The sequence below is a fragment of the Pieris rapae genome, chromosome Z (genome assembly GCF_905147795.1).
Source record: "Pieris rapae chromosome Z, ilPieRapa1.1, whole genome shotgun sequence".
Lineage (NCBI taxonomy): Eukaryota > Metazoa > Arthropoda > Insecta > Lepidoptera > Pieridae > Pieris > Pieris rapae.
This window is the reverse complement of record NC_059534.1, coordinates 955304-1089717: the sequence shown is the minus strand read 5'-3', so window position 1 is coordinate 1089717 and position 134414 is coordinate 955304. Positions and strand designations below refer to the sequence as shown.

The 134414-nt window shown below is 34.3% G+C and overlaps 7 protein-coding genes across 7 annotated transcripts; 4 read left to right on the top strand and 3 right to left on the bottom strand.

Annotated features, from left to right (window-relative positions):
- Nucleotides 1-18186: 18186 nt before the first annotated feature.
- On the bottom strand, nucleotides 18187-64774 carry LOC110993436 (homeobox protein invected). The gene is made up of 6 exons (XM_022259702.2): nucleotides 64690-64774; nucleotides 52635-53391; nucleotides 52095-52172; nucleotides 23260-23265; nucleotides 20710-20810; nucleotides 18187-20108 (listed from the first exon to the last, which is right to left on the bottom strand). The coding sequence occupies exons 2-6, from the start codon at nucleotides 53368-53370 to the stop codon at nucleotides 19851-19853; spliced, it is 1179 nt and encodes a 392-aa protein (XP_022115394.1). The 5' UTR covers nucleotides 53371-53391; nucleotides 64690-64774; the 3' UTR covers nucleotides 18187-19850.
- Nucleotides 64775-72499: 7725 nt separating this feature from the next.
- LOC110993413 (aldo-keto reductase AKR2E4-like) lies at nucleotides 72500-78879 on the bottom strand. Its single transcript, XM_022259671.2, has 9 exons — nucleotides 78746-78879; nucleotides 77330-77425; nucleotides 76991-77052; nucleotides 75926-76025; nucleotides 75077-75187; nucleotides 74183-74353; nucleotides 73533-73730; nucleotides 72854-72962; nucleotides 72500-72734 (listed from the first exon to the last, which is right to left on the bottom strand). Exons 1-9 carry the CDS (start codon nucleotides 78752-78754, stop codon nucleotides 72640-72642), a joined length of 951 nt encoding a protein of 316 aa, XP_022115363.2. The 5' UTR covers nucleotides 78755-78879; the 3' UTR covers nucleotides 72500-72639.
- Nucleotides 78880-82779: 3900 nt separating this feature from the next.
- LOC110993396 (aldo-keto reductase AKR2E4) lies at nucleotides 82780-87771 on the top strand. The gene is made up of 7 exons (XM_022259653.2): nucleotides 82780-82923; nucleotides 83819-83902; nucleotides 84281-84463; nucleotides 84714-84830; nucleotides 85297-85464; nucleotides 86513-86713; nucleotides 87429-87771. Exons 1-7 carry the CDS (start codon nucleotides 82915-82917, stop codon nucleotides 87687-87689), a joined length of 1023 nt encoding a protein of 340 aa, XP_022115345.2. The 5' UTR covers nucleotides 82780-82914; the 3' UTR covers nucleotides 87690-87771.
- A 9396-nt stretch (nucleotides 87772-97167) lies between these two features.
- On the top strand, nucleotides 97168-104350 carry LOC110993404 (aldo-keto reductase AKR2E4-like). The gene is made up of 9 exons (XM_022259660.2): nucleotides 97168-97284; nucleotides 97746-97841; nucleotides 98358-98422; nucleotides 99552-99651; nucleotides 100660-100770; nucleotides 101465-101635; nucleotides 102072-102269; nucleotides 102954-103062; nucleotides 104054-104350. The coding sequence occupies exons 1-9, from the start codon at nucleotides 97237-97239 to the stop codon at nucleotides 104146-104148; spliced, it is 993 nt and encodes a 330-aa protein (XP_022115352.1). The 5' UTR covers nucleotides 97168-97236; the 3' UTR covers nucleotides 104149-104350.
- A 1892-nt stretch (nucleotides 104351-106242) lies between these two features.
- LOC110993403 (aldo-keto reductase AKR2E4-like) lies at nucleotides 106243-113833 on the top strand. The gene is made up of 9 exons (XM_022259659.2): nucleotides 106243-106337; nucleotides 106916-107014; nucleotides 107520-107590; nucleotides 109076-109175; nucleotides 109950-110060; nucleotides 110506-110676; nucleotides 111536-111733; nucleotides 112210-112318; nucleotides 113513-113833. Exons 1-9 carry the CDS (start codon nucleotides 106296-106298, stop codon nucleotides 113629-113631), a joined length of 1020 nt encoding a protein of 339 aa, XP_022115351.1. The 5' UTR covers nucleotides 106243-106295; the 3' UTR covers nucleotides 113632-113833.
- Nucleotides 113827-131108, bottom strand: LOC110993405 (peritrophin-1). Its single transcript, XM_022259661.2, has 6 exons — nucleotides 131073-131108; nucleotides 118531-118625; nucleotides 118263-118376; nucleotides 116579-116678; nucleotides 115841-115937; nucleotides 113827-114554 (listed from the first exon to the last, which is right to left on the bottom strand). The coding sequence occupies exons 1-6, from the start codon at nucleotides 131077-131079 to the stop codon at nucleotides 114383-114385; spliced, it is 585 nt and encodes a 194-aa protein (XP_022115353.2). The 5' UTR covers nucleotides 131080-131108; the 3' UTR covers nucleotides 113827-114382.
- On the top strand, nucleotides 122308-127503 carry LOC110993401. The gene is made up of 2 exons (XM_022259658.2): nucleotides 122308-124158; nucleotides 126275-127503. Exons 1-2 carry the CDS (start codon nucleotides 122580-122582, stop codon nucleotides 126340-126342), a joined length of 1647 nt encoding a protein of 548 aa, XP_022115350.2. The 5' UTR covers nucleotides 122308-122579; the 3' UTR covers nucleotides 126343-127503.
- Nucleotides 131109-134414: the final 3306 nt, after the last annotated feature.

Here is a 134414-nt window from a genome sequence, read left to right as displayed (position 1 = left end):
GCTATACTGGATGCTGGGATGTATTTTATGGAGACTCATTTGCAGGTTTAATGTATTCATTTTTATTCCAACGCGTTTGACCTTCTACTCTTATATATTGCACTAAATACAATTCCAATTCCTATCAATCATCCACCTCAACTAACATCTCGTTGTATTGTCATCCCAATATATGTGATATCTTATATGCATTTATTTAGAAAAGTAGGGAAACTATTAATGAGAAACCATATTTTTATTTATTATATTTCATTCCGTTTATTATTCTCAATTTAATCATAAGTACATAAAAGTCATTTCTTAACTACTATAATCCACACATACATTTCTGTTCTTATCTATTTCTATAATGTTTGAAAACTCTGCATAAACTACACAGTTAATTGTTTCAGTCAATGCGTTCTCGAATCTTACTTCCATTCTCACACTACCATGACGAATGAGATTCCAGTGAATATTAGAGTTAGCTGATAAGTCGGGGGTTAAATCAAAGGCTAGTAAACAGTATCCATCTGAGTATTGCTCCCTCGATATCCCATTACCTTCGTTAAGAAAATGTATACCGGTACCTGAGTACAGTGTGTGGTATGCGCTGGCAAATACATCGTTTGGGAATGATGGTTGTAATGATTTTGATGGTATTTGTTGACCGTCTATATATAAACTAAAGGAGCAAATACCGAAGTTTTCAAAGTTGAATGGGTTTTTATTATAACTACCATTGAAGGCGGTATTATTAACAAAACCAATGATACATCTCTTAGGAACCTGTCCTAAAAATATATTGTCCAGTGTCTTACCCTGCACACCAGATGGTATGGTCAGGACTTTCACTTCGCCTCTTGTTATAGGATATTTAGCTGTAGTAGTGGCAAGAACCTTTTGATGGGCTATTAGTATTGATGGATTAATTTTTGCTCTGCGTATTATTAAAGTTGCATCTGTGATACAGACTTTGTACTTATTATCTGCATTCTGTGACATGAGGTTAAATGTTTCTCTCGATCTCACTAATTTTATAGATAATTCGACCCCGTTAATGAGGAATTTATCTTGATTGAATATATCCCCATGTAAATGCCCAATCATTTCGACATCCTTACCATCCTTTGAAAGTTGTTGTCTTTTGTAAAAGCCCTTATTTGCCTCATTAGTTTCATTCATTTTACCAGCTGTATCCTCGTACCATAAACCACATGTCAAATGTGATTTTTTGGCAGATGATGAATAATTTAATAGAGTTTCTATGAAAGCACGATATGCATAAGTATTATTTGGGGGTGACACAAGTTTTTGGTTTAGGTAAACATCCAATTGGTTAAATAAAGAATGTAACCAATTATTGACTGGTGCCACTACATTAGCTGCATTAACTACAGAACCGTCTTGATTTTTAATTTGAGCCTTGAGATGGAGTAGTGTATGCGAAAGGTCTATGTAGTCGTCTCCTGTACCAGGTACTTGGAATTCGATGGGTCCATCATCGCTTAATGAAGAAATTGGTTTGTAGTGTATCCAGTGCCCATATTCGATACTTGTTTGTGTGGAAGGAAGAGCAAATAGGTCCAATTCAGATTTAACACACTCACATGAATGATTATGAATAAATGACATTATGATTAGTTTGAAAATATATCTTTGGAAATATTAATATTTTTGTTCCTTGTTTTCCTTAAAGCGTCTTTCTTCTTAAGAGGTGAAACTCGAATGAGCTCATTTCTATATTTTCGTCTTTTATTAACACCCGATCCAGTCATAAGTTCATCAATTTTGGTATCAACTTTGTGTTTAAGGTTAGAACTAGCACTTTTCAAACGATTTTTAATTGATTCTTTAATGGGGCGACTAGCTACAACATCTGACAAAAGCCCAATACCACTGTTAAGTGCTTCTTTTCCAATCACCTTAGCACCACTAGTGAGTAAAGGTAGCACACTTCGAAATAACCCCCCAAGAAAACTGCCGATACCATGACCACGTTGATGTAAGGCTCCTTTGTAGATTACATTAATACCAGATCCAGCTTGTTGCGAATAATAATGTTCATAAGGACATATAATAGTATCTTGATGTGTATACATTTCAAAAAAGATATAAAGATTATATTTTTTTAAAATGAAGTTTCACACACGATGTACCGTATTGAAATGGTACCGCATTTCCCGTGGTTGTTCTTATATCTACCTCAATAACATCAAATTCTCTTCTCATAACAGGTAAATAATGTGGTGGTGAAAATATATGCATTTTATTTGAACCATATATGTATTTAGCAGGATCTAAGGGTATAATTCTCAACAGGGGTGTCATGACATCACCAACAATTTGTGGTTCTATAATATCACAATACACAAATAATTGTGATGGTAACCCTAAATGTAGATTAGCAGGGCGTTTACTGATATTTTGATTTACTAGATTGGTATCTGGCTCAAACCCAAGTTGAAAACTCAAATTAGGTGATAGAGATAATGAAATTATTGATGGATCCTTTACTGCAACAGAGACAAACTTTGACACGGTGTCCTGGCGAAAACTAACTTTCTCTTTCGAATTTAAAGCTATAAGAATATTTTGTATATTATCATAGTTGGTGGCCGGTATATGGTTCTTATACATTAGTGTGGTCTCTTCGTTATTGATGGTAGTTTTTTTACTTATGTACATAATATTTTCATGCTCTTGCACGGAGAACATAGTAGAGGGATATTGGAACTCAACTATACCTACCATCCATTCTCCTTCTAATGTAATGGGCTTAGGTAGTTTTGTAGAAAAATTTGAAGTCATATTTCCCGGAAAATATTGTGTGGAACTATTGCTGAGTAAAGTTAAATAAAAACTTTCCTTCATTGTAAAGTTTTGATAGAAGATAATAATACCCAAGAATTAAATTTGTTTGGGTACCCTTTCCACTTGACTAATGCTTCTTTTCTGAGTCCAGAGTTACGATACCTTAAGATTTTATCAATTTTATAATCAGAAGTGGGGGAAAATGTAACTTTTTGTAATTCTTTCTCATAAAATGTGCCTGTTATAGATTCATTTTCCAAATCCATCAAAGTGTATACAACACATGGTGAGCGATCTATAACTGAAGTTATAATAAATATTTCATCACTCCAATTACTTTCATAACCTTTTTGAAATGTATGTTTTTGTTTAGTAATTCTTACATGGTCACCGACTTTAAACTTGGGTAACTTTTTCAAATTTGAGTTACATGAAATTCCATCAAAATATAGATTCCTCCAAACTTTCATAATGTTTTGGTTATTAACATCACATGGTCTCATTTTTATACTAGAATGCACACTGTGATTATATGAACTAACTAAATCTTGTAAGATATCTATATAGCGATGTGTATTTTTATATGTAAAATAACGCCACATTTTCATTTTTAAAGTTCTCTGAAATCTTTCTACTATACTTGCTTTAATATCCGGATTATTTGTAGTATAATAATTTATATTTTTATTTTTTAAATAACTTTGGACATCTTTAGATACAAATTCTGTACCTTTATCTGATTGTATATGTCTAGGAACAGTTTTAGCTTCATCAAAAATGCTAGTAAAACACTGTTTTATTGTAACAGAATCTTTCTTTTTTATTGCTCTAACATACGCATATTTGCTAAAAACATCAATGACACATAAAATATACTTATATCCATCATTATCCTGTTCGTAAGTTCTTAAATCACTCAAGTCAGCTTGCCACAACTCATTAAAATTTGATAAAATGTACTTATTTCGCAGAAATCTTTTTCGAACTGGCTTATGTAACGTATATGTTTCTTGAGACTGCAACCACGTCTCTACATCTGTTTTAGAAAGTTTTCCATTCATCGCTTTTGTTAATGTATTCACATTACTGTAACCGGCAGGATGTGAAATATCATAATATATTTGATGAAGCTTTAATATGGGGTCCATTTATCCCAATCAATTTTGTTTTTTATTTTACTGTTATGATTTGATTGAGTCGGAGAAGTGTAATCGATGCTTGATTCTTGGATCGGTAGTGTGTGATGTTTTTTAAGATTGCCAATATATTTAAGTCTTTTGAGATTACCAATGTATGTCAGTGGTATATTTATATCATTTAAAAATTTTGAGAATGTTTCCCAACCGATGGGATCTGCTTTCTTTGAGGGTCTTAATGCATCATTTACTAAATCAATAATATTACTTCCAGGAATTTCTTTTCCACTAATTACCACTGTACCATATTTATTCCATTGTAATTTATCACTATGGTTTTGAATGGATTCCATCAATAATTCTCCTTTCTTTATATAAGTTTTCGGAATCAAATTTAATATGTCCTGTGTTGACAACTGAAACGAGACGTCTTTACCCAACGACGGTTGTTCACCACCTACCACTTTTTCATTTTCATTTTCATTTTCGTTATCAGTGAAATTAATTTTACCATCTTCATAAGTTTTATTATTTACTGTTTTTTCAGTAAATATTATTTCTTGAGGTTGACGTTCTACCATAGAAAAATGAAGGTATCTTTGTAAAATTTGTTGGTAAAGGGCCCATTTCTCACGATCTCCTAATTTGCTTGACATTATTTTTTCCATTTCACTGTCTAATCGACTTCGTGGTGTAACTTTATTTTCATTTTGTTGATGTGTTATTTTATCAACAAAATCGTGTTCAATAATCAGCATTTTTTTAGTATTCATAGTGGTTTATTAGTAAAACAACTTATAAGACTACTTAGAACAGTACCTAATATTATTGGAAGAAAGGAACCTCCTTTTTGAATTAATATATTTTTTCTATATTCAAAACTTTTTCCTCTGCTTACTAGCTTACGTAAGGTATTTTTTAGGTTTTTAAGTTTATACTTCTCTGCTCCTTTCAATGGTACTTTTCCTTTCAAAACGTTATAAATACACTCACAAAGACAGTTTATTTCTTGATTATTGCAGGTTTTCAGTAATACCTTCCGATGTCTTGGTTTTAATGTGTGTAGAGCTGACAATAAATCTTTATGTGTTGTTACTCGATGATACATAGTTTAAAACTGACTCAAAATCGTTGATTACAAAGATATTTATATGCTTTCATGGTGATATATAATGTACAATAGTGAGTGTTTTCAAAAATGTTTGATTTTATCCGGTGTGTATCATCAGTATTTTGTTTTAAATCAATCATCAAATATCCGTGAGCAACTTTTGTAGCATCTGCATATGATTCTTCGATAAATTTAGTGTTCTCAGGCGAAACCTGTCTGGCTAGAAATTTAATTTGTGTTTTATCACGGGGATTTTTGAAATAAATGATGTAACTTGAATTAAGGGAAATGTCACGTTGTCCTCTTCCTTGATGAAATAAGTTTTGTGTTATATAAAAAACACTTAAATTTCTATGGTGACTTCCTTTTGTAAATATATCAACAACTCTACCGTCAGATTCTCTCATTAAATCATCTATTATTATCAAATGAGGATTTTTACCATCGAACATATGCAAATCAGGCAACCCTTGATGATAATTCACTCCAGGTATATTATATAGTGGCTGCATTTCATCATAACACCATGTTATTTCAGAAAAAGACTCATTACATGCACTACCCCTATGTTTAATGAATTGTGCTACAAAGTTTGATTTTCCACATCCTGTTGGACCTGCTATGATTGCAGCAAAAGGATGAATAAAATGAATCATTTTTTATACTTCTTTCTTCTTTGGGTATCCAAATAAAACTGAATATTTTTCTTTAAAAGATTTTATTTATACATTAAAGTTACTCTAAAATATAAATAAGGTAATATCTAAATAAAACAATAATATGAAAACATTATCTTACAAAATATTATAAAACACATAAAGATGCAACTTTAATAATACGCAGAGCAAAAATTAATCCATCAATACTAATAGCCCATCAAAAGGTTCTTGCCACTACTACAGCTAAATATCCTATAACAAGAGGCGAAGTGAAAGTCCTGACCATACCATCTGGTGTGCAGGGTAAGACACTGGACAATATATTTTTAGGACAGGTTCCTAAGAGATGTATCATTGGTTTTGTTAATAATACCGCCTTCAATGGTAGTTATAATAAAAACCCATTCAACTTTGAAAACTTCGGTATTTGCTCCTTTAGTTTATATATAGACGGTCAACAAATACCATCAAAATCATTACAACCATCATTCCCAAACGATGTATTTGCCAGCGCATACCACACACTGTACTCAGGTACCGGTATACATTTTCTTAACGAAGGTAATGGGATATCGAGGGAGCAATACTCAGATGGATACTGTTTACTAGCCTTTGATTTAACCCCCGACTTATCAGCTAACTCTAATATTCACTGGAATCTCATTCGTCATGGTAGTGTGAGAATGGAAGTAAGATTCGAGAACGCATTGACTGAAACAATTAACTGTGTAGTTTATGCAGAGTTTTCAAACATTATAGAAATAGATAAGAACAGAAATGTATGTGTGGATTATAGTAGTTAAGAAATGACTTTTATGTACTTATGATTAAATTGAGAATAATAAACGGAATGAAATATAATAAATAAAAATATGGTTTCTCATTAATAGTTTCCCTACTTTTCTAAATAAATGCATATAAGATATCACATATATTGGGATGACAATACAACGAGATGTTAGTTGAGGTGGATGATTGATAGGAATTGGAATTGTATTTAGTGCAATATATAAGAGTAGAAGGTCAAACGCGTTGGAATAAAAATGAATACATTAAACCTGCAAATGAGTCTCCATAAAATACATCCCAGCATCCAGTATAGCGTGTACCCCTCGAATCGCCTACCAATGCACGTACACTTACCCACATTTATTATATGCAATCTCGATCCTGACTCACAACCAGGATCTCATTGGGTAGCTATTCATATCAACCACGAAAAAGTTGGAGAATATTTTGATTCATTTGGACGTAAGCCTATTAGAGTAATAGCGGATTTTTTAAGAAGAAATTGTCGGGTATGGAGCTATAATACAGCTAGCGTTCAGGACATCTATTCTGCCTTTTGTGGGGAGTATTGTGTAGTATATTTGTACTACAAGTTCTGGGGTTTCAGCTTGGAAGATTACCTCAGAAATTTTTCGTATGACTCGCCAAGAAATGACATGACACTAGTAAAGTTGTATTGTAACATAATGCAAATAAACACATAAAACACGGAAATCATATTTTTAATGTTCAGTAAATCCTTTTCCCATCTGTCCTGGTGCATTTGCAGGTAAATGCGCATGGTAATTTGCTAATTATAGATACGAAACTGACTCGGTGATTAGTAAATGAGGATTTGGACGAGACGTTACATTCTTATTATGAGGTGATTAGTAAATCGATTAATTTGCAACGTATAGCAAAACCTAACTTCGAAACAGAGAGAAATATCGCTTCGGGAGTGAGTGCTATCGACTCAGCACGGTCTGTTTAGTGGGGAAAGAGACCAAACTTTTTTTTTTTTTTTTTTTTTTTAGGTGGGGACTGCCGCTGAGCCAGAAACACACGGGGGGTTAGGTTGACTGAGGCAGCGAGTGAGGCAGTCCCCGGCACGGGGGGTTAGGTTGACTGAGGCAGCGAGTGAGGCAGAACCCGTGAATCCCTACTACTGCTGCCGTCGTTAGAAATTTCTGGTCTGAGATATACATACATGTTGCTAGAACCAGTTCCATGTACCACCAGCTCCACTTGACCGTATTCACCGAAGAGTGATCGCCGACCAGTCACTTTCCGTGCGGCTTGATCTCTTGGCGTTGCGTAGATCTCTCTGGCATCTTTTTTTGCTTCTTCTACCAAGCTTTACCATGGAGAGTTCAGAGTTACTTAGTGAGCTGAGTACCTTCCGTATCACCTTAACGTCCGTCGTTCAACAACAGACTGAATAAGAGCGTACCAATTCTTAAAAGTCCGGCAACGCACTTGCGAGTCTGGCAATTTGAGTGTCCTTGGTATCACTTAAAATCGCGCTCTTTTACGTTATAAAAGTGACAAGATTTCTGGCTCAATCTACTTACATCAGGCTGCTGCGGGGTTTGGCTTTCGACCCATAAAAGGCTCATGAAGAGATAAGCAAGAGAGAGGGTCGTAACTCTTACCCTGCATCCGAGAATTATAGCTCATTTAATAAATTCTTAACTAGCTTTTTTCTTACGATGAAAGTGCCCCACTCTTGCCTTTTCGGGGCATGGGACATGGTATTTTTATATATTAATTTCACACTAAATTGAATTGTTTCGATAAAATTCGCTAATTAATTTAGTCTCAATAAAAAGGGAATTTCTAAGGTCCCAAAATCCGAAATTTGTCCGATTCTTGGAGATATGCTTAGGGTATGGGGTATGTACATGTGCTAAAGTATTCTATAAAAGGTAGAAATTAATTTTTTTTGCCAGTTTTGGTCTAGTGGTTTCATGACTCTTCCTGAGGTCGTAGGAACCACGCCTGTGTACCAATGGACGTTGAATGAGCATTTAATATTAAATGCTCATTCAACGTCCATATGGATGTTATCATGAGGAAGCCTTAGACCCTTGGAAGGCTGATCACCTGCTTGCCTATTAAGAAGCATAAAGAAAGATACATAAAATCCAGACCTAGAAAGCCTCCTATTATAAGTACTTGTACTGGTGAGTATCTTCCTTAAGGATTACAAGAAAACAACTAAATATATATTTCAATAAAACAGTGATAGACATTAGTACTTTTTTTTTACATCACTTTGCTTTTCTACGCAAACTATAGACTAAGGCTTCACTCGGTAACAGTATCGTAATTTATAACCTATGTAAGTCCTGGATTTAGGGTAGTGGTGAAATAATGTTTTGGACTCTGGAGGCAAAAAAAAACTTGTCTCTTCATACGCGAATTTCTTTTAAATAATATAGCTTCCCTCTTACGTAATAAAATAATACTCCTTCTCTTACATTACTGTTTTGTCTCTTGTCAAGAGTGCTTAAAATAAATTAGAATTTCTCAAACATATATTTCTTATTTTTTATCAACGAATGAAATTCCCTTAAAAAACAACCAACAATACTTAATCAAATCATTCGAATACCACAACTTGGGTGGTCTATCGCCGTCCCGCTTGCACACACCATAGATTAAAGAGTAGATATAACACGCGAAGTTGCAAGACTTGAAAATTAACCGTTCAAAACTTCACTGTGTAAACAGTTTCGTATAAATGTAGATTTTAACAGAATTGTTTTAATAAAACAGCCTTTGCATTTTTTTTAAATTGTTTAGCAACGCAAGGATGAAACATGAAGACGCTGATGTAAAAGAGATGATGGAAGGAGGTGGGCCGAACAACATATAACATGAGAGAGGACGGTGAATGTAGAGTTAGAGATAGAAGACTGGGTAGCGTTGGCTGGGGCACCTGGCCAATGACAATGTGGCTTAAAGCCTGGCCTCGTGGTTGGAGACCAGTAGGTCAACCTACGTACAATTGGATCGATCAGAGTACCAGCAGGTGGTCAGCAACTGGCAGGACGATGTATATAAATTCCTTTCTATATAATAAATACTCTAGAATACACAAAAATATTGATTTTTTATTAGGTTACAGTTTTTAAGTATTCAAGGTTTTTAGATGATTGGAAACTATGATGGACCATTACAAATTATTTCACCAAGCTTGAGAGTCCATGAGCGGTGTATCACCCTGCAATGCCGATGAAAAAGAGTGTTAGGATGTTAACTGTGCTTCCACAGAAAAGGCTTAAAGGTTTACTCGAGATGTTTTCCTTCGTACGTCTTTCGACAGTCCATTGGTGCTCAGCCATGGTTCCTACACTGCTCTAACACATCTACATACCTAATCTTTTAAATCGTTAAAGCCTCTCTTTCGCACATCCCGACACATTTGCACCTATGACCATATCTCTATCTCTTTCAAGCGTATGGTCAATCTTAGTTACCTAAACCAGAGTTCAATTCTCGGAGATACAGGAATTGTAAGACTCCTCCGTCCAGTACAAGTTACCAGATTCTTAGCCCTGACTACAAATTTAAATAGCAAGATGCTAAAAGCTTGGCGTAGGCCTGGGATAAGTTCATCACCCCAATATATCAGGCAACAACCCACTTGCGAAAGCAAAGGTCAAAAAGAAAATCTACTGTGCAGTACTGCTTTTCCTGCTGATTTTTTTACAACAAGTCGTAGGTTTTAACATGAATGAATTTGTTTTTCACTTTTCTTTACCTTCTTCACAGTATTATACATTTACTTGCCAATCATGAAGATGGATCTAAAAGGTTTTTCCTGTCTCGTGGTATTCCTACGAAATGCTGTCACAGACCCAAGCAGCTTCTCCTTTTAAATGTCTCCCAGACTCAGGGATAACTTAGAATTCCAATGGTGAAAGAATTTTTGACAGCGATCCAGTGGTTTTTGAGTTATCGTGTCAAACATAAAAAAAATATTTTTCCTAGTTGTCTATAACTAAGCAATACAGTTTGATACAATTCACTCTTTAAAATTAGATTCATAATCAAGTACACGACAACTCGTGTTCTCCTAACGACCCGCCATTACATTTTGACACCTGTCAGTTGTCAAAATGGCGGCATCTGTCAAAATAGCCGCGTAATTGATCAGATATCGCGGCGGACCAATGATCCGAGATAATTCGATTTGTAATGTAATATTTAGACTTGTGAATAACATTCTTTATGATTGACATTGAATTAATTATTTATAATGTATTTTGGAAAATAATATAGAGATATTGTAGAATTTTTGTTTTTGAATTGTTGTGAAAATACATATACCTATTAAGAAAACTCCAAAAAATTTAGAAATCAATTGAAAACGAACTTTATCGCTAAAGGAGTCAAGATGTAAACTCAAAATAGCATTTGCCATGCTTAGAGTAGAACCTATTTTGTTATTCTATTGTCAATTACAACACGACCAAAACTGTGAATTGTATTTCAGTTTAAATTTGAGACCATAATATAGAGAAGAGAGAGAGATTCATAGTAACTTATTTGTCAATCTAATATACAAATTCTCCTCAGCTTCCTGTCCCTGAGTCACGCCATTTTCCTCACGATGTTTTCCTGAAACATGGAAAGAAACTCCATTGGTACACAGCCGGGGATCGAACCTACGACCTCATAGCGTGTTAAAGTACTTAGTAGTTAAAGTAAAATTATGTAGATTTTATTAGTTCTGCGACGTTTATTGTAGTTGTTGCATTCATCTAAATGGATGAGCATAGAGAGAAGAACAGAGAATTAATCTGTAATTTAAGCAAATTTGCGAGATTTACAAAGTTAAGCGACAGTTGTCGTGTCAATGTGAGGATGGGTAACCATGATAATTGCAAGATCGATATAGCTGTTTCTTAGCTTAAGATTCACTTGGTAATAGAAAATTAGGTCAAACACGAACACAAAAACTAAAATTTTTGCTATATTGTAAATTGATACGACCACCCACGCAGACATTTTTTTGCATCCAACCCAGGGCTGCGCCACCAGCATTAAAAGAAATAACATTTGACACATTCTCCACGTTTCATTTTTCGTTTTATTTCCCGCACACAGTTGCCTCATGGTGGAGGGTTATGATGGTCTCCGTGCTGTGCATACCCACTAAATCCCCACAAGCATTACCCGAGGATACAGTTGAAATCACGGCCTTCTATAGCCATGAATGCTTGCGGGAATATGTCATCCCCTCTGCAGTTCCACATCATAACTGCAGTATATGTTACAAACTATCTTTTCTAAGATACTCCTGTGATGTGGTGTTGAGGAGGATAGTTAATTCTCTAAACAGCTGGTTTGGTTTTCTGTATTGTCTTACGCTCAAACCAAATAATCTATCTCAATCCATTTTTGACCACAGATAGACATCTAAATCCAAATACATATTGATAAAAGTGTGCGAATATCCAATCGACGGATTGTAATAGCCTACGTCGATACAAGCTATCCATTGTAGGATCGGATCGGTGTTTGTGGATTGACTTTTGAAAAATTACAGTTCAACTGTGCCAATATCCCTATCTTAAGATTATAACTCACACCAGTTTTTAAAATAATTAAAAGCTATTTGATATGTTTTAAACATAGACATGTATATTTTAATATTATTTGTACGATTTTATTAACTTTATTTAGTAGAGATTGCATTCTATCGGCCGCCAAAAATGGATTGTCTTCGTAGGGTCACGATAACTGTGACGGTCTGATCTCAGATAGTTTTCAATCTGTTTTCATTCTTCATATCGACCGACTTTATTTGTTATGTTACCGAATTAATATAGACACATTTTGCTTTTTGCTTTTCAATTGTCATTATGTTTTAGTCAATTTACAAAATAATATTAAATATATGAATTAAACTCCTTCCTCAGGAGTAACACTATCGATTAATGAAAACTGTATAAAAATCCGTTCGGTAGAGTTTGAGTTTTTCGCCTTCTTATCGGCAGTGGGGATTTAAAGGGATTTAATTTTTGAGTTTTGTAAAAAAATCTAATTTGTTCCAGAAGTTTCTTCCCATACTTTTTTATAAATCGTATAGCAAGGGTGTCAACGCACGAAATTACTTATTTATAAAATTTTAATTTTTAATATATATTTTTTTTGGCAACCCTGATCTTGAAGAATAATTAGCGGTAATAATCTTTATACGCTATAATTAAGACTGATTGACAACCAAATGAACGATTGGTGAGGGTAAGCGTCACTTGGTGTGGCAGTGTTTTGGATGGGAGAACCATTTGTGTAAAAGTAATAAAATTTACTTTTTAACTTAAAGTTATGTGACAGATGTCGCGGTTACCGATGACCATTTTTTAAATTTTGTTACAGCGTTAGGAGAAAGATTTTTTTTGCGAAGTCAAGCGACACTTGTTGTGTTTTAAACTTGGATGGCTGTCCATAATTAATGTTGGTGTATAGATAAATCTTAGATCAACAGTAAACTATATAATATGTAAGTACAAAAAATTTTTAGATAACAAATATGACCGGCAGCAATGAACTCCGATATCTAATTAATTATATGCTTTTAAAGTTCTTGTTAATATGGTCAATTAGCGTGGTAGGTACTTAGACGATAAGACCAATTCAGATGACCTCTCCTTTTATACAAAACATTTATAATTCTGGTTCAAATAACACTAGACTATATACAAGTTCGACCAACTTACCCTTGGAATCTATGTACTATCCAGTTTTATATGACCCCTACTTATCAATGAGATACTCCAGCGTGCAGACCACCTAAAACTGGTCAATATAAAATCTAAGCTCAAAGAAATTATCCAGTATTGTTTGATCTCTAATTTCAAACTAAATATAGCAGTAATAAGGTCATATTAAAATGGTCGCGTACTAGCGTATTAAGAACGCTACTGGTCGATACAACTAATGCAATAGACCGCGCTATTCATATATACTTCTACAAAACATGGTTCTTCTTAAACTGGCGATAGAGCATTCGTTAAAATGTTTCACGTCCCAAAATACGTCCAGTGTTTCTTGACACTTACCTCTTAACAAAACATACGAAAAGTGAGGTCTTAACAAAATGGTTTGAAACTAGCGTTGTACGAACATCGCCGTTCGATAAAACCAATTTAAAAGATCTCTCTTTCCATATACAATTCAAAAAAACATGGTTCAACTTAAACTGGCTCTTGGGTCTCACAAATGGACCAGTGTCGCTTGATCCCCGTGTACCAATTAAATGTACTGTTGGGACGGTCATACTAAAACGGTCGTTTAACTCCTGGGTGGTCTTTCAAAAGTTCATTCACCTCTACACCTGCATTTTTTATTTCCACAGTTGTTTTCTATTAATTTGACGGATTAAAATTATTTAAACGTTTCAACTCTTAAAAAAGCAATCTGCATTTTATACCAATTTGACAAATATTAGTTTTAGACTGAAAGCTTTTAAACAAACGTTTCTGTATAATAAATGTCATTAAAATTAGTTCAGTGTCAACTATACCAAAAGGTATGTACTAAGAAATTCGTTATAATATTTGTGACATTGCTCCGAAACGGCTCGACCGATTTGTGTGAAATTTTGAGTCTGTTTTTCTGAGTACGCTTTTTTTACCTACCAGCATTTAATAAAAAAATCCCAATTGATAAAACAAAGTCCATGGGGTGTTTGTAAGTAGCGTGACGGGGGTACAAATAATATAGCACCCTTTATAGCCCTTACGGAGACTGGGATTACATGGCGCTGACGTAAGGGAAAAATCATTAAAAGAAACTTTAAAAATTAAAAGTTATTGGTTAAAAAACGGCCTTTGACCTTGAATTATAATCCCCTAACAGTTCTACCCTCATAACTACATTTTCTACCTTCACAAAGGCAAGTAGCTAATCTTTATATCAGTCACAAAAAGTAGGAAGAGCATCTGATGTTAAGTGATACCATATACACTCAATGCCGGAGGGTTCGCCAGTGTATTGCTGGCCTTTTCTGTACGCTCCTATTTTGAAAGAAGGGACGAGGAAGAGAAGAAAGAGTTTTATTTTCACCTTTATCTAGGTGAACCTCTTGCCCGATAGGCCCATGATAAATAAAACCAGTTTTATTATTATTTTCGAAAGTAATGCTGACATGTAACCCCACCCTTAGCGGTGGAATGCGGGGAATGCGTTACATTTTAAATTAACTGTTTTTTTTACGAAAAGAATTTTATTGTAACACTCGATTTGAGGGTAGTATTTAATTAAAAATAAAATGCGTAAGTAGCTAACGATGTAATTTCAGGCTTGTCTACTCTTTGTGTGTATGTTTGTCCGCTAATATCTCCGAAAATAATAGTCATATCCATATAATCCTTTTTGATTATAATTTCACATATTTCAACCTAGATACGGTACAAGTTTTATTAAAATAAGTTCAGCAGTTTTTAAGATATCCCATTTGTAAAACAAGTCTAGTATCTAGAAAATAATATTGGTGTATAACGCGGCCACATTCCCAGCCTTGACCAAAATACTTAAAGAGGTAATGTTTGTGAGGTCGTACAGGGTAATCTACTGAAGCGATTTCAAAAATTCTTTTACCAATAGAAAGCCAAATTATTTGTGAGTATAATAATACATTATACATTTATATTTACTCGAAAATTTAAATAATCTTGATATAAAAACGAAAACGTTTCTTACGAACGCTGTCTTAATATATGTATAAGCTCTAGAGAAAGAAGAGATCTCGATAAAGCCTGCAAGACATGCCTGCTTTAAAAAACAAGTGAAACTTCCTAGTCGGATTTTAATAGTTTTCATTAATATCTAGAATGGTTCATGATGAAGGATTATGTATATAATACAGAAGTCACAGTTGCGTAACCTGTACTGAAATAGAAATCCAGTTTTAAAGTTTTTCCATTTAAAAAATATTTAATTTGTGCCTTTGTAATATAAATTAAAATTTCTTAATTGATTTAGTTTATTAACAACTTAATCTATTTTTTTAATATATATGTATGCTAGGTATATCAAACAATTCAATTTAGATCGGAAATCGCGAGCCCTCTGGCATTGAGAGTGTCCATGGGCGGCGGTATCACCTGATGGTGAGCCTCCTGCCCGTTTGCCCCCTGTTTAAAAAAAAAATTATATATATATATATATATATTGTGTCAACAACAGTATTTCAGTCAATTTATGGAACACTAGCAGACTCGGCCAAGCGTTGCTGTGGCTAAGGTTTTTGTTATATTACATAGTAGTAAATTAATCAAGGGAAACCGTAGGAGAACTTATGTGAAACGTTGGTACCACGACACGGACCTAAACTAAACTACCTTTAACTCAGCGCCATCTGTTAGAATTGTATCAAATAATAAACAAATGTTAATGTTATCGTAATTTTAGTAAGGATGCCTATTTTTTTTGAAAATGAAATATAGCCTATGTCACTCAGGAATGATGTAGCTTTCCAACAGTGAAAGAATTTTTCAAATCTGCCAAGTAGTTTCGGAGCCTATTCAATTCATACAAACAAACAAAAAATCAAACCTTTCCTCTTTATAATATTAGTATAGATAATATGATACATGTATCACTTTATTATACTATATCAAAACCTTCCTTTAGAATTACTACTGACTTATGAAGATCTTCAGACGATCAAATCTTTTCGTTGCGTCATAGATCTTTTTTGCCTTCGATACTCTTGTGACGATTTTCTTTAACACTCCCTGCAGGATCGCAGCGGTATTAGATTCAATTATGCACCTGCTCACTTTCTTATTAAGATTCTCAGAAGAACCTGAGATACCTAAAAGATAGCCTGGTTTAGCCATTAGATGACGGAAGATTGGGAATTATTTTGAGAGAGAGTGATAAAAGCAGTGTTAGCCTGTGCACTAATATACACTCGCTCGTACGAAGGTTAATATCGAGAAAACCTTAGACGAAGAAACAGGTGGCTGATCACCCACTTGCCTTTAAAGAAGATTAATTGGATCCAGACCAAAACGGTTGTGGCGAGAACATCGTAATACCTTAATGCGTATGACGGCATCATGGGGAAGAAGGCTAATCACTGACACCTTAGTAGATACTGGATTTGCTCATACAGATATGATTAGATGACTTAGGGTCCTTCAAGAAAAGAGGGTACAAATTCTTAAAGGGCCGGCAACGCACTCGCGAGCCCTCTGGCACCGAGAATGTTCATATCTGGCGGTATCACTTAACATCAGGTGAGCCTCCTGCCCGTTTGCCCCCTGTCCTATAAAAAAAACATCGTGAGGAAACCGACATGTCTTAGAATCAAAAAGTCGACGACGTGTGTCAGTCACTGGAGGCTGATCACCTACTTGCCTATTCGATTTAAAAATTTATCATTTAACAGATTCAGAAATCTGAGGCCAAGACCTAAAGAGCTTGTAGCGCCACTGATTTATTATTATTTTTATGGTTTTATGTTGATTGACTAAAATATCTCAGTTATAGTTAACATTAATATTAAAAAAAACATTGTGTTTGTCCAGTTTTTAGGACAAAAGTCTATTTCAGAGTTCAAGGTATAAATACTCGAATTATTCAGGATGTTTGCGCTAACATGTTCTGAGTGTTGATTTACAAAGAAATCTTATGCAAATACTAAGGGGTATTTTCACAATATCGGGTTCATAGGGAAGGGGTGTCATATTGAAATTTCTGCGGTGGCATCTCGAATCGGGAATGCGAGTTCGATTCCCGACTTTAATTTACTTTTTTCTTTGGGGTGATGTTATTTGAACTGTGAAAGGGGATACAGTTTAAGGCGGCTTTAAAGTTGAAAAATATCTGACGTAATCATTGGGGGGTGGATGGTGTGTATTGTTTCTTTATTCAGTTTGAGTTTGAAGTGTCATATGATACAATAGTGTCTTAGTAAAAAAAATAGAAATTTCTTCAGTTTAAATTTTTTTGAGCAGTGTTGGCCTCGTGGCTCCAGCGTGCGACTCTCATAACTGAGGTCATAGGTTCCATCCCCGGCTGTGCACCAATGGAATTTCTTTCTATGTGCGCATTTAACATTTGCTCGAACGGTGAAGGAAAACATCGTGAGGAAACCGACATGTCTTAGACCCAAAAAGTCGACGACGTGTGTCAGGCACAGGAGGTTGATCACCTACTTGCCTATTAGATTTAAAAATTGATCATGAAACAGATCCAAAAATCTGAGGCCAAGACCTAAAGAGGCTGTAGTGCCACTGATTTATTTTTTATTTAATTTTTTAACAAAAAATACTTAGTATAAAATAACCAGTAAAAAGTGGCGAAGAAAAATGTACCGATTTTTTTGTGAGAAAGTTTTTAATGTTTTTAAAAAAGTTTGAAAATAACTCTGAATAGGTACTTTTCATTTAGCAATTAAAAATACGAAATCAATAATGTTTTTTTCGTTTTCATAAATCTGTAAAATACCCTTTAAATACTTTAACGTAATTTAGCAAAAAGTCAGATTTTTATTTTAATAAAAAAATAAAGGATATTTTGTTAGTGTGTTAATAAACGTTTATCGTTTCGTTAGCAATAAAAAAGCATAAAAAGCATCGTTTTTTTCGTATTTCTAAAAAAACTGTAAAAATATCATTAAATATCATGTAGCCAAACATAGCTATTGTATATTTTTAATTCAACACAAAATACATGGAAAATAAAACAAAGGTTCCAGTCTGCAATTTCGTTTATTTAGGATCAAGAAATCGCTACACTTCTTCGGCTATATTATTCAACCTATCCTATATTTGTACAACAAATCATAATACATCCGAAACATATCTAATACTAAATTGCACAATAAATAACTTAACATATTTACATATTAATACAATTCCAGTGGGTTTGAAAATCGCGCTCGTAATACCAAATTCACAACATTACTGTATTAACTAGGCTCTCTTATATTCTCTTACTTGCATAGATATATAGATGTATCATACTATAAAAGTAGTATTGCTAACATTCAAAATTTAATGGAATTTACTAAGGCCTTTGACGCAGTAAGACATCGCAAGAAATCTAAAATCTACTACTGTTTTATAAATCTCTTCGTAAAGATTTTCTTATAATTGGGTATAAATATATAGATAATCAAATTTAACACTTTTTGAATATGGTGTATGGAGTCGGATTGGATTGATTCTATACGAGCGCTTTGTAGAAGAGAGCGATATCGTCGTCTGTAAACGAAAGAAATTACGTTTGCGTAGGAAAGTCTTTCGACCTAAAGGGAGGATCCTCCACCAGACAAACCAGTGACTGAACTTTATTCTGTTGGTCTGAGGTCAGATTAACACAGGCTTCCCGTCCAATCATGTCAAATTTGGGCAAGGTTAGTTTTTGGATATGAAACTTACTCGAAATCATACTGATTGTGGTAATGTGTGGACGGAAGCTGTTTCCTCCGATTTTGACACATATAACACTCACACTCTCGACAGAAAAGTGGCGAGTGGAGCAAGTATTTTCAGAAGAGTCAGCAGCTCCAAATACTTCCATACTAAGACGATGACATAAATATTTTAGCTTCAAACTAAACGTATCTAATTTACAAGTAGAGCGTAAGACGTTGCGATTTTGTTTGCTTGTGATTGGTCGATCTCTAGTTTAATACACATTCCGTTGGCTCTGCGAACCAAAAGCCTCCGAAACTAGAAACTCCCAAAGCCCCCTGTCCGATGCAACCTTATGCCAATCGGCTTTCAGCTGAAGTATTTTCACCAATCGTTATTCTCTCACAGATAGCGATTGCTAATTTCTAGATACTTAAAAGGCGGTCCTGAATAGTACTGATTTTAGGAGCAAGTGTTTTATACCGAAAAGTGCAGACTTTCAAAATTTAAGGGCATATTTTTTACAGCGTGTCTCCTGTAAGATGCAGTATCTCTTCCTAGTCTAATACGAAGTCATGTTTCTTCTACCGACACGCCATTACACGCCGTCAATTGAAGGAGGTGGTAGCGGTCATGGCTCAACACGTCACCAATCACAATCAAAGAAATCTCTCTATTATCTATCTCTTACATTATATTAAGAGATAGATCAATGCATATTCACATTTAAAAGCCAATAAGTGTATTACATTGAATTTATTCTAGAATACTTGACTTAATACTTAATCAGAGTCGATCATTAATTCATAGCCTAACACATGCTTTTACATCAACAGGCATTTCGAAGCTACATTTAGTAGACTTTAAACTGAAATCAGCTAGATTCCAAGATTTTGTACCGATATTACAAAGTTGAGGAACATATTACATAACATCTGACTACAGGAGTACAACTAATTAATGTCCTTTCATGAAATAATTCACAAAACACTTCTCTTCACTGTCGAGCCTGCTCTCTTTCTCTTGCCTTCATTTCCAGTTCCTCTTCCTCTTTCGTCAACGGTATCGTGCTGTGGTTGTACAGCCCTTGCGCCATGAGCTGCAGAGCCAGTGGGTTCCGATGTCCCGAAGCCTTCTTGATTTTGGCTCGTTTATTCTGGAACCAGATCTTGATTTGAGCCTCTGCTAGCCCCAGTTCTGCTGCCAGTGCCTGGCGTCGACGCTCAGTCAGGTACCGGTTTTCAGCAAACTCATGCTGTAACAATGGTATTTAATTAGATAATCATGTCATATAATTGGTGTTCCTTCATAATTCTTTAATTGACAAAAAGTTCATGATAAGCTGGATTTCTTACGATATTTTATGAGAGGAAGAGTTTCTGAGAAGAATTTTAGAGAAGAATATTATGTAAGATATCAATAACAATCCACTAGCCACTTATCAAATTAAGAGAGAAGAACTAACTCTTCTTTTCACTCTTTTTATATCACCAAGTTTTTAGTTTTACAAAACATTTGTGAGTAGCTGCAATCGTGGCCCTCATCACAACTTAAACTATGATATGGATGGAGACTAAATATAGTGTAATTGGTAATATCTACTGGTTATAAAACTAATGATGGTAAGCATTTTCGAGAGAACCAACATGATTTGGTGCAGATAGTTGGTAGGCAGCGTACGGTGAACACAGCATAAAGCATTTGACCAAAAATGTCAACAGCATGTGCCGACAGTGAAGGCTGATCACCTACTCGCCTATTAGAAAAATGACCACGTACAGGAACCTGATACTACAGGTGCTGATGTGTATCTATGATGCTAAGCAAGGGTTATCACGTGATCAATCTTTACTAACCTTTAATCTAGCTAACTGAGGACCAGAGAAGGCTGTCCTGGGTCTCTTTTCATCATTATTGGTATCTCCAGGCGGCTTCTTCGGCTTTCTCGTCCGAGGGCCTGTGAAAGAATAATGTCTTAATAATAATAAAACCTTATTCATGACAGAAATATGGCTGTGACAAAATTAATAACCCCGCACTGGTATGCTTGTGTTGTCGGTTGATTACAATTACGTAGTACATGTTCAAAAGTAGTTTTAATGCTACATCTAAAATAAATAAATCAGTGGCGCTACAACCTTTAGTTCTGGGCCTCAGATTTCTGTATCTGTTTCAATATTTGTCAAGGCAAGCAAGTTATCAGCCTCCACACACACACGCCATCGACTGTGGTCTAAGTTTAACGGTCACATCTAATCAAATAGAAGTCGGGCAAGACTTTAAGTTTGCGTGAGTATGAGTGTGTGTGATGTGAGTGCGTACACTCACTACACTACATAGTATTTGCGAGTGTGCCTGAACTTGTGCGCGCACCATGTCTGTGTTAGTTTAAGGAACCTCAAAGTCTTTTTTTACGGTTTTATCATGTATTGAATGTGTCCAACATGTTTTTCAATACGTTCTGTGAATGTCTATAAAATGATTGTAAGCAACTTCAATTGGACCGCTATCAGCGACTTCAAAACTGAAGGATTATCAAGCACGCTGTCTTCCTTTTTATGCTAACGTGGACTATATATCGTTATTATGATTAATTAGTTTTATATCAACATAAAATACAGAAAAATTGAAAATACAGTTTCTTTACGTCAAACTTATGAACTGACAGGTTCCTTAATTAAGCCCTTACTGGCCATGGCCCAATGCTAAACCAGGAGGTTTGAACAACGTTCAAACTGTAATTCATACAACAGAAATACCTCCACTGGCAGCTGTTTCCCGGATAGTTTGTTCACCGTACTCACTCATCTCAACTCTAACTTTGAAAATAATCTTTCAAAAAAAAATTCTATAACGCCATCCAACAGCTAGTGCCACAAATTTTGATTTCCATAGATAATCTGAATATAATCTCTCATAGTTTTATTCTCGTCCTTGTTCAATCATCGTGAAACCATTGGACGCTTCGTTTGATTTAGATTGGTTATTGGTCCAAGTTAATACGTGACTTACGACGTAAACCATCCATTTTTCTGCTTCATCTTGAACCTCAAAACGCGGAAGGTATTCAAACAAAACGACGCGCATGCGCTTTCAATGTGATTACGTATTGACTTATTGGGAATTGTTCTGTGTATTTTCTAAACCTCAACTCCTAGAGCACCATGCCTTTTTGGTGATGGTGGAGAAGTAGCTGAATCTTCCTCTACTAGAGGCAGCTAAACTCTAGTGTATTTACTTTTAGTAGTGTTTTCATGCTTCTGTCTCTTGGAGGTGGTATGGTATGTTAAAGGCTTTGCTAAATACAGAAATTTAGAAATAACTCAGCCCCTCCACGATAGGTCTCTATTTTGTTTTTATTTTATTTCTGATAGAAAATCATGAAAACCCTTTACTTACATTCAAACTGCACACGATGATAACCCCACCAATCGGACGATGCAATATCTTAACCAATTCATTAAATTTAGGTTAAAATTGGTCAAAATATTGCACCGACCGCCTGGCCGGTCGAAGTCACCTGTAAGGATTATCCAGAAATGTCATTCATAAGTGTACAGCTGATCTGATGTCTTGTTCTCTTGTCCTGTCTCTGGTCTTACAGAAAAGAGGAATGGCAGGCTCACCATGGACAATCTCTATGCAGGGCTCGTATCAATTCGTTTTAGGGTATTCTCTTTTAATAGACTCTGAGGATGGTTTGGTGAGACAAATTTGATGAAATAAATTGCGCGGTAAAACCTATAATTCGGAAAAGCGAACTCTATGGGGTATAGTAGCAAATTTAAAGTTCTAAGGAAGTAATAAATCATACTAAGCCGAAGTTATACATATTGTGTGTTTGGGATAAATTATTTTTAAACACCGATTTGACAATGGTAGATTCTGACTTTGATATACCGGAAATGGGAGGTGGTGTTCCGGCGTAATGGCGCAAGGATAAATACTCGGATTTTTGAACCGCTGCCGCATGCATGCGCATCGATAACCAACCGCACACCGTAATTCGGCGTTTTCTTTTACTTCATAGTTATTAGTCCAGGGCCTGGAGTAGGACAAACCAAAATTGATAGTAAGTGCTAGCCTCAGTAATTTGGATTCCTTTTTTTACTCCTGTACTTATTATTTTACCCAGGGAAGGTTGTTCCGCTTCTGGATACTCACACACATTCTATTGTATTAATGACATTTCTGGATAACAACACATGCATGATAAAGATAAAAAAAAAACTTTAATTTATATTACTAAAACAAAAACAGATAAAAAATTGTTATTTGCTCAAAACAGGTCATTTTAAATGGATGAACAAAATCATCAAGTTTTGCCCTATTTTGAAGAATTCAGGCACTTTTTTAACATTTGTGTTAAAAGTTAGTCATAATCTCACCATATAGTCCATACTTACTTCGACCTGAAACAAAAAGAAAACACGTATTAAAAACACACAATTTTCAATCCTTATCAATGTTGTCAACAAACAACGTATAATTAAAATTAAAAAAAAAAACAACGTACAAAGTATAATAATTTATAGAAAATAAAGCTAATCATGTTATTAATTAAATTTTGATTACTTGTAAAATCGCCAATTAAATAAAGTCGCGCCTCGTAGACCGATGACCACAGTGTTGGTGCTTTCCTCATCGACAGCGACTACATTTTTAAATTTGTTTTAATTCTCTATAACATTAATTATAATTCTTTATTATTATTCATTCGCTAAGCAATGTTATGTACCTATATAATAACCCTCCTCATGAAACATCCTAGATGTTGCTGAAAGTCGCAATAAATTTCGTCCTTAATAATAATTTGCGCTTCTAAGTTTCATTTGTTTTTAAAATATCCCGAAATCGCTTCAGTAGAATGTCCTCTACAATCTTGTTTATATAAACTATATAGTTATCATTTTTAATACAAAAAAAAATTTAACCACAAAATCATGACAAAATGCCGTTTCTTCGTTCGATTATTATCGTTGAACTTCTATAAACACTTGTCGACATCAAATCCTACCTTTAAAAAGTCTCTTTCTCTGCCTTTACTATGGCAGTTGACAATTTAATATATCTCTTATTACTCACAAATAACATGGTTTTCTATTAGTGAAACAGAATTTTTCGAAATCAGTTCAATAGATCCAGAGATAAACTATAAACATATTACAGTACTAATATCGCTAGACGTATTAATAAAATCATGGTGGTGGTGGTCTGAATATAGGTCAACAAGTACCTATATTCAGACCTAATTTTATAAAAAAATCGGTCCAGCTGTTTCGAAGGTAATTTAGGTGAATGGTAAAAAATTAAGGGATTTTAATAAAATGGTGCATTACAAGAATATTCTAAAAAAATCGGTCCAACTGTTTCAAAGGTAACACAACACAATTGTTATTAGGATATATCTATAAACATATAATAAAAATTAATTCGACTCAAAGGCGGCAAATGAAAGCGAATTCCATTTGATTTTATCTAAACGTCTTAATTATAAACTGGGTGGTCTGACTTAAAAACCTAGTGCTCACGATACGCAAAGCAGTGAAAAAATTGTTCTGAAATGTTTTTAATAATTAATTTTCTGACACAGATAAACAATGGACTTGTGATAGTTTAGGATTTTTATGCCTAGTGGCTGCAGCGTGCGACTTTAATCCCTGACTACACACATGGACTTTTTATGTGTGCGCATTTAAAATTCGCTCGTACAAAGGAAAGCATCCCAAGGAAACCGGCTTGCTTTAGACGAAATACGACAGCGTGTGTCAGGCAGATCTGCCTATTGGGAAAAGAAGAAAGGAGCCCAACCCTATGAAGCATGTAGCGCCGCCGATGTTTTTGTTGCTGACACCCATTTTAGTGGGTCTTGACTCTTGACCTTAGTGGTGACGAAGTAAGAGTATTTTTAAATAACTGTAGGTTGTATCACCTAGGGAAGAATACCAGGGCCAATTTTATTACATGTTTTCGTAATTGGCAGATGATGATGTTTTCCTTCACCGTACTAAACGAACACTGCCGCCTATACTTCGCAATGACAGCGGTATTAACAGTGGCAGTGCGAGTGATCTATTTCTGCTGCCCAATTCCCTATTGTTAAATACCAGTCGAAAACATACAGTTAAATATTCAATTAACTAATTAGGTTCACCTGGTGTTTAACAGGAAACGGTCTGCTTTGATATTAATTAAAATTAATTTATGTATGAATTTGTTCATGGGCGAGCCAGCTTAGTTTAGCTAGGAGTTGTTCTCATGCCTCAAGCGATAATTTCGGTACTGTCCTCTAGATGTTCTTCTCTTTCATACATTGTCTCTTCAATGAGACAAGGATCTAACATAACTGGTAATTTTTTTTTTATTAAAAAGGACATCTCTATCGTGCGGAAAGCATAGCCTCCATATGGAGGACCCTGGATCATTCTGAAGTCCTCTACATTAAGATGCCGCTGGAGCTGGTACCAGGAAGTACTTTGCTTTGGAATCGCGGCCTCTAGATACCAGGTAGCATGGCACACAGAACCATAGTTGAAAATATGTTGCTAAGCAATCTCGAAGACGGCTGGACCAATTCCTTATTCTTTGAACTCTGATAAAGGTTTTCTGGTAGAGAAAAATTGGACGGAAGACGAAGGACCTTAATTTGAATTAGTTCGAGAAACCTGTCGCCTATGGACACAAACACTGCAAGAGGAGTTGCGCATGCGTTGCCCGCCTTTTAAGATGGCACGAATTTTTTGAAGCCAAATTAGAAATACCTGTTTCCTATGAACACACATTGCCAGAGGAATTGCGAGTGCGTTGCCGGACCCTAAGTCAAACTAGTTCGTCGTTAGGAACCATTTTAGAAAGCGCTTTAAAGCCCTAAATCGCTTAATAGGAAAGCGCTTAGTTGGTAAACCGGTCGAGCTATTAATCAACTCATTAGACCATAGATAATAAAGCGATAAATGTCAAAATTATACTAATGACGCCATTTGCATTTTTAAACGCTGTCTTGGGAATGTATAAATTTGTATTATTGTATATTTTGTGTTACGTTACGTTAACTATAATAAATTAATACTATGTGAAAAAAAGATTCGTTAGTATTACGAAGCGTCTTTAGGTACAATATATTAATTGTCATTTGAGTTAAACCAGTAATAGGGCAAAGACTGTATGTATCCGGAGGTATTTCAGTAGAAACATCAGAATGGCGCCAACTGTATTCCATACACTATAGAAATATAGGTATATATAGTTATAACTTTATGCCAGTTTCATGTAGAAGGTTGTGAAACTAAACGCGAGAAAAATAAAGAAACATCTAAAAAACAAAATGATAAGATAGTTAAAAACATAATATTTTTATAAATATTAAATCTTAATATTATTATTGATTATGAAAGATAAAACTCTATTTTTTTTGTTCATATTTAGTTTCTTCTTAACTATATGCAATATGTTTTTTCCACTTTTTGCAACCTTATGTAATTTAATACATTTTTTTCCTTAATCACAGTGGTTGCCTGGAAGAGATCGCTCGAAAGCGATAAGGCCGCCAGTTAATTTCATTTTCATACATTATAATACAATTATATATAAGTGTGATTGGTTTCCCAATAAATAAATAAATAAATAAATATAGTATAAAGCTAAAGGCAGGAGATGTTAGACGGAAACGGTACATGTAGTAATTGTAAGGATTTCAGAAAGGATGTGCGGTCATATTGGGAACAAGCAAAAATTGCGTGATCAAATAAAAGTAAATCGTGCCAACATTGACATAATATGTCACACAGGTTATATATACATATATATACAGCATAATATGCTATAGACATGGTGTAAAAAAGTAAGACCAAAAAATGAAAACTCTTTAGTCACGTACACAATAGTTCGATCAAATGGATTTTAAGTGTAGATTAAATAAAAGTAAATTATAAATGGCGCCATTGACATATGCCCACACTAGGTATAGACTAAAAAAATCAACGTCTAAAATATTAAATGTAAAGAGACAAAATTAGGTACAGACTATATATACATACCGCTCAAATCAATGAAACCTTTTTGATGAGCAACAGTGAGATAGAGACGATTTTAAATGTATGTAGGCATTGAATATATTAAATAATTCAATGCCGCCAAAATTCAGCATAGAACACATACAGCTCAATCAAATAATTAATACTTTTTGGTGTTATTACGAATTATATATATATAGTTTAAGCCATTGAATATAATAAATAATGTACGAAAAGCGAATTCGGCATATAACATATAGACTAAAAAACTGCGTACAAAAAAATAAAACGTATGATTGGCGCCAAAATGAGGCATAGCGTATATTATGAAGTATAAACAAATATACCTCTCAAGCAAATAATAATAAAAAGAAAGAGGGAATGACGTCAAAATTGGCAAACGTCACAGACTATATACACTAATAATTGCAACAAGTAATAAAACCTTCATGGTGTTACAATAGCTTTGCTTAAAGGATTTAAGTAAATATAATGAAACGCGTGAATGGAGCCAACAATGATATAAGTGTAACGGACTGCTGTAGAGTATAATGTCAAAAACCGCGCGAAAAAAATTAAACCAATGCCGCCAAAATTGACAAACGTCACAGGCTATATAGACTAATCGCAAACAAATATAGAAAACTCCTTGCTAATATTATAACCGTTATTTAAAATATTTTCCAAAATTTTCGTAGACTATGTATAGAGTATAAGATAGTGGCGATGCAAAGAGTAGCTTAAAAATGGTTGTGGATCAAATAACTACCTGTGTATTTGTTAAAATTACCCACAGATTAAAGTGTATCCACAAATACACCGCTCAAATAAATAATAATAACGGTAAACTTTTTAGTAAGAGTACAAAGGGAAAAAATAAAATAAAGAGTGATTGGCGCACAGACTAATAAATCATCGCAAACAAATAATAAAACCTTCTTAGTGATATTATATTCGTTATTTAAATCTACCTGTTTTATTTCGCATTTAATCGAATAAAACGTTTACTGCCAAAACGTCCACAGATTATGCTATTGAGTAGAATAATGAAAACTTTTTGGTGTTAAAATAGTTTTTCCTGAAGGTTTCAGATGTTTGCGAGTTTTATATCACTATATCTAAATGTATGTATGGCGCCTAATTCAACGTACACTTGCTCGCACGGTGGTCTGGCCACCCAGTGCGGAACAGAAAACTGTGGAGTCGCATTCCAATAAGAAATATTTGTTTTGTATTTATTTAATAGTTTCCGCTAGAGGTAAGAAGGTATCTTGACTAGTATTATAAAAAACCGTCTGTTTAAACTCGAATATCTTAAGAACTCTATATGTATAATAGTATATTTCGTGAGAAAGGCTTTAATATATAATTAATTATGGTATTACGTTAATTGTCTGAATTATAATGACTATTATTTATAAGCAAAATGTGTCAATATTAAAATCATTACATATAAAATGAAGCTCCCAGTTTGCTATGAAGGCGATTAACTCAAAAACTATTGAACGGATTTTTATATAGTTCTCACCGATAATAGTGTGATTCCTAAGGAAGGTTTTGATATTAATTTATAATAATTTTATGTAACTTGGCTGAAATTGATGAACGATTTTTGTAGGAGAGGTGCTGATGTATAAATACAGTTATAATACGTGGTAGGTCATATTTTTTTTATAATTTAATATTTAATATTTTAATATTTTACGTATCAGCGATAAAGTCAACTTGAACGCCTAACTAAAAAAATATTCCACTCATGTTGATAGTTCACGATAGTAGCTGGTAGAGTATCTCATATGAAAGGTTTAGTTAAATAATTACGATGTTATGTATATTGACTGAAATATAACGATTATTGAAAAAATGTGTGTACATTAAGTTCTTTATATAAAATTAATGTTTGAACGTGTAATAAAAATTTGGAAGGATTGTCATACAGTTAACACCAATAGATAGAGAGATTGCTAAGGAAGGTTTTAATACATAAGATTTCTTGTAAATTTACTGAAACTTTCTCGTGATATACTCGCGGTAGGCTAACTCCACTGTATACTGTCCACGCATGCTTCGTTCATGTCACCAAAACATTTCGTCTAACCGCATACGTCAATACAAACGAAAATCAATCTTATTTAATCGGAATACAATCGAAATTTCTTTGACTATTTATTTTTATCTCCAATTGCATGCTGTTTTGGTCCTTAATACTAGGAATTAAGGTTTCAAATATGGAGATAAAATTCAGAAATGCATATCAAACGTTATCTACCAATAAGACATTTATGCTTTTAATATTTCATGGAAATTTGATCTGTATTGTTTTATTATTAAGGTCGTATATTCCTTATACCATTTGTAATTGAGACGTCGGTATTTTTTGTATGCTGTCTATATTTCCTGTTCAATTTGGATTAAACTCCTATAAATGTTTAGTAATTAAATATGTAATTAAAAATAGACCGCGCGAACTTCGTTCGCCTTTATATTAATGACCTATAATGATTTGATATATGTTCGCTTCTGAAATAAAGAAAGCTTAGGGATAACTCGCCATTTTTCTCCACAAAACAGACTTTAAGAAACAAATACTTGAATTTGTTGACAAAGTCAAAATCGAAAAACATTTATTTATATAGGCGTACACTTGTGAACGTCAAAAAATAAATATACATTAAATGCTTCTAATTTTACATTACAGTAGAACGGAAGAGAAGAACTGGCAATAAATTCTCCGCCACTCTTTTTAATCGCCAAGTTATTTTTGTTTAACAAACGAAGACATCGCGAAGAATTGTTAGACCATTTGAAGGTTGACCTTCTTGTCTATGAATAGAAATAGATAAGAGAATAAGACCTAAATAGTTGAAGCGAGAACATCGTAATACGTACGAAGGAAATACTGAAATTTGAGATCCTGGCCTATGGATATATCCTTGCTATTGGTAATGAGGATAAAACTTCTGTCTCAGAGAAGAGTCTTCCTCGAGGTCGAAGGTTTGGCCTGTACAATGGATTTTTCTTTGTCTATAACTCGTCCCAAAACATTGTCCAAGTGATCAGCCTTCTGGTAGGACACCACAGGGTCTTCCGGGAAAAAAGAAGGAAGGAAATACGGGAAAGATCAGATTTTGGGTGACCTTACTGAGTTTTTTATAGAACAGAGGAAACTGGCAGGACATCTGATGTTAATTACTCTGGACAGTCAATTCCGAAGGGCTCGCGAGTGCGTTGCCGGCCTTTTAATAATTTTCTTCGCTCTTAATAAGTACATTTGTACAAATAACGGAAAGACCCTTCAAATACACTCGGTTTATTTATAGTGATTAGGCATACGTGTCCCCCTAATGACAGTCTTATCAGGGCATCAAACCCCCTGCCACTGAGTATATCATACATTTCACACTTTCGTAGCTATAATCCATGGGCCACCCAGAGAGTGTTGCCGTCTCGCTTACGCCTTCCCACTAACTGTATTTCTATCTCAGTCGCGCGGCTGTTTTTTACCACCATTGAAGTTTGCTGTCAAAATAAGGATTATAAAAGTTTGGATGGCTTTATGCAATTTTTTTTGTATCAATTCATTATTAAAGGGATTATATTTTAGCGCCACCGGGGAAAGAAGAAGTCACTCTTGCAAGGGCTGACGAGACCTTGAAGATAAATGCGTTGCGTGCCTTTTAAGAATTGGTACACGCTTATATAGAGAACATAGCGAGGTCATGCTCAAGATATAGATGGAGCCAATTGCAGGAGACTTCATGGAATAAATGAAGCTTATTTAAACTATTTTAAACAACAAAAGACCTGGATCTGGTGCTGCGCCATGGCGAATTGCATGCAATTCCTTCAATTAATAATGGGTAAAATCCAGTGCAGACACCGTGTTAAATAATTTATTTATTTAGTTATTTATTTATTTACACTTCGTTGCTAAAGAAATACAAATAACACAATATATATAAATTACAAGGGATGCAACGGGTGGCCTTATCGCTAACAAGCGATCTCTTCCAGGCAACCCTAGTAAGAAAAGAAATAAATAAAAAAAAAAATGATGGGTGCAAGAAATGCAGAAGTTATATAAAAAACAAAATAAATTTATATTAATATATAGAACCTTAATCTATTAATAACTATATATATTATAAAAACTAGCTAATTTATCTATAGATGTTTTATTAAAGCATTGTGGGGCATCTTTTGGAGACCTGGTATCACCCACATAGGCTTTAAATCCTTCTGAATTTGCGAACCCTTTGAATGTTTTGCAATTTGACATAATAAAACCTTCTTTTGGTTCAGTTTTGTCTTAAATCAAACATAAAAGGTCTTTTGTGCCTAAGAGAGTTCCTCACGATATTTTACTCTAGCGCCAGCGAGTCTTGGACGTGCAAATAGAAAGGCCATTGCACATCCAAAACTCAGGGATGAGAGTGACTGAAACCCCATGCCATTTTATCCTCATTACCCGTCTCAAATAATCTTTAAAAACTTATTCTTTTGTCATCTAAGTTTATTCGTTAAAAAGTTTGCAAATGAACTTGGATTTCTTTAGCCATAGTATAGGATGAAGATTCTAAGATTTTCTCACGATGTTTTCCTTTTTATGTATTAAGGTATTATTGCCAGTTCTTCTCTTCCGTTCTAGGCTCTTGATTTGAGAACTGGCAGTAAATGTAAAATTAGAAGCATTCAATGTATAATTCTTTTTTGACGTTCATAAGTGTACATTATGTTGTCTACACGAATAAATGATTTTTGAATTTGAAATTTATTACGATGTTCTAGTTACAATCGTTCAGGTCTGAACAGATTCTATAATCCAAAAAATTGCATAACGCCATCCAGAACGGAATTTAGAAAAAAACGATTGAGTGATGACTTAATTTTAAGACCACCGACATGTTTGTATGACTCACGGACATTTTGTGATACATTGATCTTATGGTTGACCCTCAACCTTGGGAGTTTGAATCCAATGCACCATCACTCAAAGGGAAGGAAAGAAGTAGGTTTGGCTGGCCAATTTTATAGCAATAAATTATTAAAAACATTAAGAAGAGAAAAGAACAGGAAATTGTGTTTCATTTCAAGTAATGAAAACAAATTAAGTGCTGCTCCTCTGCGAACCTAAAAGGTCGTCTTTCATCAGTCAACAACTGGCAAATCCTTTGATAGCGGGGATAGGGTATGACGTCGTTACGATTGTAGTGACATGTGGTGGAAGCTGCTTTTCCTCCAACCTACATAGAAGATCCTTGCCCAGTCATTACTGACTAGCCTGAAGAGTGAAGACCCCAGTTTTTGATTGTCCGGGGTGGTAATGAATTTATAAATCCCGTCCCCCAAAAATTTCTGGGGTACGTGGAACTCGACACACCAAAATCTCTGCTATTCAGAAACTGGGTAAGCACTACCCACTAAAAGCACCTCTAGTAGTTCCTACAAAGCCGCGTTACTGAGGGTCTACAGTCGCCATCGCAGATGACTCCCAACCACAGATGGCCCCAAAAGGTCGGGAGTTATAGGCTTGGTTGAAAATACTTCCATAGCGTGTTTCAGGATTTGACGACAGATCTCTATCTTTATCTTCCAACCTAAACGTTGGACAAGACTACCTTGGTTCTATGCTGGAATATCTCGGCTTTTGGAAATTGTTAGTTTCTTAGTAATATTTAACTAGCTACTTCAATTAATCAGTTAAATTCAGTTAGAAAGTAAAGCGAGAATTGAACCCGATTCGATGTTAACCAAACTCTATTTAGAGTCAAAAGTCACGTTTATCACAATTAATCTAAATTGAAAGCCATTTTTCCAATCTAAGTGCCCGTTTTGACAATAGGTTGACATTAATTTGACAGCTGTCATTTCCCGTGATAGATTGTCAAGCTACCGATAAATATTACTTCTACAATAAAATAATTAAAAACTTTAACTTTCAATTGGATTCTTTGGATTTTGTACCACAAGTTTTTCGACAATCGTTATATTACAGTCAATTTATATAGACATTATAACATGATTAAATTATATATTTAAAACTTCAACATAAATTAAACTATTGTTAAACAAAAACTGTATACAAGTTTTAAGTTTAAGTTTATCGCGTTCAAACAGAGGACTTCGTTTCATATTATAAGGATCTTAATATAGACAAATTTGGCTGTTCTACAATAAACGTTATATTTCAGTAAATGTACATAAAACCATAATGAATTATATATCAAAACGTCCCACAGGTATCACACGATAAGTTCAAACAGAGGCCTTCGATTTAAATGAAACATTATGGACACAAAATTTCAAAATCAACAAAATCTTTCCCAGTCACAGTATTCGCCAATATTGCTAGAGAATAAATTGTTGTTAAATATATCTGCTATAAATAACATGTGATTTTTCACATTCTAATTGATTCGATTTAAATGTTTAATTGCGTCATTTATAAAGACAGTTACAAACGACATAGCTTATCAATTTTTATCTGTGGATTTGATAGATTATAGAGTCGGAAGCAAGTGATTTTGTGTAGTTCCGTGACAGAATAAAAAATAAACTTTTATTGTGAGTAATCTGTATAAAACTTTTTTTTAGAAATCGTTATGGAGAAAATAAGTGGTGCTTTCATTTATCAGTCACATGACCCAGTACAATCATAGATTAGTCAAAATGAAGTTTTTGTTTAGTACACAGATATTGGCAACAATCCATCCTGATGTTAAGTTATATTTGCGACCTATTGAAGGCCACGAGATTCAGTCAGGAGATGCCTCGTTAAGCGCGGCTTAAATTATCTATAGGTATGCTTGCAAATGTCTTATCCCAATAATGTCTTAGTGTTTGATTTCATCGGAGATTGATCGATTATGAGTCAGAGGGTTCGTAAGTGCGTTGCCGGCCTTCTAATAATTGGTACGCTCTTGTATAGTTATGGGAAATAAAAGCAGGAGGCTCATGTAATGTTAAGTGATACCATGGACACTCAATACTATAAGGCTCGCTAGTGGGTTGCTGGCTCTTAAGGAATTGGGTATGCTCTTGGACTTTTATCAGGGAAAGAAAACCAGTAGGCGCAGCTGATGTTAAATGATATCATGGATACTCAATGCCTAAGGGCTTGCGAATACATTGTCGTCGTATTACGTAAGAAGACCAACCAATTTATCAAACATAAATACTTAGATCAATTGCTAACGGTCAACTGTCAAAATCATCGCAATAATCTGTATTCATCGCAGACAATTAATTTGAAAGAATAATAATATTTACGTGATTTCTAATGAGAGAGCATTTTAAAAACGCATTAACAAAAATATCACTTCATAAATACGTTGGCGCGAACATCAACAGCGCCACGAGATTTATTTTGGCACGCGGCAGAAATCGGTACTAATACTTAATAAACTAGACTTTAATGTTAAGAACATAAGGTTCATTATCTTACTTAACGTTCCCCCTTCAACTGTTTATTATCCTTGTAAGTGGTCTGACAATTGACAGCTGACGTTGGCGCCAAATTCGCTGTCATTAAGATAAATAGGTAATTAATTTAACCTGTGAACCACAAGTTTTACGATAATGGTTCAGAGTTCTATGATGCCTTTCAAGTATTTTCGACTTTGGACGAGCGTACCAATTCTTAAAAGACCGGCTACGCAACTGTGTTATTAGGGATGTCTATGGAATCACTTCAGGTTAGCCTCCTGTCTGTTTGCCCCTATACAATCTTTGATTCACTTAATAGGTTATTATAGCTCACATTTAATATATATATATATAGATTATGTGTGATAATATAATCGTTTATAACAATTAACAGGCCAGTCAAAAACATTGCTAATGAAAACTTTTTTGAATTTCAATTTCAGAACTCCTTGGTAACCTTATGTAGTATATTGCATTCATTTGTCATTTGTTTTTGTGAATTGGCGGCAAATCTAAAACTCTTATTACACGTCAAATTGAAACTAACGCGAAAAATTTTCGGTCAATGATATATTATGACTTTCGTTGTGGGCTTATAATAATAATAATTCATTTTAATTCGTATAATAGTAAAAAAATGATTTATTATTATTATTATAAGTATATATTTTTAGAATTTATTTTTAGACTAGACTCTAGTAAATGTCGGACTAAGTACTATATTCCATACAAAACCACTGGCATAGAAATACTTTATTATATAAATTATATAATAACTGAGGGCGCCTTTAAATACTTGGTACGCTCACGCTTGTACAATTGAATCCGGGAAAAAAGAGAAGGAGGCTTATATGATGTTGTGTTACCATGGACACTCATTGCCAGAGGCTCAGGCCTTGCAGGCCTATTAGGATATTCGGTGGCAGTTCAGTAGCAGCTGGTTCCACATTAAACTTAATAACGCTTTAAAACAACGGACTTATTATGATGAGCTGCAGAACGAGAAGTCTGAACTCTCCATAGTGACGCCTCCGAAAATTCATTTAATATGATTAATATAAAAATATGAATTTATTTAACCGACCACACACAGCTTCCGTATAAGTGTGGCTATTTTTAATTTAATAATAGGGCGATGTTAGACTCTGAATATGTCAAAAGCGAGCACAAGTTTTAAGTCCTGAGCCTCAGATAGAAGCGTTCTTAGGGTGAGGAAACCATAGACCCTTGGAAGGCTTATCACCTACTTGACAAATGTAAAACAAACCATTGGCTCCGTACAGTCATTGTTCAATCCTCCAAAAAAATATCCGTAATCCATCTTTTAATGCACACATTCGCTTTAAATTGTTTGTCTTCCACACACACACAATTACACAGTCATCATAATGTATTCATATATTTCTTATTTTTCCTAACCTCGTCTTTAAATTTTCTTGGTTATTAAAACTGTAGTGTGTGTGTTAGAAAACCAAGGTCACAGGTCTCTGACTTACTATGGAGGCCTCAATCTGAATTATATTGTACATGTAGCTAAACAAAGAAAAAATTTTTTTTTTAATTTTTAGCCTTATAGGAAATAGGAAAACTGGAAAGGTCGTAGCGAGATCGTCGTAATACCTCAAACTCAAAATATCTTTATACATATGGGAAAACACACTTATGGACGTTAAAAAAAAATTGTAAATTTACATCTACTACCAGTTCGCAAGTCAATGGCGTAGAGCGGGCAAGAAGAAATGCCAAGAATCTCTCCGCCACTCTTTTTAATCGCTAAGTTTTTAATACAAATTGTTTGAACTGGAGTAAATCAATCCCAAGGACTAGGATCATTGAAGATTCGTCACATTTATAAAAAGCTTTATTGATTAATTTACTTCTAACGATTTGAATTTATTTAGTGATAATTATCTAATATCACTTGGGAGTTTGTTGTAAAAACGAATATAATTTCCATATAAGGAGTGGTTTATCTTTTGTCTAGGTGGTCGATAATCACTATTTGTTTTAAAATCGTTTACTTAATACGTATGAAGACATCGTGAGGAAGCCTTGGACCCTTAGAAAGCTGATCATCTGCTGGCCTATTAAAACAGAGCAGAGAGGCCAAAAGCAAGAGTTATAACCCCACTATATCACTACATAGTATAAAACAAAGTTGCTTTCTCTGTCCTTATCTCCCTTTGTATGCTTAAATCTTTGAAACTACGCAACGGATTTTGATGCGGTTTTATTAGATAGAGTGATTCAAGAGGAAGGTTTATATGTATAATAACACCCATTAAATAGTGGAGAGGTACTGTTATTTTTGAGGTTTCTAATGTGATGTCGTAAATAATTACATTTTTCCGCTTAAATTGCAAACGCAGGCTGAACCCTACGAGTTTTATCAAAATAATGTACTAAGTATTGTACACATTGAAAAGGTCTACAGAAAAGTCCGTGATGGTATATGTCTATCTCTTATGGATAACCCACATTTTTATATACAACGTTCACAGATTTTCTGTAGTGTCAGTTTAGTATCAGCATTGCACCCGTGCGAAGCCGGGGCAGGTCGCTAGTAATGTATAAATCGAACCCAGGACCTCAAAGATAAAGCAATTACAATATTTCTCAGCATATCAAATGTTGCAGCATAATGAATGTTTTGACAAATTAATTTTGTTGCGGACCATACTGATATTCATACAGGGCTGTGAAAAAGTATGTTAGTGACAAAGTTTTTTTTTTTTTTGGCAAACGGGCAAGCTAATGCCTCACTGCCGAAAGGCTTGCATTTCCGGCATTTTAATGGGTAATGGAGCAACATACAAAGGTTTTTAGGTTTTTGTCAAATTTTAAATGTATGACGTGAAGTCACGCGCGTATATGAAAAACGATTGAACGGATTTTTATAGAGTTCCTACGTGTAATAGTGTGATACCTAACCAAGGTTTTGTTATACGCTTTATGTAAATTGAGTCAAATATTACGAGTATTATCGAAAAACTGTAATATACCTATAGATATGAAATGAAAATCTCTGTTTGAAAGCGCTACCCAAAAACTATTCAACGGATTTTGATCTTGTACTCACATATAATAGTGCAATACCTAAGCAAGGTTTTGGTATATAATTTATTACGATTTTCAGTTTACATAGAATTATGTACATTGAAATTACACGTTTGACATACCGGAGTCAAATTAGCTTTTAGTTAGTTATATTCAAGTCACACACCACAATTAATTCAATACTTCATGTATTGTAATTTGTATTGATATTAATATCAAGTAATCACGACGGATTGTTAATACGAGCAAGTCTGTTAAAAATCCATGGTGAACTGTTTATTTTAAAGAGCAGTGTTGGCCTAGTGGCTTCAGTGTTCGACTCTCATACCTGAGGTCGTAGGTTCGATCCTCGGCTGTGCACCAATGGACTTTCTTTCTATGTGCGCATTTAACATTTGCTCGAACGGTGAAGGAAAACATCGTGAGGAAACCGACATGTCTTAGACCCAAAAAGTCGATGATGGGTGTCAGGCACTGGAGACTGATCACCTACTTGCCTATTACATTAAAAAATGATCATGAAACAGATTCAGAAATCTGAGGCCAAGACCTAAAGAGGTTGTAGCGTCACTGATTTTTTTTAACTGCTTATTAAAGTAATGAGAGTCGCTGTAGCATCTTCAAACAATGCATTCATCGTTTTTCCTTCCGAATCATTCCTTAAAACGAAGGAGTATTCTCATTCTTCCAGTTCAATTCCCGATCTTCCGTCATCTAATAAAGTCGTTAATTCATTCGCTAAAATCCAGCAATCTATTAGTTCTGGGCCTCAGACTTCAGCAACTTATAGGCAAGTAGGTGATCAGCCTAAGGGTCTAAGGTCTCACAATATCTTCATTCGTTCGTATAAATTGCATTTAACCTGAGTATATTATAAGCCAGTTGCATAAGTTATGTAAATTTTTTTGTAATACTTTTAATTAGTAAAACATTCCCGTGCCAGCCCTATCAGCTAACTGGGTGGCCCGCGTCTCAAACCGTGGCAGTAAAACAAAACGAGTGATAGCACGATCGTGCATCTCGGTCGCACTCTCGCGAATCGGTTAAATTATCGATTGAATCTACACTTATAAAGAAGTATGATTTGATTGTTTTAATAACCTCGAAAACTATAGGAATTGATAATCCTGCATCTCTGATGAACATAGACTATAAATTGCGGTATTTATCATAATTACGGTTAACCCATAAAGACTTATACTCTGCGGAAACTATTGACAATAGAGCAATGAACTACAGTTTTATAGAAAACTATTTGTTTAAGTAATAGTTTTAAATTCTAAGCATTATTTGTTATTTTTAAATGTTAAATTGTAGTTTGCTTAAGTTTTTTTTAATGTATCTTTATCTATTACTGCACTTTCTTGTTTTCTGTTTTTACATAAATTGTTTATCTGAAATCTGTTTTGGCTTTCTGTATTATCTTAGTGTTTTTTATTATAATAAGTATAAGCTGTTATATTAAATAAATAAGATAAATAATACTACAATATCTAAAATAAACGTCTTGCATTTAAAAGTTTATTTACATTTAAAAATAATATCCTTTACCCAATTAGTTCACTAGGAACATCACAGATTGTGATATCCACTCTAACTAGACTACTACTAATAAATTCTTTCATAATTAGAATTATTTAGGATTTATAGGCTATAAATTATGTGTTAAACCTTGAACCAAGATTTCTATATGAAAAGGAAACTATTGCCGATAGAGCAGTGACTAGTTTTATAGAAGACATTAATATAACAATTTCTGGATTTAAGTCTATTACAGAAAGCTTTAATGCAACGAGCTCCAAGAAGTCTCCCGAACTCCAAGTTTAATTTTGTTATCTTTGAAACTGTTATAGTTCTCAGCTAATTGAGGATTTAAATGGTGGGTGGACACAGAGCTAATGCTTTCCTCAACGAGCCGCAGCACAGCGAGGAAATGCCAGTATTAACGGGAGTGCCACAAGGCGCAATTTTCAATTTGTTTTAGTTTTGATATTATTCCGTTTTGTAAGCAGTGTTGGTCTAGTGGCTTCAGCGTGCGACTCTCATACCTGAAGTCGTAGGTTCGATCCCCGGCTGTGCACCAATGGACTTTCTATGTGCGTATTTAACTTTCGCTCGAACGGCGAAGGAAACATCGTGAGAAAACCGACATGTAAATCCAAAAAGTCGACGACGTGTATCAGGCACTGGAGGCTGATCACCTACTTGCCTATTAGATTTAAAAAGTAATCATGAAACAAATCCAGAAATCTGAGGCCCTAAAGAGGTTATAGCGCCATCGATTGTTTATATTGTTCCATTTAGAGACTTGTGGGGTTCAAGTGCACAACTATTTAAAGATTTACATGCCTGGTAGGTGGCCACAGGGCTGGTGCTTTCTTTACGAATAATCATAATAAAGCGAGGAAATGCCGGCATTAAAGGGTCTGCCACAGGGAGCAATTTTAAGTCCTATTACCATTACATAGGTTAAGAATACACAATACTATATTTGTGCCGGAAATAAATATCAATGTAACTTTGTTAATAAGAGCATTGCCTGGGCTCGCGAATGCATTACTGGCCTTCAACGAATTGGTCGACTATATTTACTATTTCTATGTAGGTATAGAATCTTAATTTCCAACCAAGTGTAGAATTGGGGTGTTAAAACCCCTCGAGATTAAATTGAACTCCATCCGTGTGGGGTGTTGATAAATTCCGGATCATTACTTACGGGTGATTTTTTATCTGTTCAATTGTATATTCGATTTTCACCCCAAGAACCCAAAGATTCTTTTTAGGTCTTACGTGATACTAGCTACCTGTCAGACCTGGCCGCAGACGCACCTCTTGGTTGAAAAGCAATGGTTTGGTCAAAATTAGGTATATGCGCGGCATCCAAAATTAAAGTAGCTATGATGATCGCCAACCTTCGAAAGGAGTCGCACTATAAGAAGACGGTCTCTTTGAACTGTTTTTTTAATATGTCCCTGCTGGTGCCTCAACTAAACAGCAGAGCCTTATCTGCTACCCATTGCACTCTTGGACCAAGTTGTTACCAAGAGCTGGTGTACAGACTTACATTTATTTTATTGTTCTATACGCCTCGTTAATAAGCGATCCAATTCTTAAAAGGCCGGCAACGTAGTGTACGTTACGTACTCTGGCATTGAGTGTCCATTGTATCACATAAAATCACGGAGGACTCCTGATTGTATTTCCCTGATTTAATTGTACAAGAGCGTACCAATTCTCAAAAAGGCCGGTGATGCACTCGCGAGCCTTCTGGCATTGAGTGTCACACTATTACTAATACATACAAAGGGAGCATTTTTATGTACACTAAACAATAGTACTTAAAAATGCTCCCTTTGGCAGACACTTTAACCCTGGCATTCCTCGACGTATAGCGATACTTATTTGTTGTACTTGAACCCCACCATCGGTTGAAGTACAGGTTTTACTGTGCTAATTGTCATTCTTATATAACACGCTCAAAATCAGTCTGCTACGAAATGAAACTCCAAGCTGTATGAATTTGACAGGCGAAGACATTTACAAGAATTTCACTCATCTGTGACCGTTCTGTGACTTATCATTCAATCATTCGTTTGTTTTACACAGACTCATAGCATACGACATTAAAACTGCAACTCCAGGCATTGCCAATATACATAGATTTTAAAGGAGCTTATTTTCTAATCGTCATTAAGTCGCATTGTACAAATACCATAGACAAGAGAGGGTCAGCGAGAGCAATAAGTAACGAAGCTATAATTAAGTGAACGCCATTACGACTTAAGACGTCCGCCATTTACACCGACACGATTTTTATTTATACTTTGTGCGAGCCTTTTCGCTATTCATTAAGGTTACCAACTTTACCCACTGAATTTTGTACTCTTTTTTCGCAAACTGTACTCTTTTCAAATCTTGTACTCTGAGAGTACTCATTTGTATAATTTGAAAATGAAGAAAAATTAAGAAATTGGACCGATGTGAAAATAGAACTTGACAAAAGATGGGTAGAAATAATTCGGTATTTTAGTTGAAACATATCACACATGAAAATTTAAAAGTCTTAATAGAATCTTCTATGTGGTCCAGGCACTAATGCTGCTGTTCAAAGGATATTTTCACTAGGGTATGATTATTGGAGCAGTGAGAACTCTCTCGCAATCACGCTTTCAGCCTTTAAAAATGAAGAAGACGCTCTTTTTTTGGAGGACCTTTGACCTCTGAGCTGGTGCCACATTGTGGTGGCGCAGAAACTTCCGTCATAAACGCTCGATAAGTCCGAACAACATAAACACTGCGAAAGAAGACATCGTGAGAATGACCCTTAGACACTAATTAGAAGCTGATCACCTTGCCTATTAAGATATAGAAATCTGATGCCCAGATTAAATCTGGTTTTAGCGATCTATTAATTCGTTTATGCAACTGAGTTTCATCAGTCAAGGCCTTAAATTACACCCGTATCATCACTACATCAGTTGTTCCACAAGCGTGTTTAAGACATCACTAATGAGGAAACAGCTTCCCACTGAAATATTTCCGAACCAATTCAACTTACGTACCAATTGTGTGTGCCAAGTGTTCATGGTATCACTTAAAATGAGATGAGCCCTCAGCCCCTTGGGCTTTTGTTCTATGAAAGAACGAACAACAAAGACGTCCATTACACGACTGTCTAAAGAAAACCTTTGTCTTAAACTTGACTAATCGTTCGAGTAATTAACGCGCCAGCTATTGAGACTACAACTTCCAAGATGGCGGCCTGTCAAATTTGACATTTACAAGTTCGCGCGCAATGGCTACAGAGTAATGATTTTAAATGGTTATGGTCTCGAATTAAGCTATTGAACTTTACAGGAATTATAATTAACCTTTATCTAAAATCATATTATTATCCAGCTTCCACTCGGCTTCATTCAGAAGCACGATGTTATATACCTGAAGCTTTCGGTAAATAGACTTTTAAATCCAGAATTTGTCAGGCATATGTATATTGATGTCTACTATGAAAGGGTAGTACTTACATTGCTCTATTGTCAATACTTTCCTTTCCATATAGGATTCATTGGTTTAGACCTTACATTCGTAGTAGGTATATACCCTATGTTCATCAGGGATTTAGGATTTTAAATGGTGATATAATTTTTCTTATCCTATAGTTTTGAAACAATTTAAAAAGAAATCCTCTTTATAATATTAGTGTAGATAAAACCGATGGTAGGTATATACTAATATTTTAAGTTAAGTTTCTGAGGTGGTAGAGGGTGATCTAATGAAGCGATTTCTAAAATCTTTTACCAGTATAAAGCCATATTATTTGTGAGTAATCTGCCAAAGAAATAAACTTTTTAACGGAAGTAGGATTTGATTTTGACAAGTGTTTATATAGAAGCCCAAAGATAAATCAAACCGTTGACTAACCGCATGAATAAAAACCGCATTTTATGTGATAGTTTTGCGGTTATCATTTTGTTTATATTAATACAAACAAGTTGTGTAGAGGATAATGTATTGAAACGGTTTTGAAAATTCATTCGCCGACAGAAAGCCATAAGTATAATAAAATTCAGCCACATAAGTATTATAAAATATTAACCCAAAAAAAATGTGGTAGAAAATCCAGTTGTAAGAAAACGTTTCTTTATTGTCTAACAAAAAAAACAAACAAACGCTACCTTAAAAAACAAAACTGCACGGATTTTTACACAGTTCTATTAGATTCATGAGGAGTTTTTTTTTGTGCTCATCCTCCTAATGAAGAGTCTTTGGAATCCAGTGGTTTGAAAGAGTATTAGGTATACATTAGAGCTTTCCTATACATATCGTAGTGTATAGTTTAAAAATTTATGAGTTTAATTCGACTTTGAGTTTGTTCCATTTGGAGTAGAGATTCTTGGGTATTGGTGTGTGCACAGCTAATTAAAGATGAAGCGCCTAATTAAAGGTGGCCCCAGATTTGGTGCTTGTCTCAAAGAATAATCACAATACAGCAAGGAAATGCTAGTACTTATTATAAGTTCTGTCACAGGGAGCATTTATAAGTTTAATTATTATTAATAAGGCTATATTGTAAATAATGTATACTTTTATATTTAGCAATCTTTATTACTATTAATAATTAATAAAAAACATTTAAAGTTTGCGGGGGCAGCTTCCCACGCAAAAATTGATTAATAATTATTTAATTAATTAAATATTAATTGATATGAGAGACGTTTATAAAAAGTCACAAACAAATGAATGTCAGTTGTCATTATAAATCAAGACAATTTACACAATACAGTGAACAGTAAAACCGCGTAGACAATTAAAATTCCTCATTAGCTGTCAAATTACAGGATTGACATTTGACTGGCGAAATGGGGCGACGTGAATTATGAAGATGTAAAGACAATTAGTATTGGCAAGAGATATATTATCTGCTACCGGAATTATTTTGACGTTATTTATACTGGAAGTTAAATTTTTAATTAGCGGACCCGACAGACGTCATGTACACAGAATATAAATAAAAATATTTCTCAAGGCATATACATGACAACTGTAGTGAGGACATCGTAATATCTCAATACGTATGAAGACATCGTGAACCCTTTGACCCTGACAAGGCTCATCACCTACTTGCCTATAAGTTGCAAAAATCTCAGTTCATAAAAATGAAATATGTTTTTTATGGAATTTAAGATAGACAGGTATCACTTATTCCACTCCACTCATCAGCAAAGAAGAAAGAGAGTGTAGGCCGGGAGAAAAAGAAAAAATGTCTCGGTACTCTTTTAAAAAAGTAAATCCTCAAACAACACTTATTTTAAAACACATATCGCAAATTAATTAGAAGTAGCCTGTCTATCACTAGTCCCTTATCAACTAGATAATCGTTAACATAATTTGAGAATGTCTTCCTCATGGTTGCCTACGAGGAAGACCTTTCTCCTATCACATGCCACAGGCGTTCGAACACAGGAACCCACTATTTAAAATCCTATGATTGTAATAAATAGTTTAAACTAAATGTCTGAACACAACTTTTCTATGCTTCTTTTAACCGAGATGTTAATAATGCATTTTCACGACCGAAAGACACTCGGGTAGAAATTCTGGTGAGTCGTCCCACCAGAATTTCTGTTATTCAGAGATTAGCATTAGGTAATCTCTAATTAATTTGATATATTTGTTTTAAATATTGTTTGATGATTTGCTTTTTTAAAAGAGTACCTACCGAGAGTTTTTTACGCCGGCTTTTTCTCTCATCCTACACCCTCTGTCTTCTTTGCCGATGAGTAGGGATGCCTACAAGTTCGAATTGATTGACGTGGAATAAGTGATACCTAGATGATCTTATGTTCCAAAATAAACGTATTTTTTTATTATTTTTTTTTAATACCACCTCGGGTAGGACGCGTTTGAGGGACTCTACTGCAGCAAGTAGCTACTCCAGGGAACTCTTGGAGCAGGTGCTTCTCCTGCCAAGTAGATATTGTTACACGATTTCCTTACAATTGGACAACCACTAAGCTGAGTGGGAATTATCCAAAGTCTAATTTAAATTATATTGGGTTAACTGGGGTCGCGGAATTAGCTCCGGATAGCGGAAAATCTTATTAGGGCGTTATAAGGCATGAGCTGAAGCGATTCATGCATGAATATTATAGTAATTTATTACGATTCCAGTTGCTCAGGAGATAGAAACTTATCTCTCTTTGCGAGCAGAGCCATAAGAATATTTAAAAATAATGTTTGTTTTGTTTCTGTGATGGATATAAATATTAAATTAAAAAATTGGAGATTAAGGGATTAATTGGAAGTATCGTATCCGGCCCAATTGGCAGCCCAAAATGCACGCGCGATTCTGATGGCCTGTGCTGCTGTAAAGAGGCTCTGGCAATCAGTGGTGGTGAACGACACACCTGGGGCAGAAGGCAACGAGAAACCACTCCAGGCTGCTGCTCAGAATTCAGAGTTATGTCATACCGCCCTTTTAATATGTCGAATTGGACGCGAGGACAGAGGGGGTTCGGCACTCAAAGCTGCATTACAGAGGTGTAGAGAGGCCCTACTCACAAAAATACCTTGCGTCACTCTCTAAAGATGGGCTGGGCTCCTATAACTTGGACCAACCATGTCTGGCTTCACAACTGTTAAAATTGAAATAGTTGACGTCGAAACAAATCGCTAACTTCACGTGAAATTGATTAATAATATTTCTAATTTATTAGATTCTTTGATTTAACGCGATTTACATTTATTTTGATTTGATTTTAATTTAAATCCGAACCCGGCCAAATACTTTTGATTTTCCACCTTTCAGGTCTAAGCCTGTAAATTGTTATCAGGTGTGAAGAGCAATAGATATATATATTGCTCTTCATTATTAAAAAAATCAGTTCATTCTTGTATATATTGTAAGACTAATTCTAGCAAATATTTTTATATAATATAATAGATTAGAATTAGAATTTGAATATATATATACAAGAATTGCTCGTTTAAAGACATATAAGATATACATTACTATGTGTGAGATTTGGCAATCCTTTTGTAAAAAATAATAATGAATAAAGTGTGTACACATTAGAAGCATCTCTAATACTGCATAGGGTGTGTTTATAAGTATAAAGACTGCTATATCCACATATGTCTGACAATTTCTTGATTTAAAAGTCTATTGGCCGAAAGCTTTAGAACATTCCGAATAATCTTCTTCTTCTTCTTTTAGTGCCTCTCCATTAGGTTGGCCATCAGTTTCTTGAAGCGTGTCTTGTCCTGTGCCAGATACAGCAACTTTTCAGCATTTGCAATACCCGTCCACTCCCAAATGTTGCGAAGGCATGATTTCTTCCTTCTACCAACACGCTGTTTAACCTGGACTTTACGCATTATAATTAATTGAAGGAGATAGTAGCAGTCATGGCGCAACACTTGGCCCCAGGTACGCAACTTTACGTTGTTTAATTTTTTTTTAAATTTATTTAATGTTTTATTTGAATTAATGATTCCACTATTACAATCCTAAATCCCTGATGAATGTAGGGTCCAAAATAACGATACTAATAAGAACCAATAAAGATTCCTATATAGAAGCCGTTGACAATACATGTTACAGTTTTATAGAAGACATCAATATCTTGAATTGAAAAATCTATCTACAAAAGGATTTCGAAAAAGGTATAAAATTTTGAAACAAAGTCGTTCACACAATTCCAACAGCTCACATAGAACATCCAAACGAAGGGTGGTTTTGGGAGTTAAGGGGGTTGACGTGGAAATTTCAATTGCCAAGTTAACCAATTAAAAGTCACTCAAATGGAGCCGAGCGCTTTATTACACAGAACTTTGTGAACATTCAGGAGATTTGACTTAAATTATTTACTTTATTAATCTATTTGCCGAAGGCCCTCTGCCTTCCTCAATGGTTTGGAGAGTCCCAGGTTTGATCCTGGTATGACGACAGGTAAAAGTTATTAGATAACTCACTTATTGCATATATTGACAAAAATTATCTACACTACTAGCTGCACCCGCATATATAATTTCTCCTATAAAGGAGAAATGATATATGCGGGGGCTAAAAAGGTAAATATGGGGGGTACATATCAACATGGGACATTTGAAATTTGAAAATTTTCACAAATAGAAAACTTTAAAAGTTTTTCTGTGATTTTTCTCTACATAGGTAACTCTGAGAGTACAAGTTATAAGTTTTTAACTAACAAATAAAAAACAGGATTTGGTCGTTGAGGGTAGATACAAATTAAGGGTTGTATGCATATTTGTATATAATATCATAAAACAAAAAAAAAATTACAAAAAAATAAAAAATAATAATTTGCGATGGACAGCCCTTACCTCTTAGGGATTTGAAAGATAGTAGCCGATTCTCACTTACTGAATATGCATAAAAATTTCTAAATTCCTAAGAATCGGTCTAATCGGGTATGAGATCGAACATTGCGACATGGGATTTTTTTATATATTACATTTATCTATTTACCGAACACCTTCATGCTAACTTCATCCATGACATTTACCATGTTAGCTATGGGTACTTTCACCTGTCCCTTCTCTAGGAAGCCAGGGTTTGGTCCTACGACAACATTGTATTGGTAACAGTCAATACATACTAATTGCACTAACTTGACCAAAAATACTAGACAGGATTTAGTATCACTTAGCAGATGCATAGCCCTAAAACGTAGCGCAACTGATCTATATATTTTAAGCACCCGAGGTACCTACTCTTCTTCAGAAATTGTTTTTTCACTACAAAAAGATGCTTTGAAGTAAAAACTATGCTCGCATTCTGTTCGTAAATGAACCGTAACACTTTTTTTCCAATTCCCAGTGTTCTTGGAAAAACTAATGAGTTTATTATCTATTCTCATTGTTTATGGTATTTGCTTTATATGGCAGTTCAGTTTACGCGCATTAACACGATTTTTTATCATAAATATAATCGTTGAATGAAGAAATATGAACGTTGAACGTTGCATATAAATGGCCATATTAGTTTCATTATACAATATCAGATTTTCTTTCCATCTCGCTGCGTACGAAATGAAAACGAAAAGACTGGTGAGCAACAAGAACCAAGAATCATGGAATGACATCAAGGAGGTTGGCTACCAGTAGATGCAGAGGGGCCAGTGTATGGCGTACTGGTTGGAGAAGGCCTACATCCAAAGAACCAAATATTTTACGAAATATAGAGATATGGTTTCTACATTTCAACCACCAAAATGCTACAAGATGGCTTACGAAATAAAAATGTAAAGAACAGTGGCAGCAGACCCGCATGGACAAGCAGCAATGGATGGATGGATACGTCAGTCAATATACAATAATCTTTTTTTTTATAGAACAGGGGCATGGGCCATGGACACTCAATGCCAGAGGGCTCGCCAGTGCGTTGCCGGCCTTTTCAGAATTGGTACGCTCTTTTCTTGAAGGACCCTAAGTCGAATTGGTTCGGAAATACTTTAGTGGGCAGCTGGTTCCACAAAGTGGTGGTGCGCGGCAAAAACTGCCTTGAAAAACGCGCAGTTGTGGAACGGCGGACGTCGAGGTGATACGGGTGGAATTTCGTATTCTGCCTCGATGTAAATCTTAATTTATTTATATTTAATATAAACATTTCGCTTTATTTATTATTAATTATCATGAATTATGCTATCTATTGGTGTTAACTGTATAAAAATCCGTCCGCATCTAAAGCCAGGGGATTTCGTTATATACTAAGGCTAAGCCAATTATTATTAAAAATACTTGACACGCTATAATTTCCTTTGATTTCACTATGTTATTACGCGCTAATTATATATCACACCAAAAATCACAGTAGCAATTAGCAGTTAATTATCTGTTATTAACTGTTATTTAATCAGGGTGAGGTGTGAACTAGTAATGAGTACAGATTCGAGACTGTACTAAAATATTATAACAAGGAAATAAATAAATAGGTGTACATAGTATTGTCTTTTATTAACATAGCTTTTACACATTTAAATGAGCAGTGTTGGCCTAGTGGCGTACGACTCTCATACCTGAGGTCGTAGGTTCGATCCCCGGCTGTGCACCAATGGACTGTCTTTCTATGTGCGCATTAAACACTTGCTCAAACGGTGAAGGAAAACATCGTGAGGAAACCGACATGTCTTAGACCCAAAAAGTCGACGACGTGTGTCAGGCACTACCTACTTGCCTAATACATTTAAAAATGATCATGAAACAGATTCAGAAATCTGTGGCCAAGACCTAAAGAGGTTGTAGTGCCACTGTTTTTTTTACAAATTTTAAGAAAACAATACTTAATTAATATAAATACTAGATAGGCCTAATCATTACATTATGAATATTGTTAATAAAAATATTACCGATGTAGTCGGGGCGTAATTCCCGACGCGTTAAATAATATCAGTGAAATATAAAGTCCCTGGACACTATGGCAGGGGAGTAGAGTGAAAATTATTAAAAAAAAAAAAAAAAACATTACATACGTTGTGATCAAGGTCATTACATAGGTTTTTGGTACGTTATGTTAAATAATTATAAGTTTATAATAACACATAGCTTCAATCCGGTAAAAAAGTGTTTTCTTTAAATTAGTGTACACTTCTGTTTTCTGAAGATTGTACGTGAATTCAACCTGGATGTTATCGGAAACAATAAACAATTTTTGAACTATAGAGTATTTGGTCAAAGAAACGTAAGTAGAATTAATACAATTGACAGATGTAACAATTTTCCGCTCACCCATCCACAGATTATCATTGAGTAGATGTGGCTCTGTAGAAAAACATATGTCATCAGTGTTGGGATGTGTTATCGATTTTTAAATATTGACGCGATACAATATAAATACGATAGGAAATAATCAAATAAGAATCCGTCTCCTCCGTGAAAGTTTCACTTCGTTGATCGTTCATTCCAAAAAGCTTCCATCTTGCCCTTTATGCGATTTTGGATTTTTATACCCCACGATCGCCCACCGTCCAAGCCGGGGTCCTAAGTCTCGCAGGATAGGCTGGTCGTTGGAAAAAGCTCACGGGCAGAGCTAAACCGTCAAGGCCTTACAGGCCACCAGGTAAGCCATAGCCACATTATTGCCGATTAGTGAAGTATACGCATAATGCAGAGATTGTATATAAATTTTACTACTACTAATAATTCTATACATTGTCATCAATTACAACATTTTTTAAAAATATTGTTTACGTCCATGAGAGTCGTTACTCAACATAAACACTCTTCAACAGCTGGACCGATTGTAAAATGTGTGTATTTGAGCATTTTTTATTTCGACATGTGTAATATATATTGTCAAAAAATAATTTGTAATGAATTTGAATTAAAAATATTGCATTCACTAAAACAATTTAATAAATTATTTATCGACAGCACCACAGCACTACCCCTCATACATATTAATGAGACATCCCTACTCAATGCAATTGCTCTAAACAATTTACACGGATTGCTTTAAACTTAGATATAATAAAGAGAAAAGTTTTGATTGTTTCCATTGAATATAGGTACTCCAAGACTTATGTAAGATTGTACTAAAGTATGTGAGGTTGTGGAGCTCAATCTACTGAAGCAAATTAATCTTTACTATATGTTATAGATATATGTCCTAATAAAAATAATGTCGTGTAACATTTGAAACCGTTGGACCGAGTTAAAAAAAATATGGTCTAAATGTAGGCCCTTGTCAAACACCATTGATTTTATTAATACCAACAAAATATAAACATCTAGCAATATTAGTACTATAATGTGTTTATAGTTTATCTCTGGATCTATTGAACTGATTTCGAAAATTCTTTTTCATTAATAGAAAGCCACGGTATTTGTTTGTAATAACAGATATATTAAATTGTCAAATGCCTGAGTAAAGCCAGAGAAAGACTTTTTAACGGAGGTGGATTTGATGTCGACAAGTGTTTATAGAAGTCCAAAGATAAATCAGTCCGCTGACTAAACGCATGAATAAAACAGCATATTATGTAAATACTAGGGTCTACGCAGAAGTGATTTAAAAAATTCTTCCGCCATTAAAACACACGTTATCTGTGATGAAGAAGAGATATATTTATCCGAAAATAAAAAAAAGATTTGTCGAGGGAAAAGCAGTCGAACGAAAACGTATCTAACGAACACTAACTTAAATGAAGAGCTCTATAATAATAACAAAACATAATATGCCTATTATAAAATCAAGTTTAACTCAAGAACGACTATAGATTTTCAAGCAGTCTTCACCAATATCTAGAACGATTCATGATGGAGTAGATATCGAAATCGCTACAGCAGATCCCCCTACGACGTCACAAACTAATATTAGTTTTGATAATTTAATTCATCCGTCCGTGAACGCCGCAAGAGGGTGATAAAGACCAAATCATTTTTACAACAGCTTATCACATAGGGGAGTGTTTAATGTACTCTCTTAATACGCTTAAGAGGAATAAAAGGGCTGTATTTTGGTTTATAGAACAGGGGGCAAATGAGCAGCAGACTCATATGATGTTAAGTGATAGTGGAGAGTCAAAGGCAGATAGCAATCGAGTACGCCTTTTAACAATTGGTTCGCTCTTTTCTCACTTTGACGGTTTGTTGACAAAGTGTTATAACTTTTAGGAATTTTGGCCTATTTGGAAGTAAATGTGTCATAATTTATACTGATTAAATGAAACCAACTGATATTAAGAGATTGACACTCACATTGCTAGCGGGCTCGCAAGTGCGTTGCCCGCCTGTTAAGAATTGATGCGTTTGAATATGTGTATTTGGAAAAAATAACTTAATTTGATCATTTGGTATTTGGCTTGGCCTTTTGGCCCGTTGAATTTTTTGGAAGTAGATTCGTCTTCATTGAAACTACGACTGCTTTAGTGTATATATCTTATAAGAAAAATATCTTGAACTATTAGGACGCGAAAATAAATATTATAGTAAAAACTAAATGACAATAAATAACAAAATTTTTGAATTTAATAATGGAAAAGGCGTCTTATACTCGAATAAATGGTACGAAAACAGCAGATTCCATTAAAAGTAGCGTTTTGATTCGCCTTTTTTCTTAAATGCAAGGTAGGCTTCTAAACACGTCGATAGTTAATGTTCGGATTGTTTCACAGGTCAAAACTGTTTTCCCATAAATTTACGGCTTTTTAGTATCAACCAATTTGACCGTTTGGCCTTAAACCTAAATTTTACTACGAAAGGTGTTATGTTCTCAAAAAACTTACCAGAACTGGGTCTGTCACTATATCGGGTACAGTACACCCAGGCGGGCCACACCATAGGGCCTTCACTGTTCGATGTCCCTGCAAGAATTCATTAAATTTATTCATTAACACAAGTGATCCGTGGCGGGAGAACATTTAGATCCGACCTTCAGATTTCTGTATTTTAATCAGGCTGTGGCTAAGAGAAGACTACGTGAGGAATCCTTAGACGCTTGGAAGGCTGACCATTAAGAAACAGATACATAGGTATCAGACCTGATAGGTTGTAGCGATGACATCGTAACCCACCCAATCAGGCAGAGACTGATCACTTACTTCCTACATCCCGCAGTGTATAAAAATAAGGTATTTTTATATCTCTGTGTATTAAGGCATTGAAATTCCATTTTACCCTCGATTGCCACCTTCAGTGAACCCATTTAATAATCTATTATGCTTGCTGGATCAGCTAATACATTTGGAAGGTTGGTAAAGGGAAAAATTCATGGTCAAAACTTAAGGTTATGAATCCTATAAGACAAATAGAGTCTGAAAACTAACCTCCACTGGACGCCGGACTGTCATCTGCTTTAGACAAATCTATCGCCCCTTTTTCTTTTACATCAGTTCTGACCTCCTGTCTCACCTCCTGCCTGACCTCCTGTCTAACCTGACTGATCTCCTTAAACTCCTTTTTCCCATCGAACCTCTTTTTCCTAATCTTCAGCGGATCAGTTATACGTCTACCAAAATCAGCTTTCAATATATTATCAATACTAAACTTCAGATTTGGATTAAAATCCCTCTCCTCCTTCTGTTCCCTTCTGTACGTATCCTCTCTTCTCTCTTCGTTCTGTTGGTATTTGACTTGGGGATAGAATGACTGGTTCAAGAACATCGGTATGGGATTAGGTCGTAGGAGCAATGGCGTGTTAAAGTGACTCAATTGCGATATGGCGTTTAGGTGGGTTTGAATATGTTTGAAGGACAGTTCATCATTTACAGGATTCTCGTTACCAACAGATAGCACTGTGTCATTGCTGCTACACGAATTGTCATCAACACTTATCTCTGTGTCGTCCAATCGTGGGCTTTCAGGGTTTGAGGCGTCTTCGAAATTGGGAGTGCTTTGTAGAAGTTTATCCGTGGCGAAGACATTTTCTGGACTGGTTTCTCTTTCCTTTTTGAGCACGTCGTGAATGCTGAACGGCGTCACTTGTCTCTCGTCGTCGGGCGCGGGTTCATCATCGCTGTTCTCCGGGTTTATTTGACCGGGAATTGGAGCGACGGCGGCCATTTTTGTTGGGATTTACGCCATCTGAAATTTATCATTACATTAGTATTTTCTCAGAGCAACGGAGTCGTTGACATGGTTATGGAATCATTGTTATCGTAATTAACTCATAAATAATGTTTAATAACTGTAAAATTACATTAATTAACCCATTCTAACAGTCAAAGTTTCATGAAAATCGGTTCATCAGTTCTCGAGATATCACATGAAACACAGCTTTACTTAACAATTTCATTAATCAATTAGCAATATGTTTCGGGTATCATTTCGGTGAACGGGTTAAGGGATATGAATTATGCTCTACTTAAAAAAATGATATTTAAACTAAACTTAGTTCAACTATGATTTTGTACACTTTGGAGTCTATTAGGTCGTGGTATCCAAGAGCACAGATAATTAAAGATTCAGGCGTATGACCTTAGCTGTTGCTTTCTTCAATTAATAATCACGATAGTAATATTATTGAGAGAGAACAACACCAGCTTTGGGGTCACCAGCGCCAACTTAAATCTATACTCAGTCAAACCCCATGGCCCAAGAGTCTCTACTCCAAAGAGAGCCAAATCGGAGTTGGAGGATCAGGCTTGGCCTGGAGCCAGCTTTTGCTCTGAGGAAGGTGAAACAGGGAAAACGTGTCCAAACAAGCAGCATCCCAAAACTATGAAGAACCTTTTATATTGAATTTGAATTTAATTGAATAGACCGCAGTGAAAACCTTCTAAAAAGAAAAACATACAAATTCCTATAAACCATTGTTATGAAACAGTAAAAATGTAATTAAAGCAATTAAATTAATAGAAAAATATTATAATTGAATTTAATTATATCGTTATGTTAAACGTCTAATTAACTCGACACGGTATAAATAATTTTGAATAAATTAATGATTTATTAACTAATGATTACATACTGTTTCAGTTGCTTTAATTGGACTAATTAATAATTTTTAACCAAGGTCGGTTATGCGTCCAGTTAAGTACTTAGACACATTGCTAGAAGGCTCACAAGTGCGTTGCCGGCCCTTTAAGATATGTTACGCGTATATATGAACAAAACGCCATCTATTGCAAAAAGTAATTACCGAACCTTTTGTAAAAATAGAGCAACATTCAAGCCGTATAGGACCACACACGACGCCAACTCCACCAAAATCCATCCATTCAATACTCAACCTTATCCCACTGTAATAGGATTTAAACGTCAATACTAAGTACATTATTAAAACCCTCAAAGAGATTTGAACTTTAATCCCAAAGCATAGGGTTTTAAATTGCCCATTCATGTATTTTTTTATATTTTCGGCGTTTTAATAACACAAAGTTGCAATCGCGATTTTCTCAATATACATAATAGAACACAAACTCTAAATCCTTTGACATACAACAAAATAATGTATGAAAAAAAATTTCCTCTCTTAAATATCTACAATAAAGACTGTGGCGCCATCTATCTATCTTTTAAGGATGGTTGGCTATACTCATTCAAATGAAAGTAGAATAAAATCAAACTATGTCACTGAAAACACTGACGGTGAGGTTTTGACAAATACTGTCTTAAATATTTGACATATAACATAACTATGTGTGAAGGAATTATGCGTCACATACATATCTACAATAAAAATCTATGACGGCATCTATCTGCTTTGGATAGCTGGCTTCTTCTTCAAGTTTTCACAATGCTGTTTATAATTTTTAACGCCATTAAAAATTATAAACAGCATTGTGAAAAATGTACTTAAAATGTTACATTTAACATTTATATGTATTTGAAACTGCATAGGTAACTTCTATCTGACCACGATATACTATGTAAAGGTAATAGATTTTCCTACATACTTATAAACTCAGAGACTGATCGGGACTTCTGACCACCCCAGGGTATTTATCACTATTATTAAAAAAATTAAATGCTATATATATATATACTAGCGAGAGCGCTGCAAGTTTTTGCTGGGTGAGTGTGGAGTGTGACTCACTTTTTACTCTTTTTAGTGCTAAAAAAAGGCCTTTGCAGCTGCAGTTGGTAACAATCATCTTTTTGGTATCTTTACTTAGATTTTTTTTAATTTTCACAGATATTTTTTACCGTCAATTCTTCGTCAAATTTCATTTAGTGTTTGTCTCGGTCTAGCTGAAATATGCAAATAAGCAGGCAGTCTAAACTGCAGCAATTTAGAACATTCTTAGTATATATTTTTAATTACATCAAAACCTGATTGTAAATATAATATTAAAATAAAAAATAATTTCGCTATATCTCTGGCGTTGGCAAGTCTCAATCGCCACAGCATTATAAACAAACCTACAAGAGGGAAAAGCATTTTCAAGATTTGTATTGTTATATTTTAAAGAATTTTCCTTAGAAAACACAATACAAATTAAAATGAATTCGATAGTTTTTGTTTATCGCGCTCAAATACGGTGACTTCTATACCTACTGTATAACGATCTAAATACATATTTACTTTTCAACGTTAATCAATATATTTAAGTCAATTTATGTAATATCATAACTAATTATATATTAAAACCTTCCTCATTAAACGCACTATATATGGTGAAAACTGTATTAAAATCCGTTCAATAGTTATTGAGTTATTCGCGAAGAGACGAAGGACTTTATAAAACTGAATAAAACATTATTTCTCGACTAGTCATATTTAAGATTTATTAAGTGTGAACTATGGCAAAATATTTTAAATGCTACAAGTTATCTGTTGCCTCTATCTTGGATAATGAATCGCTGAGTCAATATCTAATATATGTGTCCATGGGCGTATGTCCCATGAGCAAATAAGTCTAGATCCGCGGTTTTTTAATGTAATAGGAGGCAAACTGATGTTAAGTCATACCGCCGGTCATAGACACACAATTGCAGAGGGCTCGCGAGTGCGTTACCGGCCTCTTTTTTATGAGGTAAACGGACAGGACACATTTATGTGATAAGCCATAGCGCCGCCCATAGACAGTCAATTCCAGAGGGCTCGCGAGTGCGTTGTCGGCCTTTGTATCTTCTCAAATTCACTATTGTTTATATATATATATCTTGTCCTTTATCCGGCAATATGTATTATATGTATAGATAACAGGTGTTATCGATTAAAAACTCCATCATAAAAGGTAATAACAGGCATTAACAATAATTAACGCGTTCAAATAAGGCAAAACACTTGTTTCTACGCCATTAATTTATTAAATATCGCTTTTATGTATGAGAGAACTTCGCCGAGTCTGTAGAAACATTAATTCATTATTTGCTATTATTATTTCATTTATTCCAACATAATGTATTTACAATATAACATAGGTACATAATAGGACTTAAAAATGCTCCCTGTGGCGCCAACTTATAGGGAGCAACATCAAAACTAAAACAAATTAAAAATGTATCTCAGTATCATGACCTGTATCCACCAATTGCTAGCTTTCAGCTGTAGCAGGTCCTTCACTGTCGATCCAGCGGTAGGCCGACTATTTTGCCCTACCGATTAATTTATATAATTTTAAATATACGCTTTTGACTGTAATACATACGCCCATGGTCACATTACAGTTCGTTTTCAGTGTGTCTTATTAATAAATATGACTAATTTCTAATAGTATTAACAATTTTCGTAGAATAAAAATCGACACAAAATTAAAACAAATTTAAAAATGGACCCTTCAATGCTGCTTATCTTCGCTGTGATTATTGGGAAAGCACCAGCTCTGGTCTCCGATGACCAGGCGTTAATTCTTAAAAGACCTTTTAGCCGAGCGAGTGTCCATGGGCGGCGGCATCACTTAACTTCAGATGAGCCTCTTGCCCGCTGACTGTAATCTAAAAACCCTGATCTGCGCCCACTTTTATGCACGTCCGATGCCAGACGGGGCAAACTTTTCCACACAATTATCATGACCCAAAGCCAGTCCCATCCTCCAATACTAAATAAACATCCAAAAATATAAAATCTAGAGTAAGCGGTGTACGCAGGAAATCATGATTCAACGTTCTGGAGTGGACGGGAATTGTGATTGCGGAAAAGCATCTGGCGCAAGAGACTTTCCAAGAGACTAAAGGCCATCCAGAATGGAGAGGCACGAAAAGAAGAGAAGAAACTTGTGTACAGCCAGGATCCTACGACTAATCAATTGGAGTACTAATATTTGAAGTCAGACGTTTTTATTTACTAGGATTAATTCCGGAAGCATCTATGCGGTGGAATAGCAAATCTAGGAGCTACGAATGAAGTGAAAAAATCAAGCCGTAACAGAGTTTGCGGGGGCAACTAAACAAATAAAATTGATACGATATATAATGATTATATAATAAATTCGTTTAGTCACGGCTGTCTTGTTTATTATAATTTATTGACATTTAAATGTGTGTTAAACTTTATTGTTTTTTTTTATTAATTTAATTTATTGCTTTATTTGAATTTCGTACGCTTTACAATAGTCGACATAATTCTGTCAATTTACATAAAATCATAATGAATTATATATCAAAACCTTTATCAAGAATAACAATATTACTTATGATAACTATACAACATCTTTTATACGCATTGGAATTTGTTTTTCTATTTAAAGGATATGAAAGACCTGGATTTTAGCTGGAATAAAGAGGGCTAGGTTCATCATCACATACTTTTTTATAGGTACCTTACCTATAAAAAAGTATGTGATGATGAACCATCTCCCTCAAGTGGACAACAAAGAGTCAGTGATTCAGTGAATCAGTGACAGTCTGTCTTTGATCAGACAGTACTGTCACTGTCTGATCAAAGATTGTTTTCAATCTGAGTTTTGTGGACTAATTATTAGGTAAAAAAATTTTTAAACGGTAACGCATTCGCGAGCTCTGGCATAAGATGAGCCTCCTGCCCGTTTACCCCCCTGTTCTATACACATCGGCGAAAAACGTTAATACGGCGCATAGGCAGGCTAGTTCGTTCAGTTCATTGTTTCGAAATCATAACAATGCCTATTAATAGTTCAATAAATCTCAACTGTATGTATTGAATCTTAATACTGTAATAAATTCAATAGGTTTATTCGTATGATTAAATTGTATTAACTCACGTTATTAAACTTATAGAAAAACCATACATATCATATGATTTTGCGACAACGTAAGAACTATACGAGCTGTCGGCGATATCAAAGAATTTTTTGCATTGTTTTAATTTGAACAACAACAAAATATCTTTATTCATATAGGTAAACAAGTACGATTATGAACGTCAAACAAAAATTAATTGTAAATTTACATTTATTTATAATATAATGAGACTTCATTCTGAGACGATCTACTTTATATTGCATGTACGAGGTTATTTTGTGTATGGCCATTATTATCTTAGTACTTGTGAAATAAGACGTTTATAGAAAAGATTTTAGGTAAGAAAAATACTGCTGTCTCCAAGGTTTTACGGCACTTTAAGTGAAGAATACTATTTGTTGTTATTATTATACAACAGATAATAATTCTAGAGACATGCCGCACTCGACGATATCATATGCCGGTTCCTTACCACCGTCAACGTGGCAAGTCTACTTGAGCCGACTGGAATTGCAAGAGACGATGGCAAGAGACTGGTATGAGTGCTGGTATGGGATGCAACCTGTTCAGACACACTGGCCCATTCCCCATGGACCCAACAGAGCTGGTGCGGCTTGTGATGCAGCTGATCTAAGCAGGCAGGCCTGGCATCTACCTCGGCCAAAGAATTAGTCTAAGCTTGCCCAAAGGGACTCCATTTAATTCAAAATCATTTATTCATGTAGGTAACTAAATGTACACTTATGAACGTCAAAAAAACAAATATACATTAAATGCTTCTAATTTTATATTACAGTTCTCAAATCAAGGGCGTAGAACGGAAGAGAAGAACTGGCAATAAATTCACCGCCACTCTTTTTAATCGCCGAGTTGTTTTTACATAATGTTTGTAACTAGCTGCAATCATTACACCATGTTCCATAAGACATCTTGAGTAATAAATAATAATAAAATAAATTAAAAACAAAGATTTGTCCTCTATCAGCAGGATATCATTTTAATAATATATTTTAGTTACATTATGTTTATGTTTATCTGTACTTAAACTATTACCACGATTATGACCCACTTTTTTTCATGTTGGGTTTTTTACAATTCACAACTTGTTTATTCGACTTAGGATTCATACGTGCGCATAAGGAATCGACACCTGCGCTTGGGCAATTTACATAAAAGATTCCGATCGCAGCGACAAATCGATTGAGGTCAAAAGGTAACTAGGGCATGGCAGGATATAGATAGATAATTCCTTACGTCTCTTAAAAATTGACAATTTTAACTAGCCAGTCCATTATTATTGTTAAAACTAGAAACATTGTGACCAAACGGCTTAACAATTTTAAATCAAATTTTGAAAATCAATAGATTTTATAGCGTCGGCGAAAATCTAGATCATAAGTTTGACACCAATTTCTAAATGCCTTATCTATTATGACATTATGTTAATGTTTGTATTTTATGACATTATTTAAATTAATATGACATGCCTATATAATATATATATATATATATATATATGGCGATTTGTGCGGTTTTGTACAATTTTATTTTACTTTATATCAATCGTTATGGATTGTGGAGCACTTGTACTTGATATTACATATATATAGATACATCAAAACCTTCCTCATTAAACACCATTGGTGTCTGTATAAAAATCCTTCAGTAGTTTTTGAGTTCATCGCATTTATATCGGGCGTATAAATATCTTAGGGACAGAATGCTTCCTAAGAATCAAAAGGACCATGATCAGGATCCAACCATTAGAAGGGACCTTCAGAAACTTGGGATCTCTAAATCAATTCTATTACGATCGACTATATTATTGGGGAGGGGATGGATGGAAGATATATTTAGGAGGCTTTTAACCAAAAGGAAATCAAACAATAAAAATAAGCTAGACACGCCCGAACCCAATAATTTATCCACAATCTCAGATTGTTTTCAATTCAACCGTGACAGTCGATCGATCTCCTATCTGCGTCCCAATAACCAAACCCTACGCATCCATTTTCGGCGACGGATAGAATGCAATCTCTTCGCTCTTTACATATTTGACAATCAATATAAACCAAATAAAGTAAATAAAACCGTACAAATATTATAAAACATACATGTCTATTTTTAAAACATATCAAATAGCTTTTCAATTATTTTAAAAACTGGTAACAGTTAATATCTTAAGATAGTATAAAGCATATTGGCACAGAACTGTCATTTTCATACAAAAGTCTATCCACATACAACGATCCGACCTATCATGGATAGCTTGTATCGACAAAATATGGCTATTACAATTGATTGATTATTGGCATACTTTTATCTATATTTGGATTGAGATGTCTATCTCAGATGGTAAAAAATGGATTAAGATAAGTTATTGGGTTTGGGCGTTAAAGTGGCCTTTATGGGCTGTCGGATTTTATATTACCTATAGTTCAATGAGAAATCTTTTACATATACTTTAATCTTCCTCATGAATCGTTGATATTAGATCTTTTAGATTAGATTAGATAGATATTATTGACGACTGTATGAAAATCCATGCATTAGTTTTTGAGTTTCACTTATATACGTCCTGTAGGCATTATCAAGCCATTCATTTCTTGTATATTAAGGCCTTCGTAAGAAACATTCAACTGTTAATTCTACCATGAATCTTTTTAATATCGCATTAACATATATTTCTATACTAGGTCCACCCAAACATACCATAAAATACCAATTCATGTATATTAAATGCGACTAAACTATCAAATCGCTAATATAACGAAGATTTTGCGAAGTAATTTCTAGTTTTTAGTATATTTTTGGCTCTTTTTTCGAGATGACATAAAAAAACGTATGGAGCATGACGTACGTTGAGGTATTTGCTACCGCGGCTAATAAATAGTCTACCCAATCACATAACAGATAGCCTAACACTAAACAACATAAATTCTAAATTAAAAAAACTACTTTTACATGCATTTGACGCGCTCCTATTACATTGGTTACATTAATCTAACCACAGCGGTTTCTAAGGTAATATTTTGTGATATACTATATTACTTTGTAAAATAAACAAAAATTATTAATATTGATTTAATACGATTGACTGATTAACAGGAGCACAGCGCCAGTAGAAGTAGCTATAGAGGCTGGAAAGATTTGTCAAAATAAAATGAAAACTGATTTTCACCTATTAAACGGATTTAATACTCCGGAGATTTAAAGTATTAAATAAACATACAATCTTGGAGCGATGTTGACCTAGATTCAGTAACTCATCCTTGAGGAAACCAAGGCTCTGCAATAGCATTTAACACACGCTAGAATAAAGGAAGACATCAAGACCCTTAGAGCCTTAGAAGACTGATCACCAACTTGCCTCATGAAACAGATACATAGGACAAAAATCAAAAAGTTTGTAGCGAGATCATCGTAATACCATAACACATAGGTATCATCGTGAGGAAACCCTGAGTAGGCTGATCACCTACTAAGAAATAAATACAGATATCTAAAAAAAATAACGGCCTTCTACTTATTTCAAAAGGCCGATCAACAGTTTCCGTCTCACTCAAATAACCCTCCTTTTGAAGTCGGTTATAAGGCGTTACAAAACTATTTCGGCGGGTTTGCGGGCGTGGTTGGATGGGCGGTGACTGCGATGCGGCTACGGACTCATAAAAACTCCTATCCTGATACCTCGGTACGGGTTGCTATAGGGCTTCATAAAAAATCTAACAAATATTCCTGAATCGGAGAAAACACTTTGCGCATGCGCAGATGCGATGAGAACTTGGTGAACATCGTGATCACACAGAAGACTAGCACGTGGCTCACCAACGTAGACGCTGGACAGAAACCTGTGGAAACATAGCTCTCTCCAGATGTTTCATAACCGCCCATGGACACTCTCAATGCCAGAGAACCTTTCTTGGTTCAGAAATACTTCACTGTGAAGCTGGTGCCAGGTAACAAACGGCTCTATTAGCAGCAGTCAGTCACAACGGAAGTCGAGGTCATACGGCTTGATTTTCCTATTCTGTCTCGACGTCCAATGGTGAAACTTAGCTGCAGGTATCTGAACCTCTGCCCACTCTCCCTAGGTATGGTAGAAGATGCAGAGTGAACCCACATCTCCGTCATAACTGCGAATCTGATTCGTTCGATATGGCCATATGCTATAAGAATTGTGTCTTCACAGGAGGAGTAGCGACAAATAGTGCTTTTTAAATCTTCTTGTGTCTTCTTGAGGTTAAATTGGACTACATTTGGTCTAACTCAGCCCGAGTCTCCTTGTAGAGTTTCAACATAAAACTCTTCAGATAGACCGGGTAAGGAATATTCCCAATGATTCATCCGCATATCAATGAATGTTGCAACATATCATTGATATGCGGAGTAAACAAGGTCGCAAGAAGGACAGACAGCATTGGGGAACGACACGGGTTTAAGGTCGGAATATATTGCTTTTCAATAAATGTTTTCTTCAGTAAATTCACATTGTACTTGTACACCTAAACCTAATAAATAGAGAAGTATTTAAACAGTTTTTGAGTAACGCCTTCAAATTTTATTTTATATAAAGATTTAATAATTAAATACATAATGCTTATGTGTTGCACGGGAATGAAGGTCCTATTTCACCATGCCTCCTTCTGATAGAGGATAAATCTTTGTTTTATTTTATTATTACTTAAGATGTCATGTGGAATATGGTGTATCTAATCCTGCAGCTACACAAACGTTGTGTAAAAAACTTGACGATTAAAAAGAGTGGCGGAAATGCCAGTTCTTCTCTTCCGTTTTGCGCCCTTGATTTGAGAACTGGCAGTAAATGTAAAATTAGAAGCAATTAATACATATTTTTTGGCATTCATACGTGTACTTTGTGTTAACTATATGAATAAATGATTTTTGAATTTGCATTTACAACAATTTTTATATTTCAGTCAATTTATATACCTTACCACACAATTAATTATTTTAAAACCTTACTTATTAAACACACTATATTTTGGTGATAACTGTATTAAAAACATTTTTAGAAACTTATAGAGTTTATCACGTTTAATATATCCAGAATCACGATTTCTCTTTCTTTTTACGTAAACATATGCGATATAAAAACTATTTATTAGCCGACTTCAAACTAAATTAAAAGGTTGTATATATATTTACACTTTCAGCGACCACGCCCATAGAAAAACCATATCGAAAGAAATGTTTAAAAGTTTAAAGAATAATTAAAATTAATTAATTAATCCAACCTTTTTAGGCCCAAGCCTCATTTCTGTGTCTGTTTTATGATTTGTCACTCTAATAGGCACAGCACAGCTGTGACTCCAAGGATTATGGATACGAACTACATGCTGAAGCCTCAAGGCCAAATATATAAAAAAAACATTTATTTAATTAATTAAATAACAGATGATAGGAATAAATCAATCAATAAATCAAGTTTTGACATTGAATAAATTGTAGGTATATTTAGACCATTTAAAGGAAATTGTTTGATTTTGTTCCGTTTGAAATAGACACTTGTGGGGTTCAGGTGCAAAGCTAATTAAAGATTTTTGTTGGTGGTGCCACCGGAGGACCAGACCTGGTGGTTTTCTTAACGAATAACTATCGCGAGGAAACGCCAGCGTTATAGGTACACTGCCACAGAGACCAAACTATTCAAATTCGTTTTAATTTTCTATTCATTAATTTATTTTTATTGTTATTATTACAAAATATCTAAACATCTTTTTTAACAGATATAACCTAATTAATTCAGAACCTTTACTCTGGTTGTAAATATTTTTTTTAATTACGCAAGCAACATACCTTTCATTAATTAATAAAACATCCACCCTCAAAATCTGCAACCCCTGGTCTAAATAGTCCTTCAAATTAATTACTAAAAATAACGCCCAAAATCATTATTTATCCGCACATAATAAACATTACACATTAATGTCATTAATGCCAGCCATCGCAATTCCGCTCGAAGAAAAACCTTATAAGATTTGACAAAACATTGAATTGTAGGTAAATTTAACCGTGATTTCATATTATGAAGTTAAAATAAATGTTTTGTTATTTGATAGCTTGTTAAAATTGTAATCAAAACTAAAGAATAACAAATTTCTCTATTTAGTTTATGAATCATCGGTTTATGCATGTTTTAAATAAATAAAACATTTTACAATCGATTACAATCGCACAGAGACTGAAAGTACTGTTTTATTCTTTTCATAATCACAGCAGGCTTTATTTAAAGTAGAATCAATAAATAATTACCTCATAAAAACACAAAATCCACACACAAAACACAACACAACAGAATTAGAAAATGTCACCCGTACCACAGATTGCACACTGCGCACCGCGCGCGAATGAATTGAACTGGCGAATTGACGTTTCGCCCCACTCTGTGAGGCGTGGCCTGCGCCGTGTTTTGGGCGGGAACGCTTTTTATGACGTATTACCGCGTACAGCTTAATTGATGTGCATTTTTTGACAATTGACAATTTGGTTTTTTATTTTGAGCAGGTTTTTACATTTTTGACAATTGTTAATACATTAATATTAAGATTTCATGTCGTTTATAGAATTAGCATTTCATTTAATATTCAAGATTTTGGCAGTTTAAACCTGAAACGGGTGGATAAATTTAACATATTTTCCAAGAAGAATATAGATAAGACAAACTATGGTCTAAATGGTGAATTATTTAAACCAAAAAAGAGTGTTTTAATTAAAATGCGGCTGTTCTTGTCAAATGTTTTTCTGTATTACCTACATACGAACGACACGGAAGGCCTGATTAGGCGAATCTTTATGTTTTAATTAACAAATTGATGTAAATGTTAAATAATATAGAGATTTTGAAATAAAAGTTGTGTAAATTTAAAAGAACATTCACGGAAAGTGTTATACTAGAAAAATTTGAAAATTTATCAAAAAATAATTTAAAAAATGTTTGACGGGTCACAGTTTGTAGATAAACTGTAGAGAAGAATTAATCATCATAAGATACATACAGTTTGGTTATATTACTGTAAACTTATGGAATAAAAATAAGGTAATAAACTTGACTTGTCCATTGCCCTTTACGTGGACCTGGAATCCAATACAAAACCGGCCTATTTCGTCATGGGAACGTTTCGACCAATGAAGACTGTAATATCAGTAGGACATTTTAGTCTCAGTATTTTCGGCTCAAATAACGTATTTATTCCATCGTATTACTTGATACCTATAAACGCTGCTTTGTTAATTGTTATATTTTTATGCGAATACGAAAAATAACAATGTTCTAAAATATTATCTTTTTTTTTATTTTCATTCAAAAAAACCGCGCGATATTTTGTACGCATTATATTAACACAAAATTATACAGTATTTACAATATAACCTATATAATAATACATAGGCAAATACGCATACACACTTGTGTAGGCGTGTTGAAAAAAGATTTTGATAAACGAAAAATTATTTTTAGCCTTTGTTATGTAAGAGCACAGGTAATATTTACTAAAAATGTCCCCAAATCTTACATATTGTTTATAGAAAGGAAACAAAAAATATATTGCATAGTTAACACTAAGTACCTACAGCTAATGACTAGGAAAACAATATAAAAAAAATTACATAACACACAAAAGCCAAAACGGAATACACATTGAAACAGAAACATAAAGCACAGTTCTAAGATTGATTAATTGATAGATCTTAATAATTATAAAAAATCTCCTGTCACGATGTTTGTCCGCGAACGACTCCTAAAATACTTAACCGATTTTAAATTAAATTGGCACACCGTGAGCACTCTGGTTATAATATATATTTAATATGAAGGAACAAACAAAGCCATTATTAGTAAAAATACCAGAGTTTGGTAATTTATGTTGTAATCTGTAGTTAGGTAGGTATACGATAAATAACCGAGTTTCGTAAATAGTTGGTCTTAGATCGTGGAATTTGGAATAATTAATTTAAAAAGTTCAGCGCCATTGACGCCGCAACCCGCTTAAAGATTTTTCTGGAGGTACCAGTTAATATATTTTATTACTTCTATGACAATCAAGGACATATATATGTTATAGAAAATATATTATATAAAATTAACATAACAATCATAGAAAGCGCGTACCATTGGCGTTGCGTAGAGATGTGGGGACACTGCATCTTCTACCACTTTTACCATGGAGAGTGTTCAGAGGAGTTCGGATTAACTGACTTTCATCAGATATTGAGACTAAGAAATACCAGTATTTGCGACACGCACTGAAGTATATCCGAACCAATTCTTTCCTTCAAAAAGTGCGTTTCAATTCATAAAAGTCAGGCAACGCACTCGCGAGCACTCTGACATTGAGAGTGTATATGACACGTAACACTAGATGAGCCTTCTTTCTGCTATTTAATTGAATAAGAGCATACCAATTCCTAAAGGGCCGGCAACGCACTCGCGAGCCGTCTACCGTTGACTGTCCATAGTATCACGTAACATAAGACGAGCCATCTTTCTCCGATTTAACTGTATAACAGCGTACCAATTCCTAAAAGTCCTGCAACACATTCGCAAAATCAAGAGTGATATTACAGACACACAGGCATTAAAGAACCAATTTGATGTCAAAGAGCGTCCAAATTCTTAACCGACAACGCACTCTGCAAGCCTTTGACAGTGCCCAAACTCCACTTTTTCCCAAACCCCATAACCTATCTCAATAGATTTTTTACCGTCTGAGAGAGACATCTTAATGCATATATTGATAAAAGTGTGCCAATAACCAATCAACGTATTGCAATAGCCATCTGTCGATACAAGCTATCCATGATAGGTCGGATCGGTGTATGTGGATACACCTTTCTTATAAAAATGACAGTTCAACTGTCCCGATATCCTATCTTAAGAATTTAACTTATACCAATTTTTAAAATAATAATTATTATTTTAATATTTTTTGTACGGTTTTATTTAATTTATTTGGTTGATATTGAGTATCAAATATGAGTGTAAGAGCGAAGAGATTGCATTCTATCCGTCGCCAAAAATGGATTGCCTTCGTAGAGTTTGTTTATTGGGATGCAGATAGGAGATCGATCGACAGTCACGGTATGATTGGAAACAATCTGAGATTGTGGATTAATTATTGAGTTCGGGCTTTAGTGTCCTTCAAAGAGGAGAGAATTTTTAAAAGGCCGATTGGCAAAGTTGGTTGCCCACATCAGATGAGCCTCCTGTCTGGCCTTTTTTTCTTGTATTTTAACATCTACAGAGTTGGCTTTTGTTAATAAATAAAAAACACTAACGCAAGTTCCCTTTAAGAGATCCCTCTTAATGTTACCTTTATACATAAAGCGAGAGTTGGAGTGACTCGTAAGAAAATTTAATTAAAAAATCTTCGGCATTCATTTGTTCTTTCCCAAGCTGCGTTTACCAGTGGAAAATTGGGAAAAACTTTTGTGTTTTTTACAACTAAACAAACGGGCTAGTGAGAACCTAAGTGTCTATAGACTAATAGGCATGGTCTTGTCCTGGAAAGAAAAGCACGAAACCAATGACATATTTCAAATTGCTCATAAGTTTAACAGCGAGAAAGCGTAGCTTGGGCGGCAGCTAAGGCGGGCGGTCAAATAATAAAAGCCTTTTAACGCCTGAACCCAAAAATTAATTCTCAATCTCAGATTGTATTCACTGAGACCGTGACAGTCGATCGATCGCCTATCTGCATCCCAATAACTAAACCTTACGCAGACAATCCATTTTTGGCGACGGATTCGACGACTCATATTTGATAATCAATATAAACCAATTAATATTAAGTTATACATGTTTATGTTTAATCATATCAAATAGCGTTTTAAATATTTTGAAAACTGGTGTTAGTTAATATCTTAAGATAGGATATTGGCTCAATTGAACTGTCATTTTCATACAAAGGCATATCCACATACACCGATCCGACCTACCATGGATAGCTTGTATCGACAGATGGCTATGACAATCCGTCGATTAGTTATTGGCTTATATGTAAAAGTATTTGGTTTAAGATATCTATCTCAGATGATCAAAAATGGATTGATACATTATTGGGTTTGGGCGTAAATAGATATGACTTTCGAGCGAGTCCACTGGAGCTATCAAACGCCCTTCGAAGTAATTAAAGACCCGACCCTTTTTTTAAAAGAATTGTTGTAATAATGCTTCCTTTGAACCCATGGCTCAGTGGTTGAAGCCTCAGAATATTTGTCTTAAAAATAAATAGTGGAAACTTATATCAGACTTAATAATTGGTATGCTCTTGATTGAAAGAAATCGTGATTGGTAAGAAAGCAAATAATGTGACCGTACACTAACCAATTGGACCCAGTGAAAGACTGCTTCTTCAAAACTGTAATAAGAGATGCACTGGATCCTATGCAGAAGTAGTTTAAGAAGAAGTAGCTAATTTTGTGGTCCAATAAAAAAAAAATAAGAAGTAGGTATAGATGTATCATTGATGACCACGACGCACTTGATTCCTTCAATGGGCCCAAAGGTTTTTTATTAAAAAAATTATGAAGATATATGGACCTTGGACAGCTGGTTCCATGTAGCAAATGGCCAAAACTGTGGACAGTTCTTGAGTAAATTCTACGTTTAAGAGTCAAAATAGAATATTCTGGCAACCATTTCTCGCTATCAATTAGAATCGTGATATCTTTTGCAAAAAAGAAAAACACAAGGTTATGTACGTTCTCTTGTCGATCAGTTAATTGATAGTCAATTGGGGCAGAGGACTTGGAGCGTAGAAAACAAATGCTTCGTTGCCTGGTCCGTTTTGGGCCACGTTTCCTTTTGCCTTGATTTGCCTGGACTACAGTCGAGAGCTTTGCAATGTGACTTTGATCTCTCAGCCCGTAAGCTCGGCCCTTTAGACCTGTCAATTGTAATACTGCGTAGCTGCAATGGCTAGTGAATAGAGATCCTCTCGAACCAGCATTTTCTCGAAGTTGAAGGAGAAAAGAAGGATAAAATTGTGAGTAAATTAACTTATTGTCTGAAGTAGTATTTATAATCGTGTTAAAAATTCATGTAGTGAATAAATGAATTTTTTATGTATTCTTTAAAATACACGAAATACGTGGACTTGAGTGTGATTCTCATCCCTGGACCAATAGATATGTGCGCATTTAACATTGGCTCGAACGGTGAAGGAAATCGTGCGGAGTCTGGCTTGCATAGATCCAACACGACGGTGTGTGTCAGGCACATGTGGTTGACCACCTACTTGCCCATTAGATTGTCAAATCATGAAACAGATACTGATATCTGAGGCCTAGACTTCAAAAGTAACTGATTTATTTATTTATTTCAATATAATGCTTTTAACTAAAAACTAAGACAAAAATGTAGTTATAATACTTCTGTAGTACATATCTGAGGCCCATATTTTATATTAATAAAGATAATTTTTTTATTAAATAAAGTTACAAATATACTTAGTACTAGTAACCTATTGCCATAGGTTGTGAGGCCCAAGACCGAACGCAATGGAGACTCATTGTGGACGCCGTCTGCCCCACCTAGGGGTTATAGGACATTAGCTAACTATTTACTAACCTATTGCGAAAATCACATAATTTCATTGAATGCTTTCAGCGTTCAGAAAAATAATTCTCAAATAAAAACACTTAATTAAAACACAGAATTGAATCAATTTTCTACTTATAAACGTTTCAATTATACTTACAACATAATTAACTTTAATAAAAACGTACGAAGATAATATTTACGATCGCAACGTGTAGTTAGCAATTTACTAGAAATTACTGATAGCCGATCTTGATTATTATCTATTGCTCGCCATCTAGCGTCAAGTAGAAGAAACTTTCAAATATTTTTATTAGTTTTATTGTAGTTACGGAAAATTGCACGTCCAACTTCAATTTTGTTCCCTTTGGAATAGAGGATCTTGGGTCCTGAGGCTCAAGTGAATAGACGCTTATTAAAGATTATTTTGGCTCCTGGTAGATAGTGCCGGTGATACTGCCAGAGCTGGTGCTTTTATTATCGCAATATAGCGAGGAAATGCTGTCAGCGATAAAGGTATACTGCCGCAGGGATAAACTTATTAATTTTTCTTAATTTTCTTATTACTTATTTTGGAATAATAATAATATTCCATTAGTATTTTATTTCCAATGAATATAATAGTAATAAACCGTCAACAGAACTCCTTCACGGGTAAAGGCGTCCTCCAGCTTTTTCCACATATCTCTGTCCACGACTTTCTTTCTCCTTTTTTTTTAATTAAATTAAGTAAACAGCTGTAATTAAACCGTGGTGAATAGTGCAAGTGGCGCCATCTAGCATCGACAGGAAATACTTTTTAAACAAAATGTTAATTGTCGTGATGTAAAATTGCTATAGTAAGTGGCCGTCAATAAATAAAACGGTTTTAATTACAATAATTTTTTTAATAAATAATAAAAATAACTTTCTAATTTAACAGTGTATTTTTTGAAAAATATTTTCGGACAGTTTTTCTTCTATTTTATTATTACTATTAATAGTTTTCTATCAAAATATTTTGCATTGATTAATAAATATACCATCTTTATAAAAACTTGTACACATTACAGCGACATCTCTTATTTAGCGTTAAAGGATGTTATGTAGTTAAAATGCTATGTAATTTTTATGAATCTACACAGATGTCGCTAAAATATATTTGTGAAGGACGGGTAGTGGTACTCTTTCTTTAAGGATATTTTCTAGGAAAACCACTATCTTCTAGACCACTAACTGGCCAGAAAGTCATAGGCTAATTAAGAATACACTAAGCAGAATTTCATTCAGAACATCTGTCCAAGCGCAATTATAGATGGCGCTACCGAAAAAGATTATAAACAAATAAAATTTATTCATTCAAATCAAGTTTGTAACCCTTTCACTTCAAGTATTTCTTTCATACCATATTTTATTAGAGTTAGCGAACATTGTAATTTGTGTTTATTAAATATACCTATGTAATATTAGGCAAGGCATATAGAATTCCCCACGTACTATTTCGACTACCGGCATTTTTAATATGTGGGATCAGCTGCCTAAAGTAAACTCAAAATAACTGCGTATATTGTTCGGAAGTCAAGGGCGTAAAAAAGAACTGGCAAGAAACTCTCCGCCACTCTATTTAATCGTCAAGTCATACAAAAAGCGCCAATTTATAAAGAAAAATCAAGTTTTGTTATTTCTCTAATTTCAGTTGTTCGTGATTGTAATAAATATATTAAAGATTTTTCTAATACTAAATTATTCGCGAAATTTGTATTTTTTAATTAAAAAAATATAATTTAATAATCTATGCATTCCAGAAATTAAAACACGGTAAGTTAAATACTAATACTATGGCATGAAGAATTCGTAGATTCTTAGTACCGATCTATATATCTCAGGTATGTCCAGATCATTAAAATATATTTTAAGGTAATTAACATAAAGTAATGATTATATGTAATTACATAAGATTGTAAACACACGGAACAAAAGGAGTTACATTTAAAAAATGATTTTTAAAGGCCGGCAACGCACTTGCGAGTCCTCTGGTAATGTGAGTGTCGAGGTGAGTGAGGCTCCTGCCCGTGTTATAAAAAATATACACTCAACATTGTATTTGTTTTTACTCGTTAATTAAATGAGGCTTTATAAATTTGAACTCAAAATAAAATGTTAATCAATCAATTAAATATAATCAATTTAATATGAAATCGAATTTAATGACGTGGAATAAGTGATGCCATGATGATCTTATGTTTCAAAATAAACGTAAATATTTTATTTTTATTTATTTATTTTTTTGTTTTTTGTTAACTGTGTTATATTTAAATAATGATTTTTAAAGGCCTGCAACTCACTTGCGAACCGTCTTGTAATGTCCATAGGCGGCGGTATCAAGAAACATCAAATGAGCCTACAGCCCGTATTTTACACGTGCAAACATTTTACTAGACAAAGCGGCAGTTACAATTTATTATCTATAATTCATCTATTATTACTGAATACCTACTGTTGTCGAAGTGTTCAGTATTGCACTGAAAAACAATAAAACAGATCAAGTATTTTTTCTCTATATTTTATTTTCTCTCCAGAAAATGTATTATTTTTATTAAATTACAATATAAGTAAGGAATTTTCCGTCCCAATTAAGATCGTCTCTGAATGGATAGATTAATCTAAATTCAGTTAGATGTTGGTTTTTAATCATCGGTAGTCTCTTTCCTTTCAAAAGGATAATAAGGATGGTCCTGCCAGAAACTAGGGCAAAAAACGCGATAGTTTTTATTGAATTCACCTGAAAAAATATACAATTGTGTCAGTTAATAAATATACATCTAAACATATTTAAATTTCACATCAACCTGATGGATAATCAATATTAAAATAAACATATTTGTTTATTAAAATACTCACTCAAAGTAATCATATCCGATTCGGACAGTTCAAAATCGAATATGTCGATATTTTCTTCGTTTTTCTCTTTACCCAATGAGTGTGGTATAGGCGAAATACCGCGTTGTACCTGTTGATTAACGAAATTATACCATCATTGCAAATGCAGTCTTGGCGCCAAAATAATTGCATTCCTCTGTGACAATGACCAATGACGTAGGTCACGTATCAAATGTCAATGTCAACAATGTTTGCCGCCGCGAAATGACACCTCTTAAATTATTTTTTTACTGACGATGGGCGACGCGGAACGTTTTAAGCAGAGACGGAAGGACGTATTTTCGATATGTTCGGGCGTAGGACATCACACGACATATTTTTGATAATACCATAGACAATTTTGAAGTTTAGCTGAAAGTTTCAGATGTAATACATTATTAAAATGCATCCTTGGCGCAAGTTAATCACAGCCTTAATAGGTAAGTAGGTGATCAGCCTTTTAAGGGTCTAAGGCTTCCTGACGATGCTTTCCTTTATACGGGCGATTGTTAAATGCGCTCATAGATCGACCATTGGTGTACAGCCGGGGATCGAACCTACGACACGACCTTTCTAATAATACCATAGACAATTTTTATAGTCTAGATGAAAGGTTCAAATATCGTGCATTATTGAAATAATAAAAAAAATATTGCCATACCAAATAGCGAAGCACAATTTGGGGTACTGTTTTCTTATATTTCTCGGCCAGTTCCACCATTGTAACGTCATCAACCCTGGGTGGAGGTGGTACACCAGTCTTGTCAAATAGCGAACCAAATGGCATAAACGCCATTAAAGCGATATTTTCCCGTTTTGTAAATTCAAGGATTTCATTTTGGGCCAAATTTAGGTTCACCTGAAACGGTTACAGGGTAATTTAGAGTTTAGCAAATCGTTATTCAGATATTGTTTTGTCAAACGACTACGGTCTATTGCTTTTGCAAGAAACATCAATTTGAGGCTGTAAGGAGATGATCTACACCAATATTACAGAGGAATGATTGATTGCATTGAATTGGTCGAAACCTACTGAAAAATTCATCCATCACTAGAATCCTAAATCGCTGATGAACAAAGGATTTAGTTTGTGATTTAATTCAGTGTTAAGGTGTGAAGGCCAATAAAGAACTTCCTAAATGCTGTGGAAACCATTGACAATAGTGTAATGTTCCGGCAACTGGTTTCCAAAAATAGCTCTGACCTTCGTATTATTATTATTGTTAACAATTGGTCGGTTACGTTAAACGCTTTGAATCTGCGACATATATTTGTAATAGTCAAGGAAATATAAACTTTTTAAATACATACCTCAACCTGCAGAACAGCTGGTCGTATCTCACAATTCGATAGTAGACGCTCCATCTGACTTATGTTGAAGTTAGAAATACCTATGGACTTTGCGAGTCCGAGGCGTTTTGCTTCCTCCATGCCCTTCCAAGTGTCTAAATAGTCTATAATATCAAAGCTAGTGTCGTTCGGCTGAAAGCAAAGTAGTTGCTATGTAATATCTACTGAATGCTGTCTCCGACACTATCGACATATTTGTATGTTCGCAGAGTGAATTCACAGAAGCGATATTGTGTATTTTCTGTGTTTAATATTATATTTTATTAAATGATTCTCGATATTATCGTATTGTCTTTAAGGATAATGTATATATTTCTGTAATAAATAAATTAAAAATAAAATACATATATGTGGTGTCTTAGTCGTTTTTGTAAAACTATTTAGAAACTGCATTTCCGACTTAAAGTATGCTCCTGCAACTCTTATAAAATTCACAGTACATTCCAGAATATTTCATAAAATGTAGAATTTTTCCAATTAATTAAACTGGTTAATTAGCAGCAATATCTTGCTGATGGCCTGATGATCTTTCACAGCTCAGATCGAACTGTTTCGGGGAGCGCAGCTGATGATGCTCACCCTGATGGGCTTTATGTTCCCCAAGAACCAAACAGGAATTATTGTAGCTGGTTTAAAGGTGTGACTTCATCGTTATACAATAATAATAATAATTAATAAATAATAATAATAATTATTTATTTATTTTTCTCCCTTAAACATTAACAATAAAAATTAATAATACAGTGACGGTATTGGGAGACTAGGTTTCCAAACTAGGTAAGAACCTGTGATATGGATAACCAGGCTTCCATTCCATAATTTAAATAAAAGTAATTTAGTAAAAAAATAACATACCATCAATGCAACGGGATTGTGTATCAGATACAAGTCTACATATGAAGTGTTCAGACGTTTCAGAGAACCTCGTAAAGCATGTACAACATCTCTTTGTTCGTCCAAACCGAGCTGCAAAAAAAAAAAAAAAAGTCTACATTCCAGCGATTCCGTCGTGGGTAGAAGTGGATTTTAAATTTTCAAGGTATAGGCTGTGCCCCTTTGCCTATTCAATCCAACAATTTCATATATACACAGACCAACCAGTTCGCAGCCTCCAACCTATAGTAGTTACTGGCATATATGTGTAGGGGAAGAGAGAAGAGAGAAATACATTATCTACAACTTCGCTCTTTTTTAATCATACAAAGTGTGAGATGAGATCGCAGACGTCGATTACTGGTGGCGAACTGGCTGTTTCACTCTAGACTATAGAAGTTTGCTACTCCAAATTTGGAATGACGAGTGCGAGGGATGTGTCTTCGAAACATTTTTTGCAGACAACAGAGCTCTATGTGCAAAATGTGAAAAAATCGTCATACAGATATCGTTTAAATTTCTATGACGTAGCAAAATTAAATACGGATCCCAAATGCCGTCCCCAATATCTGCAGCCCCAGGCTCCTTCCTACTCAGCCTGCTGGTAAATCTAGTCTTGGCCAAAAGGCTTGATTGCCTGTCAATCCTGAGTACCTTGATCCGCTTGTTTGAAAAAGAATCGTCAGAAACATGAAGATCTATCATCCTTATAATTTAAAAAAGACCAAAGAAATGTATGGAGGTGACCAACACCTGGGCTTATACCGTGTCTGGTATATTATGATAGAAGAAATTAAGAACTATTCTATCGGTTACCAATATAAATATTACCTTAGTAGTAATGAAGATCTGTTCCCTGGGTATATTTGATTTGAGGATACCTTTTCCAACATCTTCTTCATTTTCATAGCCGGAGGCTGTGTCTATCATTCTAGAACAAAATATTTATTTTACAGAACAGGACCAGCAGGAGGATCATCTGATGATAAATGATACCGCCCATGGACACTCAAAGGCAGAAGGCTCAATGCGTTACTGGTTAAGAATGGGTTTGCTCTTTGGAGAACGCTAAATCGAATTGGTTCATAAATACTGAAGTATTTCTGGTTCCACATAATGGTGGTGCAAAAGGTGCCTTAAAAACCCCATGTGTGGAAGTGACGACGAGGTGATACAGGTGGAATTTCGTATTCTTGACGTCCGATGGTGAAACTCAGCTGCAGATTAGTCCGAACAACTCCTCTAAATATAGATTAAACAAAATAGGGGATTTGATTGCCAAATACTTTATTGTAAGCGGCCTTCTTTTAGACATTAGTTCTTCAGAAAATAAATCTAGTGATTTCAAATTTATGTTATACAAAAATCATTCATACAAACTAATATAATTAGCTTTTAAATATCAATAACGTACAATAATTCTGCAATAGTATTTGTGTGACATAACATCACAAACTCTAAATCGGATATTAACTCGCTCGCTCATAATCTACACTAAGAATATAGAAACAAAAAATAGTTTTATTTATATATAGCCAATGACAGAATACATAATGTACCAAGTGGTTCAAACATTTACGATAGGACAAGTCAATAAAATATATTATACATATTTAACTAACTTATGTCTAATTTGGCTGTGCTGTGCGATGGTGTAAAAGTGAGGGTATGTGGAGAGAGCTCATGATGCGAGTCTTAGTGCTATGGATATAATACATAAGCAGATTTCGCAATAGCTTAAACAAATCAAGCTTAAACTGTGGTCGCTCAGCTTGGTTGAAAAAATCAGGTAACAGTAAAAAATATTTGATGAAAAGCCTTATAGACGAAGCAAATGGAGTACCACTAAAGGCCGTACTTGCTACTTCTCGTCAGCCACATCGCATAAAATATTACCTATATCCAGCATTAAGTGCCCAAGTCACAGGATTCTCCACATCTTCTTCTTCTTGTCCGTCCTGAAATAAATGCAAGAAAGGTGTAAATGTAAGAAAATTCATAAAAAAATATTCCAAATGTAAAATGTACTGGCAGTTCTTAAATACATTTCTCGAAAACGCATGGGTCCGTCAAGCATAATTTACAATCTAAATACTATGCAGAAACAAAGATAATAATAATAGCAAATAACCCAGCATGGTATCTAAAACTCGGCGAAAAATCTCCATGGAGTAATTTTTATCGTTAATCTAGGACAAACGTGAAATAAGCTTCTACTCAGTGCTATCAACTTACTTCGTCAAAGCCAATCGTCGCCAATCCAATGGCTGGCATGAAATTGCCATCATTCAAAGGTATCCTTGGGGCTTTTCCGCCATCAGAGTCGCATACCTGGAATAAAACATTCTGTAACCAACTTTCTCTATATTCCTCGATTTTTGACGGCTTTTATTTCATTAAGTTATCGTTTGGTTAATTTTAAACTATTAAATGCTATATATATATACTCTATTTGTTTTATATTTCTCCAATAAATTATATTATTTAGTAGTTTTTGAAAAATTAATTCTAAATGATAATTCATGACTCTTGAATTCTTTTCTCTATAAAGACGATCCTATAAAAAGATATACAAGAAGTCTTCTTTATAAAATTGTGAGAATTACTCAATGTCTGGAGCCACTCTGGTGAATTAACCTGGATCGAATGCTAATGGTTGCTGTATTCGACATCTTAATACGTTCGTTATAATTTCACAATGACGATATCTTATCTAGCCCATGGACAGTTTGATTGAGGGCTATTCGTTTTTTTTTAAATTAAATTATGACTTTAGGTTTTGAAAATATACTTACTGTTTACTTAACAATTTCCTAGTAATGCGAATCCTATCATTCTCTAATCAATTTTTTATCTATACTACGAAAACCACATCGTACTGATAAGCGGAATAAATTGAAATTCCAAAATATTCGCAAATATTTTTAATATTACCTACATTGAATGCTTAAACAGTGCGTACAAAGTAATAGCCGGAAAATGAATGTGTCGAATGAGAAAAAATACTATGATTATAATTATTAAAGGGGCTGACAAATACGTAAACAGATTTACAAAATTTTTACCCACTCCCCCTGTAAGCAAAAGTAAGTTCTCAAAAAGAATCTTAAATCCTCGAATATCGGATTCAAGCATAGACTATGTGTGGGTAACTCAAACTCAAACTCAAAATATCTTTATTCATCTAGGTAAACATGTACGTCAAAAAAAACAAATTAAATTTACATTTACTACCAGTTCGCAAGTCAAGGGCGTAGAGCGGGCAAGAAGAACTGGCAAGAAACTTTCCGCCACTCTTTTCAATCGCCAAGTTTTTAATACAAATTGTTTGAACTGGAGCAAATCAATCCCAAGGATTAGGATCATTTAAGTATTCGTCACATTTATAAAAGGCTTTATTAATTAATTTACTTTTAACAAGGGCTTTGAATTTTTTTGGTAATGCGTGTAAAACAGTTAAAAAACTTGCCCCTCCCCCCAATCGTGCTTACGCAATACTTAAATGGCCCCCCAATTAGTTTTTTTAAACAAAAGCAACTCGGAGTCGTTCATTAGTTAATAGTTCCTTGATTTTAGGCGTTCTTTGATGACTCGTAAACAAATCTAAATGAATATTAATGTAAAATTTTATGAAACTAAAAAAAAACTAACCTGTGCCATGACGTCCACAGTTCTGAAGAATACAAATTGTACTGAAGTTATCGGTTGCAACGAAATGACGGATGCGTACTAATGTTAATGCGATAAATACTGTTTTTTAATCTAATCAAAAGATTCACGCCATTAATTTCCTGGTATTCCTGAGCAGTACGGATTTCCAGGGACTGTCTTAGTTGCTGCCATGGTCAACCTAGCCCCTAATCCGCGTATGGCTCAGAGTCAGCGCCCGCCCTAAAAAGATCTGGAGTCTTACCTTAAACAGGCTTACGCCCGAACCCAATAATTGATCCACAATCTGAGATTTAAAACAGTCTGAGATCAGACCTCCTATCTGCTGCCCAATAACCAAACCCTACGAAGACGAAAAAGTTTTTGGCGACGCAAACCGCAAACTCGTCGCTTTTTACACTCATAATTGATAGTTAATATAAACCAAATAAATTAAATAAAACCGTACAAATATTATTAAAATATACATGTTTTTAATTTAAAAAAAAAACTGGTGTAAGTTTATAATTTTAAGATAGGATATTGGCACAATTGAACTGTCATCTTCATACAAACGTCTATCCACACACATCCAACCTACCATGGATAGCTTGTATTGATACATGGCTATTACAATGCGTCGATTGGTTATTGACACACTTTTAACAATATTTGGATTAAGATGTCTGTCTCAGACGGTCAAAAATGGATTGAGATAGGTTATGGAGTTTGGGCAAAAGTGGACTTACGGCGATACCAGTGGATTATACTTGCACTGTCAAAGGATTGCAGAGTCAGTAGTTGACGTTGATGAATACTCACTCTTGATTTTGCGAATGTGAACGTGTATATAATAGTATGGTCACTCAACGCGAGACTATTATAAAACTATTATTTTGATATATTTTAAACAAGGTTTTCTACTGCTGACACTTACTATTTTTATACGTTGCCGTCAAATTTTCATAGGAGCTTTAAAAGTTTTTTATAGGGCGCAAACGGGCAGGAGGCTCACCTGATGTGAATTTTTACCGCCGACCATAGACACTCTTAATGCCAAAGGGCTCGCGAGTGCGTTGCCGGACTTTTAGGAAATGATACGCTTTTTTCTTGAAGGAAAGAATTAGTTCAAAAATACTTCAGTGCGTAACTGGTTATAGATAGTGGTGGTACAAAAAGAGCTAAAAACGCTCAGTTACAAAACTTACTTTTTTAAATATTTGGATTAAGGTGTCGTGTCGTCATTAAACGATCTAAATGGTCAAAAATATATTGAGATAGGGTATTGGGTTTGGGCGTTAGTGAGGAATCGATATCGATAGCCGCGATATCTCCGTTTTAGAGATAGCTTTCCCAAAACTCTACTTAACTTATCACCTTATCAGCAAATATTTTCTGTTACCATCATTTACTGATTGTCGAGTCAGTTTTTCATTCCAGGAATTACCAGGAAATGGATTTGGATTAAGCACAATACAACTTTACTATCTTGGTGAGTCAAGCAAAAAAATTCTGAGGTAATCTTCCAAACCTTAATCCCAGAACTTGTTGTACAAAAATAACCCTGATATCCTGAATGTTAGCATTAATTATATCTCCAAATCCACAACCGACGCACCCTAAAAGTATTAATTTCTACCGACGGTAATTATTATTATCTTTAATTATTGATATGATAAAGCTCCTAAGAAAATTTGACGGCAAGGTTTAAAAATAATAAGTGTCACTAGAAAACTTTGAATTAAATATGGCAAAAGAATAGTTTTATATTAAATAAATATTTATATTATAAGCCCCCGCGAACTTCATTTCATCTTAATCTGATTTTACTTAATCTACATTTTTAGTACAACATGGAAAATTTTGCCCCAGAGACAGTAAGATTTTCCGGAAAGAAAACTTTTTTGCGTTTTATGATATGGTTATATATAAGTTCTTAACAATGAAATACAATTTTGAGAGTAGATAAAAATTAAGTATTGTATCAAAGGCAAAATTATTTATTCATATAGGTGTTACAAAACATATTATAACAAATTACCATAAGAACGTCAAAAAAAGAAATTTTAAATGAATCTAATTTTACATTTACTGCCAGTTCTCAAATCAAGGGCGTAGAACGGAAGAGAAGAACTAGCAATAAACTCTCCGCCACTCTTTTTTACACAATGTATGTATTTTTGTATGCTGTATCATAAAATAAAGTTGGGATGACACTCCTTATCACTTAGAAGTTTGAAAGAGATATAATAGCCGATTCTCAGACCCACGCATAATAAATTTCATAAGAATCGGCCGAGCCGTTTCGGAGGAGTATAGGAGCTAACATTGTAACACGAGAATTTTATATAAAAAAAAACAAAAAACAAAAATTTCCTTTATTAAGTTAATGGTCTTAAATATACATTTTCTATTCATTCCTATATGTTAATACTTAACAAAGGTTTAATCTAAACAAAACAATGAACTTACATACTTAATAGTACTTAAAAAGGTAATCTAATACATAACATATTTTAAAAACCCAAAATATATATAGATAATATTGATATACAGAAATTAATGTTCATTGTGCTTGATGAATTGTTTAAAATTATTATTACAGAAACATCTGTCAAAAGCAGTTTGACAGTTAAATTTTAAAATTTGCAGGAAGCATCAATCAGAACTATCGTTCCTTCATTCGGAATTGCCATTTCGTTTCTTTTTCATCACCTCAGCTCATCAGCATCTCAACTGTTTAAGACGGCTCATGGCAGGCCCCAAATACTTTTTTTAGGTAAATATATCCCCATGATGAAAATTTGGACACCGAAGACAATAAAAAAATTAATAGCTTAGACCCAAATATGAATGTCAGAGGGTCGCGAGTGCGTAGCCGGCCTTTTAAGAATTAGTACACTCTCGTACAATTAAATCAGGAAGAAAGCAGGAGGCTCATCGGATGTTAAGATACTGTGGACACTAAATTCCAGAGGGATCGCGAGTGCGTAGCCGGCCGTTTAAGAATGCTCTATTCTTGTCCCGGATTCTGTTTGGGTCGCCAGTCAGATCAGGTCCTCGTGACGATATAGACAATATACACCTAAAGTCTTCCGCAGTAAGACTTAGTATTGTTTATTAGTTTAATAATACAAAGACTTTGACACATCTGTCACCTTTGACAAGAAATAGTAAACATACCAAAGTGATGTAACTGTAATGGCGGTAGAAACCGTTAAAACAGTAGACTAAGATATTTCATACGGTATCACGTCACATGCTAAAGAGGTGAAGAGATTCGTACTGTAGGCTGACAGATTTATGCCTTTGTAATGTGATGTTGGAGACGGATCAAGACTATCTGGACATCGAAAATGACGAATTTGTCAGTTTTAGATAACTGTGACGACCCATTTTTCTTCACCGTTATCAAAATCCTATAAAAAAGTGAGAAAGAAGTGGAAGGGAGGGGATGCTCGCTGGACCGACCATGTCAAGGTACTCAAAGGCCAATACAGGTACAGAAGCCAAAGAAAAGGGGAGAATAGAGGAAAATGCATCACCAAAATGATCATCAGTAACACGACAAAAGAATAACAATTAAACAGTGTGGATAAATAAATATTATTTTGGTGTTTTTAAATCAATTTCATATACGATGGTGATAGTAGTTACTAATCATTTATTTATTTCAATAAATATAATCTTTTTGATTAATTTTAATGTTTATCGTTAATGACTACTGCATTTTAGTTTTTTTTCCATACGCCAAAGAAGTATTCTAACTTGTGTACATACACACACTCTTTTTGTTATATTAATAAATAATTTGACATATCTTTAGTATCAAAGTATGATACTTTCAAATTATTTATATGAAATTATAAAAAAAAATTATATAAATTTGTATGAAATCAGTAAATTACATAAAAAAAAATAAAAAATAAAATAAAATACGTTTATTTTGGAACATAGGATCATAATGGTATCACTTATTCCACGTCATTAAATTCGAGCCTGTTGGCGTCGCTACTTACTCATCGGCAAAGAAGACAGAGAGTGTTGGCAAGTTAAAACTCTCGGTATTAAAAAAAATATTCTCCGCATTTACAGTAGACGCACTGCATGCACTCCGGCTCATCCGATCAGTAGTTTTAGTACAATTCGTAATCTTGTGAACTGTGGACGTCATGGCAAAGGTTAGTTTTATCTAATTTTCTAAAAAAAAATCTTATCTAAAACATTAGTACTGAATAAAAGACGCTTAAAGACCCAAGGAGTTATTAACTAATTAACGACTCTGAGTTGTTTTTATTTTAAAAACAACTATATCTAGCTTTAGCTTTTTATTAGAAATTATAATCATAGTTATTTATTTCTCAAAACATCGCTCGCCCAACGAATTATATTTCAAAACTTTGGTAATTCGAAATACCACTAAATTTGTATTATTATATTATTATTACACGCTCAAGAAACTTGTTTGGGGTGAATTGCTTTGTATATTTGATTTTAGACTTTATGTGTGTGGTTTAAAATACATTTTTCTTTAAAATTTGATTAAGGACTGACCTTGAAGCTATCTCTTGTTTAGAAATGTGAAATGGTTTTTAAGTGTCCATACCGAGTCATACATTATAAAATGTCAAAATCGTTTGCATACACAATATAAACATTTCGGTAATAATGACAATTATATTAAAATTAATACTTTAATGATATGTCGATTTTATAATTATAATATATATTTAAGAAATTTAATTAATGCGTGGTAATATAAAACTCCATCTCTTGGGCATAATACGAAATGCAGAATTTAATATTTTACAAAATTATAGCAGTTAGCTTAGTGAGGTCCTGAGGGTCCGGAGAGTTCCTGAGGTCGAAGGTTCAATCCCGTGCATACATATTAATTATACTGCATGTAACTGAATTATATATATATTAAGTATGTTAAATCGTTATTAGGAATAATATATAAACAATAAACAGTGAAGCTGCTTTTAACCCACAGATGGCGCTAAACAATATTTTTTTTATCATTTCGCTCACAAAAAAATGAGAATTGTGTCATCTAGAGTTTTAAAATTTCAGGTGACCATACCGAACTTTAAACTTAACAATGGTAAGGAGATTCCGGCTCTTGGGTTCGGCACATGGCTGGGTCTTGATGAGAAGGTACCTTCAACAAATTTCTAATTATATTTGCTAAGGCCGTATCTTCTAGTGGTCAGTGGACAGTACTAATACCGCTATTAAATTAATTTCGCAAGTGTAAAAATAAATGTTATTTACAAATATCTTGACCGTTCTTAACATTTCAGATTGTATAATGTAGTTTTAAAGATATTTATAAAACTTAAAAATCTAATTGTCATATCTCAAAAAACCCGCCAAAACGCTAAACGAGACTGGCCGCTTGACGTTTGCTTACGTGTGCAAGCCAACTTCTTCAGCGTTTTGGCGGGTTATATATACATATATAATGTTAATGTTGTCTCTTTCACGCCCCAGTACTCGTACAATCGTCAAGGAAAATATTATTTTTTTTTTCAGTTAGAATTCAAAGTCTGCGATGCGCCTAAACTGGTCGACGCCATGTTGTACGCCATAGACATAGGTTACCGACACTTTGATACCGCGCACTTTTATAGAATGGAACCGGAAGTCGGCTATGTTATAAAGAAAAAGATAGATGAAGGTGTTGTGCGAAGAGAAGATGTTTTTGTGACTACCAAGGTAAGGATTTGTAAAATATAAATTTGTATGCCTGTACGCCGTGAAATTAATGTGTTCAAGCGAGTTTGTGAACTACGATCAATTTACGCGACTCAGTTAGACTAACTGTCGGTCAATTCGCTAACTGCTAGTCAGTTGACTATTTGTGAGTCAAATGACTTTTTAGGAGTCTAATTGACTATCTGCGAGTCAAATGACTAACATTCAGTATGCTAGATAAAGTCAGACTACTGAAATGCACTTTTTTCAGGTATGGCAACACAACCACAGAACAGATGACGCCTATGCCTCTATCGAAGCGTCTCTAAGAAGATTAGGTCTAGATTATATAGACTTAGTCCTTATACATTGGCCTATATCTATGGATGTAAGTTAAATAAAAATACACACATATTCAATAATTATTATTTATTTAGTTTCAAAGAAATTGGTAGACAGACAAACTTGTAGAAACTGGAAAACTTGCTAGCACTGATAACAGGAATTACTGCGTCGGTTGTGGACTTCCACGTGCAGACTGAGGCGGGTTAAAAATTGTCTTGGAACAGGTTCCGCCTGTTTGACCTGACCGGACCAGGTGCAGGCACTGACAATGGATCCCAAAAATTACTAAACGAGATAATAAAGATCCCCAGTTTCCTCCTAACTTTTATTCCATGTCTTTATCTACATATATAACATGTCTTTATATTATGTAAACCTGCTGATATTCATCTTATATACTTTCTCTGCGGTGCCCTTTTTACCTTTCCATTTAGTTTTTAAAAACACAATTTTTAGACACAATTGTACTTTTGTATTGTGATAACCATCACGAATTTATAATATTACAGATAAATGGCGTGGATGAGAAAATTGACTACCTCGAGACGTATCGGGGCCTGGAGAATGCCATGAAAAATGGTTTAGTTAAGTCCATCGGTGTGTCTAACTTCAACTTGGGACAGTTAAAACGTTTGCTTGCTAACTGTGAAATTAAACCAGCAGTTAATCAGATACAGGTAATGTTAAAGGAATTATAGAACAGGGGAAAACGGCTGGAGCCCCACTTGATGGTGGGATGCTAAAGGGTTCGCGCATTACCTGCCTTTTAATTACCCTAAGTCTCATTGGTTCGGAATACTTCAGCTGGCAGACGGTACACATAGTGTGATGCAAATCTGCCTTAAAATTCTCATTTGTGGAACGATGGAAGGTGATGTAATGACAGAAAGGCTGATCACCCCGTATAGACTTTTAGGATTTCTAGATTATTTTAAATTAATACTGACTCGGGAAATTTTTGTTATGGAATATTTATTTATCGCGCCATTTCCACGGGTAAGCAGAAACCACGGATCTCCACTTGCTACGGCCTCTCTCGCTTCATCCATTTTTATGTCATTCACCACACTCGTCATTTTGTAACTATCTCTTCTCTCGTACCTCCTGGATTTGTTCCAAGACCTCGTTGTCCACGGTTGCCATGCATATCCAACTTGTAAGGCTTCATTCATTCATAGCCAAATCTCCAAAGAGCTCCCTTTAACAAGGGTTGTCTGCTCTTCTTTCAACCCACACTACTGAAGAACCATAATCCCTTATCCCATCACGAAATGTTACACCACTCATATATCTTAAAGCTCTCATTTCGCCACGCCAATTCACTACCATATGTTAGTGTGATAAGGACTCCCCCAGGTTATGGGAGTGCCAAGGTTGAATTTGTAGCCATTCTTGATTAATTTCTTGGCTATAAATTCATCTCCAATATATTTCCAGCAATCGTATTTATACATATATACCATGGAGAGAGTTCATCCGCATCACCTCAACGTCCCTTCCACCATTGAGCGTTTTAAAACAGTTTGCTCCACCACTATGTGGGACTAGCTATATACAGACTATAAAGGCCGGCAACGCACCTGCGAGCCCTCTGGCATTAAAAGTCTCCGTGGTATCACTTTACAACAGATGAACCTCTCTGGCCGTTTAACTTCTGTTCTATGAAGAAAAATTCAGCGCAAGTACAGGAACATGTTAAAATAGTGAATAATACTATTATTTCAGGTAACGATTAACCTACTTGAAAAAGAGTTAGTGTCCTTTTGCAAGGCTCAAAATATACTCGTAGTATCGTACTCCTCGTTCGGATCCTTGACGCGATCATATGCCACCGACGCACCAGCACCTAAACCGGACGACCCATGTTTAGTCGAAATGGGACGGAAGTATAATAAGACGGTCACACAGCTTGTATTGAGATTTTTGGTAAGTAAATCTCTCTCATCAGAACAGAGGAACCATGGCTGTGCACCAATGGACTCTCAATGCGCATTTCACATTCGCTTGTACAAAAGAAAACATCGATAGGAATCCGGCTTGCTTTAGCCAAAACGACGTGTGTCACAGGCTGCTAATCATCTTCTTGTTTATTAGATCAATAAGTCATTAGATCTAGAGATTTAGCTTTAGCTAATTAGGTAATTATGAATATAAATGAAAATATAATATGAGCAGTGTTGGTCTAGCAACAGTGTGCGACTCCCTTACCTGAGGTCGTAGGTTCGATCCCCGGCTGTGCACCAATGGATTTTCTTTCTATATGTGCATTTAACATTTGCTCGAACGGTGAAGGAAAACATCGTGAGGAAACCGACACGTCTTAGAGTCAAAAAGTCGACGACGTCAGGCACTGGAGGCTGATCACCTTGCCTATTAGATTTTAAAATGATCATGTAACAGATTCAGAAATCTGAGGCAAACTCCCCAAAACTGTATCTTTAATTAATAATATTCTTCTTGTAATTATTATAATTAATAATAAAAGCCCCTATGATTTCCAATTCTTCCTTCTATTATATTTCTTCTACCTTCTTTGAGGCGCCCTCTTCTCCCTCTTTCCCTTGGTCCTTTCCATATAACAGTCATTAAAGTCTACATTTCATTATAGTCTTTATAATAGATAATAAATTATTTATTTCAGTATCAGCGAGGTATAGCTACAATCCCAAAGTCACTGACAAAGACCCGTATACTGGAGAACGCGTCAATTTTTGACTTTGACATTGACAGCGGCGATGTTGCCATTTTAGAAAAATTCGATTGCGGTTACCGATCGGATGTGCCTATTTTCTGGCAGGAGTACACGAATTATCCCTTCGAAAAGCAGGAAAAGGAGTTCTTCATTGACATGCCCGAATCGCTTCTTAAATGGAAAAATGGCGCCAATCTTGATATTGACTGAGACACCGCTAGATAGCGCTTTTATAAATAATTTCATTTAAATGTTTAATCTGATACACGAGAAATAATAATAATAAAAGTAATTTGTCTTTTATTTACCTTATTATACAAGCAGTCCCTAGCGTGGATAACGATATCTCAAAAAAATACTAAACCTATTTTGATGATGAGAATTCTCTATGGAACGGATAGTCCCATATATACCACAAAGACATAAATGTTTCAGCACATATTTTTGGTTTCCAAAAAATGTGTTTCTGTAATAAATAAATAAGAATAAAAAAATATTTACAAATATGTTACTATCCATCGCACCAATACCTGCACCCCAATGACGCATCACCATAAAAGGAAGATTGATTTTTGATTGGATGCTTCATATCGGTCCGGCAAAATCTCAACTACATGTTAACTCCATGTACAGTCCACTGCAAAATAAAGATTATTATTATTATTACTGCAATAACGAAAAACTCCCTAAAGCCTGGAATGCATTTGGATTTGGTTGGTTTAGCTTGTCCTCCATGCAATGATACACTCTACATAACATTACACCGACTCTTAATAATGACTAGAATTGAATTTATAAACTCGACTGCCGGCATCATGTATACGAACTTTCTAAGAATTTTGTTCTTTTGTTTACTGATTGAGATTTCTAGGATGTTGTTGACCATGACAAGGAGTCATGGATTTTATATACGTTATTATATTCTTAGTTGCTCATCTACTTTCAAACTGTAAATATGGCTAGTAAAAGAAAATCATTGTGTGATTAAAATGTTTTAATTTATATTATCTTGGTGATAAGATTTTTCAACATCACTTATGTTCTTTCTTTTCTATTGCGTGTATCACAAATTACTGGTGCATCAAAAGACGTCAGACATATTAGACTAGGTATACACAATAGCATTCAAATAAGATTCTTTTTTTAATATAACTACTAACACTAGTCTGAGATAAACGGTTTCTTTTTCCAATTCAAATTTTTCTTCTATCCATTTAACGAATATGTTAACTCCATATAACACCATGTACAAATTACCTTCTGAGTTGTTATATAGAGGTTACACTGTAATAATAATTCTATAGATTATTGATCGTGCACCTCATATCGGGTATTTAATTTTCTTATTTCGTTAAGTATAATTATTGTACTAGTAATAATTAAAGTAATATAATTTTTTATATTCACTGGCCCTGACATTTAATAATATTTTCGGGTTTAAAAATATTTATGTTTACCTAGCGTTTTCCTCGTACCCCTTATCAGTGGGATGTTGGTTTCGTGGTATTGATAAGGTATCAAAAAATTTGTTATTGATAATTGAGACACGGACAAAAAAAAACGTAGGAATAAAATTAAGTAAAGAGAGTGATCATTAATTGATCACAGTATTATCCACCACTAAATAGGTACTATTGAAATAAAATCCTTACAACTAGTAATATAATTTCGAACGATATCTATTAATTACAATAAATATCGATTAGATTAATGTTACGCGATCTTTACAGGCGTTTAAATTTTGACGTGTTATTTACACAGTACCTGGATGACTGAGCCTAGCTCGGCATTTTTTTTATTTTTATAAATTGTGTATTTTGAAAATTATATTTAAATACAAATTACAAACTTATAAAATGATGAAATATGAATATAATTATCGAATAAAGATAAATATATTCAAATTTAAGTTTTTATTTGACTGACATCTTTAAACGAGCAATTCTATGTTTAAGTTGATAAAACACGAATAAAATGACATTTTCTAGAAATGATTCCGATCGATAGATGTATCGCCCCCGAAACCCCCCTTAGGTATACTAAATTTCATGAAAATCGTTGAATAAAAAATGTTGAAATTGATAACCAACAAGTATACATAGACAAATTGTTTGTTTAATGTCAATCCACCATCTTAGTACTATACAGTATACACTTAATTTCAAATAGCTACGCCACTTTGAATCACGTCGCCTGTGTTGACAGTGTACAAATTTGAAGCGTGAAGTGGGCCTGTTAAAACTAACTACAATCGCTTAGTTATTAATTTAAAAAGGTTAAATAATGTCATTATTTTAAGTATTTTAGTTTGTTATGAAAGAGCTGGTAACCCTAACACAGGTATTTTTACTTAAAAGGGTTCCAAATCTTACACTTTGAAAAAAATGAATTAAGACTTTTTATTATTATACAAAAAAATCGATAGAAACTAGGCAGTAACAGAAGTACTTTTAATTTAATACTCTTGCCCCAAACCAACAGAGAATCAGTCTGCATACAGGAACTATAACAGTAGTGCACATGAAAACATTAGCCGTAGTTAGGCGCAGTTGTCTCCTAGAGAATCGAAAAAAACCTTTCCTAATTAATACCCTGGCTGCACCAATAGACTTTTTTTCTATGTGAGCATTTAGTATTCGCTCGAAAACAACGTGAGTAAACCGTGAAGCAAAAAGGTCGAAGGCGTGTGACGGCCACTGCAGGCTGATCACTTTCTTGCCTGATTGACAAATCATGAGACATATACAAAAATCTGAAAACCTATGTTTCTATTGTACAATAAAGACCACGAAATTATCAAAATATATCATTATATAATATATGATTTATATTATCTGTAAAATTCGCACTATTGTCAATTGTTTCCTTTCCATTTAGAAGTCTTTATTAGTCTTCACACCTTGGGTTACACTTTCGAAATTTATAGCAAATATTCACCAGGGATTTAGTGTGTCTTATGTTGAAAGAATCATTGGAATTGCTCCAGTTTTGGACTCAATATCACTAGCTGCACTCCACCCGAATTTATTCGGAAGCAGGTTGTGCAGCTTTCGGTAGATAAACTTTTAAATTAGTTAAACATAATTATTATATGTAGATAATGTCTATTGTGAAACATTGCTCTATTGTCAATAGTTTTTGCAGCATTAAATAGCTTTATTGGTCTTTATACCTATACACAATCGTGATTTATAGTCTATGTTCATCAGGGATTAAGGATTGTCATGATTAAAAAAAACATGTTCTTTAGTTTTGGAGCCTGTTCAATCAAATATACTATCAGTTTGAAGATAGAATACACGATTAGAAATCAAATTTTCCACTTCAAACTAATCTTGTCTTCGTCAATATCTAAAAAAGTCTCCCATACAAACAAACATTAAATGTGTAGCCGGAACTCAACACAAATCTTAGAATTTTTTCAAGGTAACATATAATAAATTTAGGGCTGTCAGCGAATATTAAAAAAATCAACCAACCTCTGAGCGCGAATTTTTTTCTGAAACTTTTCAGTTAATACCGTAAAACTATTAATCTGATTCTATCTAGATTTAGATCCTATAACCTGGAGCAGTTACTAAAATGCGAATAATTTACATCACAAAAACACCTGAAAACAACAACAACTGAACAGGATCGGTCCAGATAGATAATATTATTCGTTATTACATGAAACGTTATAAGATTTTATATTATTTTAAAAGACATAATATATTATTATTAATAATATAATATAGGAATTATTTGACACAATATTTTGGTACATGTAAAGTATGTTAAAAGAAAGAGGTTTGTATGATTATCAAAAGTGAAATAATTTATCTCGATATAAAAATGTTAGAAGTTTTATTTTCATTTAGTCAATGATGGGAATTGATCAGATATTTTAGTTAATTAATCAAAATCTATAAGTCTGATAACAAATCCCTTTTCCTTGGAGCTGGTTGCAAAACATACAAATCATTTCACACGTCGACCATGCAAATCGGTCCATGGATGGAGGAGCTGAACAAAAACAAAAGATCATTGGTAAAAAAGAATATTTTTGTCATTTGTTTTTAGAACGCGACAGAACACCGAAAATGGAGATCATACATAATGGATCTCCAATACACGGCCATACAAATAGTCCCTATTCCCTTAACCGTGCCTTTGAAGAGTAAAGTACAAACTTTTTGCGCCCACATCGATAAATAAAAATGGCAGCTATTAGTTTTGGGTCGTGGATGAGAACAGTCCATGTTCCATTCCATGTTCTTTGAAGAGTTTTCTTTCCTGATATCTTACCTAGTCATTTTGATGCCAAGGCAACTGCAGTTATAGTAATGCTGGAAGTAGTTTGTCTTCAATCTTCTCAGTCGGACCAGGTCAAGTTGAATAGCCTCGAAATTTTGGAGCCTTCCGCCATCTGCAGCTTCCGTTCATTAAAACCCTGATCGAGATCTTGGAAATATAAACGAAAACAAAAATTAGAGGGCGCTGTATTCCCCAAAGTTTACGCCATATAATTTTAATAATTAAAAATAATCAGTTTAAGAAACATAAATTATACTTTTTGAGGAATTACTAGGATATTGTTAACGAAACAGGTGAAGGAAAACATCGTGAGGAAACCGACACGTCTTAGAGTCAAAAAGTCGACGACGTCAGGCACTGGAGGCTGATCACCTTGCCTATTAGATTTTAAAATGATCATGTAACAGATTCAGAAATCTGAGGCAAACTCCCCAAAACTGTATCTTTAATTAATAATATTCTTCTTGTAATTATTATAATTAATAATAAAAGCCCCTATGATTTCCAATTCTTCCTTCTATTATATTTCTTCTACCTTCTTTGAGGCGCCCTCTTCTCCCTCTTTCCCTTGGTCCTTTCCATATAACAGTCATTAAAGTCTACATTTCATTATAGTCTTTATAATAGATAATAAATTATTTATTTCAGTATCAGCGAGGTATAGCTACAATCCCAAAGTCACTGACAAAGACCCGTATACTGGAGAACGCGTCAATTTTTGACTTTGACATTGACAGCGGCGATGTTGCCATTTTAGAAAAATTCGATTGCGGTTACCGATCGGATGTGCCTATTTTCTGGCAGGAGTACACGAATTATCCCTTCGAAAAGCAGGAAAAGGAGTTCTTCATTGACATGCCCGAATCGCTTCTTAAATGGAAAAATGGCGCCAATCTTGATATTGACTGAGACACCGCTAGATAGCGCTTTTATAAATAATTTCATTTAAATGTTTAATCTGATACACGAGAAATAATAATAATAAAAGTAATTTGTCTTTTATTTACCTTATTATACAAGCAGTCCCTAGCGTGGATAACGATATCTCAAAAAAATACTAAACCTATTTTGATGATGAGAATTCTCTATGGAACGGATAGTCCCATATATACCACAAAGACATAAATGTTTCAGCACATATTTTTGGTTTCCAAAAAATGTGTTTCTGTAATAAATAAATAAGAATAAAAAAATATTTACAAATATGTTACTATCCATCGCACCAATACCTGCACCCCAATGACGCATCACCATAAAAGGAAGATTGATTTTTGATTGGATGCTTCATATCGGTCCGGCAAAATCTCAACTACATGTTAACTCCATGTACAGTCCACTGCAAAATAAAGATTATTATTATTATTACTGCAATAACGAAAAACTCCCTAAAGCCTGGAATGCATTTGGATTTGGTTGGTTTAGCTTGTCCTCCATGCAATGATACACTCTACATAACATTACACCGACTCTTAATAATGACTAGAATTGAATTTATAAACTCGACTGCCGGCATCATGTATACGAACTTTCTAAGAATTTTGTTCTTTTGTTTACTGATTGAGATTTCTAGGATGTTGTTGACCATGACAAGGAGTCATGGATTTTATATACGTTATTATATTCTTAGTTGCTCATCTACTTTCAAACTGTAAATATGGCTAGTAAAAGAAAATCATTGTGTGATTAAAATGTTTTAATTTATATTATCTTGGTGATAAGATTTTTCAACATCACTTATGTTCTTTCTTTTCTATTGCGTGTATCACAAATTACTGGTGCATCAAAAGACGTCAGACATATTAGACTAGGTATACACAATAGCATTCAAATAAGATTCTTTTTTTAATATAACTACTAACACTAGTCTGAGATAAACGGTTTCTTTTTCCAATTCAAATTTTTCTTCTATCCATTTAACGAATATGTTAACTCCATATAACACCATGTACAAATTACCTTCTGAGTTGTTATATAGAGGTTACACTGTAATAATAATTCTATAGATTATTGATCGTGCACCTCATATCGGGTATTTAATTTTCTTATTTCGTTAAGTATAATTATTGTACTAGTAATAATTAAAGTAATATAATTTTTTATATTCACTGGCCCTGACATTTAATAATATTTTCGGGTTTAAAAATATTTATGTTTACCTAGCGTTTTCCTCGTACCCCTTATCAGTGGGATGTTGGTTTCGTGGTATTGATAAGGTATCAAAAAATTTGTTATTGATAATTGAGACACGGACAAAAAAAAACGTAGGAATAAAATTAAGTAAAGAGAGTGATCATTAATTGATCACAGTATTATCCACCACTAAATAGGTACTATTGAAATAAAATCCTTACAACTAGTAATATAATTTCGAACGATATCTATTAATTACAATAAATATCGATTAGATTAATGTTACGCGATCTTTACAGGCGTTTAAATTTTGACGTGTTATTTACACAGTACCTGGATGACTGAGCCTAGCTCGGCATTTTTTTTATTTTTATAAATTGTGTATTTTGAAAATTATATTTAAATACAAATTACAAACTTATAAAATGATGAAATATGAATATAATTATCGAATAAAGATAAATATATTCAAATTTAAGTTTTTATTTGACTGACATCTTTAAACGAGCAATTCTATGTTTAAGTTGATAAAACACGAATAAAATGACATTTTCTAGAAATGATTCCGATCGATAGATGTATCGCCCCCGAAACCCCCCTTAGGTATACTAAATTTCATGAAAATCGTTGAATAAAAAATGTTGAAATTGATAACCAACAAGTATACATAGACAAATTGTTTGTTTAATGTCAATCCACCATCTTAGTACTATACAGTATACACTTAATTTCAAATAGCTACGCCACTTTGAATCACGTCGCCTGTGTTGACAGTGTACAAATTTGAAGCGTGAAGTGGGCCTGTTAAAACTAACTACAATCGCTTAGTTATTAATTTAAAAAGGTTAAATAATGTCATTATTTTAAGTATTTTAGTTTGTTATGAAAGAGCTGGTAACCCTAACACAGGTATTTTTACTTAAAAGGGTTCCAAATCTTACACTTTGAAAAAAATGAATTAAGACTTTTTATTATTATACAAAAAAATCGATAGAAACTAGGCAGTAACAGAAGTACTTTTAATTTAATACTCTTGCCCCAAACCAACAGAGAATCAGTCTGCATACAGGAACTATAACAGTAGTGCACATGAAAACATTAGCCGTAGTTAGGCGCAGTTGTCTCCTAGAGAATCGAAAAAAACCTTTCCTAATTAATACCCTGGCTGCACCAATAGACTTTTTTTCTATGTGAGCATTTAGTATTCGCTCGAAAACAACGTGAGTAAACCGTGAAGCAAAAAGGTCGAAGGCGTGTGACGGCCACTGCAGGCTGATCACTTTCTTGCCTGATTGACAAATCATGAGACATATACAAAAATCTGAAAACCTATGTTTCTATTGTACAATAAAGACCACGAAATTATCAAAATATATCATTATATAATATATGATTTATATTATCTGTAAAATTCGCACTATTGTCAATTGTTTCCTTTCCATTTAGAAGTCTTTATTAGTCTTCACACCTTGGGTTACACTTTCGAAATTTATAGCAAATATTCACCAGGGATTTAGTGTGTCTTATGTTGAAAGAATCATTGGAATTGCTCCAGTTTTGGACTCAATATCACTAGCTGCACTCCACCCGAATTTATTCGGAAGCAGGTTGTGCAGCTTTCGGTAGATAAACTTTTAAATTAGTTAAACATAATTATTATATGTAGATAATGTCTATTGTGAAACATTGCTCTATTGTCAATAGTTTTTGCAGCATTAAATAGCTTTATTGGTCTTTATACCTATACACAATCGTGATTTATAGTCTATGTTCATCAGGGATTAAGGATTGTCATGATTAAAAAAAACATGTTCTTTAGTTTTGGAGCCTGTTCAATCAAATATACTATCAGTTTGAAGATAGAATACACGATTAGAAATCAAATTTTCCACTTCAAACTAATCTTGTCTTCGTCAATATCTAAAAAAGTCTCCCATACAAACAAACATTAAATGTGTAGCCGGAACTCAACACAAATCTTAGAATTTTTTCAAGGTAACATATAATAAATTTAGGGCTGTCAGCGAATATTAAAAAAATCAACCAACCTCTGAGCGCGAATTTTTTTCTGAAACTTTTCAGTTAATACCGTAAAACTATTAATCTGATTCTATCTAGATTTAGATCCTATAACCTGGAGCAGTTACTAAAATGCGAATAATTTACATCACAAAAACACCTGAAAACAACAACAACTGAACAGGATCGGTCCAGATAGATAATATTATTCGTTATTACATGAAACGTTATAAGATTTTATATTATTTTAAAAGACATAATATATTATTATTAATAATATAATATAGGAATTATTTGACACAATATTTTGGTACATGTAAAGTATGTTAAAAGAAAGAGGTTTGTATGATTATCAAAAGTGAAATAATTTATCTCGATATAAAAATGTTGGAAGTTTTATTTTCATTTAGTCAATGATGGGAATCGATCAGATATTTTAGTTAATTAATCAAAATCTATAAGTCTGATAACAAATCCCTTTTCCTTGGAGCTGGTTGCAAAACATACAAATCATTTCACACGTCGACCATGCAAATCGGTCCATGGATGGAGGAGCTGAACAAAAACAAAAGATCATTGGTAAAAAAGAATATTTTTGTCATTTGTTTTTAGAACGCGACAGAACACCGAAAATGGAGATCATACATAATGGATCTCCAATACACGGCCATACAAATAGTCCCTATTCCCTTAACCGTGCCTTTGAAGAGTAAAGTACAAACTTTTTGCGCCCACATCGATAAATAAAAATGGCAGCTATTAGTTTTGGGTCGTGGATGAGAACAGTCCAATTCCATGTTCTTTGAAGAGTTTTCTTTCCTGATATCTTACCTAGTCATTTTGATGCCAAGGCAACTGCAGTTATAGTAATGCTGGAAGTAGTTTGTCTTCAATCTTCTCAGTCGGACCAGGTCAAGTTGAATAGCCTCGAAATTTTGGAGCCTTTCGCCATCTGCAGCTTCCGTTCATTAAAACCCTGATCGAGATCTTGGAAATATAAACGAAAACAAAAATTAGAGGGCGCTGTATTCCCCAAAGTTTACGCCATATAATTTTAATAATTAAAAATAATCAGTTTAAGAAACATAAATTATACTTTTTGAGGAATTACTAGGATATTGTTAACGAAACAGTATGTAAATTTTCAAAACAAAAATTAAATTCAAACAATTTCAATAAATGTTTGAACCCTATCATCTTTTATCAAATTTCCAGCAAAAAGTGCAAAAATAAACACTGGAAACATATAAAACATATGTAAATGTAACAGCCCTATGTTGTTCAGTATTAGTATCAAGCTAAACCTCGTACAATGAACATGCTACCATTGGTGTTAATTCTTTTAAATTTCAATTATATTGTAAGTATTTTTAAATTCACACCATACACATATATATACGTAGTCATAGAAGATACACAATATCGATACTGTGAACTCATAGCTAAAATCTATGTTCAGCGGGAATTGCGACAGATTCTGGCGCTTAGTATCAAGGACATTGGCTGTTCATAATCTGGAGTACCTGAAGACTCTAGTTAATCAGCCCTCGTAAGGCTAAGGCCATCTTGATTTGCACCCCACCATCCCCAAGACAAATATTTAAACGAATCTCCATCGTCCAGATGATTCAATCCAGGTCCATGCACCAGAGTGGCTCCAGATATTGAGTAATTCCCACAGTTTTATAAAGAAGACTACTTGTATATCCACTTTTTATAGGATTGTCTTCTTTAAAAAAAACTACTAAAATTATAATTTATTGGAGAATTATATAAAATCTCCAGAAAGATGCAAAGTTTAAGAATTCTGTTTCTTTACAGATATGCGACTCCGATGGCGGAAAAGCCCCAAGGATACCTTTGAATGATGGAAATTTCATGCCTGCTATTGGATTAGGGACGATTGGCTTTGACGAAGTAAGTTAACACTGAGTATAAGCCTATCTCACCTGTGTCCTGTTACTAGATTAACGATAAAAATGATGAAAAATTACTCCATGGAGATCTTTCGCCGAGTTTAAGATACCATGCTGTGTTATTTGCTATTATTATTATCATTATTCCTGCATAGTAATGCATTTAGATTGTAAATTACGCTTGGCGGACCCATGCGTCTTCGTAAAAGTCCCCTCGGCAGTGTGCTGAGATGTTGCCGCTGCAGAAGGACCTGCATGGATCTGGTTGGCATTCTAAGTTCTCATGACACATGTGAATATCCTCCTAATACCTTTAGGTCGAAGGGAGAGAAGCACCTTCCTCCACAGCTTTTTGAGCGTTCATTTTCGTTTCAAATATTATGCGACAAAATTTAATTTGATATTTGAAATATTTTTTGATGAACTGTCTTACAGAAACAAGGAAGTGTTTGGAAGTAAGAAAAAAAATTGCAAAACTCTAACTAACCTTTCACAAGATTTCTTCCATTTATTTCAGAACGGACATGAACAAGACGAAGAAGTGGAGAATCCTGTGACTTGGGCGCTCAATGCTGGATATAGGTATGTTTTATGCGACATGAGGCTGACGAGAAGGCTGGCAAGTAGGGCCTTTAATGATACTCTATTTGCTACTTCTATAAGGTTTTTCATTATATATCTCTTACTGTACCTGATTCTTTCAACCAAGATGAGCGACCATTATTTAAAGCTTGACTTTTAGCACTAAACCTGCATCATTAACACTCTCCAAATACCCTCACACCATCATACAGCGCAGGCGAATTAGGTATTACTTAGCTAAATATATATAATATATTTTATTGACTTGTCCTATCGTAAATGTTTGAACCTTTTTATATATTATTATTTAAAAATTAGGTCGACTATATACTTACCAATAGTGCCAGATCATTCGAAGATTGTCATGACATTTCAAATTTAAATTTTAACACTAATAAAAATGGGGTGGCCTTTGCCCCTGGGTACACAGAATCAGTTATCGTAGATTAACAAGAACAATAGCTATAATGTGTATATTTTGTATTCTGATATAAGGCTATAAATAAATAAAAATATATTATGCATTCTATCATTAGCTATATATAAATAAAAAGAATCACGGAAAATTTTCCAACTTGATAATGAGCTAACGAGTTAATATCCGATTCAGAGTTTGTGAAGTATTGTCATACAGTTTAAATACTATTGCATTACAGTTTGTTACTTGATATTTAAATAATGATTTTTGTATACCACAAATTTAAAATATTATACATAATAATAGATTTATTTTCTGAAAAACTAATGTCTTATCATGAGAAGGTACAATAAAGTATTTGGCAATCAAATCCCCTAGTTTGTTTAATCTATATTTAGAGGAGTTGTTCGGACTAATCTGCAGCTGAGTTTCACCATCGGACGTTAAGAATACGAAATTCCACCTGCATCACCTCGTCGTCACTTCCACACCTGGGGTTTTTAAGGCACCTTTTGCACCACCACTATGTGGAACCATAAATACTTCAGTATTTCGGAACCAATTCAACTTAGCGTCCTCCAAAGAGCGAACCAATTCTTTACAGTAACGCACTAGTGAGCCTTCTGCCTTTGAGTGTCCATGGGCGGTATCATTTAGCATCAGATGATCCTCCTGCTGGTCCTGTTCTGTAAAATAAATATTTTGTTCTAGAATGATAGACACAGCCTCCGGCTATGAAAATGAAGAAGATGTTGGAAAAGGGATCCTCAAATCAAATGTACCCAGGGAACAGATCTTCATTACTACTAAGGTAATATTTAAATTGGCAACCGATAGAATAGTTCTTAATTTCTTCTATTAATAATATACCAGACGCAGTATAACCCAAGGTGTTGGTCTCTTCTATCCATTTCTTAAATTTTAATCTTCATGTTTCTGACGATTCATTTTCAAACAAGCGGATCAACGTACTCAGAAATTAAAGTCAACCAAGCCTTTTGGCCAAGACTAGATTTACCAGCAGGCTGAGTAGGATGGAGCCTGGGGCCGCAGATTTTGGGGACGGCATTTGGGACGGCATTTCATAGAAATGAAAAAGGCCTCTTGCATGAGGTGTTTTTGATGTTTTACAGATAGAACCGTTGTCTGCAACAAAAATTTCCGATGACATTTCTCTCTCACTAATCACTCTAAATTTGTAGTAGCAAACTTCTATATTCTAGAGTGAAACAACTAGTTCGCCCCCCAATCAGTGATCAAAATCAAAATCAAAAACGACGAACGAAATTTAAACGATTTTAAAAGAAATGATGACTTTCACCAGTATAATACGAGAAATAGAACTAATTTGAGTGTGCGACCAACCAGGCTCCAGAAAATAAACCACTCCTTATATGGAAATTGTATTCGTTTTTACAACAAACTCCTAAGCGAAATTAAACAATTATCAATAAAAATAAATTCAAAGCCCTAAATTAATTAATAAAGTTTTTTAAAAATGTGACGAATACTGAAATTATCCTTGGGATTGATTTGCTCTAGTTCAAACAATTAGTATTAAAAACTTGGCGATTGAAAAGAGTGGCGGAAAGTTTCTTGCCAGTTCTTCTTGCCCGCTCTACGCCCTTCACTTGCGAACTGCTAGTAAATGTAAATTTACAATTAATTTTTTTGACGTTCATAAGTGTACTTGTTTACCTAGATGAATAAAGATATTTTGTTTGTTAAAAGGGTGACTTCACAGCCTTGACAATATTAAATCCGCCTCTAGTCTCTACCCACGAGGGAATTTTAAATAATTAATTTCAATTATTTGCAGCTCGGTTTGGACGAACAAAGAGATGTTGTACACGCTTTACAAGGTTCCCTGACACGTCTGAACACTTCTTATGTAGATTTGTATCTGATAAGCAATCCAATTGCATTGAAGGTATGTTATTTTTTTACTAAATTACTTTTATTTAAATTATGGAGTGGAAGCCTGGTTATCCATATCACAGGTTCTTACCTAGTTTGGAAACCTAGTCTCCCAATACCGTCACTGTATTATTAATTATTATTGTTAATGTTTAAGGGAGAAAAATAAATAAATTATTATTATTAATTAATTATTATTATTATTATTGTATAACGATGAAGTCACACCTTAAAACCAGCTACAATAATTCCTGTTTGGTTCTTGGGGAACATTAAGCCCATCAGGAAACAGTTCGATCTAAGCTGTGAAAGATCATCAGGCCATCAGCAAGATATTGCTGCTAATTAACCAGTTTAATTAATTGGAAAAATTCTACATTTTGTGAAATATTCTGGAATGTACTGTGAATGTTATAAGAGTTGCAGGAAAATAATTAAAGGTGGAAATGCAGTTTCTAAATAGTTTTACAAAAACGACTAAGACACCACATATATGTATTTTATTTTTAATTTATTTATTACAGAAATATATACATTATCCTTACAGACAATACGATAATATCGAGAATCATTTAATAAAATATAATATTAAACACAGAAAATACACAATATCGCTACTGTGAATTCACTCTGCGAACATACAAATATGTCGATAGTGTCGGAGACAGCATTCAGTAGATATTACATAGCAACTACTTTGCTTTCAGCCGAACGACACTAGCTTTGATATTATAGACTATTTAGACACTTGGAAGGGCATGGAGGAAGCAAAACGCCTCGGACTCGCAAAGTCCATAGGTGTTGCTAACTTCAACATAAGTCAGATGGAGCGTCTACTATCGAATTGTGAGATACGACCAGCTGTTTTGCAGGTTGAGGTATGTATTTAAAAAGTTTATATTTCCTTGACTATTACAAATATATGTCGCAGATTCAAAGCGTTTAACGTAACCGACCAATTGTTAACAATAATAATAATACGAAGGTCAGAGCTATTTTTGGAAACCAGTTGCCGGAACATTACACTATTGTCAATGGTTTCCACAGCATTTAGGAAGTTCTTTATTGGCCTTCACACCTTAACACTAAATTAAATCACAATCTAAATCCTTTGTTCATCAGCGATTTAGGATTATAGTGATGAATGAATTTTTCAGTATCATTTCAGTATTCATCTCTGTAATACTAGTGTAGATCATCTCCTGACAGCATCAAATTGATGTTTCTTGCAAAAGCAATAGACCGTAGTCGTTTGACAAAACCATATCTGAATTACGATTCGCTAAACTCTAAATTACTCTGTAACCGTTTCAGGTGAACCTAAATTTGGCCCAAAATGAAATCCTTGAATTTACAAAACGGGAAAATATCGCTTTAATGGCTTTCATGCCATTTGGCTCGATATTTGACAAGTCTGCTGTACCACCTCCACCCAGGGTTGATGACGTTACAATGGTGGAACTGGCTGAGAAATATAAGAAGACAGTACCCCAAATTGTGCTTCGCTATTTGGTATGGCAAGATTTTTTACTTCATCTAAACTATAAAAATTGTCAATGGTATTAAGAGAGGTCGTGTCGTAGGTTCGATCCCCGGCTGTGCACTAATGAACTTTCTATGTGGACATTAAACATTCGATTATGAAACAGATACACACAGGCCTAAAAAGGTTGCCACTGATTTTTTTTATTATAGATATGATAGCGTTGGGAAAATTTCGTAACAAATTTCAAATAGTTGTCTATGACTTTGTTTAAATTTCGTACAAAAACATCAAAGTCATTGTCAGGTTGTAATGATATTTTTTATTTAAGCCACTAAGCCTAAGGCTCCCTCACGATATCTTCATTCGTACGAAGGTATTACGATGTTCTCGCTACAACCTTTGAGGTCCGGGTCCTATGTATTTATTTCACGAGAAATGGAGGTGATCAGCCTTCTTAGGGTTTAAGGCTTCCTCACGATGTCTTCCTTCGTACGAGCAAGTGTTAAATGCGCACAAACCTAAAACCATTTGTGCATAGCCGTGAACTACGAGCTCAGTCAGGAAGTATATTTGAAGTGTCACTTCGCGGCGGCAAACATTGTTGACATTGACATTTGATAAATGTGACCTACGTCAATATGTTCATTACACAATGATTGCGATTATTTTGGCGCCAAGATTGCATATATAACAATAATATTTCGTTACAGGTACAACGAGGTATTTCGCCCATACCACAGTCAATGGGTAAAGAGAAGAACGAAGAAAATATCAACATATTTGACTTTGAACTGTCCGAATCGGATATGGTTACTTTGAGTGAGTATTTAAAGATACAAATAAAGGGTTCAGTTCCCACTGAAAACAATAGGTGAAATTTTTAATGAGATTAATCAACTCATGCGATGCGCTATTATCGAACGGAACGAGGGAATCCCCCCCCCCCCCCACTTGCTTTTGGTCAGTGTATTTTATCGCGTATCTATTACGGGGCAGTTCCCCGTCGTAGCCCAGACTCCAGAGCCCCACAGATTCACAATCCACCCAAGGCAACTCATATTTTTTTGTTTTAAAATGAAAAGAGAATAACTTATAATCAATTGTATGAATATAGAGTCAGTGCCTTTTTAAATCTTGAAAGTGACAAATGACAGTCAATGATGCCAACTTTAAACAATCAACGTGCACAGCTATTTAGGGCAATTAAAAAAACTGTTAATGCTATACAATTTATATTAATCTGAGAATTCAATTCACTTATAATATTGCGCATGGCTATAACTGAAATATCAAAAAGAAATATGCCTAGATCAGAGAAACAGCTATCACACATGAATCTATTTTTGTTGGGTGGTCTCGTTTGCCAAATCGATTAATTTTTAAACTATATCTTCATACTTATTGTTGTATTCTAAATCTTTATTGATCGTCTTTGACTCGTCGACTTCTTCGATAAAACTACGCAGAGTATGTTTCTCTTTCTCGTATTTATCAATTTCTGTTTTTATTTCACATAAAACTAGTTCGTGTCCACTAAATCTTTCCAATTCCAGTCTCGTTTCTTCCATTTCTTCATTACAAACCACAGCGGTTTTCTAATGTAACATATTGTAATATAAAGTAATACCCCGGACTTACGCGATAGGTGGGACTGAGCGCTATCCGCGTATTCCGAAGTCGAGGTAGCGTAAGTCGGGGTATTACTGTACTATATTATTTTGTAAAATAAAGAAAGAAAAAAAAACTTAAATATTCGTTTAGATATATATGTATGTATTAATTGTTGATTGATACAACTGTTTTTTTTCAGGTCAATTCAATAAAAACTATCGCGTTGTTTTGCCTAGTTTCTGGCAGGACCATCCTTATTACCCCTTTGAAAGGAAAGAGAATCCAGATCATTAAGCACCAATATCTGAATTAATTCAGTTAATCTGTCTATACAGAGACGGTCTTTGTTGTAGAAGTTTAAAGTTAGTTTATTTCATGTATGGGTTTTCATATTTCGTTTTCATATACGATATATGAGTATCCCATTACATTTTAATAAATGGTTTAGAAATAACAATGTCAATGTTGGATTTGGGTAAAATAAAGATAAAAAATACTTGTGTTGTTTTATTGCTTTAATATTAAATAATATTTTGTTTGCTTTGCTCCAGTTATCGATTTAGTTATCGATTTCCATGCCACCTAGACCTAACTATGTCCAATTTCCAATTTAGGTGTTGGTGTGCGCGCCCTCTTAAAAATACACTCTCATCATTTTTCTCCATCGCGCCAAAAGAAGTATAACTTCAAATACTTATATCGAATTATGGGATAAAGAAAACATAATTTTTTGCGATTTCCTTTATACACCTTATCAGTGGGATGTTGTTTTGGTGTTACAGATAAGATATCAACAAATTTGTTATTAATTATTGCGACACAAATATTTTGTATTTATGATTTTCAAGAAGTATTTTGTATGTAAAAAAAGTAATCGTAATGTATATGCCTTCATCAGGGATGGTTCTAATTGTTAAAGTATGTTTCAACTAGTTTTAGACCCTAGGTAGGTAGGTAGGTGGACTCATTTTCCGCAGCTAGACTCAAATTTGGTCCGTTTTGGCTAATTTAGCCAGCCTAACTCCTTCCAGAAGCACAGAAGTCTCCTGGGCACTTCACAGGCTTCACAGAGCGACCTCACTGTTCCGAGGATTTCCGTTCGTTGTTTAGCCACAGCCTCGCATTCCAGGACTACGTGAGTGATTCCTCTGCGCTGAAACAGCCTTTTGGAGCCTATTCAATACAAAGAAATCTTTCCACTTTATAATATTTGTAAAGCCTTCAATATCTACAAAGTCCTCGATACAATTATAAATTTCAAAAAGTTGTGCAAAACCGGAACTGAACACGAATCTAACGTGGAAGTCGTAACAAGTTCTTCAAGGTAACATTCACTTATAGGGCTGTCGGCTCATACCGAAAACGTTCGCCACAGCCAATCACGAAATAATCAACTCTATCCAATTTTTTCTGAGACTTTTCAGTTAATATGACAAAAGATATAAGTCTGATTACAAATCCTTTGTCTTGGAAACCTTGAAACGCCTTGTTGTATGTATGTTGAAGAAAACTTAAACGATTTTAAAACAAATGGTGACTTTCACCAGTATAATACGCGTAACAGAACTAATTTGAGTGTGCGACCAACCAGGCTCCAGAAGATAAACCACTCCTTATATGGAAATTGTATTCGTTTTTACAACAAACTCCCAAGTGAATTATCACTAAATAAATTCAAAGCCCTCGTTAAACGTGGTGTGTTATGTAGATTAATCAATAAAGCTTTTTTATAAATATGACGAATACTTAAATGATCCTAATCCTTAGGATTGATTTGCTCCAGTTCAAACAATTTGTATTAAAAACTTGGCGATTGAAAATTGCTTATTGATTGCTTTTTGATAATTCCCTAAAAAGCCTTAACGCGCTAGGACCCCACGGACCAAGGGTCTCGACACCGAATGCTGGCGGAAAAGCACCAAGGTTACCTTTGAATGATGGAAATTTGTAGTTTTATTCTGGGAGTACATTGTCCCATATAATTATTTAACCTATGTATACAAATATTGTAAATTCTATTTTAAAAGAGTAAGTGTGGAGGTTCCTGCCCATTTCTCCACATGGAACTACCTTTTGGAATATAGAATCATCTTTATATTTATTAACGTTCAAAAGTGCAATTTTAGGTTGTCAAATCGGAATAAATAATTTGATTTGAAACTAGTTAATAGTTTATGAGCTTAATTAGACGTAGCGACATATACACGAAAATATAGTTAAGAGGCTGTATTCTCTAACCTATATGCTATACCCCATCTGAGAGTAATAATTTATAATATTAAATAAAATTAAATATGTTTCAAAATTCCAAATAAATTTTAAAATGTAACTAATCCAATTACCCCTCTGTGGGGCGGGTTCACGTTTATTTAATAATATAGAAGCAAATGTAGCAGCCCTATGTTCAATGTTAGTTTTGCGCCATACTTCGTACAGTGAACATGTTTCCTGCCGTGTTAATTCTAATAAATTTAAGTTATATAGTAAGTATTTTTATTTATTCACAATAATACATACGCTTTCTTTACAGTAAGCCAATATCGAAATATATTATATAAAATACAATATCGCTACTGGGTACTCATAGCGAACGTATGAAGTTATCATAGACAGCATTCAGTAGCATCGTCTTTGTTAACGGGGATCTGTGCAACAGGTCATTGCCATCGAAGACCTCTAGGCAACCGAGTTTATGGAGAACTTTGAGGTGATCAGCCCCCGATGAACTTTAAGTAGATAGGCCAGCCAACTGTTAGTCCCGTCTTGTTTCACCTGTCCACCATCCCCAAGACATATAATAAATGTAATTAATCAGTCTATTTAGATATCCATTTCGGTTACAAATATTGCGTAATGTATGCTATGTAAATAAACTTTTTATTGTATCGTTTTGATACAGTAGGTAATCATGAAATTCTATTTGAATAGTGTGTGTGTGTGCCGTGTGTCAGGCACAGAATGATCACCTACTTGCCTTAATAGTTTGGAGGTGAAACCGTCAAAAACGCGAGAAATAAATCTCAAAATAGGCGCAAAGTTTAAGAATTCTATTTCTTTACAGATATGCGACTCTGATGGCGGAAAAGCACCAAGGATACCTTTGAATGATGGAAATTTCATGCCTGCTATTGGATTGGGGACCTTTCTTGGCTTTGACGAAGTGAGTTAATGTCTTCAAGGAGACATCTGTCTCACGTTTGTGGTTCTGTTAACAGATTAACAATGGAACTAATGAAAATGACTCCATGGAGATCTTTCGCCGAAGTTTTAAAAACCTTGCTGTTTTATTTGCTATTATTATTATCTTTATTTCTACTAATTATGTATTTAGATTGTAAATTACGATTGGCAGACCTATGAGACTTCGTCACAAAGAGTCCCCTTAACAGTGTGCTGCGATATTCCTGCTGATGAGGAAATAGCATGGATATGATTGAGTTGGTTCCTCCTACCTTAGGTCGGACGAAGAGCAGTACCTTCCTCCACAGCTGTTTGAGGAGCTTGTGCAAATGTTCCTAGCAAATATTTTGAGACAACCCTTTATTTAAGAACTGCCAATAAATGGACATTCGGAATGTTTTTTTAATGAGTTTTTTCTTAATCATTTAGAAGTGAAAAAAACTAATAAAGAAATACAAAACACTACATTTTTGTATTTATTTCAGAACGGACAAAAAGAAGTAAGAGATGAAGAAGTGGAGAAACCTGTGACTTGGGCGCTCAATGCTGGATATAGGTAATATTTTTGCGACATGAGGCTGGCGAGAAGGCTGGCAAGTACGGCCTTTTATTGCTACTCTACTTGCTACTTCTATAAGGTTTTTCTTTAAACATTTCTTACTGTACCCGATTCTTTCAACCAAGCTCAGCGACCTTGTATAGTAATATTTATGCCTTGACATACATTTCACACCATCATACAGCGAAGAGCGCAAGCGAATTAGATATTACTTAGTTAATCATATTTAATATTTTTTATTGGCTTGACCTTACGATTCTAGCATATCCTTTTGTCAAAAAGTTTTAATAATGTTGCAAAACTGTTTATATTTTTTATAATTTTGTATATTATAAATTAAAATCACTAGATTAATTTCCTATAGCAATTATGTCTTTTAAATAATGCATGAAAAGGCCGCTTACAATAAAGTCTTTGGAAATCAAAGTCTATAAAAAGTGTCTGACAAAGATAGAAATTCGGCAGTACTTCAGTACCTTAGCTTCAATGTACCTGATGGGTACGATACCATATGATTCGGTGTATTAATTTAGTTAACGAAATACATAGGTTAACAGACCTTTTTCATTTTCCATTGAGTGAGCTGGCAAAAGTTCTACTACTTGTTAGTGCCTATAGTATAGTTAATTTCTTGTATTTTTATTATATATTTTGTTTTCCCTAATTAATTGTATGTGTTTGTTTCGTCTGTAAATTTTATTCATTGTGGCACTCGCGCGCTAAAGCCTATATAGACTAGACTAGAATACTGATTAAAACAGAGAAGGTGTAAGGTTTCTTTCTACGATTACTCCAGTTAGGCTTCGACCTTCTCTTCAGGCGATTGCTTTTAAAATGAGTCGTTTATTAATCTTTCACTACTGAACGGATGTTAACAAAATTTTGAGAACACATTTATACGGATAATGCTGCAATACAATTGGAAAAGGTCTCATTTTGCGAAGTACTCTGGCATGCACAGCAAAGATTTACAGGAACGACTAAGACAGCATATTTATATCTATTACATGTGAAATATTTTCGCTAAAGAAAGTGAACAGCGGTCTGTTATTTTACTCGTGTCAATTTAGGGTCACCTGTTAATGCAGGAGTGTTTTTATAAATAAATAAAAATTAAATCAATGTAAAAAAATCCCCTTGTTTGTTTGATTGATATGTAGAAGAGTTGTCCGCGCTAAAACTTGCAGCTAAGTTTCATCATCGGATGTCGAGCTTTTTTTTTTAGAACAGGGGGTAAACGAGCAGGAGGCTCACCTTATGCTTACAAAATTACGCTCGTATCACCCACAAATGAGCGATTTGAAGGCACCATGTGGAACCAGACATACCTGAAGTATTTTTGGGTATTTCTTGCAAAAGACCTTTACCGTCAACGCACTAGTGAGCCCTCTGCCTTTGAGTGTCCATGGGCAGTACCATATAGCAACAGATGAGCTTCCATGAGCTGGTGGCCTGTTCTATAAAAAATATATTTTGTTTTAGAATGATAGACACAGCCTCCGCCTACCATAATGAAGAACAGGTTGGAAGAGGGATCGTCAAATCGAATGTACCTAGGGAACAAGTCTTCATTGTTACTAAGGTAATATTTGTATTGGTGGTGATTCGTGATTGAATTCTTCTTATATTCTTCTATTAATTATATACCAGAAGCGGTATAACCCAAGGTTTTGGTCTCTTCCATCCACTTCTTTAATCATTTTTATCTCAGGTGACCTCAGAACGACCAAGTCAATCAAGCCTATAGGCCAAGACTGTTCTGTTGCTTAATTCTACGATAGGTGGCAGCTTTTTGGCGCGGTATTAAATGCCAAAATTTTGTGAACCGACTTTTTTATGCTATTACATAGAAATAAAAAACCTCTGGATGACAGTTTTTTGATGTGTGTGTGAAACACACAGAACTGGTGTCTGCAACAAAGTTTGCCGATGATATTCCCCTCTCACTTATTACATTCGGAGTGAACTTCCATATTCTAGAGTTTTAAAAATTGGATGAGAGATTTAGTGAAATTGCAGATGAAGTATATCTTCTCTCTTCCCCCTATTAAGACTTAGGTACATGTCACTCCTACTACTGGGTGAGTGGCTGCGAACTGGATGATTTGTGTTGAATTTTTTGCTCCAAAATTATGTTACATGCGATTACAACGTAATTATTCGATCTACGCCCCTCCTCTACGCCCTTGACTTGAGAACTGGTAGTAAATGTAAACTTACAAATAATTTAACTTTTTGACATTCATAGGTGTACTTGTTTACCTATATGAATAAATATATTTTTGTTTGTTTGTTTGACAGCATAGCATATGCAACGCTAGAATGTAGGAAAATTATTAAATTAAATTATTTGCAGCTCGGTTTGAATGAACAAAGAGATGTTGTACACTCCTTACGAGGTTCTCTGAAACGTCTGAACACTTCATATGTAGATTTGTATCTGATACACAATCCAGTTGCATTGAAGGTATGTAATTGTTTTACTAAATTTGTTAAATGACGAATTGCTTCTCTTAGGGTATATTATATACATTTCGACTTTCGAGCGTGTTATTCGCGAGGTGTTACTCGCGCGATCAAGCCTATGTAGGCTGACTAAAATACTGATTTAAACAGAGAAGGTGTGAGGTTTCTTTCTATGATTACTCTCCAGTGAGGCTTCGACTTTCTCTTCAGGAGTTGTTTATAAATTTGTTTATTAATCTTTTACTACTGAACGGATTTTAACAAAATTTTGAGAACATATCTATACGGATAATGCTGCAATACAATTGGAAAAGGTCTCATTTTGCGAGGTACTCTGGCATGCACAGCAAAGATTTACAGGAACGACTAAGACAGCATATTTATATCTATTACATGTGAGATATTTTCGCTAAAAAAAGTGAACAGCGGTCTGTTACTTTTTTCAGCCCGACCACAGTGGCTTTGATATTATAGACTATTTAGACACTTGGAAGGGCATGGAGGAAGCAAAACGCCTCGGACTCGCCAAGTCCATAGGTATTTCTAACTTCAACATAAGTCAGATGGAGCGTCTACTATCGAATTGTGAGATACGACCAGCTGTTCTGCAGGTTGAGGTATGAATTTAAAAAGTATATATTTTTGACATAACAAATATATGTCGCATATTAAAAGCGTTTAAAGTAATCATGAAATGTAAATCATTTGCACCAAGCCATTCTTTTATATCAGAGATACGATGGCCTGGTGTGGTTTGTTTAACGTAGGATAAATACCAAGAATGATAACTAGCAATATCTAAAATAAATAATGAAGGTCTAGTTATCACGTCGGGGTCACCATTTATGGGAAGGTCTATCTTGTTATAAATCACAACCCATTTGTATATTAGTTAATTGGTTCATTCTTCACAAACAACAGTAATTAATTTATATTCTTATAGAAACGCTCAAGGGAAATTAATTAATTATAAATCGTCTTAAAGTATGTTCTGAGTGACGTCTGTTTTGTTCTATATTTATGTTGTCTACATCAAAATCTTATAGAAAACACACAATATAGTATGATCATTTTTAGTGCGATATTCTACAGTATCTCTGTCACCCATTTTGTAAATTTGTCTTTATTCATATCGTGCTATACATATACACCAGACAACAATTTTGTACCAAGCTTTCTTCACCAGAGTTTACAATGATTCACCTCGGTTCAAGGGAAATACTTTTTATGTAGGGATAGTAAGTCTTTATTATAGCACATGTTAATTAGGGATTGCGAATTCTAGTTTTGAAAGAATGTTTTAAATGATGTACTTTTGTTGTTTCAAATCATTATTATCTTACAATGTCAAATGATTATATATCCATAGATTCGTAAAAAAGTCATTATTAAAAACAACAAAATTTTAAATGGTTAACCAGAAAAATGTCTGTATTGCGATTGTCTAAACTCTAAATTACCCTGTAAACATTTCAGGTGAATCTAAATTTGGCCCAAAATAAACTCCAGGAATTTACAAAAAGAGAAAATATCGCTTTAATGGCATACACGCCATTTGGTTCGCTCTTCGACAAGACTGGTGTACCACCACCTCCCAGGATTGATGACGTTACAATGGTGGAAATGGCCAAGAAATATAAGAAGAAAGTACCTCAAATTGCGCTACGGTATTTGGTATGGCAAGACTTTTTGCATTTAAATTGTCTGTGAAGGTCTAGATACCAGGCCATAAACTCCAAAAAAAAATGGTCTATGGTAGTATAAAAATACGTGTACATACATTGATATGTCGTGTGTTGGCCCTAGTCTTCAGCGTGTGACTGTCATGCTTGAGGAGAGGCTGTGGACTTTCCATAGACGCACTTTACATTCGCTCGTATTTTTTTTTATAAAACATGGGGCAAACGGGCAGGAGGCTCACCTGATGTTAAGTGATATCGCCGCCCATGGACACTCTCAATGCTAGAGGGATTTGTACGCTCTTTTCTTAAAGAACCCTAAGTCGAATTGGTTCGGAAATACTTCGTATGAAGGAAAGCATCGTGAAAAAACCTTAGACCCTTAGAAGGCTGATCACCTACTTACCTATTAAGGCTTTGATTAATCGGCGCCAAGGCTGTATCAGTATTTCAATGACAATTTAATTACAGGTGCAACGAGGTATTTCGCCCATACCAAAGTCAGTGCGTAAAGAGAAAATCGAAGAAAACATCGACATATTTGATTTTGAATTGACCGAATCGGATATGATTACTTTGAGTGAGTATTAAAAAAACATTTTTCTTTTCTTTATACAATACTATACAATACTATATTTAAAATTTATTATCAATTCGAACAACATACATATATTGACCAAAATCAAAAGTCCCGGCGGAATTCTATTGTATTAGCTTATTAATAACGTCATCAGCTGCTACGACTATCGGTTTTTACGACCCATAGTTCCTTCGATGTCGTTGTAACAAATTTTGACTGTAATAATGATACTCATACAGATTGCAAATATTAAATAAACCTATTCCTCAACATCCTAACTTCTTTCAATTTTTCCAAATATCCCTTTGGAAAATGAAGTATGTAGTTTGGTTTGTACTTAATTAGGTTTAATTTAACAATGCATAATTTATATTTTTAAGAGAGTAATTAAAATAATCGATTTAGGGAAAAAACAATTGATTAAAATAAAAATTACATTCATCATTTTACCTAGAGATGTTATGGATATGATATTTCGGATACTGATATACGGATATGGATATAGGAATAAAATTGTATCGCTTTCGGAAACGATTATTAGATTGAAAATTAAAAATTAAAAGTAGTATTTAATAATGTAGGTTTTATCTAAGTCTAGGTTATCTGTTGGTATTATAATCGTTCATATTAGAAATTGATTATTATCAACCTCCTCAGTTTTATCGATTAAAATAAAAGTGCTATAAATTTTGTAGCTTTGCAAAAACATTAAGCCCTATACATTGCACATATTAACTTGTAACCTATAACATATTAAATTTATTTTCAAATTATTTTTGTGAGTACTGAAACAATTAACAAAAACCTGTCAAAACATGTATTAGTATGTATTAATATTGATATAGGTTTTAGACTCCGCCCTTGTCCGAAACTATCCGAAAGTTACGGATATGTATTTATTTCGGATATCCGGTTATTTCCGTTACGGTTATACGGTTATCCTTGTATAATGAAATGTGACACTTGACAGACGACAACAGTCATGCAAATTTCAGAGTTTTCCCTCCAAATTTAATCGAAATTAAGTCATCTAATTATTATTAATACTTTTTATTACTTGATTCTATATCGAGATTTATAGTACGGCTAGAACCTTACCATCAAACCAACTATAAACTCCAAACGTGGGTATGTTAAGTTAATTCTAGGTTTTAAATATTATTTTTGTTAACAGTAAAATTTGTATCTTTTCAGGTGAATTCAATAAAAACTACCGCGTTGTTTGGCCTAGCTTCTGGCAGGAGCATCCTTATTATCCTTTCGAAAGGAAAGAGAAACCCGATAATGATTTATTCAAACCAAAACCTAAATAAATTGAAATTAATATGTCTATTCAGAGACGATCGTTAAAATTAGTTTCATTCATTGAGTTAATTTTTTCTATCGGATTTCATATTTCGTATTCACAATATATGAAGCTCCCATTCCTACATTTTCATTAATGATTTAGAAATAACAATTGTATATACAGGAAACATTTTGGAATTGGGTAAAATAAAGAGAAAAAATACTTGATATTTTGTTTTATTGCTTTAATATTAAAATAATACTGTCAACATGGTGACGATTCGAATACCAGTATTATTATAAATATTAGCCACCGTATTGTCGACTAACATGCAAATGTTTTGTTTTTCGCTGTGAATGAAGCGGAAAGTTTTAAATTTTAACAATTTAACAAATTATTTATAATCTGTAACTGACGATAGACGGATGTATAAAATGTTAGAATCTATTGTTTTTGAATAATGTTGCCACATCAAATTATTTATTTTCCCTAATTTAACAGAAAAATACTTGAGTAACAAAAAGTCCAAACCCAAAAATGCTTTTACTAAGAATCTTTAAAAATTATTTGTTTTAATAAATAGACAGAATACATATTTTCAAAATTTTCCAAAGTTCATTCATCAGTTTAAACCAGTTTCCATAGTGAAATTGATCTAGTTTCATTACAAGAAAAAAGTGGTAGTACAAACATATTGACGTTAGATATAACACATAAATTTGAAGTTAACAAGATCCGTAAGTCTGTTCAGATATTTGGGAGTCAAATCAATTTCATTATTTGTATTCAATAAATTCTGTGTTTAGTTCGTCAATATTTTCGTCAATACATTTGGAGTTAGCTTCAAAGTCACAGTCCTGCTTTTCTTCGTTGAAAAACAGTCCATCAGAGCAGTAGTAAGCATGAGGTGAACCAGCTGTACAGCTCCAGTATCTTTGACAGTCACCTCTGGAATTTCAATATACTTTTGTTATTGGGATAATTCGTAGCATAATACTGGCTGAAAATAAAAATAAATAGAAATCCAGAGAGTACACTTAATCATTGTGTGCTTATGGCAAATTTGACGTTGGATGTGACAAGTGTCAATGTGAAATTTGAAAAGTTTTTATTTTTCATTCCATGACTCACTGATTCACTCACTCACGTATTTGCACATACACACTACTTACTCAGGCGTGTTGATATCGGTTGAAAAAAGTAATGTTAAATAATGTAATTATTTTAAGGAATTAAGAATTAATTTTGTTTATGGAAGGGCTAACACAGGTATTTTTTACATAATGATAATAAGCGTAGAAAAAATGCACTGTGCCATACAAAACCCTTTCGCACAAGCTTTGCCAAAAAATTCTTCTGTTTTTTGGGTGATTACTTATATAACAAGGTCAACACTTCTCTCTCCATATATCCCCTAACAAAAAATGAGTGCAAGAAGACGGTTACACTGTTATTGGACTTAAACTATGAGGTTACCGAGAAAATGCTTATCATAACTAAATAGTTGAGCATAAAGTTGACACAAATTTTATGTAAATTTTAGTTAATAATTATTTAGAGTATAATTGTGCAATATTATTACGTCAATAATTCAGTACACACACATACACATACACCAAGTGGTTTCCTTATAATATATATATTCCTTATGTTGTATGTATACTATTGTAGAAAAACGTATATATTTCTTATTTTCTTAACATGCCAATAACCATAATTGTCTATGCTTTACTTATAATCATTTTGTCGATCCGAAGTGGTGGAGGCCTGATGACCTGTAACACAGGTGCACAACCTTTAACAGGCATCAGTCTCACATAAACAATAACAATTACTCCAAAGAAGAATGACAATTATTTAGATACTTTACTGTAACATATCATGTTATGAAGTTTTGTAAGTTTTTGTGTGAAATAAATAAATGTTATTATTATATTATTATAAAATGGTTTCCAAATCTTACACCTAGGAATGAAAATTTACTTACTTAAAACGAAATAAACACTTTTTTTTATTAAAGAAAATAAATTTGTGGCACTAAAACCTCTTTAAATCAGATTTCTGTATCTGTTTCTGATCGAAACCATAAGACCAATATGATGACAGTCGCACGCTGTAGCCTCTAAGCCACCACTGCCGTTATACATAGAGTTTAGAATTTGAAAGTTGTTTAACAGATAAAAATTGGTTTCTTAGAAATAAACTTGTTAATATATTTTATAAATATTTCTTACTTGAATCCAACTCTTCGTGAGGCTGTATCAAGATTGTGACAGTCAAGATGACCAGACATCATCGTCTCCGTTGAAGCTGGCTTAATTATGATTTCAACTGAAAAGAAAGAGAAATCTTTGAAAAGGGGAGTTAAGTTAAAAGAGAAAATGCTAGGATTCCCTATATCGTAGGCTCTCCCATTTGACATATTAACTATTTTAGATACTTGACGTAAGTAATAAAATCTACATTGCATATATAATTTTATAATTAAAGAAAAAGAGGCGTTAGACGGAGCTTTTAATATATAGGTGTGAGTCGAGTAGGGTGTGGTCGGTGTTGATTTCCTTGGATGGTATGGATATTGTATTTAAATGTTTACAATTTGTTTTAAAAGGTTGTGACTATGTAAGCAGAACCATTGGATTTAGAAATACTAATAGAAATAATAATAATATTTGATGATATTGATTATGTTATTGTTGTCTTAGGATCTTTGATTGGAACCCTTTCAAGAAATTTTGACTGCCGAAGTTGTTTCTAAATATAAAAAACAATTAAATATATTTTTGTGTATTGTATTGATATTCGTTAAACGGAACGTAAATTTTATACTTTTCTATTAATCATTATAATATTTCAAGCAACGTGTATTTCAGAACATGTGAAACGAAACGCAAACTGCCCCCGTAATGGCGACGTATTTCAAAATGCTTACCACAGAAAGAAAACTTTATTATTTTTTTTTTCAAACTTACCCTCTTTTGGTGGAACAAATTCGTCTTCACCGGAACCTTCAATATTGTCGTCATTGCCATTCCTGAGCCAGCACTTTGTTGCCCATGGCCAGTTACAAGTCTATAAAATTATTATTGACTGTTTAACCGCAAAATTACTGTGTTATTTACTTAAATAATCATTTCTAGTATAGCGATACGTTATGTATTAGCGTTCGTGTTCAGGGAAAGAATAGACATTAAGTGAATAAACTAACTGAATTCTCAAACATGTTGCCACCACATATTAAAGCAGTCAATTCATAAAAAATGAGTAAAACATGATTTACTGTAACGTAGTTTTGGCATTGTACTTCGCTAGCAAACAACGTCTATGCTTAAAGAAGTTTGTAGGTGATTAAATTAGCTATCGTTATCGATATGTTCGTTTTTCATGTTGACCTTAGAATGTTCTAGTTTGTCATCGTTGTCTTACGATGACGCTAACAAACTGTTCTTTTCAGAACATATACTTGTATCTTGACGAAAACGTTTAACAACTGTCCTTGTGAGAACATATTACCGTGTCTTCGACATGAATAACGAACATGATAACGATATAGTATATTTCATTACAAGTGCGGAAAGCCTGTCATTGCAACGAGTTCCGACGAATGTCTACCCGAGCCGAGGCGCAGCCGAAGGTGTGGGTTGACAGACGGAACAAGTTGCAATGACGGTACCGCACGTGTACTGAACGACTATTTTTAATACAGTTGCGAAAAAATTAAGCCATTTAATAAAACTATTTGCTTTTTTTTCTCTTCTCTCCACGCAATAAATTCGTTGCACGTAGATATGTGGCGACTTTTACGTTTCCGGTAAAATGTTCTCCGAAGCATGTTGTGCAATTATACTGAGTTCAGGTGACATTAATTCAAATACAATATCGTCGGAATTACTCATTTTGTTTGTGAAATTACATATTTGGAAAATGGCGCCAACCGTCAAAGAATTTGAGCAATTTTTTTTTTCTTCTCACCCATTCTGGGTAGGCAAAGGGAACTTCGCGCATACAGCCAAGTCTTCAGTAGAATATTTTTATTGATATGAAATGAAAAGAAACCAAACCTAACTCATTGAATCCAATCATTAAATCTGATATTGAAAGAAATTAGTAGCTTCTTTTTAAAATATTTGCGTGAATCATAAAAACTTCTATGATTTTTTTTAGTAAAACCTCCGTGGTTCCTTTTTTTCTTTTTAATAGACATTGTTTTGACAGTTGGGAATGATAACGCACTAGCGGTAAAGAAAAAGCACGAGTGTGTAATAGCCCGCTTTCCGCACGCTATACGTCCTTGCAATATGCCACTTTTTGAGCAACTGTAGTATTAAAAAATAATTTAATCACCTACAAGGTTTATTTACAACCACAGCCCGGTCAGTTTTTAAACAGATTCAATCTATCAATCACTCAAAAATCATTTATTCATATAGGTAACATAATGTACATTAAATGATTCTATTTTTACATTTACTGCCAGTTCTCAAATCAAGGGCGTAGAACGGAAGAAAAGAACTGGCAATAAACTCTCCGCCGCTCTTTTTAATCAACTTAACTTCAAACATTAGAAAATAGTATGTCGTGTTCATTGTCGCCATGGCTGCAGATATCAATAATATAGACGTTTAACAGTAGTTTTAGATAAAAATATTTTTTTACCTGAATTGGAAAATCGAATATGGTACCACGAGGGCAAGTAAACTCAACTTCGGAACCATGTGCGCACATATAGAATTTGTTACAGTCCGTAAAGTGTGGCAGGAGTAGACTGGCCTGAAAAAACAAATTATTTGTTTACTGCAATCAACTCTATAAAATCGCACTAACACTAACGCCAGTGATCTAAAGTAAAGAATGTATAAAAATTAAAATATTGCTTTATATTTAATACTAAATTGATTTATGAAATAATTAAAAAAGATCTTACTTGGCCAGTTGGGTCGCATTTTAGTGCATTGGGATCTACACCGTGAAAATACCCGAAGGCACTGCCAATCACCGCGAGCAGGAGACTAATACTTCCTGCAAGAACAATGTTCAGTTCATTTAAATTTTACACTTTCTCGAAAATTTCCAATAATTTTCACGGAATGTATCAACTCTCTACATGTTGATTTAATCTACACTATTGGAATACATTCTGGATTTATAATAGCTGACGAAAGCCGTACTGAAAATCGCTAAACAGCTGGTGACCCTCAAGATACCTCAAGAGCTGGACATTAACAATGGATTCCATTATTTTGGAGAAGTTATAGCTATTGGGCGATAGTTGGATGGATCAGAGCGAACGCCTTTTTAGGGATCGGATTTATTAAATCGGTCTTCCAACACTTTGGAACAGTGCCGAGCGAGTACACCGCCCTCGGTCATCCAAAGTCGAGTTGGACGCGAAGAGATAGCCCAAAAGGTCGGCCTTCTCCTTCACAGTGTGGGCCAGCGAGTCATCCTCCCTGTCCAGTGGTGGAATACTGACAGAAATTCCCTTGGACAGCTTTGGCGAGAGACCAGAAGGCTCGAGTTCCCAAAGGGAGTTAGGCCAATCTCTCGCCAAATCTGGCAATATGCTCTGACTTGGCCTCAGTGATTTCCCGTTTGAAGGACCTGGAGGCTGAGTTTTATGATTTTTTAAGTTCGTTCGATCACGAGTTATCGCCGCTTCCGCCTGTGAGCATTCTCGCTTTCGACACAAGGACGCCTTGCAAAAAGTTTAAACCAGGGCTGAGACTTACCACCGATTGGCACCGCAGATAATGGAATAAAGAGCTCCATGCCCTGCAGAACCACTTCGGTGACAGAGTTCCACTGAGAACCACTTCGAAAAGCACATAGGCCACCAAGGGTAAGATGCACAGAAACACCGCATCCCGTCCCAATCTGCTGACTTAAATAATAGCGCCAAATACGTCGACAACCCGAAAAGCGAGGTCGTGAAGGGCGCATATAAGGCACAGTACTCCGGACCACACAATGATCCGATGAACCCAATGGCTGGTCAACAAAGACTTGATAGTTCTCCGGATGTGAAGTCAGCAGAAGGCGCAACAAAGACGGGTTATGACCATCCACATCTGGTATTCACGTAATTGCAGGGACCATTTGTGTCATATCGACGTGTCCATTCTGATGACATCATCAAAAAATGTGAAAAAGATATTAACGTACTAAGAGTAGTAGCGGGAGTTTGGTGAGGTGCTCACCCCTATTCTTTAAAGTTATTATAATTATAATGCCCTAGTACGTAGTCATATGGATTACGGGATGTTTGTTCTGGACCCCTTTAATAAATCAGCTTCTGAAAAATTAAACAAAATTCAGTATAGGTGCCTTAGAATTATTCTAGGTGCAATGAAATCCTTCCCCACTAATGCTTTGCAGGTTGAGTGCGTGGATCCTCTTCTACACATCTGCCGGCAGTATTTATGTGAACGCTTTCTTAGCAAGATGTTACAGCTATCATTCCACCCTCAATTGCATCGATTAGCCCAATTATCACAAGCTCCTTGCACCCGCAACTCCTCTTTCTATCTGCTAGATAGTTATCTAAAGTACACCAGCCTCCCGAACCCCCTAATATATTTTCCAACAAATCCCCTATATTCTACTTCTTATAAAGCCCTGGTATTAAAACCTCCCATTATCCAAGGGACCAGGGTCTGATCAAAGGTGCCCCAGATACCAACATAAAATTACAAAGCTATATTAATAAAAACTTGTCAAATCATACATTGACGCATCAAAGCTGTCTCCAGATGGCTGTGTTGGTGCTGCCTGTTGGGTTCCTCGGCATAGAATTATCCTGCAATTTAAATGTCCTTCCGAGTCTTCAGTGTGTTCACAGGAGAGACCACTGCTTTACTAGAAGCAGTCCTGTTTGCACAATCCCATTACATACAACAGCTATTTTGACATACTCTTTAAGTTGTTTAATGTCCATTAAAGCAACCCCATTTCGCAGCAAATCATGTTTTCCCATCATACTAAAAATCAGGGAGACTCTACTCTCTTGTAATTAAAAAGAATTGTCTTACATTATTGTTTGGATTCCTAACCACTCAGGTATCCCTGGGAACGAAACTGCTGATTCGTGTGCCAAAGCAGCTGTTGAGTCAGGTTCTCTAGATCATTTTAAAAATTCAGCACAGGATCTTTGTGGTCTTGCAAAGACATATCTGGACAGAACCTGGAAGACATTTTGGAATGACTCCAAATCGGTTAAGGGTAAGTTTTATGTATCAATCCAACCAAACATACCAAGACCAACCTGATTTTTCATTATCGGAATGCAAATCGCTGGATTACTTCCACAATCTCATGTCTGCGTCTTGGTCATGCTGCTCCTCCTGTTCATCTAGCCAAACTCCGGATAAGGGATCACTCAATCTGTGGTGTGGCTTAGATGAAGGCCCTGTATCTACTACATACTATTTATCTGTCCTCAACTAGCCTATCCTCTTTGACGTTCATCTCCCTAAAGTCCCCAGTCCTTTAAGTGTTTAGTCCATATTGTAGATTTTTATGGAAATATTTAGAGAGAAACAAAATTAAAGTGTAATATATATATTTATGTGTGTGTACGCTCTACGCTCTCGACTTGCGAACTGGTTGTAAATGTAAATTTACAATTAATTTAATTCGTTTTTTTTGACGTTCATAATACGTGAATAAATATATTTTTGAGTTTGAGTTTATATATATAAATATATATATCATACTAGCGGATCCGTCAGACGTTGTCCTGTCTACACGTCTTTAATGTCAAAATTTAAATTTTTAATAATATAAGCCATTTTGATGAAAATTATTATTAAAATGTTATGACAATATCTAACGATCCAGCACATATATATATATTAAGATATTATGTTATTACTTATAATTGTGTTGTCTGTGCTATCTTTAATCAAACAATGGAATTTTAACTATTTTTTAGGTGCATAATTATTATTTTCAACGATCAATCTCCTTCGTGCTATGGGATGTTATATCTTGTAATAAATCACAACCCATTTTTATCTTTGTTAATGGGTTTATTCTTCACAAACAACAGTAATTAATTTAAATTATTATAGAAAACGCCCAAGGAAAAAAATACATGTTCACTCATCTTAAAAGTCTGTTCCGAATGACGTGTGTTTTGTTCTTCTCTTGATGTCCTGTATTTATGTTGCCACATACATTAAAATCTTATAGAAAAATACTACACAATGTAGTACCTATGTACATTTTTAGTGCCTTTTACTACAGTGCCTTCTGCATCTACACGACACAGGCGAAGCAGTGTTGCCAGTTGGGGCTATTTAGCGCCAAGGTAAATTTGGTAAGAGAGATAGCCATCTCTCTTGTCAAACGGCGTTATTATATTATCCGCTGGCTACAGGTAGCCGATTTGGCTATTTTTTTCAGAAATATTTAATTAACAAATCATTTTTATGCAAAAAAAAATGGAATTTTATAGCAACAATTAGTTACAATAATTGCATCTTATTTCTGTTGAACCTAAATTATTGTTAATTATTAGTACGAATTTAATGGATATAAAAGCAGTAATAAGTTGAATTTATTTCAACTTTCCCGCCTTAATAACCTGTGTGCCATTATGGAGCTATCTCGGGGCAACACGCGCGCTCTGGTAGGGTGATTCGACAAAAAATATTCTGGTAACACTGTGGCGATGTACCTTGTGCCTAGTATAACTTTAAGTAATATTGTAATCTCTATGATTCCGACTGAAGGACTCTCTATCCATGGTTATGAAATAAATAAAAAAAAAGTACCTTGTGCCCAGTTGAGACTTGACAGTTGACACAAATAAAAGCCATAAAAAAAACAGTTCCAGAAATACCTAATAAAACTTCTGATGAAAACCCACAGAAAGTGTAAATGACGAAAGTGTATTGTGATAGTTTGTGAATTTGTGTTAAGATTGTTTTAATTACTGTCATTTGATTATTAATTGTAATTCAATTAGTTAATATGTCTTCGTCTGATTCGGAAGACGACTATTACGGTAGCTCTCTAATAAACTTTCAAAAGTTAAAAAATACTTACAAGGAAGACAAAATCGAGACAGCGGAATTACTGAAGGATTTATCTGTGCAAACAGTTTTAGAATCTAAAGGTCATACCGCAGTTAACACCACAAGCTTCACACCTGTTGTTGAAACCGAGATAAGTACTATTGCTCAAAACTTGGTAAGACAAAAAAGATCTCAAACAAATAAGGGGGCAATTTCAAAGCGAAGCGGTAGAGGCTCTACACAGGGTAGAGGCAGCAAAAATAAACCCAAGCAGTCTAAGAGTACTGAAGATATTAACACAGATACTTCACCTAATAATTTTAACGTGGCAGCTGTGAAAAGGTCCATATCACAACGACCTAGAAGAAGTCATTGTATTGATGCAAAACGTAACCAACGTAACGGTCAGACAAATGTGAAAGACAAACAGACAATATATAGTGTCGGTGACACAGAGGAGTACATAGATTTAACAAATGATTCTCCAGCTGAAGACGATCCACTTTTTGACCAAATTATTGCTCAAGACCTGGTAAGACAAAAAAGATCTCAAACAAATAAGGGGGCAATTTCAAAGCGAAGCAGTAGAGGCTCTACACAGGGTAGAGGCAGTAAAAATAAACCCAAGCAGTCAACGAGTACTGAAGATAGTAACACAGATATTTCACCTAATAATTTTAACGTGGCAGCTGTGAAAAGGTCCATATCACAACAACCTAGAGGAAGACATTCTATTGATACAAAACGTAACAGACATAATATTCAGAGAAATGTGGAAGACAAACAGACAAGATATAGATTCTGTAACATAGAGGAGGACGAAGATTCATCAAATGATTCTCTAACTGAAGACGATACACTTTTTGCTCAAAACTTGGTAAGACAAAAAAGATTTCAACCAAATAAGGGGGCAATTTCAAGGTCCTTATCACAACCTAGACGCCATCATTCTATTAATACAGAACATAACCGTCAAAGAAATGTGGTAAACGAACAGATAATATATAGTGTCGGTAACACAGAAGAGTACCAAGATTTATCAAGTGGTGTTCTACTGTTTAATACAAAGCCTCTGTTAACAGTAGCAGATAATGACCTGTTAGATGAAAATGAAGAACTATCAGTAAAGGTATACTGGCGTAGTTCAGAAATTGTCAAGTTCACAATACGTAGGTACCAGAAATTATTGCAAATATTTGATTTTTTTGCTAAAAAGGAGAATATAACAACAGCTAAAATTTTATTGTTATATAATGATATGATTTTAAAACCTGATGACACACCAGATAAGATAGATTATAAAATCTCAAAGTTTATAGAAGGAGGCATAGTTAATTCTGTACCAATATTAGATAGTATTGAGGAATTTGGCAATGGGATTGAATTGAAATTTCAATGTCAAAATGTAAAGAAGCCATTTATTATACGTGTGCAAAAGGAAGACAAATTCCAAACAGCCATGTTGAAATGTTCTGAGTACTTTGAAAAGCCATTTAAAACTCTAAAATTTGTCTTTGATGGAGATGCTATTCAAGGTATGTTTCAAACTATACTATTTTTAGTTTTTATGTATGATAATCATTAACACAAAACTACTTGATCTGAAAAAAATTTCATATTGTGAATTCCGTATGAGTAAACCATTTGAATACCAATTCCATTTGAATACCATATGAGCTTTATTCATTTATAATTTTTTTTAATATACAACTGTACAAAGCTGATTATTATATAACGGTTTTATTTATGTATCTAGCACTAGCAAACATGTACAATAGTTAATATTTCAATAATTAATTCAAATAAATGATTTGCTATGCAATATTTACTTTAAATCACTATTAAAACAAAGTTTTGTGGTGGTGTAGGTATAAATTAATTAATTCAGGTTATTCATGAGCCGGAGCTATTTAAACAGTTTGCCAGCCTTATCACTTAAAAAAATGAAGTTTACAAACTATCAATTGTAAAAGAATTGGTGAGACTTCAGGCAAGTTGATTACAAATTATTATAGGAAATATTTTTTTTTTATTTAATTGAGAAACATGTTTTTTACATAAATTTATAAAATTCTTTATAAATGTGGAATACATATAACAAAGCCAGTAATATAAGGTATTGCTACCTTTTATTTAAAACCTTTTAATATTAAAAAAAATCAATTGTCTCCAATGTTTAACTTCTCTGGAGATATGGTACATGTTGAAGGGGTAAACCTAGTGACCAATCTGGCCTTGTAGGATAGAAATTAGAAGTTAGCTAGCACATATGTTGGCTAAAAATAATGCCGTATGTGTAAATCATTCATTAACTGATTAAAAAAAAAACATTTAATTGTGTAGATTAAAATAACAATAAAAAGCACTTAATATTATTGATTATACTAATTTCCTTTAATTAATGATTGGCGACATTTTTATCTAAAATCTTTGATATTTTGACTGTGAAAAATATTTCCTGCTGTAATATTATAAATATATATTACTACTAGCGGATCCGACAGACGTTGTCCTGTCTATACGTCTTTAATTTGAAAATTTCAAACTTTTTTTAATAAGCTAAAACATTCTGGACCATTTTGATGAAAATTATTATTCAAATGTTATGACAATATCTAACGATCCAGCACATGGTCTACAATAACACAATGATAACAAAACTTTTTTTTAATTTGATCGCAGTGCTAACTGTCGGGACAGATTAAAATTAAAATTCGAATATTATTTAAAATTTGACAGTGCGATGGTAGCGCCGTCTGTCGGATCCAATGTAAAACATTCCAAAATCAACAACTACTAATTAATTAAAAAAATCATTGTCCAGTGTTTCAGTGTGATGATCAATAAATATTCCTATATGCTGCAGATATTGACAATAGAGCAATGACCTATATGTCAAGAATTTATACAGTTTTCAGTAATATATAAAATGGTTCATAAATATGGTTTAGGTTTATATTTTAAGGTTGTCAGGTCACAAATATACACACTATCTTGCATAGTATTAGGAAGAGCTGAGAAATCCATCCTTTTAGTTCTGTTTCACAGTTGTATGTGCAAAGACGGGTTGGACAAAATCATGATAAAAATGATTTCTATCGAGTAAAGTGTTTTTAAATTATTTCTGATGACAATCATTAGATAAACTATTCTGATTAATTGTCAAAACAAATAATGTGTCTCACATACACTGTGACGATTATTGTAATTATCCTTGGGATTGAATTACTTCAGTTGAAACAATTTGAATTACTCAAAACTTGGTGATTATAAAGGTGTTGGTCAAGGGTTTCTTGCCCGCTCTACGCCTTTCAGTTGCGAATTGGTAGTAAATGTAAATTTAGAATGAATTTAACTTCTTTTTTGCGCTTCATAAGTGTTCCTTTGCCGATTCCCAGTGAGGCCCCCATTTTTAGTTCATAGTTGGCGGCGCCAGCGTCGTTCTATGTCTCTTTTGCTTTAGTAGTTTAGATACACGGGGAACGTCCGTCTACCTCGATCTCACTTCGTTTTGCAATGGGTATGAGAGGGACAGCGACAGTAATCATAATTATATATCAATTCACCTTCCTCACGCTATCGATTCCTGTAAATTATATCAAAATCCGTTTGTGACATTTCTTCATTTTAAATAAGAATTTTGATTTACAGGTTCAATGACGCCTGAAGAATTGGAATTGGAAGGAGGCGAGTGTATTGATGTAAAGGTCGTTGCTTAATGCTTAATAACAACTATCTCTATAAAATTTCATCTTTTTCAATTGTATTTAGTCATCTCTATTAATATGAACTTGTTATTGTGACCTTTGTTATATTATTATTTAACTTTATTATATATTTAAATTTGACTATTAACGATAAGTATGATTTTAAACTTTGACATTCGACACTCAAAGGTCGCGCTAGTGCTATGTCAATATGTGTTAAAAATAGTGTAAGTTATTCACACACTACTCTGGGTGCGTTCCACTTTTATTATATTATTATTTAAATTTATTATATATTTAAATTTGACTATTAACGATAAGTATGATTTTAAACTTTGACATTCGACACTCAAAGGTCGCGCTAGTGCCTATGTCAATATGTGTTAAAAATAGTGTAAGTTATTCACACACTACTCTGGGTGCGTTCCACTTTTATTATATTATTATTTAAATTTGACTATTAACGATAAGTATGATTTTAAACTTTGACATTCGACACTCAAAGGTCGCGCTAGTGCTATGTCAATATGTGTTAAAAATAGTGTAAGTTATTCACACACTACTCTGGGTGCGTTCCACTTTTGTTATATTATTTTTTAAATTTATTATATATTTAAATTTGACTATTAACGATAAGTATGATTTTAAACTTTGACATTCGACACTCAAAGGTCGCGCTAGTGCTATGTCTAGTTGTCGCCATGTGTGCTGCTTTTAGTTTTAAAAATTGCGCTCAGTTACTCAAAACGCTCACATCCATCCCAGACCCACCTCTTGAGATGGGTCGTCGTGAGCTTAGCGTGAGCATAAGTAATGACCTCATTAATTAAGTTTTCGCCGCGACCACAACGATCGCGGTCGCCATGTGGAACGCCTGAATTTTAGGCGTTGTGAACGCTTAGTGGAACGCACCCTCTGACATAGGCGCCTGTTAAGTATTGGACGTATCTTAATCCATCATTAAAAGCAGACATTGACAAATAATGAACTGACGTATCACATGAAATACTTTGTGTGACAGGCGACGAACGAAACCCGTGTGTCAATGTCAAATGCGTTTTTAAAAAGTTGGCATGCGCGGCCCAGTGAGATGTATGTGATAATTTAATTATTTAGAATAGTATTTTTAATTTGAATACGTTTTAAGTTCTAGATTAAATGAAATTAATTTCTTATTTGTTTTTCATTTATAAATGTATGATACTATTTTCTGTGTTTTATTAAGCTCCATACTTGTACATTTCTAAGCCTGACATTTCACTGTTGTCTTTATGTCGCAGCTAAATAGTTTCGACTAGCCGTTTAGTTAATAGCATAGTCTCTTAACTAAAGTGCGCCTTTTAATTAGCGGCCTGATCAAACAGCTAGGCAAATGAGTTGTACGGATGACGTTTCTTTTGCCTAGCCTGTTGATTGTTAATTTAAATTCAGTTCCACTTTCTGGTTCTCCCGAAACTCGAACGAAACTATTCGAACACTTCTCTGTCTTCTTCAACTTCAAATATGTCGGTAAACCACCACTTCTTCAAAGCTTAATGACAGACGACTACAATAAAAAATTTGAGTGACAATAATAATAGTGAATTTAGCAGTGATCGACTCAAGTAATTTCAGTATCATAGAAATATTTTTTATAGCAAATGCTTCATCTCTTTTATTTCCTAACCATTATGTCAAAATACAATAGTCGAATTATAAATTTATTGAAGAAAAAGTGAATGTAGGGGTCATGATTCAAAATAGTTTTGTTTATTAAATGATAATAATTGACTATTTATACGTCACTAGCGATAGGCTATATATAGCTAGGGTGCAATGCTGATACTATATATAGAAATGTGGGTTATCCATAAGAGATAGACATATACCATCACGGACTTTTCTGTAGACCTTTTTAATGTGTACAATACTTAGTACATTATTTTGATAAAACTCGTAGGGTGAACCCTATTTGCAATGTTAGCGGAAAAAATGTAATTATTTACGACATCACATTAGAAACCTCAAAAATAACAGTACTTCTCCACTATTTAATGGATATTATATAAACCTTCCTCTTGAATCACTCTATCTATTAAAAAAAACCGCATCAAAATCCGTTGCTAATTTTAAAGATTTAAGCATACAAAGGTACATAGGGACAGAGAAAGCGACTTTGTTTTATACCATGTAGTGATACGCACCAATGTACGACGCCATCTTGGCTCGAGAAGCGTTTTGGCGGGATTATTGGAATTCATTTTAAATGTGAATTATTAATCGAGAATTTAAAAAAAACGAAAAAAGTATGATGATGACGTCATAGCCGCTATTGAAATATTTCCCGCTGAGCATATTATATACCTACAAAATTCAATACAGTCAATGGTAAGTCAGGTCGATATTCGGAGGAAGGACATCCTTCTACCACAGACTACAGCTGTTTGACATTCACCGACCATTACTGAACGAACGAATCTCAGGAACTGGATCAATTTAGACAATTATTAATGATTGCACAGTCTATTTCTTGAGAAAAGCATTAACACTACAAAAGAAGTGGATGAAATAAATAGAAAAATAATAATAATAGACAAAGCATTCTCGGTAATCGTAATATCTGAGAGCTCAGAGTGATACGTAATTGTACATAAGGAAATTGTTGTTTTTATATCATAAATTGCCTTAAAAACATCGTTAGTTGTCAACTTAGCCATAGCCCTCGTCGTATATATCAAGAATAAAACAATCGCTGCGTGTCATCTGGCTTAATTTAAAAAAAATACACAGGCTGTTTTGGAAAGAGCAGCTCGGAATTGGCGTTTCCCCGATACTAGCACAAGGCTTGGACTTCGGGCGATTGATCGCCTGAAGGGCACGACGGAAGCTCACTGGAGTGAGCAAAGAACGAAGTAAACGTTTTCCCCGGTGAAGAGGTTTACTACCCTAGTCTGGTTTTGAATATTATTTGCCGCGGGGCTGGCATTTCATTGACCGTTAGGTAACATGATTGGATAATCCGGATACGTTAGGACCTACTTAGGGGCCTAAGGAAGCCGGGATATAACGTCCGTATTTATTCGAGAATGGGAAATAATAGATGCTTTCTGGGATGATGTTTAGCCTAATAGCATCCATTGGCTTAGGTAGGGACTAGGGAGCACCAGGTGGGTAATAAATCTTCCTCATCTGTAGCCGGTGGGTGTGGGGACTACACTAGCGTATCATGCATGGTCGGATACTGGCTTTATACAGTCTCTCCAGCGGCCTTGCCTATCGTGAGGCTCCGAGCTGGTGCTAACGAGGCTCTTTGTCCATCGTGAAAAGTATGTGATGCGAAAGTAGGTCTGGTTTTTTGGTTTACATATATTCGTCACTACAAAATGGATTTTTCAATTATGTTTTTTTTATAGAATCGGGGGCAAACGGGCAGGAGGCTCACCTGATGTTAAGTGATACCGCCGCCCATGGACACTGTCAATGCAAGAGGGCTCGCGAGTGCGTTGCCGGCCTTTTAAGAATTGGTACTTTAATGTGTTGACTGAATGAATTAATTAACCAACTTTATCCATCAAATCACATTGAAAAGTTAATAAAAAAAATAGTTTTAATTCGATATTTTTTAAATTTGCTTGGTTATCATGCGAGGCCCTGTTCGCTAAAGCCGCTGAGATTCATCTTATGTCTAAGGTACATGTGACTCAGACTCATGGTACTGTGTCATATAAAATATGAGCTTATAACATAATGTTAGGGTATTCCAATCTAAATGATACTTCTGTTACCAATAAAGAAGATGATGAGTCGGTCGATTAGATATTATCAGGAGCGAGAACGTTATATTACAATTTACAGTGTGGGAATCGAATGGGCTCATTTTGGCTTCAAGTTTTGATTGTTAAAATTTGGTTTGCGCATCTAATTATTAACTAAAATATATATTATAATAAGTTGCTTTTATACAAAACTATTCTTAAATCAATATGGACATATGAAATATAGCTCTGGGGAACTGCTAGTGCCTCAAATATAATAATAATGCAATGAGCTCAAAATTACACACTCAAGCAAATATGGTTATCAAAACAAAAGACGTCCATGAATTTCTTAATATGCCCATGGTAAAAGAGGAAATAATCACACGTGGGTATAAGTACAAACTAAGACTTCAAAGGCACCCCAATCAGCTAGCAGAACAGCTAACTATACCAGAAACTACATGAAGATTTAAAACACTGCGAGACATTTTTGAACAGGACAACCCAACACAGTTAAACTGTAAGAATAGGCAGACTCCGCTGGAATGGATATATGGATAATAAAAAAATATATATGTAACTTAACTAATGTTAGGTTACATAAATCACGGATATATCGTTATTATTTTGTTTGTTGAATAGGTTCTGGGTTTAAAATGTTGTATTGTGTTTTTAAAGAAAAATAATCTTGTATAAAATCGCATATTAAAGCAAAAAAATCTTATAAAAAGTCGTGCAATAAAAAAATCATGTATGCAATCGAGAGTTTTTAAGAAAAAAATCTTGTCTCACGTCGCATATTAAGGAAAAAATCATGCAATAAAAAACAATAATATATACAATCGAGCGTTTTAAAAGAAAAAACCTTGTCGAAAATCCCCCAAGACTTTAGTTCCCTCTAAACCAGTGTTTCCTAACATTATTTGCGCCAAGCCTTTCTTAATTATTTGGAACTAAATATCGAATAACCTCTTCGCTTAATAGGACATATAAAAATTCACTTACCAATCATTTTAGCACTAGCGTGTTTGATCTCGTTGTAATTCATATTTTTTTTTTTCATTTATATAAAGATTAATTTGCTTATCATTTGATAAGATTTTTGCGTACTCACTGTACTTATTAAAGCTTCAATAAAATTATTTTTAAAACCGTGTTGCCGTGGATTTCAGGGTGCGATTCTTCGAATTCAAAATCTCAGGGTCCTTCCAGAACTGCGCGTACCAATATCAAGGGTGCCTCTTGTCCCCTCTCCCCCTGTCCTATGAAAATAAAGGCAGGCTACGCATTCGCGAGCCCTCAGGAATTAGGTGTCGATGGGCTGCGTTTTCACTAAAAATCAGATGCCGTTTGCCATATCTTCGATAAATATAAAGGCGGTTTCAATTGAAATCAGATGAACCCGTGATCTCAAGAACCCGTTAGACTGTCATACAAAAGTATATTTAATGGCGCTACATGGGCCTTATATTTGATGATCTGGGTCCAGTTTAAGGCTGGAGGTGAGACGGACTAAAGATTTTATAAATAGGATATCGCTGTTTTGAGACATCAGAAAAATATTATTAATACCGAAAGATGTGCGGAAATTTAATTTAGATTGAGTAGTTTTAATACTACAAATAACACTTTGTTTGAATTATAACGAGCCGCGGGTTCAGGGCGCTGATCTCACTTTTCATCACAATTTACCCCAACGCGGTCCTACCAATCATCACCACAAAGTTCATCACTAAAATCAGTGCAGTCTCCAAAATCAAGATGGCGCCGGCCCCACTCGAGGCTTTTGCTCCGCTTTGATTTGTCGAAACAATATTTGTACTTTAATCAAATCAAATAAAAAAACTATTCATGTAGGTAACATAATGAACACTAATAACGTCAATAAAGAAATATTGAATGCTTCTAATTTTACATTTACTGCCAGTTCTCAAACAAGGGCGTAGAACGGAAGAGAAATACACTCTCGGTCACTCTTTTTTTAATCATTCAAAACAATTAAATAATTATAAAACATATTATGTTTCAGGAATCTCAGTTTAACAAAGCAACGATTGACGTGGACAGAACATTTCCTGGCATATAGATACAATTTTTTTTTCCTCTTTATTATCCAAATAATATATATATTACAATCTGTTACATTAGAAAACCGTTAGTTAGCAGTTGTTTATAATATGTCTAATTATTTAATATATTTTGCTGTAACAGTGTGTAAACATAGCAAATTATCGAGATATAAAGTACAATATGTTGTGTATAAGGAAGGAATGATTAGAACAATAAATTATATTGATTTATCATTATGATAACGTTTCGTAACGTTTGTCGGTTACTTACCTTAGAGTTCAATTAGTAGAATTAATTAAGCTATACTGTTAGGATGTGAAAAGGAAGAGACTGGCTGCCCACAACACAGGGAATCCCAGTGCACTCTACTTTATCGAAACATTCCTGTACCTATATTGTGTCTAATCACTACATAGTATTAAACAAAGTCGCTTTTCTGTCCTTATGTCCCTTTGTATGCTTAAATCTTTGAAACTACGCAACGGATTTTGATGCGGTTTTTTTAATAGATAGAGTGATTTAAGAGAAAGGTTTATATGTATAATAACATCCATTAAATATTGAAGTACTGTTATTTTTGAGGTTTCTAATGTGATGTCGTAAATAATTACATTTTTTCCGCTTACATTGCAAACGCAGGCTGAACCCTACGAGTTTTATCAAAATAATGTACTAAGTATAGTACACATTGAAAAGGTCTACAGAAAAGTCCCAGATGGTAAATGTCTATCTCTTATGGATAACCCACATTTTTATATACAACGTTCACAGATTTTCTGTAGTGTAATTAGTATCAGCATTGCACCCGTGCGAAGCCGGGGCGGGTCGCTAGTAAAGAATAAAGTTATCTACTTAGATGTAGAGTTCAATTAATGTTCAATAACCATTACAAGTTGGATGGATGTAGCCAAGAATAGAGAAGCATAGCATGCCTTGGGGGAGGCTTTTACCCGACAGATGTCCATACACTTAATTTAAATAAATAATAATTTTCTTTTTTTGTTATGGAATCAATAAAGCTTTATTATTATAACCATTACCTATAAACATTAAAAAGGGAGTTGATTTCAACACGAAATCAATATATATGTCGCCAACTAAATTAGCAATTCAATTAACAGCCGTTTAGCCGTGCGGCCTGAAAGATATTCAGCGAGATGATGAATCGGCTAGACAATTGACGTGGATCGATGACGTTTTATTACTTGCCTAGGCTGTTGATTGTTAAATTTAATTTAGTACGACTTTTTACCACTCTCAAACTCGAAACGAAACTTCGAACACTCCTTTTTTTTTATAGAACAGGGGGCAAACGGGCAGGAGGCTCACCAGGTGTTAAGTGATACCGCCGCCCATGGACACTTTCGATGCTAGAAGGCTCGTGATAGTGGAACGACGGACGTCAAGGTGGTATTTTGTATTCTGCCTTGATCTCCGATAGTGACTCTCAGCTGCAGGAATTAATCGGAACAACTCCTCGGAAGTATGTAATCACAATATATGTTATTGTTGTGAGCTTTTGACTGCAGTTGCTAAATTTTCTAATGATACTGTATATTTTAAATTACTATTGTGAGCTGTTGGTGTATCATTAAGTGAGCCTCCTGCCCGTTTGCCCCCTGGTCCATAAAAAAGTGAAAAAGCCGCATGAGCCATGCCAACAGATCAATGGTCATGAAATCTGAACAATGTAAGAACTATGAATATGTACTCAGGTGGAAATTAATTCGATAACGCGTCTGACGTCATGAGAGAAAGAGACAGATGATAGGTTCTTTGACCAATATAAGCACTCATTAATCCGAATTTTGGAGATAGATAGCCCAACGGGACATGTGGTGGAAGGCGCTGGTCTTTCTGATACATTTATGATACCAAAGACAATAGAAATACTTTGACAAGAAAAACAATCATATTGTTGATACGTCAACATATTCATCAATTAATTATTATTATTTTATTGCCGTCAATAATAAAATTTCCTGCCGTCGACTATCTTTTATTGTGTTATTTATAAATTGCGCAGAATGGAAAATTACTCCATCGATAAATTTATTGAAGTTATACCTCTTTGGGCGCGATGGAGAAAAATGATGAGAGTGAATTTTTACACCAACATCTAAAGTCGACATTGTAAAGTTAGGTCTAAGAGGCATGGAAATCGATAACTATGTTCAAGTTTCATATAGTATTTTTATATTTAAAACAAGTGTTTCGTAACAGTACAATTAAACTGTGTGAATACATAAATATTATTTTGGTGTTTTTAAATCAATT

Bases quoted from the DNA above. Each gene is read 5' to 3' on its own strand.
- LOC110993436 (XM_022259702.2), bottom strand. From the start codon at position 53,370: ATGGCCGCCGTCGCTCCAATTCCCGGTCAAATAAACCCGGAGAACAGC. The intron at 52,173-52,634 runs GTTAGTTTTCAG...GAATTCTTGCAG, and splicing joins CAGTCCGGCGTCCAGTGGAG to GGACATCGAACAGTGAAGGC. The intron at 20,109-20,709 runs GTTAGTAAAGAT...CCATTGTTACAG, and splicing joins CTCAGTTAGCTAGATTAAAG to CATGAGTTTGCTGAAAACCG.
- LOC110993413 (XM_022259671.2), bottom strand. The intron at 75,188-75,925 runs GTAATATTTATA...TTTTTTTTGCAG, and splicing joins AGATCTTCATTACTACTAAG to CTCGGTTTGGACGAACAAAG. The intron at 72,963-73,532 runs GTATGGCAATAT...GTTAATCAACAG, and splicing joins AAATTGTGCTTCGCTATTTG to GTACAACGCGGTATTTCGCC.
- LOC110993396 (XM_022259653.2), top strand. The intron at 83,903-84,280 runs GTACCTTCAACA...TTTTTTTTTCAG, and splicing joins GGCTGGGTCTTGATGAGAAG to TTAGAATTCAAAGTCTGCGA. The intron at 85,465-86,512 runs GTAATGTTAAAG...CTATTATTTCAG, and splicing joins CAGCAGTTAATCAGATACAG to GTAACGATTAACCTACTTGA.
- LOC110993404 (XM_022259660.2), top strand. From the start codon at position 97,237: ATGAACATGCTACCATTGGTGTTAATTCTTTTAAATTTCAATTATATT. The intron at 97,285-97,745 runs GTAAGTATTTTT...GTTTCTTTACAG, and splicing joins TTTTAAATTTCAATTATATT to ATATGCGACTCCGATGGCGG. The intron at 100,771-101,464 runs GTATGTTATTTT...CTTTGCTTTCAG, and splicing joins GCAATCCAATTGCATTGAAG to CCGAACGACACTAGCTTTGA.
- LOC110993403 (XM_022259659.2), top strand. From the start codon at position 106,296: ATGTTTCCTGCCGTGTTAATTCTAATAAATTTAAGTTATATA. The intron at 107,015-107,519 runs GTGAGTTAATGT...TATTTATTTCAG, and splicing joins CCTTTCTTGGCTTTGACGAA to AACGGACAAAAAGAAGTAAG. The intron at 112,319-113,512 runs GTGAGTATTAAA...GTATCTTTTCAG, and splicing joins ATCGGATATGATTACTTTGA to GTGAATTCAATAAAAACTAC.
- LOC110993401 (XM_022259658.2), top strand. From the start codon at position 122,580: ATGTCTTCGTCTGATTCGGAAGACGACTATTACGGTAGCTCTCTAATA. The intron at 124,159-126,274 runs GTATGTTTCAAA...TTTGATTTACAG, and splicing joins TGATGGAGATGCTATTCAAG to GTTCAATGACGCCTGAAGAA.
- LOC110993405 (XM_022259661.2), bottom strand. The intron at 115,938-116,578 runs GTAAGTTTGAAA...CTTTCTTTTCAG, and splicing joins ATTTGTTCCACCAAAAGAGG to TTGAAATCATAATTAAGCCA. The intron at 114,555-115,840 runs GTAAGAAATATT...TTGAAATTCCAG, and splicing joins TCACGAAGAGTTGGATTCAA to AGGTGACTGTCAAAGATACT.